This window comes from Mytilus trossulus, chromosome 8 (genome assembly GCF_036588685.1).
Source record: "Mytilus trossulus isolate FHL-02 chromosome 8, PNRI_Mtr1.1.1.hap1, whole genome shotgun sequence".
In the NCBI taxonomy this organism is placed as follows: Eukaryota; Metazoa; Mollusca; class Bivalvia; order Mytilida; family Mytilidae; genus Mytilus; species Mytilus trossulus.
Genome location: NC_086380.1, coordinates 29926317 through 30055465, shown reverse-complemented (window position 1 = coordinate 30055465; position 129149 = coordinate 29926317). Strand labels below are relative to the sequence as shown.

At 32.6% G+C, this 129149-nt stretch overlaps 5 protein-coding genes across 5 annotated transcripts; 2 read left to right on the top strand and 3 right to left on the bottom strand.

The window, feature by feature from the left end:
• Nucleotides 1-7644: 7644 nt before the first annotated feature.
• On the bottom strand, nucleotides 7645-26598 carry LOC134681815 (malate dehydrogenase, mitochondrial-like). The gene is made up of 8 exons (XM_063541452.1): nucleotides 26489-26598; nucleotides 17559-17880; nucleotides 14219-14328; nucleotides 13556-13681; nucleotides 13138-13242; nucleotides 11430-11501; nucleotides 10291-10443; nucleotides 7645-9096 (listed from the first exon to the last, which is right to left on the bottom strand). The coding sequence occupies exons 1-8, from the start codon at nucleotides 26561-26563 to the stop codon at nucleotides 8968-8970; spliced, it is 1092 nt and encodes a 363-aa protein (XP_063397522.1). The 5' UTR covers nucleotides 26564-26598; the 3' UTR covers nucleotides 7645-8967.
• A 7203-nt stretch (nucleotides 26599-33801) lies between these two features.
• LOC134680789 (malate dehydrogenase, mitochondrial-like) lies at nucleotides 33802-40377 on the bottom strand. The gene is made up of 8 exons (XM_063540021.1): nucleotides 40238-40377; nucleotides 38798-39056; nucleotides 38028-38137; nucleotides 37415-37540; nucleotides 36506-36610; nucleotides 35863-35934; nucleotides 35219-35371; nucleotides 33802-34781 (listed from the first exon to the last, which is right to left on the bottom strand). The coding sequence occupies exons 1-8, from the start codon at nucleotides 40373-40375 to the stop codon at nucleotides 34653-34655; spliced, it is 1092 nt and encodes a 363-aa protein (XP_063396091.1). The 5' UTR covers nucleotides 40376-40377; the 3' UTR covers nucleotides 33802-34652.
• Nucleotides 40378-40432: 55 nt separating this feature from the next.
• LOC134680790 (serine/threonine/tyrosine-interacting-like protein 1) lies at nucleotides 40433-61654 on the top strand. Its single transcript, XM_063540022.1, has 9 exons — nucleotides 40433-40804; nucleotides 51742-51803; nucleotides 52987-53092; nucleotides 54244-54312; nucleotides 55242-55309; nucleotides 56263-56408; nucleotides 56936-57033; nucleotides 57944-58056; nucleotides 59307-61654. Exons 1-9 carry the CDS (start codon nucleotides 40648-40650, stop codon nucleotides 59436-59438), a joined length of 951 nt encoding a protein of 316 aa, XP_063396092.1. The 5' UTR covers nucleotides 40433-40647; the 3' UTR covers nucleotides 59439-61654.
• Nucleotides 61655-65661: 4007 nt separating this feature from the next.
• LOC134681814 (solute carrier family 23 member 2-like) lies at nucleotides 65662-82882 on the top strand. Its single transcript, XM_063541451.1, has 12 exons — nucleotides 65662-65767; nucleotides 67184-67312; nucleotides 68485-68642; nucleotides 69828-69922; nucleotides 71425-71504; nucleotides 73080-73261; nucleotides 73655-73775; nucleotides 76167-76323; nucleotides 78548-78801; nucleotides 80275-80548; nucleotides 81568-81663; nucleotides 82648-82882. Exons 2-12 carry the CDS (start codon nucleotides 67184-67186, stop codon nucleotides 82869-82871), a joined length of 1770 nt encoding a protein of 589 aa, XP_063397521.1. The 5' UTR covers nucleotides 65662-65767; the 3' UTR covers nucleotides 82872-82882.
• An 876-nt stretch (nucleotides 82883-83758) lies between these two features.
• Nucleotides 83759-88407, bottom strand: LOC134680788 (thiamine biosynthesis multifunctional protein ThiED-like). Its single transcript, XM_063540020.1, has 5 exons — nucleotides 88264-88407; nucleotides 87439-87667; nucleotides 85906-86032; nucleotides 84365-84557; nucleotides 83759-84044 (listed from the first exon to the last, which is right to left on the bottom strand). The coding sequence occupies exons 2-5, from the start codon at nucleotides 87635-87637 to the stop codon at nucleotides 83856-83858; spliced, it is 708 nt and encodes a 235-aa protein (XP_063396090.1). The 5' UTR covers nucleotides 87638-87667; nucleotides 88264-88407; the 3' UTR covers nucleotides 83759-83855.
• Nucleotides 88408-129149: the final 40742 nt, after the last annotated feature.

Below are 129149 nucleotides of genomic sequence, written 5' to 3'. Positions count from 1 at the left end.
TTTATATCAGTGAAAATACACCTACTTCATGTAATTGCAGTAATTCCGAATATATTTATGGACCCATTTCCCATGTTATAACAGGAGATCTTAACATCGGTCAAGACCGAGAGTTAAAATCATTTCTCAGTAAAGGACCTAAATATCGTCCCCCGTCAACTATTAATTGGAATGAGTGTCGTAATATCATCCACGACTCACTCCATACTTACTGTATGAAATGGATAAAACGGGAAAAAGCTGACAAAAAATCTTTGGACTCTTTTTTTAATTCAGTAATGAAAATAGTTGATATACGTATTCAACATTTTAAAGAACATTTTACTATTAACAATAACCACAATAAACCTATTTCTCGTATCAAACATAAACTAAAAGAACTAGCCAAGGAATTTGTTTTTGTCCCGGCCGATAAAGCTGCTAATAATATTATTATTGTTTGACGTAAATTTTACATTGAGGTTCTGAAAAAGGAAATCACCAATTCACCAACATTCCAACTGACTCCATTTTCAGAAAACGAAATCTGTAACAAACATAAACTTTTAGCCACCGCTTTACAAGCAAAGCCAAATACAATGAAAGTCCCAACTATGTATTGGCTTCCAAAGCTACACAAAACCCCTTACAAATATAGATTTATTTCGTCTTCAAGCCATTGTTCAACTACTAAATTGTCTATTATTCTTACCAGCACACTTGGTACAATTAAAAACCTTATAATAAATTGTTCAAATAAGGCCTTCGCAAATAGTGGAATAAATTACTTTTGGAGTGTCAAGAACTCGTTGGAAGTACTTGATAAATTGCATGCTTATATTGGTGATTTTGAATCTGTTCAAAGTTTTTTAGTAGCAATAAACAAAAAAACTATGTTAATTGGACATGCTTTGATACTATATATGCCCTGGAATTTTTACTAGATAACATTTTTGTTCGCTTTGGGGATTCCGTATATCGTCAGATTATCGGAATTCCAATGGGGACTAACTGTGCACCACTTATTGCGGACCTCTTTTTGTATTGTTACGAGTTACAATTTATGACAAAAATAAGCAAAGACCCATCAAAACAACATCTGATAAACAAATTTAATAATACTTTTAGATATTTGGATGATATTTTGGCTATCAATAATGACGACTTCAGTATGTATATTAAAGAAATTTATCCTGGTGAACTTACTTTAAATAAAGCTAATACTAACAATGACCACTACCCTTTCCTCGATCTTGATATCTATATCACTAACGGAAAGCTGAATACTGAAATTTATGATAAAAGTGATGATTTTTCATTTCCTATCGTTAATTATCCGTTTTTAGATGGTGACGTTCCATTGTCACCATCTTACGGTGTTTATATATCTCAACTTGTACGATTCGCTCGTGTATGTAACAATGTTTTAGATTTTAACGAGAGAAATTTATGTATTACTGAAAATTATTACACCAGGGTTTTCGATATCACAAACTAGTCAAAACATTTACTAAATTTTATCATCGGTATAAAGACATCATTCGTAAATATAGCTCAACATGCAGACTTTTTATACGTTCAGGTATTTCACATCCATTTTTTTATGGAAATATTCTTTATAAAGCACAAAGGTGTCAGTATTCAACTCATAAACTTACAAAACCTTTGAATAGACTTATTAAGAAGGGATATAATTACGATACTGTTGTCAAGTCATTAAAGATTGCATATTTTGGCGTTGATATTGAGTCACTGATAAGGTCTTTGCGTCGGAACTAAACACATTTATTCTAAAAACAGTTGTTGGCATGACACGGGTTATGTTCTTCTCATATATGTTATGATGGTATGATACTAAACCCCTTACGGGAAGGATTGTGCCTGATGTTCATATGATGAAATCATAATCTTTCAGTCAGTTTAATTGAAGTCTGGAGCTGGCATGTCAGTTAACTGCTAGTAGTCTGTTGTTATTTATGTATTATTGTCATTTTGTTTATTTTCTTTGGTTACATCTTCTGACATCAGACTCGGACTTCTCTTGAACTGAATTTTAATGTGCGTATTGTTATGCTTTTACTTTTCTACACTGGTTAGAGGTATAGGGGGAGGGTTGAGATCTCACAAACATGTTTAACCCCGCCGCATTTTTGCGCCTGTCCCAAGTCAGGAGCCTTTGGCCTTTGTTAGTCTTGTATTATTTAAATTTTAGTTTCTTGTGTACAATTTGGAAATTAGTATGGCATTCATTATCACTGAACTAGTATATATTTGTTTAGGGGCCAGCTGAAGGACGCCTCCGGGTGCGGGAATTTCTCGCTACATTGAAGACCTGTTGGTGACCTTCTGCTATTGTGTTTTTTTTTTGTTTTTTTTTTATTTTGGTCGGGTTGTTGTCTCTTTGACACATTCCCCATTTCCATTCTCAATTTTACTAATATATGATTCTCACATTTTCACAGGTCAATTAAATATTAATATACATTGTAACTTCAGTATAAATTTTAGACTTCGATCATATATCAAAAAAGTATGTGATATCAATATTTAAAAAACAAGTATTATTTTACAATAAATATTATTAAACACAAGTCCTTATCTTTAACACCATAAAAGTATATGTAATTGAAATGTAATTCAAAAGTAATTGAGCATTACATGCTTTTTTCAATGTAATTAATTAAATTACCATTACATGTAATTAAACAAATGCTCAATTACACATTACATGGAAAATTGTAATGCATTACACTTAATAACCATTACATTTTCAATTACCCTATCCCTAATACAGATGACTAAAATTTTGCTGTTAAACAATTTTGGAAAAAAATATATTAACCTCACTAATAGTTGAGAGGCTGACTCATGCTATCACAATAAGGACCACGATTTTAACCAGAATTACCAAAGAGATCCACAACCACATTTTCTGTGTCTAATCGTGTTTAATAGGCAACATTGTAGAAATTTTGAGGCAACAGTAGTTTACCGGTGTTCAAATAAAATAAATGCATTTAGAGCATACTGTTTATTGTCAAATTAAAAAAAAGAAGGGAATTGCAAGAACTCGAAAGTACCGAGCAAGTGGTACAGAGACCAGTTGCATTTACAGAATAAGCTTCCATGCAAATTAACTCCTCATAGATTCCAGGATTGAAGTTTTGTATTTGTGCAAGACGCGCTTTTCATCTACAAAAGACTAATCAGTGATGCTTGAATAAAAAAAAAGTTAAAAAGGCCAAATTGTGTTATAAGTTGAAGGGCGTTGAGGACCAAATATTCCTAAAGGTTTTGCCAAATACAGCTAATGTATAATCTATTCCTGAGATAGAAAAGCCTTAGTTTTTCAAAAAATGCAAAACCGAACTTAGTCAGAATATCGGAATGTCAAAACTGGGCATAGGGCACAATCAACGAACTCACAAATAAAACGACTACATGGAGATCCAAAGCCACGCAAAACATATCACAAGTGAGTTGAAACATATACACCAACATCGTTTCGTTCAAACAATTCGTGATTGTGACACAATGTACACATGCAATTTCAAAAATAATATATTTTGTGTTATTGTCAACTAGGCATGTGTGAAGCTTCCAAGAAGCCACCTTAGAACTTTGGAATGGTGTGTGTGTACTGATTAATAACTAGAGAAATATGACAAACACTTTATCCTACATGTTGTGACTAGATGTATTGTTTTAAAAATATAAAGAAAATCTATTATACTGACTTAGTATGTTCTACATAAAATCGAAGGGTAAACGGACTTAGTTTACTTGATAAGTGTACCCGGACATACACTTGGTAGAAGCACTATTTTATTGCAACATCTAGGATATTTTTGTGATAATTTAATGTTTTCTGTAGCAAAGGGTTTTATGGTATCCACTGTTTTTGGAATATGTCATCAGATAAAAATAAACAAACAAGATTACATAAATATTTAATTGTAGTCCATTCCCGAAAAAATAATGTATCAACTACATACAATAATAAAATATATAAATAAGTCTTGCACCAAAAATTGCCTATATAATAGAAAATGGATATTTTTTTTTCGATAATCATTCCATTTCACAATAACCTGGGACGTAATATGTTGTATAATATATATATCTATAATTATTTGAGCAAATCAAACAGAAAGTTGTCTTCCTTCAGTAGCTTTAAATTTGCCCTGACAACTGCAGCACAATACCCAATGATTAAAACATCATTTTTGTGGGATTCAAAAACAGTTTCGAATTAACAAGAGAAAATTTAGTAATTACAGATTCATTTTTCATTTTTGTTAATCAGCTGAGTACAAATCCATCTAATTTTACTAGTTTGATACTACTGATGCAATTATCACATCATAACTGGTATATAGCATTGACAATTTAATATAATTAATAACCAATTTACATCAATATCTTATTGTATGTTTATATGCAAAAAAGGAAATTCATGACTACAAATTTTGTCTCATTTCAGAAATTATCTCTTAAGCCTAAAAACATCATCAGGAAACTTTAGATTTAATCAACCATTTTCTACATTTGAAAATGCATGTGCTTGAGCTTTTGATTTTGCTATTTGAGAAGGGACTTGCCATTTTAAATTTTCCTGAGAGTTCTGTATTTTTGTGATTTTACTTTTAACATGTATAATAGCATTATATAAAGTGTATTGATAGGATAAAGGCTGAAACAATCACTGTAAATTCCCAAAAATACTAATATCTCAATAATTTAAGTTAATAAAATAAACAAATACTTCTTGCACCAATTATTGCCTATACATGTATATTAGAAAATAAGTAATTATTCTGTTTTACAAGAACTAAAAACTATGAAGAAAATAATTTATCCATATACATAAATTTGTAATCATTTGAGCAAATCAGACATCCATTTTCCTTCCTCAGTAGCTTTAAATTTGCCTTGCCAAATGCAGCACACTTGATACCGATTGATTAAAACATTATTCTTTAAGTGATGAAATTCAAAAACTAGTTTCTGATAAACAAGAGAGAATGTTTCCAAATGTGAAAAGTTCCATCTTGTTATTACAGAATAATTTGCATAGAAAAAAAAGTATTTAAGTTAGTCAGATTATATAAATAGTTGCACCAATTATTGCCTCTATAATTAGAAATAAATTCATCCGCTAATCATTCAATTCTATAAGAACAAGATAATATGGAGAAAATAATTTATCCATATGCATAAAATTCATTTGAGCAAATCAGACACTTATTTTCCAAATGGAAAAAAATCCATTTTGAAATGGGAGAACCATTTCACAGGAAAATATTTCAGATGAATACAAATACATGTAATTTTATTGTACTAGTTTGATAATAATAATGCCATTATGACATCATAATTTGTAGCCTTGAAAATTTAATATAAATCATGACCAATGTTTTAAATGCAAACCATGGGAATCTATGACTTCAAATTGGGTCTCTTTTCCTAAATTGTCTCTTAAGCCTTATAAAATCATAGCTAGCAATAAAAGCAGGTTTAATCCTCAATTTTCTACATAAGAAAATGCCTACCAAGTCAGGAATATTACATTTGTTATCCATTTGTTTGAACTTTTGATTATGCCATTTGAATTTTCTTGAATTTACCTCAGTGTTCAGTTATTTTATGATTTCAGTTTTTGATGGGTTTGAGTCTTTGATATTGCCACTTGGTCTAGGACTTTCCATTTTGGGTTTTGCTCTTAGTTTGGGATTTTTTTTCTGGTTTTACTTTTTTTCATAAGGCAACAGTAATCAGTTGCTTAATATAATGGTCATACTATAAATTGTACTCATACGAGAAAGGCTAAACAAATCAATGTATGCATTAAAATATCTCATTAATAACATGATGCAGGTTCAAAAGAAGATGAAGGTTTTGCCTGGCTTGTAATATTTTGTTAGAACTAAAAACTGATAAATCAGGAAAGGTAAAGTGTGTGACATTCTCTAGATTGTATATCATAGGCTTGGTTTGAAAACCAAGGGTTCGATAAACATAATAAATTATGTTCAAAGTAAGCACCTGTTCTGTTAAAAATCAATTCAGTTGAAAAATATGTTAATAAAAAATTTTGTCAGAAAAAACAGCTGAATGCTTTTCAAAGGCATATACATAAAGACCACATAGAGCAAAAATGAGACAAAATATCTGGTTAATGTAAGTATAAGAGACAGGGTTTTTCGATGTATATATCAATGAATTTTAAGACTGCTTTTGTAGCACAATAACAAACACAATTACTTATACCTTAAAAAAGTTTTGCAATAAACATATGCATTAAATCAGTTAGCAAGTTGAATGAAAAATTTTAAAGACTCATGAGTGAAATTAAATGTTCCAATCTGAAAAAATATATACCAATTTTTGCCACTTTTTTTCAGATATATGTATGACACTAAAATCTTCAAAATAAATCCAAACCCAATCTTTATTTGAAGAATGAGATCACCTCAAAATTTTAATATAAATCAATCAAAACTATTCTTCTTTAATAAAATATAAAGTGCAAGAACCTTTTTGGCTCAAACTGTAACCCTTAAAATATGATAACATATACATGTATTATTCAAATATTTAAATCAAAGATATTTTACATCAGCTTTTGACAAAGCAGGGACTGGATATGCATTGTATATGCATGAATAATATTTTTTATAAAAAATAAATCATGTAAAAGAGATAAACAGTTGTCAGGATTCAACACATGGTATAAAAATCTTGGAACATATTAATTCACAACAAAACTATTAGAAAAACAACATGAAAGTTATCAAACATGTCAAAATATAAGTAAAAGTACAAAATACAACATTCCTGATGAAAAAATTGGTCCTTGGGTTACATTATCATATGTAAATTTCTTTATATATTTAGAAATACAGTTACCACCTTTTAGTTGCATAGTTCAAGTAGCAAAGCACAAACTATAGATTGGAAACTTTAATGCTTTCTTGAATACCTACATAAATATCTCACATAGTTAAAATGAAATAACATTATTAGTAAACTTTATAGAAGAACTTAAGGTTATCTTACTCCTGGTCAAGGGTCCAATTGTTTGAACTTGGAAAGGTCTTATGTGTAATAAAACACCTACAGAGAAGTACAGCAAAGCAAATTCAATTAAAACACAGATGCATAGTAGTTTGAAAAGAGAGAACATGTATGTCTACAATATTTTAGACAAACCAATGAAGAAGTTGTTTGTTCTAGAATACATTATACAACTAGTTTTCTTTTGCTGAAGTGTTAGTGCTGAAGCTAAGTCAAATTGTCTAAATGAGCCATTTTTGTCAAAAATTCTCCCTGAGAAACAATAATATATTTCGTTGTTTAGGTCTACCAAAAACAGAACTTTTCCAGTGTTTAAGACAGCTTCATATGACTCCTTGAAAGGAGTAGGTCCAGCAAGGGCCGATTTCGGCCTCAATTTTCAAGTTCATCTAACAAAAGATTTTAGACACTTTCTAAACACTTAAGTGTCTATTTTAATTGATTCAATTAGTTTATGTGACAGATTTTAACTTATTAAGTCTATTAAAAACACTCCGATTCAAGCTTAAATATGAAAAATCTATCAAATATGCCAAAAATCGTAACTTTTCAGATTTTTTTTGTTTTAAAAATGAAAGTGGCCGCATCCGTGTTCATGCTCAATCTTTATATATATTATGTATTATCATCAAATACAACTTACATTTCAATATTATGAATGAACACGAATGCGGCCACTTTCATTTAAGACGGAAACCGTATAAAATTTAACAAAAATGCTACAATTGTGAAGATTTCAGTAATTTAGCATGACTCAATGATGCTAGTACCTGATAAATGTGCATTGTATTGTCAAAAACAGCTCATATTTATGTAGCAGAAGCATTCTACTTTTCAATAAATATCGAAACAATAACATTTTCACAATTTTCTAAAACTGCTATATTTTGGGGCCAAAAAGGGGTCTTACTGAACCTACTCCTTTGTTTACCTGCTTTATAAAGTGAACCAAAAATCTCAGTTTAAAATTTTGCTCCAGAAAAGGAATAGATCCAGTAAGACCCCTTTTTGGCCCAAAAATATAGCAGTTTTACAAAATTGCTAAAATGAAAACTTTTAGTTATTTATTAGAAAGAAAAATGTTTCTGCATATGAGCTGTGTCGGATAGAAATCGACCTTATGCAAGTACATGTACACAGATACATGTTTTAAGCTGTATTGCTTCTGAATAAAGTATTATTATTATTAAGACTTTAATCAATTTTGGAATAAATAAAATGCCTGTTGGTTGGTTTTATTTATTTTTATACTTTTGGAATAATTACAGACTTTCCATAGAAATTATTTCAACCCAAAATAATTCAACAAAGGTACTGATTTTTGTTTGCATAAGGTTGATTTTTATTTGATGTAGCTCATGTATAAAGGTTGAGGATGAACAAGGATGGGGCCACTTCCATTTTTGACAAAAACCATATGAAAAGTGACATTTTTTGGCATATTTGATAGATTTTTCATAATTAATCTTGAATTGGAGTGTTTTAAATGAGTACCTCAGTTAAAATCTTTTAAATAAATTAATTGAATCAACTGAAATAGACACTTAAGTGTTTAAAAAGTGTCCAAAATCTTTCGTCAGACGAACCTGAAATTTGAGGCCAAAATCAGTCCTTACCAGACCTACTGCTTTGCTAGCCCAGTCAACATTCATCATGTTTATAATTATGGCCACCAGATGCTGGTGACTACTGATACTAATTTTTTTTATCCATTCTTATTATTATTGCTAATTCAGTTAATTTGTAAAATTGAATAACTGTCTCTTATATATAACTAAAATAATATAATATATACGTGAACCTAATCATTTTATGGGAAAAATCATCACAGATAATGGCACAATAAGGCACAACCACTGCATAGTCATGATAAATCAGATACACTAAACAGTATATGTCTAGCTGGTTCAATTATGACTTATTAGCATAATCTATTCCTTTTTGAATATGTCTGCTTAATTCAGGTAGGGCTGCTTTCACCAGTTCTGTCTCAGACTCATCCAAACTAGACATACCAAGATTCTTTACTATTCCTTCATCCTGAAAATAAATCATTTCTGCTTTAAATTTGCCCTATGCATGAAAGCTTTATTACAGGAATTTTTCCAAATAAAATCACACTTAAGTTTATATATGAAACAAAGTTTTTATTTGGTCTAACAACTGGTTTATTTATTTGATTATTTTACATGTTCTTGTTTCTGTTGCTTTCTCAGATTTAAAATCCCTGTATACCTACTCCTAGGTATTGTCATGATAGCTGTTTTTGTCTCCATATATACTGTATATTCCCCTATACTAACTTTCAGTAACACTAGCTTTGGCATGTAAGCGGTTTTTGACTACTGCAACTTTATAAAACCTTAATACTTTCTTCATTTTGTTGTCATGATAGCAGCTTTTTTCTGCTACTGAGGATTCATTATTATTCATTGAATACCAATGTTCCTGGATTTTATATGTACAGGTTAACCACATATTTAAATGTTTAAACTGCTTTTGTTTCATCTGACTTTACATTATCATATACTTACTCCTAGTAACAGAGGTGTTGCCAAGTAAGGTGAGGTGGTCTCCTCTGATTTTACATTCTCCTATACTAACTCCTAGTAACAGTGGCGTTGCCAGGTAAGGTGAGGTTGTCTCCTCTGACTTTACATTATCATATACTTACTCCTAGTAACAGAGGTGTTGCCAAGTAAGGTGAGGTGGTCTCCTCTGACTTTACATTCTCCTATACTAACTCCTAGTAACAGTGGCGTTGCCAGGTAAGGTGAGGTTGTCTCCTCTGACTTTACATTATCATATACTTACTCCTAGTAACAGAGGTGTTGCCAAGTAAGGTGAGGTGGTCTCCTCTGACTTTACATTCTCCTATACTAACTCCTAGTAACAGTGGCGTTGCCAGGTAAGGTGAGGTTGTCTCCTCTGACTTTACATTATCATATACTTACTCCTAGTAACAGAGGTGTTGCCAAGTAAGGTGAGGTGGTCTCCTCTGACTTTACATTCTCCTATACTAACTCCTAGTAACAGTGGCGTTGCCAGGTAAGGTGAGGTTGTCTCCTCTGACTTTACATTATCATATACTTACTCCTAGTAACAGAGGTGTTGCCAAGTAAGGTGAGGTGGTCTCCTCTGACTTTACATTCTCCTATACTAACTCCTAGTAACAGTGGCGTTGCCAGGTAAGGTGAGGTTGTCTCCTCTGACTTTACATTATCATATACTTACTCCTAGTAACAGAGGTGTTGCCAAGTAAGGTGAGGTGGTCTCCTCTGATTTTACATAGGCATTCTCTACTTGTCCTTCCTCTCCATCTATTGCTGCTAGCAAAGATAGTGTGAACTTGGAGGCTGCATGTGCCATAGACAAAGTTGCTGAACCCTGTTAAAAATATAATTTGTGTTTGAGCTAAAAATAAAACACATTTTTCAAATTTAAAAAAAAGATCACTTAAGCAGGTCTTATCTTTTAGAATATAATACTGTTCTTCTATTTTTACATTTTCAAAGGGTTGTGAAACCCCTTAATGCAACCAGTTAATTTCGAGATGTTAATGATGTTTTTTGTAAATCTACAAGTTTTTCATCTTGAAAATTGGCATGAAAAAAATTGTTTGACTGAATTATCATTCATTCTAATATGATGTGCTTCATTCACTTTGTGAATAAACCCATGCTCTAAATCCAATAATATTTGTTGGCACATGCTTATATTGACTGCTGCAGAGTAATGAATTTTTATCAAATTGATATGCATTTTACTTAAAACACTTCCAACCTTTAAAATGATGCACATGTTGTTTACCAAGTCATTTATTATGACTGTTATGTGTTGCAGTTGAAATTGACATATTTGACTTAAATAAGACAATCGTTCATTCTGGCTGTTCAAAACTCATCCCTCTGAAAAATCACATTGCCAGTCTTTTGCTTGTTTGCAAACAAAAAAAGGAGATTCATGGAAGAGCCTACACAAACATTCTACACTTACACACATCAGACATATAAATTACCTTAATTGTCCTTAATTGATGTAAGCTATACTTTATTGTAGTTTTAATATGGGTAGTCATTATATTTGTGTTATATTAGCCCTCATTATCACTCGGGCAAAAATAATCATGAATATAATGCCTACCTATGTTAAAACTACAATAAAGTATAGCTTGCACCAATTATTTCTTAATAACTACCCTGAATAAAACAAGTGCTGGACTGCATCAGACAGCATTCTTCTACAATCAAGATTTATGATGTGTAATTGTAAAAAAAAAAATTGTAACAACTCAAGCTCAGATCAACTTTTAACAGTATCCACAAGGTTTATTGTAAGGTGCTTCTTGTACAAGTTTACTAAAGATCACTTACAGTTGAAGCTTTTGTCTCAATAATCTCTGTATCCGCATTCTGTAGTTTCTGTATTATTTTCTTTCTTTCTTCCTAAATAAAAAATGGCCAAAGTTCTATAATTTATTATACACAGCAAATATGATGACTGGTAGCTTCCATGGTAGATTCTATGTATGGAGTTTCCTTAAATATTTACCTTTCCCCTGGCATAAAAAATGGTTAAAGAACACTGGGTAAAAGGGAAACAATGCTAAGTTATTAAATTGAGTGTTCATTGTTTAAACAAAGTATACATTTATACTAACAAGAAAAAACAATCTAGATACCAGGAAAGAAGAAGTTTTTTGAAAATCCAGAAATCTCCTAATGAACCGTTATGAGGGAATAAAATGTCTTAAGGTATATGGACAAATACTGTGGATTCCTTTATTTTCATGTGTTTTAACTAAAATACCACTTGGACAATGAGGTCCACTTGTGAACATGAGTAAGTGCAATCCATACCATATAGGTGAACGATCTTATCCTATTTAGAACATAAATAACATCCCTATATGTCATCAATGTTCTTTAAAGAATTAAAACACTATATTATAAAATAAACTACCAACTTGGATTTGCAGGGGCTTTTGAACAAAAAAATAATAAATTCAATCACACTCCATCCGTACAGTTTTTGTTGAGCCTTCGACTTTAGTCGAAAAAACGAGACTAAGCGATCCTACTTTCCGTCGGCGTAGTCGTCCACAAATATTCACTCTGTGGTTTAAGTTTTTGAAATTTTAATAACTTTCTTAAACTATACTGGATTCATACCAAACTCGGACAGAAGCTAGTGTATGATCATAAGATGGTATCCAGAAGTAAATTTTGTAAAAATAAAATTCTATTTTTTCCATATTTTACTTATAAATGGACTTAGTTTTTTCTGTGAGGAAAATTTTTATTCACTCTGTGGTTAAAGTTTTTAGAATTTTAATAACTTTCTTAAACTATCCTTGGTTTGTACCAAACTTGGACAGAAGCTTGTTTATGATCATAAGATAGTATCCAGAAGTAAATTTTGTAAAAAAATAAATCCATTTTTTCCGTATTTTACTTTTAAATGGACTTAGTTTTTCTGCAGGGAAACATTACATTCACTCTGTGGTTAAAGTTGTTAAATTTTAAAAACTTTCTTTAACTATCCTGGGTTTGTACCAAACTTGGACTATTATAAGATAGTATCCAGAAGTAAATTTTGTAAAAGTATAACTCCATTTTTTCTGTATTTTACTTTTAAATGGTCTATAATTTTCTTCCAGTTAATATTACATACAGTCTGCAGTTAAAATTTTCAAAACATTTATAAGATTAATTAACTATCCTAGATTTTTACCAAACTTAGACAGAAGCTTCTTACAATCAAAAGATAGTATCAAGAGGAATATTTTTATTGATTTTTTTCCCTCATTGTTGTTGAGCCTGTGATTTACAACAAAAGTAGGCGAGACACTGGGTTCCGCGGAACCCTTACAAATTTTTATTTCTTTAGATCCGTGTTTCAACCTTGCTAGTAGCCATAGATATTAATCAGGTATGTTGAGTGACAACAATGACTGGTGCTTACCTGTGTTTAACAGAAAGGAGGTAAACTTTGTGATACAAGAGGTACAACAGATATACATGTACCACTATTCCCTCCAACAACTGGTACCACTAACTTGGAGACATGACTGGTACTTACCTGTGATAAATCTACAGGAGGTATACTTTGTGATATTAGAGGTACAATAGTAATTCCACTGTTTCCTCCCACAACTGGTACCACTAGCTTAGCAACATTGCAACCCTAAAAATTAAGCTTATGTTTGAATATGAATTTATTTCTCCTCATAATAATCATTAATCTCAATATTGAAAATTCAAATAAAGAATTATAAACCTATACAAATATTTAAAATATATCAACTCTTTTGATTAATTACTTTTCAAAAGCTAATAGTGTGACCAAAACTGTTCAAGTAAAAATATGTCTTCCAAACTAGGTTCACTGCAAATTACTTAAAATATGAGGGTACCCAAATTGCACCTATTTTGACACTTTTTAAACATTTATATTAAAGAAAAAGACAGAAGTTTTAGATAAGCTAAAAAGTCATTACCACTGCATCTGCCACAAATGTTTTTGCTCTTGATAAGTTTAATGCTGTCATTCCAAACAAGCGTCTTTCATCAAATACACCCTTCTTCTTCAAAACTTCAGCAGCAAGTGGCAATGTTGAATTTACCTAAAGAGTTGAAAACATGCAAGATTATCTTTTAATATTAATTTATTTAATATATAGCATAAATCTTTTTGACATAATAGCATTTTAGTAAAATGCTGTCATTAAGAAATCATTGTGTGTTTTGCTTTATTTTTCAATTTTAGTTACATTACTCTAAGACCTCTAAGAATTTGGGATAAGACCTGTAGATATACCTATGTTATGTACAAATTGTCGAGAATAGAATCGCTGTGATATAGCCTTGTTGTGCTAATGCGGCGTAAAGCAACCAACAATCAATCAATCTAAAATGTAACCATTTTTAAAAACTTGACATCATTGAAGAACATATGTTGTCCTATACATGTCTTGTTTAGTTTTATTGTGTTTTAAGGTAGATATTTCATTATTGAATACTCCAACATCTCTTTTATCATGTTTATTCCTATCTAAAATTAACTTTGGTACATGCTGATATTAGCACATTGTACATGTACTACATTAAATGCCTGTTTTCAGCTTTTGACTTACATCATGTTTCACATTCATTGTACTTACAGGGTTGGTAATGATACAGATCATTGCTTTTGGACAGAACTCTGCACAGGCAGACACTAAATCTTTGACAATTCCTGCATTTGTGTTGAACTGTTCATCCTCAGTCATACCTATTTTAAAGAAAAAAACGTTTATTTTTTAGCTCACCTGGCCCATAGGGCCCATAGGGCCAAGTGAGCTTTTTTCATCACTTTGCGTCCACCGTCTGGGGTCCGGCGTCATTAACTTTTACAACAATCTTCTCCTCTGAAACTACTTGGCCAAATTAAACCAAACTTGGCCACAATCATCATTGGGGTATCTAGTTTAAAAAAAAATGTGTCCAGTGACCTTGCCAACTAACCAAGATGGCCGCCATGGCTAAAAATAGAACATAGGGGTAAAATGCAGTTTTTGGCTTATAACTCAAAAATCAAAGCATTTAGAGCAAATCTGACATAGGGGTATATTGTTTATCAGGTCAAGATTTAAATGCCCTGAAATTTTCAGATGAATCTGTCAACCCGTTGTTTGATTGCTGCCCTAAATTGGTAATTTTAAGGAAATTTTGCTGTTTTTGGTTATTATCTGGAATATTATTATAGATAGAGATAAACTGTTAACAGCAATAATGTTCAGCAAAGTAAGATTTACAAATAAGTCAACATGACCGAAATGGTCAGTTGACCCCTTTAGGAGTTATTGCCCTTAATAGTAAATTTTTAACAATTTTTCATAAATCTTAGTAATCTGTTGCAAAAATCTTCTCCTCTGAAACTACTGGGCCAAATTAATCCAAACTTGGCCACAATCATCTTTGGGGTATCTATTTGAAAAAATGTGTCCAGTGACCCAGCCATACAACTAAGATGGCCGTCACAGCTTAAAATAGAACATGGGGTAAAATGCAGTTTTGGCTTATTACTCTAAAACCAAAGCATTTAGATCTATCTGCCCTGAAATTTACAGATGAATCAGACAACCCTTTGTTTGGTTGCTGCCCCTGATTTTGGTCATTTTAAGGAAATTTTGCTGTTTTTGGTTATTATCTTGAATACTATTATAGATAGAGATAAACTGTAAACAGCAATAATGTTCAGCATAGTAAGATCTACAAATAAGTCAACATGACCGAAATGATTAGTTGACCACTTTAGGAGTTATTGCCCTTTATAGTCAATTTTAAAACATTTTTCGTAACCTTAGTAATCTTTTACAAAATCTTCTCATCTCAAACTACTGGGCCAAATTAATCCAAACTTAGCCACAATCATCTTTGGGATATTTAGTTTAAAAAATGTGTCTGTTGACCCGGACATCCAACCAGAGACATATATGTGTATATATGTCTCTGATCCGACCAAGATGGCAGCCACGGCTAAAAGTAGAACATAGGGGTAAAATGCAGTTTGTGGCTTATAACTCAAAGCAAGGGTCCGGAAACAGTCATATTTGCCAGTCATGTCCTAAACTGAAACTATAATGTCCTAAACTTTTAATTGGGATTTAGGTCAAATTTTATTTTTCAACAGTAATAATTTCGGTCATTTCGTTGAGATCGACTTTCAAAATCGCCATTTTGAACATATTTTTGATTTGTTATCAACTTCTTGTAATTAAACTGCCACTCCAATAAAGTGTTTTAATCCTGAGGGCCCTCCTAATAACTGTATTAATGCCTCGGGGAGCTATTGGCTAATGATTGCTAATCTCTTTACCTGTGTTTTTAATTCACACCTGGCATTTAATCACAAGCTCCAAACTATTATTATAAACAAATAAAAATTCCATACCAACTGGCTTCATAATTTAATTACTCAACAGGTCAGACAATTTGAATTGTCAATTTCGATTTAAAATTAAATTAAAACTTGGTTTAATTTATGTACAAAAAAGACCAAAGCATTTAGAGCAAATCTGACTGGGGTTTACTTGTTTATCATGTCAAGATCCATCTGCTCTGAAATTTACAGATTGATCGGACAACCTGTTGCTAGGTTGCTGCACCTGAATTGGTAATTTTATGGACATTTTCCGTTTTTTGTTATTATCTTGAATATTATTATAGATAGAGATACACTGTAAACAGCAATAATGTACAGCAAAGTAAGACCTAAAAATAAGTGAACATGAACAAAATGGTCAATCAACCCCTTAAGGAGTTATTGTCCTTTATAGTAACTTTTTAACAATTTTCATAAAATTTGTAAATTTTTACTAACATCTTCCACTGAAACTACTGGGCCAAGTTCATTATAGATAGAGATAATTGTAAGCAGCAAAAATGTTCAGTAAAGTAAGATGTACAAACACATCACCATCACCAAAATGCAATTTTGTCATGAATCCATCTGTGTCCTTTGTTTAATATTCACATAGACCAAGGTGTGCGACACAGGCTCTTTAGAGCCTCTAGTTTAAGTCTAAGTGTAGGTCTCCCTGTAAGGCAACAAACTTACAAAACTAAAAATCTTAATTTTGAATTAAATAATGGATCATCATTCCAAAGAAAAGGGGACAACAAGGAAGCATTTGAACTTACATTTAGCTACTAAAAGACCTAATTAATTAGACTAAAAGAGCATCATGACATATTCTTACCACTATGGAGCACCTGAAATCACCACCAAATTTTGGTAGGTTCCTGTGTCTCAGTCTTTAGTTTTCTATGTTTTCTTTCTTATACTGTTGTTTGTTCTTGTGATCCTTTTGCAATTTTTACCATGTGGTACTTTCAGGGTGTTTTCCACTTGAAATTGAGTATATCTCTTTGGTATCTTTTCCCTTTTTTTACATAATTGCCTGTAGACTTTGATGCATGTCTCATTAACAATTGTACCACATCTCCTGGTGTAACTGATGTGAAATCTGGATAACTAAAAGCTTGACATACATAGTATTAATTCATTGTTGAGGACTGCTGATTGTGTGAAATTTCATGGGTAGTCAAGGTCATTAAACACCCATGCATGTAGTAGTACATGTAGTTGAAGGCTGCAGTTTGTCTCCTGGTATTTTTTTTTCACTGTATACAATGGATGCTGTTTCAATGAATTATAAATCCAATATATCTTTATCTTCTATCTCAAGGTCATTATCATAACTTCATAGCATCCAAACCATAAGGCAAGCTATAAATCATAATCATGTCCTCTGATCCTTATTCATTACCACAGAATATGATTTTATATTGCCAGATATATACTTTTCCTGACAAGACTAGTACTGTGACTTGTAGAGCAGAATCTCGTCACACTAACTGATTTCCTCACTAGCCTTTTTACTAAGTTTCTACTCTTAGTTTTATGTGTAGTGTTTTGGCGATTTTGGCGATTGTCCCATTTGTTAATCATTTAATTACCTGGTTTTCTAGGAATTCCAGCTGTTATTAGTACAACATCAGATTTTGTCAGACAGGGCTCCAGCTGTTCAGTGCCTAGGTAACCAGTAACAACAGTTCTTGTATCTATGTGACTTAAGTCTGCAGCGACACCTGGTGAGTGAACTATATCGTACAAACATAGCCTGCCAACTTTGGAGGAACTTTTCAGCAGAAGAGACAATGGTTGAGCTACAGCTCCACCTGCTCCCAGTACTGTCACTTTATGTGGTGAATGGTGAACAGGATGTTGATGATGGTGTACTGGATGGTGACGATGGGGATGTTGGTGATTATTGTTCACCTGAAAGATTTAAATACATATGTGTAACACTAATGAGAAGTGATCATGGTGGCTATCAGCTATTAACATGAATACTGAGAGTCTTTAATTTTCATGGCTCTTATAAGTCTATATGATGTATTGGCTTAGATTCAAATACATTGATGAGAAGTGATGATCAAAGGATGATCCTAAGAGGGGGGCTACAGTGACAAAATATTGGGCAAAATTATATGAAATTGGAGTTAGTATCAGAAACATGAGAAATGTTCAATCAAGGAACAACAAATGCTTTCAAGGCATATTCTTGTATCATAAGAGCCCAATCTCACAACGAAACATTGGAAAGGTAAATTCCTTTAGTAAACTGTTAACAAAATAAAACACTTAATTATACAAAACTTGATATATAGATGATACAATTTATCACATTAAACAAAGTCCTACTAATTTTATGATTTTTCATTTATGCTTTAGATTTTCTTATTTTCATATTGTCTATCAAAAACTATTTTCAAATAAATATACAAGATTTGTAATTAGCAAGAAGTATACAGGATTTGTAATCAGCAAATAATATGTACTGATGTATACAGGATTTGTAATCAGCAAGTAATCACATAAAGGAGTAGGTCCGGTAAGAGCCCTTTTTGGCCTCAAAATATAGCAGTTTTACAAAATTGATAAAATGTAAACTTTTAATTATTTATTGAACAGTAGAGTGCTTCTGCTACATAAATATGGGCTATTTTTGACTATACAATGAACATATATCGGGTAATGGCACCTTAAAGTCATGCTAAATTACTGAATTCTTCAAAATTCTAGCATTTAAGTTAAATTTTAGACGGTTTTCGTGTAAAACGAAAGTGGCTGCATTCGTGTTCATCCTTAATATTGAAATGAAAGTTGTATTTTATGATAATACATAACATATTTAAAGGTTGAGGATGAACACGGATGCGGCCACTTTCGTTTTTGACAAAAACCATCCGAAAAGTTACATTTTTTGGCATATTTGGTTGATTTTTCATATTTGAGTTTGAATCGGATCGTTTTTAATGACTAAATCAGTTAAAATCTTTCACATAAACAATTTGATTCAAATGAAATAGACACTTAAGTGTTTAAAAAGTGGTTAAAATCTTTTGTCAAATGAACCTGAAATTTGAGGCCAAAATCGGTCCTTACCGGACCTACTCCTTTAATCTTAAAGTTATCTCAAAGTAATAATGATAACACCTGTTTTTTGCAATGTAATCGATTACATTACAATAACTTGTAATTAGAAATGGCATGATTACTGATTGCATAGGATTACACTGCAAAATGAAATCGATTACATCTGATTACGATAACTGATCATGATTACCCAATGTCTGCTACAGTCATGCTTCAGTGATTGCATAAACATTCAATCAAAGTTTTTCTTTATAAGAGAGGACACAGGCTCCCTCCCCCTAAATTTCCCTCTGATGATTTGGATGTGGGGTATGTGCTTTTACCAAACTATAATATTACAAATTTATAAACCATGATTATAAAGATGATCGCGATGTTTATCATTAATAGTTGATGTTGTTTTTTCCTTTAACTTTATCATTAAAGAAAATGAGATTAAACCGTTAGATAAAGTTTCAAAAATATATATAATAAAGAAGACGTGGTATGATTGTCAATGAGACAACTCTCCACAAGAGACCAAAATGACACAGAAATTAAAATTTATAGGTCACTGTAATGTATGATTGTTTTTAAAAATTTGCATTACAATGTATTAAGGGAGATAACTCAGAAAACTTTATTTATTTCGGAATGTCCAGAAGAGTTTCTGTTTTGTATTATATGCTCCTAAAGAGTGTATAAAAGTAAGACGTGTCCATTTGGGTTCATACCACTTTCCTCCAACAACATAAACTGTTTCTAGCAGCTGTCAATCATCTCGATCATGTGATCATGTGATCGGCATGTGAGAATGCCAGAATTTATTTTTATTTTTCAGAATTTCTGACAACATAAGTTAATCAGCATTTGATTTCACCCTCACCCTAATTTATGTCTGAGGACCATATCATACCTGCTTACTTTTCAAAATGCACATGGGGGTTTAGCTTGCAAGATGGCTTTAAAGTTCAAGGTGGCCTTCTTCATGCATTTTGTCTACAAATGTAAAATAAACTGTTTAGTTTAAAATTGTAGACAAAATTGCTCTTATAAAATTTCCATTTAGGAGCTTTCATGAGGGTTTGGATGGGGTTATATGATTAAAGAATAATGCCCTTAAAAAATGAAGATTAGAGAATAACGGGCAAAAAAATTAAGATTAGAGAAAAAATGGGCTAATTTTTTTAAGATTAGAGAAAAAAGGGGTTAAAATTAAATGTTTACAGAATAACAGACACCTCCCAAATCCAGACCCTCTTTTATGGGGGAAATCCCCTGCAATTAGTGACAAATTAAAATAGCCTTGCCATGTCACGGAATAGAAGTTCCTTCAAAATGTAAGATCCAAATGGAAAAATATTCAGGAATATTACTTCCATGTAGGAATAAATGTTACAATAGATGTACCTAACAGAATAAATAGTATAGAATATTTGTTCCATCAGGTACAGGTATTATGACATTGTTTATAATAAAGTTACCACTGGAACTTCTGTTAGGTGGAACAAATACACTGGCGTAGCACACGGTACGGTTGGTACCAAAAAAAAATCAACATATTTAAAAAAAAAAAGCTTAAATAGCATACAACTTCCATACAATAAATGTTTTACATTTATCTTGAAGGCTGTTTTCTTAAAGAATGAAAAAAAACGTCTTTCAACATTAAAAGTACTGAGCATGTCAATGTACGTAACCAAAATACCGTAATCAGTATTGATTAGCAATTAATGATTAATTAATCGGCATTGTTTAAGATGCTGTTGCAGATAATGTTGGGTGTTGTTATGGTTCATGCGCCAATCTGACACAGACTGAATAAACTGAAACTGATGGATAATCTGAAGAATGCTAAAGCCAGCAACAATCGACAGCTAATAAATTCGGAAAATCTTCACATGATGTTGCTAGTTCTTTAAGTTTAACGCATCAGTTTGGAAACATTTTCAAGGTTGAAACAGCCAGCAGTTTTTCTTTTGAATAATTGTTGCAATTTTTGATTCCAGATGATGTAGATAGGGATAAACCTCATAGCATTTAAAACATTGGAAATAGTAATATTATTGTTTGCACAATGCAATATCCTTAGGTTTGCAGGTAACAGATGTATGTAATGATTTCACTCGGTTTTTTTTAATAAAACCACCACAAGTCAAGTTCAAATTCAGTTGATTGATTGTTTATTTTCCTAACGTACAGTTGCAAATATTTCAAGCATAATGTCAATTGAAATCAGAGGTGAGGGCCTTTTTTAAAATGTAAGATACCGTATTGCAAAAGGGGATATAACCTGTATCGGGACTCTGTCGGGATTCGTGAGATCTCTAAGTCTTAATACCACTTCCTGCACTGTGCCTTTCTTTAAGTGCCCTTCTGTAACATAAACCAGAAGATAAATCACTATTATTTCACATATCTATACTTCACCGGGAGGCTGTTTTTGTGAGACCGCTGATTTACTCTTTCCATCATGATTGTTTATTACAATAATTAAAAAAAAACTGTTGGAATGGTGTACACTGATTTATGTAGAAAAACAACACCATTCAACAGTGAAAGCCAAAATCAAATTAGAAACACGGACTGACCCCTTAAAAAAAACTGGTGCGACTACAGGTGCTCCAGAAGTGTAAGCAGGTCCTTCTTGCAAGACAACCGTTGTCCAAAAAATCACGGTAATTGCGACAGGCTCTCTAGTAAATATGCATATATTTATATGACAAAATCGTACACAGTACATTTAAACAAGATACAAATTATCAAGAACACAGTTATTTATTTCAGTTCTTCATCTTGATAGTGGCTGCATGATCACATTAAATATTTATATTCTACCAGGCCAAGATGACTCCTAGTGTCGACTGAAGTGCTTGTATTTAACGTTCACTTTGAAACATTTAACATGTTTAAAACCCTATCGCAATTTTGCGACTCTCTCTAGTCAGGAACCTCTGGCTTTGTTTTTCTTGTATTGTTTTCAATTTAAGTTCTTTTGTGTGTTATGGGTAGATATAGGAAGATGTGGTGTGAATGCCAATGAGACAACTCTCCATCCAAATAACAATTTAAAAATTAAACCATTATAGGTTAAAGTACGGCCTTCAACACGGAGCCTTGGCTCACACCGAACAACAAGCTATAAAGGGCCCCAAAATTACTAGTGTAAAACCATTCAAACGGGAAAACCAACGGTCTAATCTATATAAACAAAACGAGAAACGAGAAACACGTATATATTACATAAACAAACGACAACTACTGTACATCAGATTCCTGACTTAGGACAGGTGCAAACATTTGCAGCGGGATGGGGGTCTAGAAAGGTGTACATTACCCAGAATATGTTGTTTCTGGGACGGCAGTCCTATAATAAAATACTTTTGAGGTTCATATCATCAGTCAGGGATATAAACTCTATAGAGTTATTACAGGAAAATAACATACATTTGTTATTGTGGACTAAAAAATCAAAGAACTGTGATAACATACGTATGTTATATATTTCAAAGGGACAATATACATCATAAGTTTAGTTAAAATGTATACAAGTTCTATTGATATTACTTTTGTCTTTATGTATACTTAACTATTGAAAGATATAACAGTTCATAGTATTCCAATTTTGAATAGCACACCTATATGTTATTACAGAACAAGTTGCTTTCTTTAAAAAAAAGAAATGCAATACATGAACCTAAGACCGCTGACTGCCGGGTCACCAAAAGATTGTTGCTGTATTTGTGTTTGCTTTTGAATTGAAATAATTGACTGTGAATAGAAGAAGCCAGTTGAGAGTATATATTTACAGTATTTATTTGAATAGTTATGTTATAGCTCAACTATTTTATCTATTACTTGGGAATGTACATAATGTTTCCGATTATAACTCTTTGACAAATCCTAATTTCTACTAACCGGATGATTTATGCAAATTGCACAAACCTATCGCAATAAAAATTTATGCACTCAGTTTGCTTTATAATCTAGAATTCTGGATGCATTTATTTTACCTATCATATCTTTATATTTTGTTCTCATGGTAGATATTGTATGCGGTGAAACCTGTGGCATGCAATTGATTGGAACCTCTTACGAAGAGACTTTTTTTGGTCTCATAAAACATCTCAAATTTTAAGGATTTCCTGATTTTACTAAATCAATTCAAACATTATACAGGGAAACTTAGTTTTGCCGAAGAATTTCTTAATTCTGAAGTTTATGAATACCTTTGCCAGACACGAGTTAAGTCTTCAAGAAAATCATCAGGGACGCTCGAATGAAAAAAGTTAAAAGACTAAATACATGTACATTACAAAGTTAAGGAATCTATTCCTTGGGTAGACAATCCTTAGCTTTTCGAACAAAGTTTATAATAGAACAGTGACTCAAAAAAAGAAATAAAATAGAAACAACTCGAGGTCAGAATGCCGTTAGTAATGATGACCGTGCTTGAAAGTCACATGTAAAGCTCTTTCTGCCGTGTCCTGTATTTAGATAACAAAAACGAACATAAGCTTTCACCAATGAATTTAATAGTATTGTATGCAAGTATTATTTCAGCGCACCGATACTCAGGAAAATCTAATAGTTGAATTCGAATGTCAAACGGTCTACATTAAATGTTTTGACTCCGAATTCATTGACATTTTATCCAGAATGTTTGAGAACGCAAACCGATAGTGTGCTTTTGAAATGTGATTTATAATTGTGAATGAATCAAGACATGTCGGATAGTTGGTCAACACAATGAATACAATTTTCAAAACCGTACCATAGTACAGTATGTAGATGCTATAAGGTTAAACTATTAAAACAAAAAAAACAAAATTTGAATTGAAATTTCATAATAAACTAACGTTTTTGTTAGTATTTTTTTTCAAATGCTTTGAATATATATAAAATCAATAACTGACACGAAAGTCAAGTATTTACTGATGGACATTTTACTTATCGAATGAATCTATTTTCAAATTCAAACATTCCACTATGTGAATATATTACTATGCAAAATATAAGCAAAGGCTTCTAAATCCATACTAAACCAGTATAAAATAATCAACATTATGGTCGTAATTAAATTTTTTTGTGATAATTGTAAATAATGATTATTTTTACGGTTGATGTGAGCTGCGAGGATTTAAAATCATACTTTATGAATTGAAAACACACAAGTATTTTTATTCACGACCGTTTAAAATTGGAATATTTTATAGATTTATCTTACTTTCCGTTTTTATGGATATATAATAATACAAAAAAACTTAATTACTCAAAAAAAACCAATAACACCATGGTATGAAATAAATAACGTAGAAATGTAAGGATTATGATTATAAACATTTTTTTTGTATGATGCAAAAATTTAATTTTTATGTTTCCGGTACAAATGAGTATTTAAAAATACCAAAGCAGAGTATCTTGTCATATAAAATGCTTATTTCTTAATTGCAACTCTGAAAACATTCTGATTTCAATCATTGTTAGTTTCTTCAGAAACATAAATACAGTATATATTTTATATACGTTTCTTTGATTCGGATTGAATAAAATAAATTTGATAAGAATATTATCTTTCTGTTTTCCGATCTAATATTTTAAATATTTTAACCTGAATGTTCTCTCTCGCAAGTCTATGATGAAATACACAGTATCCCGTGGTTGAATCTTCAAACATAATTAGTTTACATGTTATCGAGACAACAGACACTAGTGACCAAGTTATAATTGACCAACATATAATTACATCGTCAAGGGCCCTCAAGGGACCACATCAAAGACTTGATAACGACCTGTAGTCCTGTATAAACAACCGAAAACTTTCGATACGTTCCGAGAAATTAATTCTGACTTCCGACCGAGAGATATCGAGTGGCCCATAGACACATCCAAAACTCGCCAATAATAACTAAAGGGTGTTATCACAGCTTCTTTATATCACTTCAAAGTATTTGCTCAGACATAAATCATGCTTAATTACAATGTATTTAAATTTATTGTTAGAAATAATGACCAGAGCATGTAATGAGGTTCTGCGCAAGTTTCTCAGTAATTCCCAAGTGTCTTATATAATAAGTTACATTCCTTTAATAACTAAGCCTTGTTCATGTTGTTATCACAGCTAAGCTAATTCCTAAATAGCCTTGTTTCATTGATTAACCATGGTTAATCAAAAATGTATTAATTCAATTTAAAAATTAATTATCAAGGCTATGCATTTAGTTTCTGCGCAAAGTCTCAAGAGTTCCCTAGAGTCCACTATAGATTAAATAATTTTACAAATAACAAACATATGTTATTACAGATTTAGAAAATTTAAAGAAAAGTATCTGTAATAACACATGTAAGTTATTTTCTGTAATAACCCTATAGAGTTATATCTCTGACTGATCATTTGCACTCAACCTTTTTTTATTATGTATTTTATTTACTATCAATCACATGGTTTAACCCGAATTCGGGTTCAACACATAACCCTTGGCTAGCGAAGATGGGTTCAACATTGATTTTTTTTTTAAATATCCGATAAAAAAAGTTAAATGTAAATGATATGAATCTCAGAAGTCTTATATTATAGGACTACCGGACCAGCTGCAGCTTATCCCATGCATGCAGTGTGTGAGGATTGTTGTAGTTTTTTACACATTCCCGATCCTCATTCATTTTTCTATTCACTATAGCTCAATAGTTGCTAGCCGTACTTTGATTGTTTTATTTTAAAAATAATAATATTTTAAGATCTTATAATTAATAAACTGACAGAAATCACTTGTAAATCATGAATTTTGCCCAATGATTTGTTGCGAGATAATAGTATGGCAGTATTGTTCTCATTCGCCAATCTTGCTATGTTAAGGACACAAAAATAGAAAACAAACTGCAAAACCCGCAAGACACAGACATTCATTTTTTATCAAATGGTCTTGTAAAAAATGCTGCTGTTGGGAAACATTTTTTAGTGCCATGAAACACTTAGAATGCAGGATTATAACGCTATAAATCCCAGAGCTTCTGGAGGCCTTGAGCGGCCCCCATACCCCCTGCCGTAATGCAGCCTCGCTATATGAGGCTGGATCGGACACTTTCATGTCCCATATTTCGAATTTGCCGAAACCGTACCATTATTTTTCAGCATGCTACAACTATGAAATATATGTTGAAAACCAAACATCATAATTATTTGGACTAGTATGCCATACCATCATGACCATTTAAAATGATTTTCCATAAATTTGTGTCCTCCTTATCTGGAAAAAATAGTTGATTATTTTATAGGGATTCATTGGAGCATGACTATAGGGGCGACTCTTTTGCAGTGAGCCACAAGCCAAAATTATTTTCAATACTTTTCAATACATTTTCAATACACAATTTACACTGTCACAGTCTACGACTACGGTCGATACCTTTGACAATAGGCTTTGACTTTCACAAAGCCTGCGAACGGGTTGATCTGTGAAATAATTACCTGTGATGATATAGAAAATGATTTCTGTAAAATTGACCGTATGTCATGATTTGGCTTTGCAAGACGGGTAAACATTTTGAAAGGTCAGCTGTATTTGGGAGACCTTTAGGTAGGGGACAGACACATGCTGATCTGGTTTCATTCTATGAGGAGCTTAAACTATACTATTATGATATTAACTGTTATCAGAAATCGGTAACATAAGGCACTGTTTCAATCATTGTCCCTATGACCAGAGCATTCGCCAAGGTTTTTTTTATAGGCGATTCAATAAAATGCAGGTACTTGAGGCATTGTTCCCCCTTTTTTTTCTTTCCCGGCTTTTATAAGTTTTTTTGAAGTAGCCTGAGTGGGGCGCTCATATTCGCCGTGGACATAATTTCGCCGCTTTATGATTTTGAGGTGTAAAAACTTCAAAGGATGCTTGAAATTGAAGAAACTTATGCAGGTAAATTATATTTTTTATAACAAATATGATTATTTTTGAAAATGAGACCAAATTTCGGCACTTATCGAAAAGGACCGAAAAAGGGACAACGATTTTCAGCCAATTTCCTGAATGAAAAAAACGATTTCAAAGAAGTATTTCTTTAGTAATTCTTTGACTGATTGCCCTAAATTTCATTTTTTACACCTTTCAAATGTCTGCTATTCATCTAGATAATGAAATTTATTTGAGCAATATTGTTTAAAGCTGCAGTTATTTGGTTTTAAATAGATGTGTAAGTTAACAACGGCGAATATGTGTCCTCCGTTGACAAAACATCAGGAAATTCCAAACAGCCTTTAATCCAACATTTCAAATGATTTTTCTCAAAACAAACACGTTTAAACTTTTAAAGCTAAGAATATTTTGCATTTGAAGTTATCTTCAAATAGAAATATCAGTATACTTCAAAAACACTTCGAACATGTTGTCAATGTGCATTCAATGACCTGAAAGTTGACCTCAAGGGCAAAGGTTATTCATGACCTTCAGCTTGACTTTGACCGTAGGTCATTTTTTTATTAAATTTTCTTAGAAATTTAATCAAATAAACCCTAAAAGTATTTAGAAAAAGTGTTTAGACTAAATTTTGCTTACATTTTGTTTGAAAAGCAAAATGCCAGAGGTCAAGGTCATGTTCAATGATAAGTTCATAGTAACCTCTATCAAGTATTGTAAAGATTTTGTTCATTTATATTTTTTAAGAACTTGAAATTCTCCTGATCTTATTGATTCAATATCAGTAGTTTTATGAAAATAAAAAGGATATAGGGTAGCATATTTGTTAAATTATTTTAATTTTATTAAAATACACTGAGACTACTATAACACTGTGTTATCATGAGTAGTCTCAGTAATACACGGTGATGCCCGTCAGACTATAAATTTATTATATGTGCAAAAGCCAAATATACTGCAGAAACTAGATTTTCCTAGCAATTTTGGCTAGTAAGACAGCTGCTGTATCAATATCCCTGATATTTCTATAGGGAATCAACTATTAAGAAATACAAACACAGACTGTAAACTAAGATGAGACGGAGACAAATTTCATTATGGGCATCTGTATTTTTTTTTTCTTTTTTAAATCTCTTTTATTCAATTTTAGCAATTACTATTTTAATGAGTAGTTCTTTGATGAAAATGGACGGGTGCCGGGGTGTGTGCTAGTCATATGCTGCATTATCAAGGACTTAAAATAGAATAGGAAACCTTTGCATCAGCTCAGTTGACACAGGGTCTAAAAGACAACATCAGAAGTTCAATGAAGGATACAAAAAAAACTAAATTCATATAGTTTTTTCACTGACCCCCCTACCCCCTACCCCCCCCCCCCCCTCTTAACTTAATTTGGGCAAAATTGATTGACCAATAAGGATGTATGTAAAATCGATGTCAATTTATACAAAACTTGTAGCAATTTGGCCCCTCCCCACCACCACCATCCCAAACTATTTGAATTAATTTATTTTATCCTTCTTTGATTTTTTTTATGTCGTCCCCAACTCTTATCCATATAATTTCATTCTACTCACCGCGGGGGGTTACTGACTTTCCTTTCGGGTATACCTGTGCCGACTGCACTCGCGAAATCATACCATGTTATAACCAGCAAACATGGAAAAACACACCCTTTTCTTATTCTTAGTCCTATAGGCCTGATATAAGACTACAGGTTCATATCATTTACATTCATCGTTTTTTATCGGATATTTTTTTTAATGATCAATGTTGAATCTGATGTCTGATGTTCAACATTGACAGTAAAAAATAAATCCGATTAAAAACGTTGAATGTAAATAGTATGAACCTGCAGAGTCTTATATTATAGGACTAACCCTGTTCTAAACAGAAATATTGAATAACATACCCTGTTCTTGACACGCTCAGAAAATGTATATTCTGTATAATTACTGTTCTAAACCCGGGTTCTAGACTGAATATTAAACAGTTAAATAAGTAATCCTGTACTAGAAAAATACTTTGTTTAATAAAAGACCCTGTTCTCACTAGCAGGGCATGTGAAAGTGACCCTGTTGTATCCAGTACAACGTGAAAACGGGACCCTGTTCTAACCATCAGGGCACGAAAAAGGACCCTGTTTTGCGGCACACTCGTACCACTAAAAATATAGGAAATAACCCAGCCCCCCCCCCCCCCCGGGCTTACTCCTAAGCAGCGGATAATAACCCATTTTTGTCCAGCATGTCATGAAATGAAGCAATTGCAAAGTAAATTGGTCACACTTTTATTACAGAAATTGTATTAGCGCGATATGATCGGTGTGGAGTTATATTCAATCGTCCGATCTGTCGGCAGTTTTACAGATTTTGTGTTTGTGTATTGGTTGTTGACGATAAGCACAAGTTCAGCACTCTTGGCTATATCGTGACTGGCAGTTTTTATTGGTCAAGGAAGCTGGGTGCCAGGAGAGTACATTTGATTTGTTATAGTTAATTATAATTGACGGTGAACGCACCAGCCATGAGAGTTCTAGAAACGCACTTTAGCTATTAGAATTCGAACACACACCATCAATGATATTAACTGTAGTTTTACTACATGAGCAATCGGACATCAAAAAGAAGGGAAACAAACCTTACATACTAGTAATACAAATTCGTAGCTCCCTTTTTCTGTGTATTTCTAGATTTCATTGAAGGTTTTTACGGTGACACTTTTGGGAAAAACAAAATATATATATAAAACAATACCGGTTTAACGTCTTTCAGCTGCATATACTAGTACATTTGTTAATCATGGAATCTAGATTTGGGGGTCTTCAATTCAATTCAAGCTTTGTTTGTGTAAATGATAAGCAGATTGTAGCATTGTCTGCTGTGTCTACAATACTAGCAGAGTTTTTAGCTTTGCCTATCTACAAAAAAAAACCCTACTGTAGCTCTGTGAGTCTATATCAGGTTAGAGATCTGTAAATTTGCCTGTTTTTTTAAGATAAACAACTACAATATTGGATGTCTACCAGGTTAGATAGTTGTAGCTTTGCCTGGCTTGCTGCCAGGTCAATAACTGTTCGCTTTGTCTATCTACCGGGCAAGCAAGCTGTAGCTTTATAAAAAAAAGTAGATGTGGTATGAATGCCAACTATCCACCATGTTAGCGGGATCCCAACCTTCCCCTAACCTGGGACAGTACATATCGGTACAACATAAGAAAGAATGGTTACCAAATTAATAACCTGCCGCTTTGCATCTATCAGATTAGCGAGTTTTAGCCACGTTTTAGCTTTGTTCGTCTGCCAAATTAGCAACCTGCAGTTGTATCTGTCTGTGAGATTAGCAAGTTGTTGGTTTGCCTTTTTACCAAATTAAAAATATGCAGCTTTTTGTCAGTGTGTCTATCATATTATCGGGTTGTAGCTTTGCCTCATTGTCAAATAAACAACCTACCGTTTTTTTTGTTTTATTCTACCATATCGTATCGTTGCTTTTTGTTTGTGCTTACTAGTAATTTATCATTACCCACAGCTTTGTCGGTCTATCGTGTTAGCGAGATTTAGCTTTGCATTTTGTCCAATAATGCAGTTTTGTCTGTCTACCAGATTACCCGTGGTGGTTCTAGCTAGAGTGCTTCTTATCTTCAGAGGCGGATTTAGGGGGAAAAAATTTGGTTGCTTATATAGGGAATCACTGAAGCGTGACTGGAGCGGGCCCCCTCTTAGGTCAGTCAGTGGGCCCCCACTTATGAAAATTCCTGGATCCGCCACTGATATTAGATGGTTTGGGATCTTTCTGTTGAGCAGGTAGGCAGGAAATTATCTTGCCAGTACACAATAGACACATTAAGGAGTTACTTCATTCTTGATCTGCAGATTAAAGGCAGACTTAATCCTTGGTAGTATTTGAAGATTAGAGGGTTGTGGCTGTGTCTGTTTTGTTTACAGTATAATTGTGATAATGTAGCTTTGTCTGTTTTGTTTACTGTATAATTGTGATAATGAAGCTTTGTCTGTCTGAAAGAAAAGCATATTGTGGGTCTGTCTGTTTACAAGATTAACAAATTGAAGCTTTAAGTGTCTACACTAAATAGGGATATTATCAGATTATTACATGGCATTTTTCATATCGCATGTATTATCAGCCCTAGGTTCAATATCAGCCAAAGAGCCGCATTGCTCTAGGGCTGATAATACATGCAATATGAAAAGTGACATGTTATGATCTTTTTATCATATGCTTCAATGATGGAGAAAAATCACAGATTCGTATATTGATCCTTTTACGTGGTTCCCAAATAGAAGTTCAAAGAGTGAAAAGTTCACGGACGTCGGACCCCAAATTTAGTACATTCAATACGAAAGCTTTCTATCATATGCCTCAACAGAGAAGAAAAACATTCAAATTTTGACGAAACGACAAAAAAAAAAAAAAAAATATACGAAATGACACTGTTTGGAAAAGTCAACTTTTTTGTAAAGTTACTTTCTAAATTAATATGTTAGAAACTTTAAAAAAATGCATTTTTTTTTTTTGGATTTTTTTACAAATTATACTTTCCAGTCTCCAAATAATTGTTTTGTACACTACTTTGTAATGTTTTTCAGTGAAAACGTAGCATTGAGGTGTATTTTCCGGAATTTGCCGAGTTTCACCGGAGTGCCATGCGATAACGTTACGGAAAGGCATGTGATAAACTTTTCATATCAGCCCACTAAGCACCAATTCGAAAAATATGAAATTTACGTTAATTAAATGCTATTATCATATGTTATTTAGTCTAAGTATATGATAAAGTAAATTTATCTGCCTCAAAGATTAGCAGGGTGTAATCTTGTCAGTCTACAAGGTTGGCGGAATTTAGCCATTTAGGTCTACAAGATAATTAGGTTTGTAGTTTTATTTGCCTACAATATCAGCAAAGTGTAGCTTTGTCTGCCTCCCAGATTAACAGGGTGCAGACTTCTCAGTCTATAAGATAAGTACAGAGTGTAGCTTTGTACGTCTACAAGGTTAGAAGAGTGTTCTAGATTATAGCCCTATTAAAGCTTATCATTCTACAAGATAAGTAGGTACTTAGAACTAGATTTGCCTATTTACAAGATAAGTAGCGTGTAACTTTGTCAGTCTACAAGATCAGCCAAGTTCAGCTTTGTCTGGCTCCAAGATAAGCAAGGTGTAGCCTTGTCAGTCCACAAGCTCAGTAAAACATAGCTTTGTTTGTATACAAGATTGTTAGGTTGTAGTTTTGTCTGTCTACAACATAATCAGAGAGTAGCTTTGTCTGCATCCAATTCTAGCAGGATGGAGGAGCCTTAACCTCACCAGTCTACAAGATAAGCTGATTGCAGATTTGTCTTCCTACAAGACTAGCAGAGTTTAACCTTGACAGTCTACAAGATTAGAAACCAGACTGAACCTTATTATCGGACCACAGATGAATTATCACGTTGTGATTGGTTAAACGCCGTCACGTGGTGACCCCCTATGAGACCATATGGGGTTAGTAAGTTTCATATGGGGTTCGTGACGCGTTAATGGCGACGTCATCTATTAAGGTTGTTATGTTTCATTGTTTATTTTTCAACAAAACGCCGCAGAAAACGTCCAGCGTCCGATAAATTCGTTATACGGTTAACTACTGACCCCCTACGGATCCATAGAGGGTGAATAAAATTCATAGGGGACTCGGCCTCCGGCCTCACCCCCTATGGATTTTACTAACCCTCTATGGATCCGTATGGGGTCAGTAGCGAACCATATAACTTATAATGTTGACTCACAGACAGAATCTAGAATCTTGTGTTACAACAAAAATATACCATACACAATAATCAAAGAGAATAATCAAAAAGAAGCAGAAACAGAGTGAACCAAAAGAACCACACATAGTTAACTTGAAACATATAGATATTGTTCCAAAATCTCTTACAAGATTTACCGCAATTTCAACCATTTTCTACACATGCAACTACCATTCATCTGACATATTCCCGAGGTCATCGGCAGCAGTACCACCTTCAGGGTGAAGCCATTTGAATTTGTATGGAATGTCCAGCGAGGTGTTATCGATTTTGGAAGGGATATTGACAATTCGTTTTTAACTTTTATTCTACTTTCTTTTAACCTCATTATACCAATGAGTATGACCTTTCTCCCAGATAACCTTTTTGTAACCCTCATAAGAAGATCATATCATGTACTTTAGTACTTGTCCCCATCTTTATACTGTCCTGGAGATGCAGCTATAAGTGGCAAAACATGATGACCACAATAAAATGATTTTCTTGCAGTATATATTACCAGGATGTTGTCTTTTTATAGCTTCAATTTTATTTTTGTAAGATTAAGGATGTTTGCTCCTCTTGATTTTGATATCTTATATTTGGAATCTTCTGGTTTAATCAACCTAGTGTCAATTAAAAAAAAAATACCACTTAGCCCTACTTTTAATTTCAAAATTTTATTTGATAGTTTTGAAAGCCATATTTGAAAATCTTATAAAATCCTTGAAATTTTTTCTATTTTTTTGGGGTGAAAAAGTTGCATATGATGGTTGCATAAAAACCCTAGAGAGAATCATTTCCTGTCAAATTTTCAAAGGCTCATATCTCAAAAACAAGCACACCAACCTATTATTTTTTTCTTCTTTTGAAGTTCCATTATTTATATACCATAAGTTTATAATTAGTTATCAAAGGTACCAGGAATATAATTTAGTATGCCAGACACGCATTTTGTCTATATAAGACTGATCAGTCATCAGTGACGCTCATATCAAAATATTTATAAAGCCAAACAAGCTTGTTATTTGAAACAAAATAAAGCAAACATTCTTTTAAAATGATATACATCAAGAAATGATACAATAAAATTAATTCTTTTTATTGTGGTATAACAACTATGTTCTATGATATCTCACAACATAACAAAATAGAGCACACAAAAAGTCTTCATACAGTACTATACTATATAATATCTCATTAATGTAATGTTTTACATAATGCTAAATACTTAATACCGTCAAAAGTAAAAATATTTATTGAGAATACAGACATTTTGTATGCATACTTTCACAGCAAAGCTTTCAAAAGAGAACAAACATTGATCAAGTACTATGTAAAGCAGAAAAATGGATTGTTTAGATGAATCAACCTAATTTCAACCTCAACATGGCCTGAAAAATTGGTTTTTTATGTCATGGAGGTAAATTTTATAAATAAAATTAAATTCCCAGATGTTCTTACCTTGACATATAATGAATAATAAGACGAACCGGTATATGAAATATTTAAAATTGAATTATAGGATTCACAAACTTAGACATTGTTCAAAGGCATGTTCACCAATTTCACAAGTGAATGTTATATGACTGGCCATAAGTGATTTTACGAAGAGAAGATAAGTAAATTTTACATTTACAGATTTGGCTGGAAAATCAGTATTTATTGTTTCAGATACGATTTTCCTTTTTTTTTCTACTTAGAAAACAATTGATACTATGACTTAAGCACCATGCCTAACAGATTATACAAGGAATGAAATCTAAAGAAAGAAATTAAACACTTAAATAGGACCATATGTTGAAGAAAACTGTAAAATAAAATTATTTATAAATTCAAAAGAAAATATTCGGATTGCATTAAATTGGAATCTCACTTTACCCTCAGATAATAATGTAAATTTGTGTTTGTATATAATTTATCTGACAATAAGAACACTATGATTTGTTTACAAAGTCAACTCCAGCTTGAATGTTTTTCTTAAGTTCAGGCATAGCTGCATCTAAGAGCTGCATTTCGTAGTCAATGAGTTTTCCTCTTCCAAGATTCTTTTCAACACCATTTTTCTGAAGAAAAAAAGAATAAAATAGAATTTTTAAATAAAAAATTTTGTCATGTAGGACAAAGATAAACACATCAAAATTGACCTAAATGGAGAAAAAAGTATGGAATAATTAAAATTAGCTTTTAGTCTTTAATAGTAAAAGTACTATTCATAAAACACTGAATTTGGATGTTTATTATACTTGTGTTATTTGTCCTCAGTTTATTCAAAATCGGCAGAAAAAGAAATTAATTATTTTCAGATATTTAAAATCATTTCAAGGTTATAAATCAGGCCATTTTTCTCGTTTGAAGTGTTTAACATTTGTAATTTCCTTAGTTTTATGTGGTATGGTTTTGCACATTAATGAATCTGTACGGTGACCTATAATTGCTAACTTCTATGACATTTGGTCTCAGGTAGAGTTATCATATCACGTCTTCTTATTCTTATACTTACACCCAATAACAGGGGCGTTGAGAAGAAAGCAGCATCTGTTTCTTCTGACTGTACATATGCACATTCTACTTGACCTTCACCTCCAGCCATAGCTTCTAACAGTGAAAATGTAAATCTTGATGCAGCATAGGCCATAGATAAGGTTGCTGATCCCTGGAAAAAAAGTAATCATATGATATTGCAAAATAGTCAATGTTTGCATATATCCATATCGACCTAAAGTTCAGAAATCATGTTGGTGTAAGTACTCTTATAAACCGTGCATTGATATGAATTTTTAGTTGATTGTATAGTCATTAATGACAATTATTCTTTCAAGGCATCACATGGTGATATTACAATAAGCTTATATAGGCTGAAGTAAAATCATCAATAAACACTTCAAACAAAATTCAGGTACGCTGTATTTTTTTTTCCAATGCAGAATAGACAAATAGTGACTGGAAAGAGTAGACTAGTGTGGAGATTTTAAAACTTCATTGTAAGAACATTTTTTTTTCAAAAAAGAAACATCTTATGTATATGTAATGTAAAACATATTTCAAAGTTACAAAAAAAATGTTGCAAATAAATTTCTCAAGCAACCAAATGGTTTTGCAGAGTTAGCTTTACAATCAACATCAAAATGTTTGTGAGTAACTTACAGCACCAGCCTTGGCCTCTACTACTTCTGTTCCGGCATTCTGTATTCTCTCTGAAATCTTCTTTCTCTCCTCCTGAAAAAACAGTGTTATATTTGAAGAATCATGAAATACAATGATGCATGTAGTGCATGAGTAAATTATGAATGTTATCTAAAAGAAGTTATCTGCTAATTATATTGACTTCAGTTGAAATATAGGATTCAATAGGGTGTATTTACCATTGCACTACCAGACATGATATTTGTTTCTCATTATTTATTTAACTGATCAATCATATTCCTAACATCTATTTTTTTTGGACTAGAGATGATGTAATTTTAATCTGACAACAGGCAAAACTAACAATTATAATTGGGGTTAGCTTGTGAGTTGACAGACAGGTGTCAATGATACTTACTGGTGGAAATGAAACACTGGGGCTAGCTTGTGAGCTGACAGACAGGTGTCAATGATACTTGCTGGTGGAAATGAAACACTGGGGTTAGCTTGTGAGCTGACAGACAGGTGTCAATGATACTTAAAGCTGACAGACAGGTGTCAATGATACTTAAAGCTGACAGACAGGTGTCAATGATACTTACTGGTGGAAATGAAACACTGGGGTTAGCTTGTGAGCTGACAGACAGGTGTCAATGATACTTACTGGTGGAAACGAAACACTGGGGTTAGCTTGTGAGATGACAGGTATAATTGTTACTCCACTATGTCCACCCATAACGGGAACATTTAATTTAGATACATCCAATTCCTGCAATGAAAATAAATGGTAAATATATTTGATTGAAGAAAGGTGTGTCATATTAATTAACAGAGTATCTACAGTATCTACAAAGAAGATGAAAATTTAAATTAACTCATACATGTATGTGACTATTACCATAGTGAAAGTATAGCATTTTCATCATGAAGATCAGATCGTTGACTTGCTCTTGCTTTTGGCTGCTCCTAGATATTAAGTGCATGTAAAAAATGCCACTTATTTCCAAAAGGAATTTATTTACCAAATCATAGAATGGGACAGATATTGACTTTCCTTTTGTATAAGGCCTCCACTTAGGTGACAGTAAAGCCTTGCTCAATGGAGGCAAGAGCTTCTGATAAAAAAAAAAAAATTTGCTGCAACAAATGAGGATTGATCTTTGTTCACTGCCTACTGTGAATTTATTTATTTTTTTGGAGATAAATGGTTTTGTATTCATTTTCTTATATAAATAAGGCCGTTAGTTTTTTTGTTTGAATTGTTTTACATTGTCTTATCAGGGCCTTTTATAGCTGACTATGCGGTATGGACTTTGTTCATTGTTGAAGGCCGTACGGTAGCCTATAGTTGTTAATGTCTGTCATTTTGGTCTCTTGTTGACAGTTGTCTCATTCTCTTTTTTTTTTAAATTGTAGTTTTTCAAAAAAGTTTGCACAGGAACCTTTAGAAAATTTGTACTTTCTAGTTTATTTGTACCCAAACCAAAAAATTATTAATCTTGTCAAATTTATTCAATGAGTGCATTCCATTAAGGTGTAAAATATATACATGTGTTAAATACAAAACTCAAACCTTAGCTTCTGCTACAAATGCATTTGATCTAACTATATCTAATGTTGTAACACCAAATAGACGTCTTGGATCATATACTCCTTTCTTCTTTAGAACCTCTGCGGCTATTGGCACTGTGGAGTTAACCTTGGTAAGAAAGGATAAATTAAATATTACAAATAAATCAATGCATATATAACATGTATGAGGACTTAGACTTATATATAATAAATATAATTAATATCTGGAGTTCTTCTATCTTAAAATTTAAAACTGATAACATATCAAGTCTTCACACTAAATTTCCTGCAAGTGAGATTTATTAAGAGTCAGAAGAGTTGTTTCAATTGAGAATAATCTATACTCTCCCCTTATTAGTGATCCTGCTGTTTTTGTTGTTTTTCATTTTATATTTATTCTTTATTTTTGACAATTTCATTGTTTTATTACAGTTGAAATAAAAAGATCACAACTTTGTTTAAATACTTTTAACTTGAATTGCTGTATTTATGTATTCACAGTCATTGAATCCCTATAATAAAGTGCTTGCAATATCAAATAACAAACAAGTCCATTCAATTCATATAACTTATTGTCAATGTTGTAAAAAGAGAAGTAACATTTAAATACTAACCGGGTTTGTAATGATACAGATCATTGCTTTTGGACAGAAATCTCCAATGGCTGACACTAAATCTCTGACAATTCCAGCATTTGTGTTGAACAGATCATCTCTTGTCATTCCTGTAACATTTAAACAATGAATTATCAATAGTAATTTTAATGGAATATTATCATTAAATAATAATGTTTTGTACCAGTATGTTTATTCATTTTAATGCTTGATATTTTATAGGGTGTCATCCTCTATTGTATTGTTATATTAATGGTTCAGTTGGCACCTGTTAAAACGTTTAAACCTGCTGCATTTGTTAGCACCTGTCCCGACTCCTAAGTCAGGAACATGTTGTTCTGTGTCTGTGGTCATTACTTGTTGATGTGGTTTTCAAGTGTTTCTCGTTTTCTATATAAATTAGACCGTTGGTTTTTATGTTTGAATTGCTGTTTGGTGTGAGGCGAGGCACCTTGTTGAAGGCCTTATCTTATCTTACATTTATTTGGTGTAATTGGGGAGTTTTCAACCTTAAAACTGACACCAGAGTTCACTTTCTCAGATGTAAATGTTTAGAAGCACTTTTGTGTATCCTTTCAGACATGCAGACTTTTGTGGATAGTGGTTTCATGTTACTGCAATCATACCACATCTCTTCTGCTTTCTTTTCAAGAGATCATTTTGTTTTGATCTCGTCACCAGAGCACAATGAAATTGTGAACATACCTTAGAGAATTATGAACATACATTTGTACCAATACCATTTCAGTCTTAGTTTTATTTTCACTTACCTGGTTTTCTTGGAACACCAGCTGGTATCAGTACAACATTTGCGTCTGTCAGACATGCTTCCAATGATGCTGGACCAAGATGACCAGTGACATGGGCTCGTGTATCAATATGACTTAAATCAGCAGCGACACCTGGTGTATGAGCAATATCATATAATGACAGACTTGCTATTTTTGCTGAATTTTTTAGAAGCAAAGATAAAGGTTGACCAATACCACCACCGGCTCCAAGTACAGCAACTTTAGGAGACTGCCAAGCCTGAAAGATATCAATTAATGAATTTGATTTATATATTATTATTGATGTATATTCTGAAACTGAATTGATAATAAATCAAACTAGTTGATACATGTATCAGTCACAAACATGGTACAAAAAGTTCTTTTTTATATAAATGATATATTAGATATGAAAAAATTATAATTGAATATTGCAATAGGGCTCTTCACGGTTAGTTCGGCCATATTGGATAGGGGGCAGATTTTTTGGAAGGAGGTGGAAACAGTATGAAAATGTGGGAAATCCTGTGTGTTTCTAAGCAACAGCTCTGTTTAAATGATGTTTTCCCGTATTTTTCACACCATTTTTTACATCTATATTATGAAAATCTGCCCCCTATCCAATATGGCCGAACTAACCGTGAAGAGCCCTATTATAATTGGCTTTAATCAAAAACATTTTTTTGTGTGTGCAAATCAGGGCAATGAAACAGAAACAAAGGCTCATAATATTTAAAAGTGTTTGGGAAGAGGGGGACTACATCCCTCCATATTTGAAGAGTAAAAAGGACACTTTATGAGCAAATCTACTATGAATACTAATTATATATATAAGTAGAAATTAATTTATCACCCAAGTTCACAGAAGATAATTTGAGTGTGTCATTCAATTTAAGCAAAACCCAGAATCAAAACCTTAATTGGATGATTCAATGTACATGTAATTATGATGTTAGAGCATAAATAAAAATATTTAATACATCCTTTTTTGATTTTTTTAATAGACCCTGGCTATAAATTTTTGCAGTTTTCATTTCTTTTCTTGACTTTAATTTACAATTTTGGTATGATGTTATACAGGAGCATACAATTTTTATCAACTTCGAATCCATATATCTGATATCTTAAAAAAATGAAAAATTAAATATACATGCACCAATTATATGAATAACCTTCAGGATCAGCTGTTCTAGTGCTGATCAGGTAGGAACTGTCTCACTTTAAGTTTACAAAAGAAGAGACATCTAAATGCTGCATACTCTACTTAAAATTAAGAAAGACAAGTTGCGTGTGTTGCGATCAAGGATAGTTGGCTTGAATTGATGATGAGGCAATTTTGCATCATCAACCGACAACTGATCACAACTGTCAAGGATAAGCATTTTTAAACATGTTTTAATTCCCGCCTATTGTTTGGCGTCCGTTCAATTTGACTTATACCTGTGAAGTTTTGCAGAATGACCTGCTAACAATAAATGTGACAGTACTCGGTTTTGCTAGCCTTGAAAACATTTTTATAAAAATTTTAACCGGTGTCCTTGCTGAATGACAGGAAGTGGAAATGAAAAGATGTGACATGCGTACACAAATTTTAAGATTTATCCGCACTTGACGACCAAACTAATGTATAAAAAATAATTTTGATGAATTGATGACATTTTTGTTTATAAATAAGAAGTCAAAATAGAGATGGAAAATATAAATTGTTTTTTATTTGGTATTTCATTCAATTGGTGAACTTAACTGAGATTGTTATGTAGGATTATATTTTATGCACAAGAACATTTGTATATTTTTGACGTGCTACGTCTGTACATGTGAATAAAGTAAAAATACACTAAACGGTCAAAATGGGAGATGGAAGGGAAGAATACACTGATTGGCAGGAGTTCGCAAATCAATGTACCGAAAATCTAGAGTTGTTGGAGCCTACTGATTTATATAATTTATTGCAGCAATCAACTGTATATTCAAATTTAAGCGACCCAAATTTTCTCCTACTTATAGGTAAGGTTGTGTTAAAAAAATCAGGGCTACTCCAACAGTTACCTTCATCCTTATTTCTATTCACACTGTCTTAGAGCGCCTGTATTCACACTTGTTAATATGAGGTCTTTGTAACCTGTGATAGAGGAGACAAGGTCTATATAATGTTCATGTCTTAACTTTGCGATGTTTATAGTTAAATGTTTTGCTAGGAAAGGATTTATGATAGGGAAGCAAGTTAACTCGTACCAACGAAAACTCGTACCATGTTAACTCGTACCAAAAAAGTTAACTCGTACCACTGGGAAGTCGTACCACTGCAAACTCGTACCATCAAAAATATATTAAAAATTAGGAATATTTTATGGTATTTTTTTGTAAACTTAATAAAACTAATGTTGAATAACTTTAATTTTATACTGGCTTTAAATAGACAAAAATACGATTGTTTTTCTAAAAGCTTTATTTTTGGAGCTGATCTTTCAAAGTAGTTATAATCCAGAAGAAAGTAAAAACATTGTGTTTACTGTACCTTAGGTTGAATATCTATATCCAAATTATCCAAATTAAATTAATTAATGCTGTAATTCATGATCACAAATTGAATGATATATATATGATACATATATATGTTTACATTTGTTGAAAGCCATGTGCTTTTTGGCGGGAAAATTCGGGAACAGGAAACAGTTACATTTCATTGTAACTTATTATTCATAAAAAGTAAGAATTTCATTTTGGAAATCATTTTGATTAACTGCTAGGATTTATTCATGAAAAAATAATTTGGAATGATTGAAAATTAAATTGAATAATTATCAGTAAAAGTTTAAAAAAAAGTCTATCCAAAGGAGACAACAAAGCAAATCTGCCACGGTATTTTCTATCCAATAGACAGTGAACATTAGCTACAAATTTGTCATTGTATTTTCAAATTATATATATTTTACAGGCTTAAGAGATATTGAGTGAAAGTAAAGTATAAACATAATTAAACACAATTTGAATGCATTTAAATACGTTGGTACGAGTTAGCAGTGGTACGAGTTTGCATTGGTACGAGTTTTTGTAAAGTGGTACGAGTTGACGTTGGTACGAGTTTACAATGGTACAGGTTAACTATAATTCTATGATAGATGGGCAGATATCCTGTAACAGGCAGTTTAACGCTGTTTCTTGTATGAAAATGTCAACTTCATTACTAGTCAAAATCCATACTGAGGACTTGTTGAGTAGTGTGATGTCCACAAACTTATACTATTCAATAAAAAATGTAGCTACAGTGATTAACAGTATAGCAAGTGTGGTGGGATTGCTTCCCTTAGTAAATGTAGTAGACAATTTGTCAGCCTTAAACTGTTGAGCTAAGGAAGTAGTTCACTATCTCAGTTCCTGTACACGCTGCCTCTAAATGATGATAAAATTAAATAAAAGAGATTGATAATCTGTCAACATTGTGCTGCATTTATAGACGTATTTACACTTGTATGCAAATTTGTCCCCCATTACGTAAAATCACACAAATTCCGGTAAACTTTGACGTAACAATTAAAAAACTTTGACGTCACAATAAAAAAGTGATTGTTGCTTGAAATTACAAGGTTATTCGGAGCTGATCTAAGGTCATTTGGAGCCAAAATTCAGCTAAATACCAAAAGTGTAAATAGGTTTATTGTAAACACTGAAATGAACTTAAAAGCGTTAGATATGTTGAATAATCTAAGTAAATCATGCGTTGTGTTTTCCATACGTTTAATCGTTGTGATAGCTAATGCATATAATATAACGTCACACAGTATAGCGTTATGGTAACAACGTTACCATAACGTAATGTTAGTACTTCACGTATTTTCCGACATTCTGGGGGCCGACAAAAGTGAAATATGTAACGACAATTAAACAAATGTAAAATTCACAATAGAGATAAATGATTTAAAATTAATGTCCATCTCAAATAAAATAATCTAGTTCCTTAACCTTGACTGAACACAATTACAGTTTATCTTTTAGTCCATTCATGGATGTTCCTTCTAGCACACACGGTAATTTCAGGCTCAGCTGTAAATTTCTTTCATTATAAGTTTCTGTCCTGTATCTATGTGGCTTCTTGACTCCACCAGTTGAGGGTGTGTTCGTTCGGGCGGTCTTGGTAGATAGTCACTTCCTTGGTTGTTTTCCTCAAAGGGTCTTCTTTTTGTAACGATCATACCTGAAGGTACATCATCTTGATGGTTATGTTTCTGAGACAACCCTTCTGTGGAATTGCCTTTCTCGTTATCAATAGTTGTGTTCTTGTGTGCGATGACGTTTACAAGAACTGTTGATGGCTGGTTGATGTTTCTATTGATCGGTCCTGATAATAGATATCCGATCTTTGACTGAACAGCGGTGGGTCCGTTTCCTCTAATTACTTTGTCCTCGAGAATGTCCCAATAGTGGTCGGCGCCTATGAGAAAGTCAATTACGAAACGTTCTGTACTTTGCATAGAATGTGCAAGTTTAAGTTCTCTTAAGTGTGGCAAGCTCCTTGTAGTCAGGGAAATATTGTTCTTAATTGGGACGGCAATTTCTGGAACAATGAGTGTATTAATATGCACCTTTTCTCCTGTGTCGGTCTGTAGTTGTATTGTTGCAGTGTCTAAGTTACGAACTTTCTGAGATAAATCTCCGAACGCAGACAGTTGAATGCTTACTTTTTCTGTGGGTTTTATTTCTAATTGATCAGCTAGTTTCTGAGTTATAAAAGAACACTGTGCTCCCTCGTCATATAAGATGTTACATTCTACTTCTTGGTCGTTATATACAACTGGTGCAATTGCTGTTTTCAGGAGAATGTTGTGATTCTGTTGTGATGAATACATTACTCTAGTCTCGTTTGGTGTTTCAACTTTGTTTACTGATGACTGTTGTGTTGTATGCTCCGGTGTCGTACCTGGAATTACCTCTTTGCCTCTACATATGCTAGTATGGTGCATTCCGTTACACTTTTTACATCGTTTAGTAGACTTGCATGCGGCCACTCGGTGTGACCCTAAACAGTTAAAGCATAACTGTTTCTGTTTTACGATTTGATTTCTAGCGTTTGCGTCTGTTACTTCAGAGCACTCCGTCGGATAGTGCTCACCTGAACAGAAAATACATGTACATGTATTTGTCTTCTGATGTGTGTCTGTGAATTTGCTCTTGTATGAATGTGATTGCGTACCCATGAAAAATGCAGTGGTGTACAATCTGTCTGAATCTGTGACTCCTTCTCCAGCTTCGAGTATGTCGATCTCTTTAGTTATAGATTTGCGTAAATTATCTAATATCAAATTATCTCTTCCGTGTTCTCTTGCAATATTCTTTCTTATGTCAATCGGTAACTTGTCCAAAACTACAGGTACCAAAAGTGAACCATACATCTCTGGTGTTTGACCAAGTGACTTTAATCCTCGTACGTATGATTCTAATCTGTCTCCGTAAGACCTCAAACTAAAAGCATCATTTGTCGGTGCGGGTAAATTCATGAGTGCTTTCATGTAAGCATGTATCAGTTTGCTAGGCTGTCCGAACCGATCTCTGAGAAGGTTGACTGCGGTTTCGTAGTTACCATTTGTCAAAGCGAATCCCTCTACTGTTTGCGCGGCGCTTCCCTCCAGCTGGGCTTTCAGATAATTAAACTTTTGGATTGGCGTTCATGTGTCGTTGTCGTGTATCGATGACTCGAAACAATCCCAAAATGTCTGCCACTTGATAATATCTCCATTAAAATAGGGTAAGTCTAACTTTGGAAGCCTATGGTAATTAGATTTTGAAGATCTCGGTTCTGACGGGACCTGAAACATGACATTCTCTGACGGACGGGTATGCACTGCAGGGGCGTGAATTGAATACTGCTGGTTCATAGAATCTATAGCACATGTGTTCATATTAACTCTAGCTTCGGGTGTGAAATTTTTTTTTTTTTTTTTTTTTTTTTTTTTGATTTTGATTTTTTTATTTCCAACAATTACAACATATACATGATATACATACAATATAATACATATAAGATAAATACAATGTCATTTTTATAAATAAATCTTAATTGGAAATATTTTACATTTTCTATAGAAAAGATAAAGAAATAAAAAAATAAAAAAATAAAATTAAATAAAATAAAGAAATAAAGAAATAAAGAAGGAAAAATAAAAAACAAAAAACAAAAAAACAAAAACAAAACTCAAAAGGATTATCCAGTTACATCCCTATCTTTATTTTTAATATCACATAATTATCATGATTATGTTGAAATTTTTTATTTTTATATTCACAAGACATATTTCTTTCGTAACAGCCATCAACACTGATCAAGTACATAACATGGCAATAATATTTTCTTTAATAAAGATTATAATTAAGTAGTCCTAAGTAATTGTAACAACAACAAAAAAGACATTAGTCAGTATACAATAATAGTTTTTCAAAAACATTCCATACATTGTCAAATTCAGTTATCTTTTTATTTTTTACAGCTATCATACTCTCTAATTTATACATATCTTTCAGTTTTATTTTAACTGCTTGCAATGAGAGATTCTTTTTAAAGCATCTAGAATTATACATATATTGTTTAATATAAAGAAAAATCATGTTATATGGGTTGTTGGGAAATATCTTGGATAAGTCTCCAAAAAGAAAGTTTAATTTATTCATTGGGAGACTTATTCCACCGGAAAGGAACCAGTTATCAACATCCTGTAGAAAATCTTGTACAGTATTGCAATTCCAAAATAGGTGTTCTATAGACTCATTATCTGATTTACAAAATGTACACAAAGGATCATCAGTCAATTTTATTTTTACTAAATACTGATTTGTGGCAATAATGCAATGGTTAATCCTATATTGCAGCCACTGTAATTTACTATTTTTAGTAACAGCAAAAGGCAGTCTGAAAATCATTTTCCAGTTCAGGTTCTGTTCACCTAAAATTTTAACCCACTTAAGCTGTCCAGTAGGAATAACATTATTTCTTGTCAGTACAGAATACATTTCTTTTGATCCTTTACAATGTTTTAAAAATATTTGTAGACATGATGGTATAAAAGGACAAACTAATTTGTAAGATCCTTTAGGGAAAGATTTTGATGCCTCTTTCACTGCCGAAATAACACTGTTAAATTTAAGAAAATCTGTGTTAATGTTATATTTTTGATTAAATTGGTCAAATGAAATATACAATCCATTTTGGTCAACTATATCATTTACAAATCTAATACCACTTTTGAACCAATCTTGATAAATTACTGATTTATGACCAATCTTAATATTATTGTTTAGCCATAGTGGATTTGATAAAAATGAATCATAAGTAAAATTTCATTCTTTTTGAATAATCATTTCCCAGGATCTTAGTACATCTTTCCAAAAATGGTTGTTAACTGTCATATACAGTTGTCTAATATAATCAACACCACAACTAAACAACTTTATTTTATCTATGTTTGACATGAAAATATTTTGCCATCTACTATCTCTCTGCAAAATCCTCCTAATCCATGTGGTTTTTAGTGCTGTAATGAACATATTCAAATCAAGCATTTTCAAACCACCCTCCAAGTAATCTTTGATTAGAATATCCTTCTTAACTCTATGTATAGGTGAGTTCCATATGTATGAATAAATAAGTTCATTTATTCTCTTAATAATATCATCTGAAGGATTTGGCAGAGAGATAATGAGATGGTTTACAATAGGCAAGACTAGAGTTTTGATCACAGTTATTCTCCCTATAACAGTTAGATTCCTTTTAGACCACTGATTTAAAGTATTTTTAATCTGTACAATTCTTTCAGAATAATTTATCTTAACAATTTTTTCAAGATCTACATCAAAATTAATTCCTAGTAATTTAAAAGAAGTTTCACCCCAGGACAGATTTCTGTTAGGACATAAAGTATCTGTACTATATTTTTTGCTCCCAAACCAAATAACTTGTGTTTTTGTGAAGTTAATATTCAGTCCAGATATTTTTGCAAACCAATCTAATTCTAATAATGATTCTTGTAAAGATTTTTCACTCCCATCCAAAATCAAAGAGGTGTCATCAGCAAATTGTGACAATTTATGCTCAACCCGTGTGACCTCTATGCCACTAATGTCGCTATTTCCCCTTATTTTCAATGCCAGAATCTCAACACATAAAATAAAAAGATATGGAGACAAGGGGTCCCCTTGTCTACAACCTCTTCCAATAGTAAAAAAATCTGAAAGGTTCCCCCCCTGGATGACAGCAGAGTTGATATTATTGTAAAAAACTTTAACCCAATTGATGATAGATTCGCCAAAATTGAAAATTTTTTTTTGTGTAACAGATAGTTCCCCTGTTTTTTCACCATAATTTAAAGAATTTACAATAAAAATTTGAAGATCCTTCCAAAAAAATTTATAGAACTCTGCTGAAAAACCATCCGTTCCAGGAGTTTTGTTGTTTTTCATTTTTTTTAATGCTTCTCCAGCTTCTTTAACAGTAATTGTACCTTCCAAGTTTTCTTTTTCCAGAGACGAAAGTATAGGAACATTTAAATTTTTCAAGTCTTTTTTAAGATCACTTAAAGTACTTTTAGTATCCCTTTTTTTATAAAGATTGTCATAAAAATATTTAACTTCATTCAAAATATCTTTTTGTTTTGTTATAATTTCCCCATTTTCTTTCTCTACTTTGGGAATAATTTTACTCATAAAATTTCGTGATTCTAATCCACAGAAATAATTAGTAGGTTTTTCCCCTTCCTGTATCCATTGGACACGGGATCTTACTAATTTCCCTTTCAATTTTTGTGTTCGTAAACTTTCAAGCTCATGTTTTTTTGCTTCTAATGCATTAATGGAATGTTCATCAACTCTTTCCTCTAATTGAGTTATTTCATTTCGAAGATTTATTTCCCTTTTTTCATCTTGCTTTTTTTATAGCTTGAATATGAAATTGTCTTCCCCCTAATTTCCATAAGAAGAGTCTCAAGCAAAAGCTGACAGTTAATTCTAAAATGAATGTCTGTATTATCTATTTTGTCAATATTTTCCATATTATAAACTAAAGCACAATATTGTTTTTTCACTTCCTGAATTTTTTGCTTAATAGTATTTATATAGTCTATATCATATAATAAAGAGTTGTTAAACTTCCACAAACCTTTTCCCCTAATGAAAGGGTTAAATTCTAAATCTAGCAAAATCATAGAGTGATCTGACCGATAGCTTGGAAGTACATTACAATTTTTTAGACTGTTTAAAAAGTTTTCAGTGAGAAGAAAAAAGTCTAATCTAGCCTGTTTAAAAGGATTTCTTTTCCTCCAAGTGTATCGCTGTACATCTGGAAAAAGTTCTCTATACGGGTCTATCAAATTTCTTTCTTCAATAAATTCCAATACTTTTTCCCTAGCTTTGGGATTGTTAATATTCACATAGTTTCAATAATCTATACATGGGTTTTGGACAAGATTGAAATCACCACAAATAACAAAGTATTCATTTTCAAAATCATCAATAACAGACATAATATTAGAAAAAAAATCAGGATTGTCTGTATTTGGTCCGTATAGACATACAAGAGTTATCTTTCTATTTTCTACAAGAATATCTAAAATTAAAAAGTTTCCATTTATATCTTTTTTTTCTTTCAACACTTTGCATTCAAAATTATTATTGAACAAAATAGCTACACCTCTAGAGTTTGAGCTAACAGATGAAAAATAACACTCATAACCCCACATAGATCTCACTATGTTTTCTATATCATTTGTAAAATGAGTATCCTGAATACAATATATATTACAGTTCTTTGACTTCAGCATATCAAATACGTCTCTTCTTTTTAATGTGTTACGGAGGCCTTGACAATTAACAGACAAAATCTTTAATGAACTCATTGATAGAAAAAAGTTTGCATCCAAATTACATCAAGTAGTTGAATGAAAGAAATAAATATAATTTTCCAATAATGATGTAAACATAGAAAAGTAATCAGAATGGGGATGTCAAACAGGATAATTTTCAAAGGAGTGTTTAAAAATAAACGAAAAAAAATAGAACAATAAATGAGAAAAAGTTTAAAAAAATATTCAATGGATTGAATATGACAATCGCAATAAAGCATTTTCATAATTATGAACAATGTTTCACAATTTTTTAGTTTTTACAGAATAATATCTTTACATTAACATTTGCCATAAGTGTCACTTATAATTGTAATTGTGAGAAGTATATATTTACATGTTCAATTATAAGAATAATAGAAATAAGTGACTCAAGGGAGATAACAAAAAATACAAGTTAAGTCACATGAAACATTATAAATGTCATGATTGTATATGCTTAGGTTTTAAGTATACTAATTTTACCATAAAGTTTCTATATAACATAAATTATCATCAATATTTCTTATTATTATAAAATAGTAATGTATAAACATAATCTGCAGCAGAAATACTTGGACATATTGATTCAAGGGAGATAATACAAAATTAAAAAAAAACCAAACAAAATACAACAACATTGAGTCACATTCAAAATAGGTAGTTAAACTATTTCTTATTTCTAGATATAAATTTTTATAATTTTACAGTTACTATTTAAGGTGTCAAAATGAGTACTTGAAAAAACATTTTCTATTAATTTCAGTTAAAACCAAGAATTTCAATACATTTTGTCTATTTTCTGTTTTGTAACCTTGTCCTTATATTATCAAATAAGTTAAACTTCAGTTGTAAACCATCTTCCATTCTACCATATACTCCAGAGTTGTAAAACCATACAGATTCAAAACAGTTCATGTCTCTCAGTTTACTAATCAGCTGCATGTTTCTCCAGGTAACGTCGTCACTAATGCGTACTTTGTTGTTCAAGTTTTTTCTCTCTACCATCACTTTTCTTTTCACATCGCTATTGAAAAGTCTAACTATCATTGGTTTTGGTCCAGGTTTGTCTGATGGTAAGCGGTGGATAGCAACAACATCCCTCTCTTCAAGGTGAACATTCAGATCCCTTCTCACAGTTTCTATAAAGTCTGATCTCAAATTCTGATCCTCACGTCTAGGAAAGTTCATGACTTTGATGTTGTTTTTCCTAGAATATTGTTCATTATAGTTTGCACTAGTTAATGCCTCTTGGTTCATTCTGATTGAATCCTCTAAGCCTTTTTTGTTTTTTATAACTACATCTCTGGTTTGATCAATTTGTTTTTTTAGTTCTTCATTTTCTATTGATAAGGCTTCAAACTTGTTTTGCATCTCTTGCATTTCTTTCTGTACTGTTGTTAATTTAGTGTTAAGTTTCTTATCCATCGTTGATTCAAATCTTTGAAATAGTTTGGTCACAATAGAGGTAACAATTATTTCTAAATCATGTGTTCTTACAAGATCTTTTGTTAGTATGTCAAGATCATCTTTTTTGGTTATCCCCTGAAGGTTTGTTTTGATTTCATCAAGGTCCTTTTGTAGACTATTTAATCCACTAGTGTCCATGCTATTGTCTGACTCACTAGACAACTCTGAATGAGTTCTTTTAGGTAATTTAGGTTGTGTTCTAGCTTTTGTTTTATCTAAATCCTTTCTGGCTGACAATAGTGTTTGAACAGTATTAGTGTTAGTAGATTTCTTTTCCTTAGGATTTTGTCCAGTTTTATTACTTGGTAAAGAATTGCCTCCAGGCATAATGTTGTTTGTCAATTTAACTGCTCACAATAGAAAATCAATAATTCAACTCTAAAGATCCAAAAGAAAATTCTTTAGAAGCTCATAGGTAGGTAATTCCACATCAAATTTCTTCAAAACAAATATATTAAGAATCCAAATTCACTTCTTCATCCTTTGGTATTGTTTTTAATTACTGGCACTTTGAAAAAATAACTATATTCTGCAAAAACTGAGGAGCTGATTTTTATGGTGTTAACAGCTCGGCGGCCATATTTAATTCAAAAGTGTGTGAAATTATATGCGTCAGGGTTAAGTCTGCTCGTTGAAGGACCAACAGTATCATGCGAAATTATATTTGTTTCAAAGGACTTAATGAATTTCCGAATTTGTCTAATTTTGCAATCAAGTTCGTACATATACTCATCTGAGTCGGTGATTTCCTGCTCCAGATTTTCCTCCGATGTCTGTTCCAAAAGTCTGTTATTCAGGTCAATCAATGTTTTCTGTTTCTGCGTGACAGCATCATCAAGGGCTTTCACTTCGTCAACTTCTGTGTCTGTTTTTGACTTTAACTCGTCGAATTTCACCAGTAGCTTCGTGACGGCTCCTTTGTGTCCAGCACGAACTGACTTCAGCTTTGAATCCATATATATTCAAAGGTTACGGCACCATTAAATGTTGAATAATCTAAGTAAATCATGCGTTGTGTTTTCCATACGTTTAATCGTTGTGATAGCTAATGCATATAATATAACGTCACACAGTAAAGGGTTATGGTAACAACGTTACCATAACGTAATGTTAGTACTTCGCGTATTTTCCGACAAGATATGGCAATTTTTGCTATGAAACATGTTTTTCTTATCAAATAATAGTGAAACCAATATTCAAATGTACTGCATGTATCAGATTATCTGATAATTTCATTGTCAAATTAATAACATTTAATACACATGTAATACAAGTACATCATTATATTGATATGCAGAATTCTAATTGTACCTATTAAATTTGTATATGTACAAATCTTTGATGTTATACAATTGATAGTTGTTGTGAAAATGAATACATGTATATCTATTAAAAGAAAGTTTGTTTCCTATTTGGTTTCCACTTGAGAGTTGAGCTTTTAATCATTCAAGAATAGATGTTTTCTCCTACATGCACATGACATAATTGAAAGTCTCATACAATGTACATGTATATAAATGTCAACTGGTATCATTGTTGTATTGGAATTTACACCAATAAAATCATTTAATTTGTTGCACATATTTATATAAGAGTTTAATTATTTAACAGATGCTAGAGACAAGAATGAATATAATGAGAGTCATGTTGTTACAGCTAAAAAAGCACAAAAGGTAAGTTATTAACAATAAATCATTGAATTGTAGATCCATCTTCATTAACAGCATTAAAAGGGTTCTTACACACAATGATTTCATGGCTAAGAAAGAACAAAAGTCAAATCATTAATATTGATAAATACTGAGACTGGTAAAAAACCAATATATAATAACAAAAGCAATGTAAGTCTTTAACAATATATGAATATAATGATATTCACATGTATCATAAGGACTGTATAGATCATATACATGTAAGGTGAACTCTCAACAGTATTTTTAAGAGTGCATGTATTCTAGTAAAGTTCTATTAAAGTTACTAAGGGAGATAATAGCAGGGTTCTCACTAAGGCGAGTCCATGAGTCCTGGACTCATTAAAATCTGTCTGGACTCATCATTTTCAAAACTGGTGAGTCCACAGATGCATCAAAATTGAAATATTTTGAATAAACTGAACATAGTTTAACACAAATATCATCATTTAATGGTACAAATTTAAAAGTGATCTGAATTTAATGTCATTTCATTGCTCTGTTATGAAATGGAGACTAAAATATTACATTATATTGCAATAAAACATTTTCTTCTTGCTGTTGTACTCATCATGGCCAAAAATGATGAGTCCCTGGACTCGCCTTCAAAAATCCTTAGCGAGAACCCTGTAATAGTTAGATACATATAGAGCAGGTTCAAATGCTTGAGAAACAACAATGCCATTAATTCAATGCAATGAATTTCTTAAGCAAAAAGATTAAAAGAAAAAAGATGATCAGTTATATTTTGTCATGATTTACTAACTACTAATATACAAAATGACGAGATGTGGTACAGTTGCCATTGAGGTTACTATTCATCAGATATCAAATGTTGTTGATCAATGTTTGTTTCTGATTGTATAATAACATGATACATGTATATACAAATATGTAAGAAGATTGAAAATTAAAAAAAATATCAATAAAGGCACACAAGCATAATACATGTAGCTTGGCAAAATATGCATTAATGTGTTTTTTTTATGCCTAATGTTAGAAAAGTTCCTAAACGTCGGATATTTTTTTTATATTTAATGTTTTCAAATCTTAAAGGAATTTGCTTTTGCCAAATTCTTTATAAGTTCACCACGGAATGTCATATAAAATTATTTATTTTTTTATTGAATTTCATGAATTCAATTTTCAAAAATTATCTTTGCAGGATAAAACAGGTCATTTTATGGTGCCATATGATGGGGAATTAGAATGTAAACAGAATGTGGTTGTATATGATAGTAAATCATCAACACTTAGAGAAGAAGATTTTCGTAAGTATTCATTGCGAGGTGAAAGGAAGTCTCAAACGTTTTGCTATTTCAAAGTCATGACATTTTTTAGAACTTGCAGGATATTGAATGAAGCTCAACCGTTTGAGATATGAAATCAAATTGATTTATTTAGTGGCAATTGTCTGTTTTATGTCATTAGTGCATTGTGTGCAAGTGATTTGGACACTGAATAAAAAATTATTTTCTGCATTACATTTTTCGATTGAATAAAAAGAGATGGCCATGGAGATATATATGTTAATGAAACAGCAACCAAATATATTTATACACAACAGAACAGATATGTTCATTGAAGTTCTCAACATACATCTGTCAACAGTAAACAGCAAAAAAAAGTCACAAGTCCCAAAAACCTGAGAATGAAATAATCAACATCTATAAAAAAATGAATGATCTTCCATCAAAATAATACAAGATATTAAGATAAATGTATTACTATTAGATCTAAATCAAGGCTTTAGGGACCAGCTGAAGGACGCCTCCGGGTGCGGGAATTTCTCGCTACATTGAAGACCTGTTGGTGACCTTCTGCTGTTGTTTTTTATTTGGTCGGGTTGTTGTCTCTTTGACACATTCCCCATTTCCATTCTCAATTTTATTTAAAATTGACTTCAGACATTAGAATAATATACATGTATGGAAGGGTTAAACCACTTTTTGGAATTTCTATCCTCCCCAGGTTTTTTTAAAAATCTGGATTAGCTTACTAATACAAGGTACATAGGACTACATACAATATCTTACAAATAAATCTCAAATGGCAGAATTATAGAAAATGAAAACACCATTACAACAAAACATTGATGTTTGTGTCATTTTGGTCTATTGTGGATAGTTGTCTCATTGGCAATCATACCACATCTTCTTTTTTATATATATTATTAAAGAGATACTAATACAGAACACTTAAAGTGACTGAAAGTAAGCTTAAAGTACCTTGCTAACTGATAAAATTAATGATGTTCTATGCTCTGATATTGGTGACCATCTCCAAAACTAAAAATTATATGATCATTTTACAAATATATGTTCTAATTTTATTAAGATTGTTTTCATTTAAGGAAAACCTAATATTCTTTTCTTACAAACCTACATGCATATTTATATTTATTTTTAATCCTATTTTTTAGCTCCTGCTTTACTTTGTGGAATGAGAATGTGGGATAATGGCAGCAGAAATAAAGTGAAAATCTTAAAAGGTAATTACATTTATTGAAGTGAAATATTAAAATTATCTCCCTTCACTAGGAGTTCATGTTATTTATTGTGGACTGGTACTTTTCCAATTTTCTTCATTGTACCTTGTACATATCTTTGTTAAGTGCCAGTCTCCCTAAGAATCAGGCAGTGGTGAAAACATGACAAAAAAACCCCACACAATTTGACATTGATTTCAGTTCATAATATGTAGTAATGCTCAAAAATAACATTCATTTCCATTTTCGGATCTGGTAATAGAAGATACAATTTGGTTGAAATGCACTAGAAATTAACGAATAAGGGGAGATAACTCTGTAAATTGCTATCATTCTAACCAATTTTCTAACTAAGTTATTTAATATTACCAGACACACACAAACGAAAGACTAATACTTTTTAACTCAGGATGATTGTTAGTATTAAATAGCATGATTAGCTCGGTGGGTTTTTTCTAATCATGTTTTATTTTTTACCTAAATTGCCTGATTCTTACAAAGACTGGCACTTAATCGGGAATTATGCATTTACTACCTTTTAAAATTTATACAGGTAGTAAGGTGAAGGTACAAAAAAAATAACAAAATTGCGCACTTACTAAAATGTAATATATATTGTACTTGATATACTAATTGAAGTGGCATACTTTATTTATAAATTTATTGTTTATATCTTTTTTATGATTGCAAGTTACCAACTTACCAACCACATACATAGTTTGTACTGTTTCAAATGTTCTTACAGTAATTTCTTTAAAATTTTAACTTGTTTTCATGTGAAATGAAAGCCATTATTTAGGAAGAGATGAACGGACTTGATTGTTCATTTTAAACTATTAACCCAGTCAAAGTTAATTTTTCACATGTATGAAAACCTTTTCAGTTTAAGTTACAGCTGCAAGCTCTTTGACTAGATATTCTTCTTTTTTTAGGTGGATACGAAGAATTTTCAAAACTATATCCATTTTTACGAACACAAAAGATAATGTTTATGCCTAAGGTAAGGAAGTTTCTTTAATGAAAAAGCATGAGAACAAACAGCAAAGTTAGAGCTGCTGAGTTCATTAGTTTTGATTTTATTTTTATCCAGGAATTTTTTATTTGCATACATGTATCTGTATTATTTTATTTTACTGATCAGTGCTTGTAGACCATTTAACTATACTATAAAGGGTTATGACAACATTTGATTTCATTGATGAAAATTTGAACCTAGCTGAACATTAAGTACAGCTCTTTGTAAGAACCAGGCAGAGTGCGATACATGAAGGTTTCAGATTTTTTCTATAATTGTCCTAGTAGAAGCAATAAATTTCATGGTTTACCTTTACCCGCCAAATCCAGGGAATTGGTATCCCAAAATATTCCCCTACTTTTTTAAGGCATCTTTTCAATTGATGTGCTTTTTGATCTTAATTCTTTAAACAGTTCAGCAAACAATTCTGAAGAATTAAAAAAATAAATACATGATAGAAATAAATACATGTGTTTTCTTCAATTTATGTTTTAAAAACATAGCTAGAAATGACATTTGTTTAAGTGCTAGTCTACCTAAGAATCAGGCATTGGTGAAAACATGACAAACAAAAACCCACTCAGGTTGACATTAATTTATGTTCAAAATGTATAATGATGCAAAAATATACCATTCGTTTCATTGTCCTGTTCTGGTAATTTGAGATAAATTTGGTTACAATGCACTAGAAATTAACAATTAAGGGGAGCTTACTCTGTAATTTGCTATCATTCTAACCAAAGTTTGTCTAAAGATTTCTCAAGTTACCAGACACGCAGACACTAAAGACCAACCATTTCTAACTCAGGATGAGTGTTACTTCAAAATAGGATGGCTAGGTAGGTGGGGTTTTTACAGCCATGTTTTGATTTTTTTCCAAATTGCCCGATTCTTACAAAGACTGGCACTTAACTATGAAAACACTGTCTTTTATACAGGAAATGGATGAAATTAAACCATACCCAATAGAAGTTATACCAGGTCTGTTGTACTTTGGAAACTGGAAACAAGGCAATGCTGAATACATCCAGAAAGATCTGAAAATAAAAGGCCATGTCAACTGTTGTGTAGAGGCGGAAACATTGTAAGAACATTTAAATAATGAAAAGGCTTGATTGCTGGTTTGAATAGTCATCAGTATTTATTTAATAGATTATTTTTATTTAAAAAATAAGTTCATCCAACTTAATAATAGCAATTCATGACTTGAACTCTTTGAGACAAAAAAAAAACACAGATCTATGCATTATAATGGACATGATGAATTTTCGTCAATTAAATTGAAAATATACTTAAACCATTTGGTCATATTTAAAAAAAAAAAATCAGTATTTAATGAACAATTATTGAAAATTTGAACGAAGGATCTGTCTGAAAAGTTGAAAAAGAAGGAACCATATATTTAAGACTTCAACAGTAAAAATATAAGTTAGAGTGTTGAATGTCTACATCAAATATTAATTAAAGAGTACTTCCTATGAAGTTAATTAGTTCTTCAGTATTTTGTGTGTTAAAAAAGACACAACATTGAAGCTTAAATAACATTAATTGAATTTTACAACCTTCATGTATTTGTCACATTCAGAATATATTTTTGTTTTCTTTTTCCAGTTTTTCAGAGCCAGGTCCACATTTATTACACTGTCAAGTATCAGATGACAATGATGCTGATTTATATAGTAAATTCCAAACAGCTTGTCAGTTTATAGGTAAGGAGAAGTTATTTGGAATTCCATATTTTTATACCATATTTTGAGGATTGCTGTTATCTATCCAACTATTATTTTTGTATGATGACATACTTATTCTCAATTAATTCAGAAATTGTAACTGAGTGATTTTCTATACAATCATTTTGAGGTCATTAAGAATATTTAAAAAATCGTTGGCTTTCATGTCTTTTAAAAAGTATTATCAGAAATTATCAAATTTAGTCGATAACTTTGTGTAAATTATCTCCTATTTTATGATGAAAAGCATATGCTGGATATATCAATAAGACAACAACCCAATGAAATAATCAATTACAAGCTGTAGAGGTCATAAGATCAAAAATGGAAAATGATTGTGTTCAGCACTGAACTATAATCATCAGATAGTATGAAAATATTAAGAGGAGGGGCAATAGGGGGTTTGTTAACATGTTAACAACAGCTTGATTTTGGCAAAAACAGTTAACAAAAATGAAAAAATGCTGATAACACTTAACAAAGTGGGTTAAAAACAGCTTTAAGTTATCTCAGATAACAGTTAACAACACCTTGAAAAGGTCAAAACAGGTTAACATAAAAAGGTATTGCCCCCCCTCTATTACGACCCTTTGTTGCTGCATTGATTCAATAGTTTACAAATTGTGTTGGTCTGTACCAGTTTTCTCAACCTTTGCATAGCAAATTCTTGTATCTTACAACAACATATGTGGATAAGAAAAATCTTGTGGATCTGAATGAATTGATAAAAAGATAATAAAAATACAATCTTTGGTCGTGTTAAGAATGCAAGGTTTGGAAGAAACTGTAAATTTGTAAATAATTTTTATGGTGGTTAAGTGTAGAAACCTTAATTTTTTTACAGCAAATATTTGCATTCTGAAACTTAGAATTTTATCATTTATTTTAGATACTCACATAGAAAAGAATGAAGCTGTCCTTGTATTTGACAACTTAGGAATTAGTCGATGTGTTACAGTTGTGGTAGCCTTTTTGATGCGTCATTTCAAGAAATCATTAGAGGTATATTTAATGTTATATTGGATTATTTGAGTCCCTACTTCTGAAAAGGTCATCCTCTTTTAAGAGTAGACTAGTCTGACAAATAATGAGCCAAGGCTCTGTGTTGAAGGCCGTACTTTAACCTATAATGGTTTACTTTTTTAAATTGTTATTTGGATGGAGAGTTGTCTCATTGGCACTCACACCACATCTTCCTATATCTATATGTTTGTAGGACAAGATTACTTTGAACAGAGGATAGTATACCTAACCTGATAATGATTTCACAATTCAGCTAGCAAGCAAGCTAGCCAGAGATTTTACCTTTACCTACAAACTGAAGTCATTTTGTTGTAATAATTAAATGTAGTTTAACTAAATGTGCATGTGACACAATATCTCTTGAGTATTCATATGATAGATATTTAGAAAATGTTACACAATGATTAAAACATCTTCACTTAGTACCTTTAAACCATGAAAATTATCATATTCTTTTATCCTGTAGTATAAGATTCACTCTTATCAATTAAATACAACACTCAAAGGATATCACAAATTTAAGTTGGCTATAATGGATATCTTTACAAACCCTTTTACACAATGCCAAGTAATGTAAATTCAGAAATCATTATGAGATTTTTATGCCCCACCTACGATAGTAGAGGGGCATAATGTTTTCTTGTCTGTGCATCCGTTCGTCCGTCTGTCCCGCTTCAGGTTAAAGTTTTTAATCAAGGTAGTTTTTGATGAAGTTGAAGTCCAATTGACTTCAAACTTAGTACACATGTTCCTTATGATATCATCTTTCTAATTTTTATGCCAAATTAGAGTTTTTACCCCAATTTCACGGTCCACAGAACATGGAAAATGATAGTGTGAGTGGGGCATTCATGTACTGAGGACACATCCTTGTTATAATTGCAATTAAATGGACTGAATGAGTATGACAATACTAAGAACTCACATTCTTACAGCTGATACATGTATTTTTCAATTCAAGAAATCCTGGAAAATTTTCAGTAATAGATGCACACAATAACTTTATTTACAGTAGTTTTAAATACAAGAAGTTTTTCAAATATTCTTCTCTTGAGTGGTTGGAAAATTTAACGCATGCCTAACTCAGATAACTCATGATTTGTTAAATTAACTCTTGTGAAGGCATACCTCTTGGTACAGCTGTTCATCATTCTTTTGTCTATACATTGGAGGAAAAGAAATGTTCTCCTTTGACACACCTATTGATCTTGATTGTTTTTAATTTTCAGGATGCATATAATATGGTATTAAGCTGTAGCAATACAGTAAGACCCTACAGAGGATTCATAGAACAACTATCTAAATGGGAGCAAGATGTACTTGGCAAAAAGACAACAAATATTGATGATCCAAATTACTAAATGCATGACATCACCAAAATGTGTACTTGTAAAATTTATCTAAAAGAGATCATGTCAAAACACATTATGTTTACATTGAACTAAGTAATGGTGTTTGCTGTGCCCTGAGAGATACAAAGTAGTGGCCTACATTTATTTTACTGATAAAAGGCTACTGCCATAACAGCTGTGTTGTACTGAAGCAAAATGTTTCATTTGTCAAACTAAATGGCATTGTGCCAAAAATTAGGTCTTTATCTATTTTGTTAAAGTAAACCTAGAATAAGACAAAGCTCACCATAAGAGAACAGTGAATGAGTAGCTTTAATATTATTTATTTTGTCTCGGTTAATTTACACATCAGATTTTTACTCTCTGTATATTTAAAAATAAAAAAATGTAGAATTGTCTCTTTATTATATATTCATGTACACTTATGAAGATCTTAAGGGGGCTCCTGGGTATAAATGAATTTTTTATCCTAATATAGGATTTCGCTATATTTTTTCATAAATGAACTTTATCATTTACTTCAAAGAAAATTGAAATAAAAAAATGGAGTCACCGTTTATTTAAGCTAAAATCTGCCTCTGGAAGAAGCATACATTTTTGTTAATGTCCTTTTTTTCTGTTGAACTAATAGGAGAAAAAGAGGAAATATAGTAATAAAAAAATAACCTAATATAAGAAATCGCTTAAATTTTACAATTATTTAGTTTATGTACAGCTTATTTGAAAACAATAATAAAAAATATAGGTCACCGATGAGTTGAAAAAGATATTTCAAATTTAAGGCCAAAAAAATGGCATTTTTGCACCAAAGGGAGATAATTTGGAGCTTTTTCAATTTTTAAAGTCATCTGGGGCCAAACCAAATCATTTTTTTTTTTGTACCATATCATAAAGTAACAACTAGTAGTGTAATAAATAGAATTTGTAATGAAAAAATTAAGGTTTAATTTTGCTAAAATTTTTGTACCCACGAGCCACCTTAATATGTGCTCGATAAAGGTAAATGTTGTAGTTATTCCTTATTCAAAAAAAACATTTAAAAACTAGCTAAATGATACCATAATTTTACTTTTACCATAGTAGAATACCTGTATTCATATTAATAAATAAGGGTAAATACAAGTGCTCTTTTCACAAAAAATGTTGACATAAATTACTAGGAACTTTCACTGAAATGTCAATGACTTATGAATCTTTTTACTCATAAGATTTATTGAGAAATGAATGGCATAACTTTTCTCTAATTGAGTCAGTTAAGATCCAGAATGCCAATATTATGTCATGTTGACGAATTACATAAAGCATAAGCTGCCAAATTGCTTTTTTTTTGTTTTGTTTTGTTTTGTATTGCCTATAATATGTTATATATGATACATAATGTAGATCTGTAAACATCCTGAAATTTTCTCTATAGATGATATTCCCCTAAAAATTCTCCTTGTCCCTGGCATGATGAACTTCATTGCATCTAGCATGGATTAAAAGAAAAGGAATTGGACTGTTCAGACAGTGTTTATAGAATTCATGAGTGAGTCTAGAGCTGTTGCTATGAATTTTTATAAAATTTAAAGTTTGGCCCAGTTTTAGCACTAGGTCCTTATTCCATTTTATAAGCACTAACTCTGTTGCTTTATACACTAGGAAGACCATTATAACAAAGTGAACATTCAGAAATATGTAAAATGTCTTTTAATAATTATCTGACAAAACTGTGTTAAATTGTTTCCGTAATAATTCAACTGTATGTGTTCTTTTTTGATGTTCAGGTTGTTATATTTGTTTTGATATTGCCTATCTTTGCTATTTTGTTTATTTTTTTCAAATAGGCAATATAGATATGGTCACCAATATTTGTTAATTTCTGTGTCATTTGGTCTCTTGTGAAGAGTTGTCTCATTGGCATTTACACCACATCTTCTTTTTTTTTAATATATATTCTCTTTTACTTTTAATAAATTACAGGTTTTAAATTTGTATGTATTGAGAATAGACTGTTGCTTTTAAAGTGAGGTCTCAAATAATTTCAGTTAATATTGTAAATGGGAAAAAATTACTGAACTATATTTAAGAAGTGGAAATCATGTAATAATTTATTATTTTTAACAAGATTATTGAATCATTAGTTATTTTTTACATGCTTTATTATGACAACTGTTTATCTGTGATATTTATATATGTACATGTAGTTAATGTTATAATCATTATCAATAAAATCATTCTTTTTACTTTGTTTTATTGTCATTTTCACTTTAAGACAAAATTCTTAAGAGATGTCCAGTTTTTGTCCTGTTTGCAATGCATGTAAATGGTTGTCTTGGCTATTTGTTTGACCTCATTCCCTAAAGACATGTGTATGTATACTTAATTGTCATTCTTTGCTTAGCTCATATATTCCCTGGGATTTTCACTCTTGATTGATACATCCATGTTGAAAAAACGACTGTTTCCTAGTATTTACTGCATTTTATCACTCATCACAGATACCAGGATTGAAATTTTGTATTGAGGAGAGACACATGATTGTCTTCCAAAGACTCATCAGTGGACGCTCGAATAAAAAAAGGTGAAATGCCTTACTAAAGTACGAAGTTGAAGAGCATTGATAACCAAAATTTCCTTAAAATTTGGCTTATACAGTTAAAATAGTCTATTCCTGAGGTAGAAAAGCCTTAGTAATTCAAAGGTTTGTAAACAGTTAATTTATGATTATGAGTTATTCACAATTTTGAAATAATTCAAGAAAAAAAAATCCACAAGAATTATGCTTTATGTTTTACTTATTATTACCAGCTGTTTGTCAACCTCGGAATAAATCTAAAACACTTGTGATGGTTTTTGTCTGAATAGAGGATGCATTCCTTTTCTGTTTAGAATCAAACAGGTCTGTACTGAACATGTTTTAAACACACCACTAACAAAGTAACTTTTGAAAACAAAAAATAAATAAATTGCATAGTGGCATCATTCTCTGATCTGAAACAAATACAGAATACCTGGACCTAAAATTTAGAAGAGTAAAAAGGAGGTGTTGAGGAAGCATTGCATGCTAGTTTTCCCTCTGTTAGCAAGTCAATAGTGTACATCACTTTTGCAATGAAAAACAAGTTGTTAAATCTACCTACCCTTTAAAACTCATTAAAACTTGTCGGTATCAGTAGTAAAAAAAGTATCTTAGAAAAATTCGTAATGCGTTAGTAAACCAAAATCTAACCTGTAACTTGGAATAGTGTTCATGATATTGATTAGACCAACTTGATGTCTGCTTTATGAAATATAAATGCAAACAATGAAGACATTATGCTACAATGATATTACCAGAACCAATTCTTTGGATTACTAATTACTTAATATACCAAAGGCAAGAACAAACACATTCAGAAGATCTTTTTCATATTCTGGTCCAACTTTATGGAATAAACTACCAGAAACACTAAGACACATGTCAAACATAAATACTTTTAAAACAAACTGCTTTAAGTTTTTTACTTGGAAATCCAGGAAATATTTAAATGACTATGTATCAACTTTGATTTATGTTTTCGTATGTTTTTCTTTATTATAAAGAAATTGTGTGAATTGCATTGTGAGTGGAGTGTGAGGGCCTCAAGGGAGAATAGTGTTTGTACTAATTGAGCATACCCTCTTGAAATAACGATTATTATTATTATTATTATTATTATTATTATTTGGCACCAGATGCACATTTCGATAATTGATATCTTCATTGAATTAGTGATGTTCAAAGCCAATCTATTTGAAATTCAAAATTAATAGAAAGAAAAAGAGCATAAACCGAAAAGGGCAAACAAGTATCTATAAAGCCTGACCGGGAATCGGAGTTTTGCTTGAGCAAGGTGTATTTCTGAATTTAAGATAATTTCCAAAATTGTGTAAAAGCAAACTTTTATCACACAATATCAGTATTTTCATGACCGCACCAAAGTATAGGCTACTGGGCTGGTGAATAAAAATAAAATGGCAAAAACAAAACCAAGGATAATCAAATTGTAAAATCAAAAGCTCAGCTATGTCACTCAAATTCATAAAAGAACATAGAGCGTTTCCAAAAGAAACAAGGATGATACCTTTTTGATTTGCAAAAATTGTCAAAATCGTCAATATCGAACTTGACCTCCATTTAGTCATGAGAAACAAACATCTCAAAATTAGAATGGATTAAAAAACATAAAGTTCCATTCTCCGATTAATCAAGAATCAAAACTCCTGACGCCTTGAATTTATTTTGACAACATTAAAAACTTGATGCTTTTGGTTGTATATTATTGAAAGCGAGCAAGTTTTTGTGCGTACTTTTTTTCATCTACTTTTTACTTTATTGACTTTTTAACCGATTCGATATCTACATTGTAGCTACGAAACATTTATGATATCTAATCTTATATTTGCTTTTGTTACACGTGTAAAAAGTTAAAATTTCTATACGTCTTTGCAAAATGCATTCTATTCGGTTTCTCTTCACCATCCATCATCTGTTTGAACCTGTTTGTCGGTCCTATATATTCCATTAATTGTAAGTTCTGCCTTAAAATAACATACATTTGATTCAATTAAATCTGATTTAATAAAGGACTTTAGGCTTTGAAATTTCCTTAAAATTGGGTATTTTTCTTTTAGTTATGTTCTGCATTGACTAAGTAACCAAAATATTATAAAGGTTAGTCAGTGAATGTTCACTTGTATCTATATATGTCTTTTGATGAAGTTAAGCCATTTCAATTGACATTTTATTGTGTGTATTTCTATATTGTATTGTTACACTTTTGTTTCGATGAAGGTTGATATACACATCAAAACTATTATTTTATAGCTTATGGCGTCGGTGTGAATCAAGGCTCCGTGTTTAAGGCCGTATTTTTACCTATATGATATTTTTTCGTTTACAAATTGTGACTTGAATTGAGATTGAGTTGTTTCATTGACACACATACCACAACTTCTTATATCCAGTATAGCATACCCCGACAAAATGTTAGTTTTGGTAAAAATCTTCAAATTCTATTTTAAAAATAGTCCAGTCAAACTAAGATTTAACCTCAAACTGATAGCAACAGAAATTGTTTAGTTCTAATCTATAGCATTATGCCCTTTATATACAGAGAAAAAAGTCCCATAAAATCTAACTTGAGGATAACTCAAAACCAGCATTTTAAATTTCCTATGAAAATTAACATTGGAAGGGGAGATAACTCTTGCAAAAATGAGTCTTTGTTGTAACCATTTTGAAAAAATAATGTGAAAATTTGGTATTGATTATATCTGTATATTATATTTTTTCATCAACTTACTTATTTAAAGAAACTTCAAACCACAAAAAGAAGAATACATGCTCAATTATTTTTTTTATCAAATTTGAGATTCTTTCCATTGACATGTTGAAAAATTGAATAAATGGTCAACTAAATGAATGACGAAATCTAGATTATAGCTTGATAAAATATATGAAAACACCTTTAGAGTTGTTTGTTATACTCTAAAGACCGCTAAAATATAAAGAATCAATACATTCTGATGAATAGAAGCGATACAGTTATAATTTTGTATCAATTCTTATTGATATTTCTGCCTTTTTTGTAAGAGTTACTTCCCTCTTCAATGCAAATCTCCATAGGAATTTTATATGGTGATTTTTTAAATCTTCCTCAAGTAAGATTTGATTGGACTTTTTTCTGTGTATATTTTGGGTATAATGCTAAAGATTAAAACTTAAATATCTTCTGTTGCAATTACTTTCGGGTTAGGGTAAACTTTATGCTAGATTGACTGGACTAAGAGTGATCTGTGAGCTATCATCAAGAAATAATCCGTTATATTATTAAGATTAGAACATCAAAGGATATATACAGATATATTTTTTTTAATTTGAGTGTGGCCCTGGCTTAAAATTCATTCAGGAAAATTGAAAATTTATCTTTATTGAGTAAAACAATTAAAAGAATATTTTGTTTCTACTAAATAATGAACCTCCGGCTTACTGACTAGAATGGAGATAAACCTATCAATATACCTTATATTTCGTTTTATACATCTTATATATTTCTTATAAACTTTATGCGTTTAACCTTTGTATTAATGTATAATCACGTTCAAATCAAATGTGTTAGATATATTATCATGCAAATTTATCCATTTATTCCAGGTAGCAAAATTGTAAATATGTACGACTTCTGATAAACCTATTTAACAACAGAGGTCCATAATCATCTGAATAAGTTTTAAATTCATTAACAACTATATAAAGTTGAATGTTCATTAATTTAGACTTGTTCGAATAAAGCTGGATGTGAAAAGAGAGTAGTTCTATCAGATTCATAACGAAGGTCTGTATGTTACAATTTATTCAGGAATAAAATATAACTATAGCATCGCTGTAAGGCGCCGTTATTCAGAGGATAGAAAGGTGTTCTGTCAGTTCAATCAGAATAAGCACGATTGCCGTGCTTTATAACACTTTAAAAAGTGTTTGCGTCCGAATAATGTTTTTTTCTGGCTTAACCTTCATCAGGAAAGCATATATCATTAAAAATTGAGTGCAATTATAATATTTAGCATATTTTATTTTTGTTACAGACACGAACGTTTCGAACAGGTTGAGATACATACACATCATAAGATGGTGCCACGGGAACGTCATCATCCAAAATCGGATATTTGACAAGTGGAAAAAAAACCTCATCCATTTCATCGTAAATTTAAGTTTAAAGCTTTCCGTTAAAAATAAATAGATAGAAAAATTCAGGGAATGGCAGTAGAAATGGTTAATTTTGCCTTAATTTTAAGAACATTCAACAAATATTAACATCTTTTGAATGTACAAACTGAATTCGTCATTACTGAGAGCCTTTATATCATTTGGATATCTAAAAATTATATTAGATATTTGCATCAGATATTGCTTCGATGTGTCTTTTCTGATTGAAGTCATAAATGTAAATCGTAACAATATAGAATCAGTTCAGTATCAAGTTGTGCACAAAAAGTCCACATCGGAATTCCGATAATTTGGCGACATACGAAATCTCCATAGCGAATAGAAATGTTATCCAGCAAAAATTGAATTCCATTTTTCATATCAAAGCAGGTCCAATCGACATAGTTAATTTATAATAGTGTGAATTTGAACGCCGTTAATGTATGATTAACACGAGACGTTTACCCTTTTAACTCACCCGACCTCTTTACTATTTGTAGTTCATGTGATTCAATCAGTTTTCGCTATTACCTTAACATGCTTAAGTTATCTTACTAAAAAAGTCACAAAAGCACTGAACTCAGAGGAAATTTAAAAAGTCCGTAATCAAACAGCAAAACAAAAAGTTCAAACACATCAAACGAATGCATAACAACTGCCATGTTTCTGACTTTGAACAGGCATTTTCCAATGAAGAAAATGGCGGTTTAAATCTGGTTTTATAGCTGACTTGTATGACAGAAGCATTAAATTTCATTATATTGACAACAATGTGTGAACAAAACAAACAGACATAATTTGTAAAAATGTCAAAACTAAGGGTACAAATAAAGACACCAGTCAACATTGTGCTGTAATCTTAATCAATATAGAAACAAGCATATATGTATCAGGGAAACACAAAAAGGGTTAAAGACAAAGCACATTATCAAAAAGAAAGACACATGAAATATTAGAACATTTAAAAACTATTCCCATGTTATTTTAATTGCTTTAATCTTAAACGAATTTCGGGTGATTTATTATATGAGGATATTTTCAATAGATGAATGGTACATTGAACAAAGAAAGTCTGCTTAGTCAGAAGATTGAAGTCGAGGAGTTTGATGCCAGTTTGGCGTATGATGTGGATGAACGCCCACCATGGTTTGTTACCATAACAACAGCATTCCAAGTGAGTTAATTAGTGAAGTATGCTAGGAATGTCAGCACTTCTGTGTTGACAAGAAATATCATTGATATGGCCATAGTTATAAATTTATCTGTTTATAAAACTTTAGAATTAATGAAATATTAAGGCTTTTCTACCTCAGGAACAGATTACCTTAGCTTTCTATGTCAAAACTGTAAGGAATATTTGGTCCTCAATGCTCTGCAACTCTTTACTTAATTTTTCCTTTTAACTCATTTTTTATTTGCGCGTCACTGATGAGTCTTTTTTTGACGAATAGCGCGTCTGTCGCATATACAAAATTTCAACCCTGTTCCCTATGATGAGTTTATAAAGGTAGTGAGGTAAGCTTTATAAGTAAAGTTGTGAAATATAACAGGTCGTCATATGTTTCACAAAGTATAATTTGCACGTGTACATGCCTGTTGATACAACTTGAGTAATACGTTTATAAACAAGAATAATCCCTTTATAATTAGAGTGGTTGATTGATTGTCGACTGATAAACGTCGAGTGGCATATATTGTATGTATTATCAAGAAGGAAAAATAATTGCCCTTAATAAAATAGCCAAGTTATGCAAGGGAACGACAACGACGAAGGGTTCTTAATTGAACTGGCAATGGAAAACATGTATGTTGTAACGGCATTATATTAGTTGCAAATGATATCTAACGCACAGAAAGAAGCTTTCCGTTATTTCGACACCGTTCAATGGATTGAACGTTCCAAGTCTGATCGGACTTCTCTGTTAGTTTTTACAGCATACATTTGTGAGAGTTTTACTGCTAGTAAGAAAAAGACCATGGTTATCATATTTCAATACATCTTTCATCTTTACCTTGAAAAATGACGTAAACGTTACAATGTACATGTCCGTGTTTTTTTTTTATATTCCTTTTGCAGAACAATTATAATCATATTTTGTTCAAGTATAACTAATATGGTATTTGTTATCTACAATTTATTTCTATGTATGATGGCGTTTCCTATTGTCGAAGACCAGTGTTTCTATTGTTCCGTTGTTTTTCTTTGATATTTTATGGGATTCCCTCGGTTTTATTTGTTGCCTGTATTTCTTTTGCTTAATCAAATTATGAGTATTGACCTACTGTAGCCTTAACTTTGTACCATGCACAATAGAGAAGCATTTGTAATGATAATTTATATTGCAGCATACATTTTTATGTGTTGGAGCTGTGTTAGCAATTGTCACAGTACTTTCAGATGTAGTATGTGCAGATTTGAACGACCCTGTAAGGTCCATTCTGTTTAGTTCTTCCATTCTGGTAATTGGACTTTCTACAGCAATCCAGTCTTACTTTGGGCTCAGGTAAGATATATAGATTAATTGGTAAAACAAATTATAATGTTTCATCTAAAAAACAGAAAACATATCTGGGTCAACATGAGTTTATTTTTTATCTTTTTTTTTATGAAATTTCAAAACACGAGTTTTATGCTAGATTTTGCAAAATAACAAGGTTATAGTCATTTTTGTTACTTTTGATTTTATTAATATTTTTTATTTATCACATGTTGACTTTGATTGAAAAATATATAACACAAAAGTAAATCAAACATACTAATACCATATTCCAACGTGAATAAAAAAAGGGGAGTCCATAAAAGCTGACAATACTATAAAGTTAGACTTTATCATAGACCTTTATCGAAACGAATTGTAAACAACACACAAACAACTGATATACTCATTACTTGGTACAGGCATTTACAAAAATAAGGAAATGATAGGTTCAAACTTGTTATATATAAGTAACTAGCTAAACCTTCCATTGTGACAGTTGTTGATAAGTCTGTTGTCTTGCCAAGTTTGGGTGAGCACCTAGACAGACATAGTAGGCTGATTAGACATACTTCATCAATGTGACTAATTTTAGAAGTGAATAAATTGACATAGGGGCTTAGTAATTGTACCGGGAATATTCATGTAAGTGGACATAATATATAAGTAGGTTACTGGATTACATTCTATGAATTTATTGTCAGGTGCAACATGTTTTAATTTAAACGTTAATGCAATTATCGGCATAAGCTGACGCAATCTTAACAATTGAAACAACTATATTTTGCTTTCAAATTTTAAGTATACATACGAGTTTTTCTTTTGTGGTATATTTTGTCATTTCTCATTGACGCATATCTCGCAAATCCTTTTATTTGATTCTATATTTTCTTGCTCAAGAGGGAAATGCGCATTTAAAGTAAACTAGCTTACATCTATAGATGCTTATTATCCCTACTTCCTTTTTAATTTCAAACATTATTAAATACTTAAAATTTCAATTCTTGTTTTCCCTTGAATTATACTAAAGCATGTATGTATTTGTTTTCATTGATCGCTTTTCATTGGAAAGGACTTAAAGAGTTCAGATCAAACATTTAGCGTGTCCTTTTTTAAACATTTCGAGAATATAAATCTTCATTCAGTAATTATCAAGAAAATGTGTTATCGAAAATATTATTCATCACTGTTTTCATATATTTTATTTTTTAGGTTACCAGTTTTCCAAGGTGCCTCATCATCATTTATGGTACCACTTATTGCGTTGCAAAGCTCAGATACATGGAAATGTCCATCAAATTTGAAAGGTTCGATAAACGTATCAGAAAAAAAATATACATGATAGATCACCAGTTTCATGTTAAAAGAAAAAGTCGAAAGATACCAAAAGGGATGTTGAAATTCATAACTCGAAAATAAACTTACAACCAAATGAAACTGTACGGTTTATACTTTTCCATACATTAACTTATAAATAGTCCATATTCATATATATCTACGTATCTATATGCAATATGTAACGGACGTCGGTATTTTAAACTGGCCACCACGAAATAACCAACAACACTTAAAATTGAGTTATCACCAATCAATCATATAAACCAATATTTTCAAAATGGCTAATGCATATGAACGGTCAATAACAAGATTAGATAAGATAATCAAACGAAAAAAACAATCAAATATTCAACAAAAAGATATGACAGGCCTTCAACGTTTTGAAATTATCGTTTACTAACACAATTGATAAACAAATCTGGACCTGTACTTATTCAGTACTACACAAACTTGTTACTTGCAGTTGAATCAGTACTTTTCAGTATCTGTTGGGAAATCTGAGCATGTTCTTAATGACCATAGGTACATTACAGGAATATGACAATTGGTATTCATTCGTTTGATGTTTTTGATGTGTTTCCCTCAGTTTTAGTTTGTAACCTGGATAAGGTTTTTTCTGAATCGATTTATGTATTTAGAACAGCGCTATATACTACATTTCATTGACCATTTGATTTTGCCATTTGATAACGGACTTTCCGTTTTAAATTTACCTAGGAGTTCGGTATTTTTTGTTATTTTACTCCAACAGATATTTTCCGGGAAATGCCTGTACCGACACTTTATTAGGACAATAGTCTTCTATTCATTATGTAGGTTGATAAGGGCTAACATTTGATTTTGTGGACTTTTAAAGACCCATTGGTTGCCTTCGGCTGTTGTCTGCTCTATGGTCGAGTTGATGTCTCTTTGACACATTCCTTACTTCCTTGGAGTTCGGTATTTCTGATAATTTTTTCTACTGAATATAAACTATACAGAGTTTAAATGACTTCAAGTGAATTGTCTCATCAGTACTGGACCTTCCACAGTGTATTAGTCTGAAAATTTAGCGAATGACCGAAAATAGTCGAACAATTTATCATTCAGTCTTTTATGTGCTGATTAAAATCAAAATGACTGTTTCAGATTAAAATAAGTCAAAGTATACGAACGTCAAACCACATTAACCCTAAATGCTAGAACCACAGGAAGCTGTTAGAAAAATGAACTAAACAATATAATAGCATTCTTAATTATTTACATTGAATAATAGTATATTATGAAAAGCTTAACTTCCATTCTAGTAAAGGACAATAGTGAACGCAATGTATTACTGATTTTTTCCAACAAATGAGCTCGCTGTGCTATAATTCATTTATGCTGGGGCGTCCTTAACTAATATCAATCGTCAATCAATTATTCAGAAACTAAGTTAACCTTTTAAATGTTGTCATGCAATACCGGGTAATTATTAATACCTTGTTTTCAGAAAGTAATATGACTAATTTTACAACAAGCAACATTTCAAATTCACCGACGACAAACATTGTATACGATAGATTAGCAGAAGTAAGTATGCATTACACTTGTTAAACATTTTGAATTGATTTGAAAAATTGCAAGTTCTTCATAATCTTTATTAAATTTTATCTCTATGTCTGCCTCAGTAAATATGTTCAACTCCGTAAATGTTATCAAACTTAAAATCAATTTTCATAATTTGTTCAATAACTATAAGTTTCTAAATATGACTTAATGACTATATATTAATTATCCCATATCTGAACTAGTTTACAAAATACTAGGATCAATATGAAGCTGTGCTATGCTCTGTACTGAATTTCCACAAGGGTTTTGGAAGTGTTCAGAATAAATACGTTCTCATCTCCAGTAAAATGTTGAGTTTTACTGCTATTGTTAATGAGACACATCAATTAACCAGCCAATTTCATGCATAATAAAATTGAGAATGGAAATGGGGAATGTGTCAAAGAGACAATAACCCGACCAAATAAAAACAACAGCAGAAGGTTACCAACAGGTCTTCAATATAGCGAGAATTCCCGAACCCGGAGGCGTCCTTCAGCTGGCTCCTAAACAAATATATACTAGTTCAGTGATAATGAACGCCATACTAATTTCCAAATTGTACTCTAGAAACTAAAATAAGAAAAATATAAGACTAACAAAGGCCAGAGGCTCCTGACTTGGGACATGCTCAAAAATGCGGCGGGGTTAAACATGTTTATGAGATCTCGATCAACCCTCACCCTATACCTCTACCCAATGTAGAAAAGTAAATGCATAAAAATACGCACATTTAAAAATTCAATTCAAGAGAAGTCCGAGTCTGATGTCAGAAGATGTAACCAAAGAAAATAAACAAAATGACAATAATACATAAATAGCAACATACTACTAGCAGTAAACTGACATGCCAACTCCAGACTTCAGTTAAACTGAAGGCTTGTACCCCGTCCGCCAAACAAATAGTCAGCATTTTTAATTTTGTTCGTAAATGAAGTCATTATATATACCCGGAATGAAATTTAAACCATTTGTTTAAAAGATTTCTTACAATGTTAACGATGTTGACTAATATTGTGTTACCATTGTTGATATCGCAATGTCGACAATATTGGTTTAACATTGTGATCTTGAATAGATATGGGGGACGTCAGTGTCGAATGTCGAAGGTTGGAAAAGTTGTAGAGTGTAATTGTTTTAAAACTTTAAGTTTTCAAATTATTAACTTTAATAGTTGGTAACTTTGAATGATGCGCATAAAGCATGATTCAAATGGCAATGGAGTTTTAGACGGCATACCAAACTCACATCCAATATGACGAATAACAAAATAAAAACAAGACAAATACGAACATAACTAGTAAGATTCTTTAAAAAATAGGGAATCATATGTCTGATTTTGCATTCAGCTGTCTAACAAAATAAAGTGCAATGAAGTCATTTTTTTTATATCTGTACCTAAGTATTGTGTTAAAACAGAAACCGTCCCAAAATTACAGAACCAGATGCACATTTTGACAAAGATTGTCCCTATTGTCATGTTTACTGCCAACATTTTCATATATTACAAAAGAAAGGATTGTCAATCTTTTTTATATGATTATTTTGACATTTCAGCTCCAAGGAAGTCTAATAGCAGCCTCTATGTTTGAAGTTGTAATTGGATTAACTGGATTAATTGGACTTCTGATGAAATTCATTTCACCAATCACTATTGGAGTAACACTCTTCTGTTTAGGATACTCACTTTATCCTGTAGTTATTTTCTTGTGTAAAGCACATTGGGGGATATCGTTTGTGTATGTGATAATCATTATTATCATTATACTATTGCATCGTGATCTTCAGACAAAAGAAAAGTTATACAATAAAAATAAGAAAGAATCTCAGGTCTGCACCATTACACAAATTAACTCATCATAGATACCAACCAGTTCATGCACAGCAAACCACACAAACAGCAAGGAAACAGCTGTTCTTCTCAAATTAATAGTTCAATATACTTCATTTTCGGACAAATAACACGTATGCAATGAAATTATCACAAGACGCTGACAAAAATAAAAGGTTAAAATCAAATATATTACACTGGTTTGTTTTTGAATTTATACAACGAAATGGTTTTTGTAGCTGTCTTTTTAGAACTATAACATCATTTTATTAACAGTTTTGTAATTCTTTATTTCCTTTAGAGGTTGTGGAATCACTGTGCTGTTTTCTGTGTACATGTCGCATATCAAAATTACTATACCGAACTGCAAACGGAAGTCAGAGAAGAAATCAAAGCCATATCCAATCTTTCAAGTATTTCCAGTAAGTATATATAACTTAATTACAAATTCAGTTCTAAGTAAATAAAATGAGAAAAAAAAAACAGTACAAATATGGAGCTTACGGGGAAACATGCTTGGATTAATTGGTTTTTTTTATATATAAATCTTATACACATGTATCAACTTTTATATTATGTTTCGGATAAAATTGATTATTAATTTCAGAGTTGCAGATAGTTTAAGAAAAGGATCATGCCAGGTTAAAAGGTTTTAAATGGTAAATATTCCAAATAAGTGTTCGGACAGTTTCAGCTTTAATTGTATGTGCATACATTGGTTTGATCGAGGATGTGTACATATGCTCTGGATACATTTTTCGATCAATAATTCGCCAAAACGTAAACATTCGACTTGAATCATCCGTTTTAAGGCAATACACCGTGAAGATATCTGATGAAAACTAAAGTAGAAATGTCATCATTGCAAATTTCAGATTTTTTTCATCTATTAAATCTTGCAAGATATACACACTCTTACAATTTAGATGTAAATGGACCTGATCACTGGTGGTAAGCGGATAGTCCTAACTAAAAGAAATAAATGTACTACGGCAACTATCACATACATACCCAGCTATGCAGGTTGAAAATTATGTGTATGTTATTTGTTGATATTGCATGAATGGTTACAAGCTACTCATGGACTTCGTCATTTGACAAAACTGTGCACCTTGATTTCACCAAACAACAATAAGACTTCTAAAAATCCAGGCAAAAAATAAAGCGTATGTTCTTTAAATCAGGTATGGACCTGCGAATTCGCGGGTATGAACTAGTCTCGATAACGACCGTCATAAACTATCAATATTTTTAGCTTATTGTGACTCCTTATTAATAAATTTACCACTCAATGTATCAATCTTAAATTGTAGATTTAAAACAAATCCACCTTATAGGTACATTGTCAATTTTTTTTAAAACGTTTATATTTTCAATAGATGCAAAATCTTAAGAAGGAGAAAAACAGGATACTGTTATTGCATGTGATGTCCAATTTATAAAAAAAAATGCCTTTTCTTAAAATCATTTATTTTGTAATTAAAAAATGAATTGATACATTTTGTGCTTTTTATTTCTACCTAAGAATTATCACAACCAGAGCTGTGTTTCCTGTTTTAAAATGAACTCTCAACTTTTGAGAAATTTACATTGTTAATGAATTTAATCGCTTACATTAATTCAACTATTTGTCTCTTGGTTAATTTTATACATTATATTTTCAGTTTATATGACTGTTCATTTCATTTCATTTTGTATTGTTTCATTCCAATCGTTCCAATTTTTTTCCGTTTCGCAGTTTACAGGTACCCCTCTCTTCACCCCTTTTAGTTTTTAATATTTGGTGAAAACAACTTCTATAATATATAATATGATATATTCATATAACAAAAGACATGTTTAAAACTCTTGACTTGCCTTGTTCGGTCCAAAACATTTCAAACATTTATAACTTTAAATCAAAATTTCCCCAAAACTAATATTTGGAAACTTAATAAAATTTTGAATTGAACACGGATTGAAATTACTGTATAAAACGTTGCATGTAAAAATTAAAAAAAATCTTCAGAAATGCATCGTATAAAATTTGCATATAAGAAAAGACACGTTTAAAACTTCGACATGCCTCATTCGGTCTTATTTAAAACAAAGTTACGACCATTTTTGATTTTTAGGTAACGACCATCAAGCTCGAATATTTGAATGACTATTTTACGAAAATTGGAATGTTTTAATGAATCAAATTTGGTTTCATTGTCACCAAACTGCCGATTAGTATATATGGGACAAGCGGTTTGGTTCAGATAAGCCTTATACTGCGCGAAAATCGGGAAAGAAAAACTTATCCCTAGAGTTGTTTCACATCTCCGGATGGCCGTAACTTTTAGTTACGACCATTCGCGTACCACAAGTGCTAATGAATAGTCTGTCAAACTGGTGAAACTTCTTTCCGTCAGAACGATTAGCTGCGATACAATCCATGCGATCAACGCTGAACAGAATTGAATAAATGTGCATGTGCGAGTTCTATTAACCAAGGACATACCAATGGGATAAGTAATTAACTGGTGTTTCAAGATATTAATCACTTATCTTAATAATATATTGGCTTTATTTTTTTATGGAATTTTTCATTTTTTAATCAAAGACTTGTTGTTGTTTCCCATCTAGCTCCATTGGCTCCATTCTGTCTGTCAGACTGTTTGTATTTATAATGATTTAAGTTTCCGTATACCAGCGCATGCATTTATATATACTTTTATGGATTTGAAAAGATCAACCATGCTTATCTTTTACCGTCTTAACGTTTTCTGTTTAAAATGTGTGATACATGCATTGATCCATTATTTGCAAACTTAACATTTTTTTCACAGGTTCTTTTCACACTGATAATAATGTGGGTTGTATGTGCTGTATGTACAAAACTTAACGTCTTTTCCAATGACCCTGAAGACGTGTCATTCAAAGCAAGAACAGATGTTAGAAGCAAAGTGATACAAGACACGCCTTGGATACTTATTCCTTATCCAGGTAGGATATATACACATGGAAAAAAGTATTGCAACACCTTGAGTTTTCAAAACTCTTTTTTTGGATGATATATAATAAGATATTTGTATGATAATATTGAAACATAGTTTATGATAACATTGGCATTGAAACGAACAAAAAATGTTTGAAAAAAATTATTTATATAACCACAATTTTAATAAAAAAATGAAGTGTTTTTTGAACCAAAAAATGCATTTTACAACTTTGACTGTAGCCGAACTTTACAATGTCAGACATTTCAAAATTAATCTTCAGATGACTGTTCACATCATGGTTGATCGTTATACGCAAAATATTCAGTACTTTGTGCGCAGCCTCCATTCAAACGGATAACCGCATTTAAACGTCTTCTTATTCCTGCCAAAAATCGACTAATTTGCTGCTAAGGTAGCAGCAACCATATCTGATGAAGGGTATTGTTTATTTCATGATGTGTTTGAACTGGTGTGTCCTTTCGCGAACTTTCCACCCAATAGTGTCCCATATATGCTCGATATGGTTCAAATCTGGGCTAGGATCCGTCCAAGGAAGATGACTCGAATTCCATTGGAACAATGAATCTTCCTCCACGATGCAAATTTTCAACTTTAGCACTACATTGGATACGGAAAACTGTGTGTCTGTTCGTAAGCAAAGGTCTCGAAATACTCTTATCGCATGAGTCGATCTCGAATAGTTCTTGTTAAAAGGCTCTTGTATGCCCACCACTCTCTTTTTGGGATTGGTTTGTATGTAATGGGTTTCCTTCTGACCAACCTTTATTATGCTTGATTTTCTCTAGCAAATGGTATAGGGGATCTTCTTTATCTCGGAAGGACTTTAAAATCGTTTATTGCCAATTTTTATTGTCAAAACGACTTATAGTGAAATGGTGATGATCAACCATACGTGCAGTTGTTACAGCGACATCCCTGCTTCTCTCATGCTGATAATCTGTCATCTTGCTGCAGTTTAGAGTTGTCGAGGACCCATTACAAGGTGTTAATCACATAACTTTAAAAACTTGGTTATTTAAAGTGTTGAAAACAATGAGGATGAAAACATCTGTTTTGCGGTTTACGGATACAGAAGCTGGATGTGCAGATACAAACTTACCGAGGCGATATATATAAAAAGTGTTTTTTTAATTTCAATTTTAATTTGGTGTTATAATACTTTTTTCCATGTGTATATAATATACGCCTTATCGCTATTGATGCCAATCCGAAAACTAAAACTATCTAGGGCCTTGTTCAAACAATATATTGTCCAAAAACATTTTATCAGGGCATGCTGAAACCATCGTAAGCACACTAAACAAAGCATTTTTTAATACCTTTTTTTGTTTTAATTATTTCATAAAATCGCACCTTCAAAATTTGTTTCCTTTCCTTGTTTTGCACATTTGACCCAAACAGTAAGTTGTCTAAATCTCTAATTTTTTAGAATGAACTAAATAGCAATATAGTGTATGGTGTGTTGAGCTTAAGGGGGTTCGCGGGTATGTATCGATTTTTTTTAAAATATAGGAATTCGCTTTTTTTCTTCTTCTATAAATGAATGGCCGTACTCTAACCTATAATGGTTTACTTTTTAAATTGTTATTTGGATGGAGAGTTGTCTCATTGGCACTCACACCACATCTTCCTATATCTATTTATCATATACACAGAGAAAAATAAAATAGAAAATGGGGTCACCGTTCATTTGAGCTCACAATCTGCCTTCCATAGAAGCATATAGTTTTGTTAAGGTACTTTTTTAGTTGAACTAATAGGAGATATAAAGGTTATATCGAAATAAAACAAGAACTTAATTAGAGAAATCGCCTAAATTTTACAATTGTTTAGTTTAAGAACAGCTAATTTATAGAAAATATAATAAAAAATATAGGTCACCGATAAGTTAAAACAAACATTTCAATTTTAATGCCAAAAAAATAAAAATGGCATTTTTGCATCAAGGGGAGATAATTTGGAGCTTTTTCAATGATATAAACACTTTAAAAGTTATCTGATGCTAAAACGAATCGATTTTTATGTTTGATTTTGTACCATTTCATAGAGTAACAATTATAAATAATGAACCAATAAAATTTATAATGAAAAAAGAATGTTTAAAATTTTCAAGTTTTGTACCCTCGAGCCTCGAGTTTAAAACTGGAAAGCTGGTAAATGTACTGGACAGAAAAAATAACTAATATTGCTCTTTCATTTATATGAAGGTCAATTTGGAACACCCAAATTCAACACAGCAATTTTCCTTGGATTTTTAATTGCTGTAATTACATCAGTGATCGAATCAGTTGGGGACTATATAGCAACAGCACGTGTCTGTCATGCATATCCGGTACCCAGGCATGCGCTGAACAGAGGAATAGCTATAGAAGGAATATTTAGTGTAATATCAGGAACTCTCGGTACCGGGCACGCAACGACATCATACAGCACGACAGTATCACTCCTTGGATTGACCAAAGTAAGTGTGATCTGTAAAGGCGGTAAATTGATTTACTTTTTCCAGTTTTAAAATTGTGAATGGAAATGGGGAATGTGTCAAAGAGACAAAAACCCGACCATAGAAAAAACGACAGCAGAAGGTCACCAACAGGTCTTCAATGTAGCGAGTAATGCTGGTTTTTATACCAATCATTTAATATAATGTTAAGGTCATATAACAAAAATGCTTTTGTATTCACTTTATCAGCTGTCGATTGGCATGCACGATCGTTTCCAAAACCACTTTTACCAATTCTATGTGACGGTCCTACAGTTGAGAGGTTAAGCTATGTTACATAAATCTTCTTTGTCTGTTTTTAGAAAAATGTGCATTTGAATTATTTGAAGCATCGATTTGCTCCGATTTAAAATCGTGTTGTCTTTTTCTATTCCTCAGTTATAACTTGATTCGTTGAAATGTTGTTTCAAGCTTAGATATACATTTGGAACTCTAGAAGTTCATCTATTGCATTCGACAGACAAGCCAACAGTCCAATTTAATTAATCTGTAAATTAGAAACAACATTTGAGTACCACTCCTATCCATGGGCGTTGTCAGTGTATTTTCAATCTATGAGTTTGACTGTCCTTCTGTTATTTTTTGCCCCTCTTTTAAGTCTTTCCGTAGGTGATACGCTTATTCATCTTTTTTTGGTTTCATGTTGGTACGAAAAATTGTTCCGAACATAATGTTGATTTTCTCTTTTTTGTTAATTCAAAAACTTTGTTATTGTCGACTCACTTCGAACTTGGTGTAACGAATTAGAAAAAAAACCAACACCTCTATTGACTTTCATTACATGTATAACATCTTCTTTCAACCAGTTTTCGACGATTCATTGTCAATTTTTACATCTTTAATTAAATTATCACGTTTTGACCTAAAACATTGATATACTATCTACATGTATTATATCATCATTTATTATCGATCCCTTTTGAATGGCTTGAAAGATCTGCGCTAAAAAAAAACTCATTTAATATACAAAAATACATGTATATAGGGGTTTGTCAAGTAAAAACCAATTCATGTAACCGAAGTTTATTCTTTGTTTGTTTGACTTCATATAATGTTTAATTTAGCCCGGTTCAACCCGCTCAATTATTATAATCAACATAACTTATAAATAAAAAAAAAATCCTAGAAAACTGTTAACTTAGTGACAAGATCTGAAATTTTAGACGCAAGCATATTAGTATGAGCAAATTTTGTTGTCGGTGTAAAGGGGCAATATTTTTATCCGAGTCATCTTTGAGGTCTTCGTACGAAAGACATTTTGTTTTATTAAACAGATACACTCTATAGATAATATGATCTGTTGAACAACAGGAAAGGACAAATATAACAAAAACAGAGCGTTTGTATTAAGGTTCAAGACTATCGATACATTTAGGTTGCTACATCAGTGACTATTATTGCATTTTCCTTTTGTTTATCTGTTTTCATTTTTAGATCGGTAGCAGAATAGTGTTAATCATCTCTGGAATCATAGCAGTCATTTTAGCAATTATCGGAAAATTTGGTGCAGTAATGACGTCAGTACCTGACCCAGTTTTAGGAGGCATTACCTTTGCTATGTTGGGAGTACTATGTTCTCTTGGTCTTTCTGCGTTACAAAACGTTGAACTAAGATCCAGCAGAAACTTGTCTGTTATTGGAATTTCTTTATATTTTGCTGTGGTGTTGTCGGAATGGCAACGACAATTTCCGGATTCATTGAAAACAGGTATTTTCATAGGAGTTTGATTTTATGCTTGCCTATATACTGAAAGAGCATACTCATGGTATACTTTATCAAAAATTGTCTTTTAACTGTTAAAGTATTAAAAATGATATAGAAACATTAGAACAGAGGAAAGAAGACTACTTCCTGTTTTAAACATGTATCTAATTATTGTTTTTTTTTGTATCTGTATTGCTATGATCAATTTTTGTTTGTTTGTTTTACAATAAAGAATCATATATTTTGTAAATTCAGAAATTATTTTATTGCGTTTTGCAATTTGATACGAAAACGAAACTGTCGGATATTAGATAAAGGCAACAGTAGTATACCGCTTTTCGAAACTAAAAAATCGATAGTAAACTAAAACTGAGGGAAACGCATTTTAAAAATATAAGAGGAGAACAACGACAAAACAGAAACACAACATTAAAATGTAACACACACAGAAACTAAATGAAAATTATACAAAATATTAACTGTATATAAAAGTAAACATGGAACTCCCCGAGAATAGTTACCAAAAGTACCAGGATTATAATTTAGTTCGCCAGACGCGCGTTTCGTCTACATAAGTTAAGACTCATCAGCAGAAGTCTGATTTCAGTTTCTCTAATACAGTTTCAAAGATATAATATCTTGACGCTCATTCAGTTTGATAAGTGTGCTAAGTAACAGTATCCCCAGGCGATCACCAATTCGAGTACTGACCAAGCAGCTCATCATTGTTAAGCCTCAGTAATTGTACGAAATCCGGTGCTTTTAACGTGGGCCAATTTTTGTATTCTGTATATATTTTGCCTGTTATTTTATTTAATATATAATAAAGCAAATCGTTATTGTCCCTTATTCAACCAATTGTCTCTATTCTGCCCTTATTTGTACGTTTTGCTCATTATTATCTACTCTGTGAAAAAACTATCTAAACTCTCATAGATTCAATATAACCATGTGTTTCAGTCCTTTACACTATCTGTTAACCTTAATAAAGAACAATCATTATACGGAATAATTTTTTTCAGATTCGGACCAACTTAATCAAATTGTTAAAGTGACCCTTGGTAACGCTATGTTCGTAGGATTTATTGTTTCGTTGATAATGGACAACACTGTGAAAGGTAAGATAATCCTCCAGATAAGATGTGTATGAATTTTTTCAATGAATGACATGCTAACGTCTTATTAAATGCAATAAAACTATTAATTTTAACGAGGATAGCAAGAATTGCATGCTGTCAAAACTTGAACAACAATAGCTGAATAATAAAAACTCGCATTGTAAATGTATTAGAAATTAAGGCAGAAAGTCGAACATAGATTACTTAGTGGCGAGCGAAGCATATATAGCAGTAGAAGCCTACATTGTCGGTGCACCCTCTATGTTTGGCTTTAATGCGATTCCCTAAATCATTTGTTTCTCTAACTATGATTGGTCCTCTTTGTCGATGTATGAGATTTGAACATTGGTGAACTACTGTTGCTTTTATTTATCATCCAACATCCCCATTCATTTGAGTGCTCTTTTGGTTTCGGGGGTTACTAAATTCGACACTCTAATTACAGGAAATATCAAGATTAAACAATTTAAATCAAAACTCCTTATTCAACAATTTTTGCGGACAATTTTTGTATCGTCATTTCTATCCAGGTAAATTTTCTTAATTTACTACTTTTCATGTCTTTCATTCTAATTTGACAATTTTATGGACTCTCCAACGACAATGATTCCGTATGTGTGCGATACATTTTTGAGATTCTACGATCGACTATTTCCTTCCTGGTGGGATTGTTTTTCGACAAATCGTTATGTATTGCTGACCACTCTTCTACGTCATTTGGTCTCTTTTGGGAAGTTGTATCATTGCCAATCATATCACCTCTTCCAAATTACTTTTATTATAATTAATTGTTTTCCTCTTTTATTGGTATTGTTCATTGTTGAAAACATTAATGTAACCGATAGATGCTAACTGTTACGTCATTTTGTTTCCTGTTGAGAGTTGTCTCATCGGCAATCAGACATTTTCGTATTTTGTTAGTATACTCTGTTTACAGAGAATGCTGAATTTATACAAAATTAATTCTTGGACTTTGTGTTGTAGGTACCGATAGGGAAAGAGGAATATTGAAAGAAGATGCATTATCGGCGGAAAATAAGCAGACGTTATTACAAGATGATCACGTGATACCCCGATCTCGATTATTTGACCTTCCATTTGTTAGTCGACTACAAAAAAGGTGTAAACCTCTTCGTCACGTGCCATTTTTACAACCATATATAGAGTCTTATGACGTGACTTATAATGGATCTAACCAGTATGCATAATGTGTATAATGAAGTCGACATTAAGAATCAATATTCATATCACAAAATTTCATTATTATAATAAAAATGTCGGTTTTGTGACAATATCGCTTTTTTCAATGCCATCAAAACCAGGAGGAAAATTTGAATTTTTAAACACATGCTGGGAAAATCCTTATGAAATTATTATCTGGTTTGTTCTTGCTTAAGCAACACGACGGGTGCACATTTGGAGCAGGATATGTCTACCATTCTGGAGCACCTAAAATATCCGTTGTTTAGTGGAATTCGTGTTGCTCAGTCTTTTTTATGTTGTGTGTGTGTGTGTACAGTGTTTTTTTGTTTGTCATTTCTTTTGAATGCATTGAGTTGGTAGTTTATTTTCGACTTTCAGTTTGAATGCTGCTTTTGTATCTTTCACCTCTATTTTATGTTTCTTCTATATTCTTGTGTTATAATGAATCATATTCCGTTTCAATGTTGACATCTGTACTCCGATTTTTAATGTAGTTACCTATTACGTCTGATTTGTTTTGCTTACACATTGTTGTCTTTAAAATTGAATTCTATGCGACTGTTATACAATAAAACAATATTAAATTCCCCGTTTTTTTTCTTTATCAAGTCAATTGTTTTCCATTCGTTTGATGCGTTTGAGCTTTTGATTTCAACAAGTGACGTTCCGTTTTGAGTTTTCCTTACTTTTGTTATTTAACGTTGTTCTTCTTTTATATTTCTTGTGTTTCCCTCAGTTTTAGTTTGTAACCCTGATTTCTTTTTTCTCAATCGATTTATGAATTTCGAATAGCGGTATACTACTGTTGTCTATATTTATACATGTACATGTAAACACACTTTTTTACCATTGAACATCAAATATTATTGATCAGAATACAGACAAACACAAATTATATTTCACCTTTATTTAAATTTGATTTAATTTACAATTTCTTTTTTTATTTCTTATCATCTAATCTGAATGAAAAACAACAAAGCTGAATGTCTTTATATCGGTACTGATCCAAAAAAGCTAGCTTCTCCATTCATGCATTTGGAATATATACCCAGAGCTTTCTTTTCATCTATTTCCTGCTTCGAGAAAGCAGCATTCACACGGACTTCCAACTTCTTATATCCGTCAGAAGAGGGATTAAAATTCGCATTGACCCAGTCAGTATATGCTCCAAAATCATGCTACAAATAAATAGCAAATAAGAATTGTATTGCAAATTTTGATAATCATAATTTTTTGATAATATACCAAACATTCTCATGTGATACGAAAATTACAAATTAAATTTATTTTGAAAAAAAATAAAATTGATGGTATATTATATTGAAAATAATTACAATCATATTATGTTAATATAAAAGGATGTTCTCTTTTCATAAGACAGTGTAGTTCATTGTAAATTATAATGTAGAGAATAAGTCAATCAGTTTATTTCATTTGCAAATTAGATATGAAAAAACAAACCGGGATTTTTATATATTAAAGAAGTAACTTAACATACCTTAGCTTCAGTCAACTGTTGTCCAAGCCATGGCCATAAACGTCCGCATGGAATTAATGCCACTAACATGTAATACGCATCATCGTTAGATGCCACATCCGCCACAGTATCAACATATTCTTGACATTCTTTTCCCAAATCGATGGCTGTTCCATCTCTTATGTGCCATTTGTCAAATAATTCTTCGTAATAGCTGCAATAAAAGCGATTTTAAAGGTAGCTTGCCATACCACTAATATAGTGATTTTACTACCATTGAAAACAATAATGAAAAGTGGGAAGTGTATAATTTAAGTATAAGTTTGAACTGTTAGAAGTTCAAGGAATATAAATGTTAAAAAAACATACCGCACAGTTCTTTATTTTGATCTTTGAATAAAATAGTAATGCATATCAACTTTCCGTTCTGGGATGTAATTTTTCACGACACTTCATAGTGAAAGTGTCACAGTTTAAGCCGCAAAAGGAGTTTCTATAGGAAATTGCATTGCCTATATTAACAGAATTGCAACCTATTATGAGTCTTTATTAATTTGTAACTATTGGCTATATAACCCCAAAAAAATCCCCGCATTAGGTGGCATAAATGGAGAAAGGACAGATGCCCCTTCTGGGAAATATTAGTTTTTGTTGTATGCTCCGTACAGAAAACCTGATTTATCAGATTTATGAATAAGAATGACTTTAACATGTTTAAGAAAAAATCGATACTTCATATCGGGACCAAGTCCCCTATTACAGTAGAAAAATCAATAAAAAAAATCAAAAATCCAAAAAAATCGTGAAACTTTCACTGTACTATAAATGAACTCAAAATCGTTCAAATTTTTTTGGTGGCTTTTTTTAAATCGGAAACGTTACGGTATTTCCGTTTCTTTTTTAAACTGAATTCAAAATATATTTGAATTTAAAAATATAATTTATACAGACCGTCCCCTTTCACAGGTTATGCCTGCCTCATATTAAGCTTTACAGTTACCATCGAAATTGGCAATACGATGTGTCAGTGATCCGACTATCTAGCGACTTGTTTTTGTTGTCTTATAAAACTGTGATCGTATCAATGTGAGTGTGTACTATTCCCGATTGTGAAATTTTGACTGAGTTTGAATTTGCATTGCCGGTTATGCATGAACAAAAGCAGACGAGTATAATACATATACAAAGACATTTAATAGCAAATTCATTCCGTTTGTTGTTAATTAGATTGTGATAGGTTTTATTGACTTCCCACTTTCTAAATTAACCTTAGAATTCGGTATGTTTGTCAATAGTTTGTTATAATGTCCATGTCGGTACATCCGGTATCACTGATTAAGGAGTACATGCCATTCTTTCAGTTTTTGTTTGTTACCTTGGTTTCCCTCTGTAAACACCGGAAAATAATGTCGGGTTGATTCAAAAGTATATCGATAAAGAGAAAAGACCAATAAAATGTTTTGTTGTTGTGTTTTTTTTAAACATTTCAGACTACTCACTAGCAAAGTAATATTGTTTTATGAATAGTTAGAGCAAACATTTACACTTATCTAAAATAATACCTTTTGTAATCAGTCGATTCATGTTCTAGAAATATTTTTAATGGACCCATTTCTTCTCGTTTTGCAGCCACTGAAAGAGATTCCTGTGCTTTTTGGCAATACACTGCATCTTGCACTGTGTAAGCCCCTGAACACAAAAGAAAAAGTAAAATAAGAAAACTACCGAACTCCAAGAAAAATTCACAACCGAAAGTCCTTTACAAAAAATTGTGAATCTCATTAAAGTCATCAGATTAATAATGTTTGATACGCCAGATGCATATTTCTTTGACATAAGACTCATTAAAGGCGCAAAATTAAAATAAAATGGAAAGCCAAATGAAAAGATGAAATGCTTCAAAACCGGCAATTCCACAAAATACGTCCATCATATATATAGGAATTTATGTCTAGGGGTAGAAACCATAAATATTTCTAATAATTCTACATTTTATGAAAAGTAAACCGACAGAATATGACCATATTGATGATAATGTATTGCTAAACAAATGGGCTGAAATATCAAGTGACGAAACGTCTACCAACAGTTGCATTTACACATTAAATAATGAATAACTTGGTGAAATAGACTTTTTTAAAAGGGTTTGGAATAGTTATACACACAGGCATTTATTTTCATATTGTATGAACAAATACGAAAATTGAACGATCTTCTATTCGTTTTAGATTATGAAAAAGCTTTCCGCATATCTAGACTTTGTCAACATGCACTTTAATCCTTACAAATTGAAAAATACAGAAGTCATTGTGCACTACGTAACCTTTATAAACTATTTAAAGGATCTTTTTCTTGTACGTCAAAAAAGATATATTTAGCTTGCTATACATTTCGTTTCAAAATTGACGAAATTTGTGCTAACTTTATACTGCTATAACATCACATAAAAGGTTCCTCTGAAAATACACCGTGCCTTATCAAAATACATTGAACATTACACTTTGTAAAGGAGTAGGTCCAGTTAGACCCCTTTTTGGCCATAACAGTTTTACAAAATTGTTAAAATGTAAACTTTTAGTTATTTATTTGACAGTAGAATGCTTCTGCTACATAAATATGGGCTGTTTTTGACAACACAATTCACATATATCGGGTACTGACACCATAAAATCATGCTAAATTACTAAAAAATTCACAATTCTATCATTTTTGTTAAGTTGTAGACGGTTTCCGTGTAAAACGAAAGTGGCCGCATTCGTGTTTATCCTTAATATTGAGATGTAACTTGTATTTGATGATAATACATAACATATATAAAGGTTGAGGATGAACACGGATGCGGCAACTTTCATTTTTGACCAAAAACCATCTGAAAAGTGACATTTTTCGGATCGTGTTTTAATAATGACTAAATTAGTTAATTTTTTTCACATAAACTAATTGAATTAATTGAAATAGCCACTTGAGTGTTTAAAAAGAGTTTAAAAACTTTCGTCAGATGAACCTGAAATTTGAGGCCAAAATCGACCCTTACTGGACCTACTCCTTTCCTACGCCCAAAGCGCATTTTAAAATGATATGTTAATTCACCTTACCAAAAGACGTTGGATGGAGCATTCCATTTTTAACGCCTTGAACAAAGTTGGTGTTTAATGCTTTCATCCTGGTGTCTTTTGTTTCTGTCCACAGCCATTCACAGAAATCGTAATCATTACTTGGTTTGTCGGAAATTGTACACTGTAGAAGTTTACTGACGGCAGCGCCACTGACACACCTTGGACTGGCTTTCCACATGACTTTTCACAATAACGCTGCTTTGCAAAACTGAATGGATTATGTAACATAAACATTGAGATAATATTTAGCTAAAGTGTTTTGATATTCGATTTTGCTATTTATTATGCCATTTATTTGATAAATAGTTACAAATGTGAACTAATTTATGGAAAATAATATGTAACCAATTTCGTTTCATTGTTGACCATAACAAGCCCATAATCTTAAAATTCATTCAATCAATTTCAAAATGATAGAACTTTCCTATGAATAGCAAAAACGCTTAAAAAACCCCGCAAGAAATGTGTTCTTCATGATTTTTGTTTATTAAACTATAATTATAAAATGTTATTAACAATCAAATAACAATCAAATACTAATTTTGTCACAATAAAACAATAAAAAACCTTTTAAATTTGTACACACCAATTCCTGCAAAATTCATTTGAAGAGAAATTTTAGATTTAGAAGAATATGTTTTGAACAAAAAAAATGTTCTGGTTTAACAAAACCTCCCTTAGCCTAACTCACATATGCACAATAACTATATATGCCTTATGTCTAGATGAATAAAAACTAGAATATAATTTTAATATTTAGTAGAATACTAGATACAAGTTAACAAACTGAATGTATCAACTTACCTACTACAAAATAAGTTTATAAACTATTGACTCTTCCCTTTCCTTTTACATGCATTAAGGTTTAATTGTAGGATATAAGACTAATTTTTATTGTAAAGTTTATACAGGTTGATAAAGTTACTTTCATTTTGTAAAAAATGGGATGAGTTGTTTTGTTGAAATAACAATTTTCCAGAACCACATATAAACGAGATCCGTTTACAAGATCCATACAAGTGCATTTCAACAGGATGTTGTGACGAGCTAAACAGTAACAGATGTCAAGGATCAAATCATCGTCATATTTTCATTTATTGTACATAAAATTGAGAATGGAAATAGGGAATGTGTCAAAGAGACAACAACCCGACCAAATAAAAAAAAACAACAGCAGAAAGTCACCAACAGGTCTTCAATGAAACGGGAAATTCCCGCACCCGGAGGCGTCCTTCAGCTGGCCCCTAAACAAATATATACTAGTTCAGTGATAATGAACGCCATACTAATTTCCAAATTGTACACAAGAAACTAAAATTAAAATAATACAAGACTAACAAAGGCCATAGGCTCCTGACTTGGAACAGGCGCAAAAATGCGGTGGGGTTAAACATGTTTGTGAGATCTCAATCCTCCCCCTATACCTCTAACCAATGCAGAAAAGTAAACGCATAACAATACGCACATTAAAATTCAGTTCCAGAGAAGTCCGAGTCTGATGTTAGAAGATGTAACCAAAGAAAATAAACAAAATGACAATAATACATAAATAACAACAGACTACTAGCAGTTAACTGACATGCCAGCTCCAGACTTCAATTAAACTGACTGAAAGATTATGATTTCATCATATGAACATCAGGCACAATCCTTCTCGTTAGAAGTTTAGTATCATACCATCATAACATATATGTGAAGAACATAACCCGTGTCATGCCAACAACTGTTTTTAGAATAAATGTGTTTAGTTCCGGCGCAAAGACCTTATCAGTGACTCAATATTAACGCCAAAATATGCTATCTTTAATGACTTGACAACAGTATCGTAATTATATCCCTTCTTAATAAGTCTATTCAAAGGTTTTGTAAGTTTCTGAGGTGAATACTGACACCTTTGTGCTTTATAAAGAATATTTCCATAAAAAAATGGATGTGAAATACCTGAACGTATAAAAAGTCTGCATGTTCAGCTATATTTACGAATGATGTCTTTATACCGATGATAAAATTTAGTAAATGTTTTGACTAGTTTGTGAATGTATATATGCCTTATGTCTACATGTATATATAAAACTTGGTTTGAAATCTGTTATACTTCTTAGTCAAAAGACATGCAATTAATTTTTTGACTGAGGAATGAATAGCATCAGAGAAAATGGGATACATTTTTTTCAAAGAAAATATTAAGTCGTAAAAAAATTTGAATGTCCAGTTTCGTCCGAATATGCTTCCAACTGTACAATTAAAACGTTTCATGTTATTTCTGACAGATTGAAAAAGAAAATTACATTTGCCTGATATGAAAATTAGTCTTCAAGTTGAAATGAAATTCAAGATCTTGAGTTTCCATGAAGCAACCGAACTTCCAATTGGTAAATCGAAAGTTATCAATTAGAAATTAAATACGTTTGCCGTCACGCGTAGATTGGTGATTAATGGATATCTGTATCAAAATGACAATGTATATGTTCCAATCGTCGTTATTTTCTCGTTATCGCGAGAAAGAACACAGAACAGATGCAAGAAAATGTGCGGATGGTCATGGTTCATATGCGGATCCGGGGGGGGGGGGGGGGGGGGGGGGGGCTGGGCCTAGGTTCGTTGGGGAAAAAAAGTTATTTAAATAGGAAATCACTGAATCATGAGTGGAGCGGCCTCCCTCATGTCAGTCATCATCAACATTTATGAAAAGTTTTGGATCCACCACATTGGTTTGCATAATTTTTGTTAATTAGCCAAGATCTGCTGAATGTTGACACATCTTTTCGCACAAAATACTTCTGAAATAGTAAAATGAATAAGGGTTAAACAATTAATATGAATAAAATTGAGAATTAGAATGGGGAATAAAAAATACGTTTTGAAAGTGAAATCAAGATTAAGGATAATATTAAACTTTGGACATCAAACACATGCTCTTGTTGAAAAATACTTCCCTCAACCCAACAAACACACACAACTAAATTTACTTTATGTATAGATGAATGAAATTAGTTTTCAAAGGTACCAGGATTATAATTTAGTACGCCAGACGCGCGTTTCGTCTACATAAGACTCATCAGTGACGCTGAGATCAATTTATTTATCAAGCCAAACAAGTACGAAGTTGAAGAACATTGAGGATCCAAAATTCCAAAAAGTTTACCAAATACGTCTAAGGTAATCTATTCCTGGGATAACCAATTTTATTTGCTAATTAAGAAGCGGAATAAAATCATTTAAGACAGCAGGGAAGATTAACTTTTTTTGAATAAATGACCTTTTTTCGTCAATCTTGTTTTTATAGATATAGCAAAACAAGCTCAAACTCTGGCTGACATGTTTATATGTCAATAAGTTTATGGTATCTGTCTGTCTGTCTTAAAACAAAATCCTTAGTTTTTCGATAAATTCAATTTTTTGTAAACAGGAAATTTATAAACATGACCACATACATTTTGTAATTGATATTCATGTCAACACCGAAGTGCTGACTACTGGGCTGGTGAAAACTCGAATTTTATTTAAATATGGTTAACCATATCCGAATACTAAATGCACGTTGACCTTAACTTAATGAATGACCCTACCTATTGCAATATAAGTTTACAAAATTTTCCCTTTCCTTCTACATGCACAAAGTGTCACTTGTAAGATATAAGACTCGTTTCTACTTTATGATTAATTCAGTTTGTAGAGGTTAATTTAGTATTTTAAGAAAAAGTATGACTCCTTTCGAAAAAGTAGCAACTTTCTAGAAATACATGTAAGCGAGATCCGTATACAGGATTTATACAATTGCCTTTTAACGGGATGTTGTGACGAAATAAACAGTATAAGCTATTGTAAATGTCAAGGGTCAAATTTTCACATCATTTGATTTATTGTACATGTACATACATCTCGGATTTTAGTTATCTGTTAAACTTCTTTGTCTAAAGTCTTACAAATTATTGATAAAAATATATAGAAAAGAATGTTCGTTTCATGAATGTGACCTACCAAATTAGACTATTTACCGGATTTGTTATAACATGAGCAACACGACGGGTTATTACAGACTAGGGGAAAAGCTCTGGTAGCATGGATGGAGGCGATTATATTCGGACACATAAAAACACGTCAGCTTCCATTTCTTCATTTTAATCAGACAAAGATGACGTCACAAACATAAATACACAATACTGACAAAAAGGGGAACAACTCTCTCTCACACACAGAAACATAATTTGACCGTACATACTAATATATAACACCCCGCCCCAAAACAAAAATTTACTAATTTTTTACAATGGTCTATGCGTTTATGTGATATAAAAAAAATACAATATATAATAATTTCCAAAATTGAAAGTTTACATGAATAAAGTTAATCTTTCGACACTCTAGTAACCATTTTAAAACAAACGTATCAACGCTGCAAAACAAAAAGTCTGGAATCTCGGACTCCTCCTTCGGATGACCTTATGCACGCATTACTCTCACACAAACACTTACAGTGATACACACATATTAATGGCATGTCCTACTAGACAAACTGATATCATTATATAAATAGCTGTATACAAATTTGATAATATCATCAGAGACCTTAAACTCTCTTAAATTAATAAGGTTTTATTTATGATAAACATCACACCGCTAAATGATAAACACGTTCACATTAGCTTAAATTCGAAGTAAACAAATAAAGTAGATCAAAATTAACATGAAAAGTATGTTGATTCATAAAATCAACATACATGTAGTTAAAAATAAAATGTTCTCGTACAGAATAAATTCATCAGGGTTGCTATAAAATAGGTCTTCTTGGAACTTTTCAAAACCATGGCGATACAGTTATCATCAAAATACGGCAAATATATAAGTTAATATAGGTAACTGCGGAATGGACACAACAGCAATACAGTCAACATATTACGCAATACACATCACAAGTGTAGTTCAACGGATAAACTGGGTCAACATCAATAAACAGTAAAAATGGCTCTTTTGGTGAAATCGGAAAGTTCTTGAGTATGCATGGCGATACAGTTCTCACCGATACAAATTGAATAATGTCAAATGAAAATAGCATATAATAAATGTATAAACAGGATCCAAATGTTTCAGAAATAAAATGCATGATCATGATGCAATGAAATAAATCTCACGTGCTTCAGGTTTAAAACAGGATACAGGTATAGTTGACATTCATCACAAATCACAAAAACAGTACGTATACAAGACGAGACATGGTCTGTTCTTCTTTCCAAAAAAAACCAATTTAAATGTTGGTCTTATAATAAAAGTTCAGGTATATTTTTTTAAAAACAATGAAAGGTGTTCAGCATCATGGCGGCATGGCAGATCCATGAGGAACAGTCGTTCAACTTCAAAAATGAAAATATCCAAAATCCATTGAATAAAAAAATCCAAAATATGTATAAATCAATATTTACGACCGTTTAGGGTCCCCACCATATTACAGACTAGGGGGATAGCTCTGGTAGCATGGATGGAGGCGATTATATTCGGACACATAAAAACACGTCAGCTTCCATTTCTACATTTTAATCAGACAAAGATGACGTCACAAACATAAATACACAATACTGACAAAAAGGGAACAACTCTCTATTACATACAGAAACATAATTTAACCGTTCATACTGATATATAACAGGGTGCCGCACGTGGAGCAGGATCTGCTTATCCTTCCGGAGCAACTGAGATCACCCTCAGTTTTTGGTTGGGTTCGTGTCGCTTATTCTTTAGTTTTACTAGTATATGTTGTGTCATATGTACTATTGTTCGTCTGTTTGTCTTTTTCATTTTTAACCATAGCGTTGTCAGTTTATTTTCGATTTATGAGGTTGACTGTCCATCTGGTATCTTTCGTCCCACTCTTACACCCCTCAATTTGAGAATCGACTAAGCTCTCATATTCAATGATTTAAAACTCTTTATTAAAAACATGCTTTAAATAATGAAATAAAGGTTTCAAATATCAAATCGCAATATGTTTGATCATGTTTATCTCCAGTTCAATAAACATATCATTCAATTTATCAAAATTATGAAATACTTCTTCACCATCAATTAGACCAGTCTTTATATAATGAAACAATCGTTCCAAATCCACGAGATAGTGGGGTGGAGGAGGGTTCAAACATATGACCCATCTAAATGCATTAATCGTCCAAAAAAGTGGGTTTCCAACCCCGACACTAAATTCCCTCAAAGAAATCACTAGGTGGACACGATTCTAGAATCGAAGATTGGAAATGAGTGGGAATTTAGAGTGGGCGGGAACCAGGTGGCTAGGGAATTAAAAAAGAATAACTTATGCTCCAACAAAAAAAGACAGGGGGAGGCAAGTGGGAATCATTCCATGTTCACCCGCTCAATAACAGGGGTCAGTGCTATTAATTAAAGAATTCTTTTCTTAGGTTTTTTGCAATTACTTTACCCCGGCCAGATTTACAGTTTCATAGGAAGTAATACTTTTTAACTCTCAACCAAACATCAGCCAAACTTGAAAAAAACAAAGATTCAAGATTTCAGCTTTATCTGTTTTGAACGCCTGTGTTTTAAACAGGACGAATAATGGTATACCGGTGTCTGACCGTCTGTCTGTCGTCAACATGTAGTACAATAACGACTACATGTGTTTTAGACGGGACAAATTAAGGTATGCCATTGTCTGACCGTTTGTCTGTCGTCAACATGTCCTACATTAACTACAACCTGATTTCACGATTGTCAACAAAACTTTGGTGACTTGTTTATACCTATAGATGTAAGCGCCCTCTCGATTTTAAGAAATTTAAGATTTGACGTTTTGGATCATAAAGAGGGTGGGGGAGGTTTATAGTTTTTAGAAAATCAATAACATGTTCACTCTAATTTACATTGAATTATAAACAATGAATTTAACTGAACAAAATTAATTATTTACATCTTTATATTTGCTCTAAAACTGTATGAAATATTTGTATGATATATTTGCGACTGTACATCATGCAATCAACCAAGAAATATGAACAACTGTCTTTCAACAAACCAATGCTAATAAATGATCACTTAATAAATTATTGGAGCACTGAGAAAACTTGCACTAGTCTTGTAAAAAATGACAAGATAAAACAAATGAAAAATAATGATTCAAGTATTCAATTTTTTTTATAAACATATTTGCAAACCACAAGCACTCGTTTCAGAAAAAAACCCTATATAAAGATATTTGGACTATTTTTTTTTGACACAGATCTGGGTAATATGCATATATTATGTTCCAGCAAATAATAATAGAACGAAGAAAATAGCTTATTTGATTGTGGATTAACATCAAGTTGGTATATATTTTTATATAGGAAAACATTTTCGAAAAATACACATTAAATTGAACCATTTGTAATTAAACGAAGCTTTTGTTTTTCGTTATTCAAACACACCTTCACTCTTGGTATGACTCGTTACAAAAGTATTTCACTGAGGATAATCACCCCGTATAACCCCGATACAAATGAATCCGGACATTGACGCGTTCGAAGCGATAATCAGGACAACATTTCGGATGACAACAATTTCTATTGCCTCTCTATAACTTATTTGTGCCTATATACATATGGTAATAGGTATATTAGTTTACTTTTTTCAATTAAAGAGTTGATGTAAGTTGTAGATATTGCATAGAACGTTTAATAAAACTGCTAAATGCAAAACGCATAGACATGTTGCAATTTCCTACGTTTCATGTGATAAATAGTGCTGAATATCTTTTCGTGCATAAACGTTTGCGTGTTAATACATTGAGCAATAATAAATAACTATACGTAAAACTACTACGTTCCTTAAAATGTTCACTAACTTAAAATAAACGCAATATCATACAAATCATTTTTCTTTTACTGTATCGTTCGTTCCACCAAATCTGTCAAGTTCGTTGTTCGTTTTTAAATAATCACTGTAAAATTCGCTGAAAGAAAGTCCTAAGGTATTCGAGATGGCATTCACGACCCTTTTTCTGTATTTTATTCTAAATATCTATTTGTAAACTTAATCAAAGTAGTTGAACATAAATTAATCAGTCATCACAAGCCAGAATTGAAATGTTTTAACCAGTGTACATCTGACAGGAATTTTTTTTATTGAAAATTGGGACTGTCAACGTTATTCAAGATGAAATATACTGCTAAATAAATACACATATTGTAGATGAAATAAAGTTTCAAGAAACATAGCATAGCCAACAAAACTTCAATGACTCTTACTTTTCACAGTTTGAGGCTCTTCCAAATGCCGATGTTGGTCCAAGTTCGCCTAAACGAAAGCGGATTTAGGTTAAGACGTTATAGAAACGTATGCACTTGTGACATGCCAAGTAAAAAGTGTCGAGAGGAAATATGATCTCAAAAGTGTGCATATATTGTACCGGTATTTTTCATTTTTCTTCAAAACAACAGCACCGTTGCACGTGAAGCATTTAATCCATTTATCATGTGTATCCTAATTTTTAAGTATAAATAAAATATGCAGGAACCTCGGTTTCATATTTTAACGTTAAAAATGGCAAATGTTTAGAAAACTGCAAACTTTCTGTGTTTCTAAATGCTAGTATGCACTGACTTTACATATTGTATTTTGTATTTCACCAGAAAAACCACGACCTTGTCACAGATTTTGCTAAAATTTTGCATACAACTTTATAACTAATATCAGTAATATATAAATAATAAAAGAGATATATGTAAAAAAGAATGAATGGTATGATTTCCAATGAGACAACTCTTTACAATATCAAACGACACAGAAATCAACAACTATATGTCACCGCACGGCCTTCAGCAATGAACAAAGTCTTTACCGCAACTATAAAAGGCCCTAAATGACAAATGTTAAACAATTCAAACGAGAAAACTAACGGCCTAATTTATGCACAAAATAAGAAACTTTAAACAGGCATTTACAGAATGTGACGGAGTTAGATATGTTAGCGGGCACCGAACCTGCCCCTAACCTGAAACAGTGGTGTAACCGTATATTGAATGTCGTATGGAAACACTTTAAAAAATGCTACCAAATTGGAAATCGAACGCGTGTATCCGTATGCTCAGTCAGTGATATTTACATTTGTTGGGTAATTGTATTTTCCTACCAATTTACACTTTCGTATAGATAGTGATTTTTTTAAATAATATACGATATACCTCCAAGAGTGTTCCGACAATACAACGGATATTGTAGGTTGCATTTTATGGTGGTATTTTGTTTTTAAAACATGTTCATTGGTTAAAATCGGATTTCAAAGTATTATTTTATACATGCAAAACTCATTGACAAATACAATATTGTCGCAACGAAGCCGTACACGACATGAAAATAAAGACACTTTTTTTGTTTCTAGATACCACGTAAACCTACGATCTTTATACGTTTGTTAATTTATACTGTAATTTTAATAAATGTATGTTTTACTTTTCTACATTGGTTAGAGGTATAGGGGGAGGGTTGAGATCTCACAAACATGTTTAACCCCGCCGCATTTTTGCGCCTGTCCCAAGTCAGGAGCCTCTGGCCTTTGTTAATCTTGTATTATTTTAATTTTAGTTTCTGGTGTACAATTTGGAAATAAGTATGGCGTTCATTATCACTGAACTAGTATATATTTGTTGAGGGGCCAGCTGAAGGACGCCTCCGGGTGCGGGAATTTCTCGCTACATTGAATACCTGTTGGTGATCTTCTGCTGTAGATTTTTATTTGGTCGGATTTGTCTCTTTGACACATTCCCCATTTCCATTCTCAATCTTATTTAAGACTACGAGGAACGAGAAACATTAAGCTTTGAATATTTAAAAATACCAAGCATGATTTTATATTGGTATTGTCGTGCGTTTTTTTTTCTTTCTTTAAAAATGCCACATATTAAAAAAAAACTTGTAGTACTAGTAAGATATGGGTATTATGGCAAAGAATATATTATGGCAAAATATCCGAAGAATATATATTGTATTTTCTTTAAAAGGATTGATTCTTCACTGTATGAACTCAGTTGAACACGGTGTCAACGTCCGAATTCATAGAAGAGTTGGGGTTATACGGGGTGATTATGTACCCTTGTGTTGATTCAATGATCTTCATAAAAAAAAGATCAACGGCCTTTCCCTTTGATCTCTCATATTTGGCTATTCGGTGCTTGGTAGACATGGTAGATGTAGGATTATTGCATGCAGTGCTACAAATAATTTTCTTAAAACAAGTTGATAGATTTAGATATCAGTCAGCGGGGCGGCCCTCCCTTATAAAAGTTCTGGATACGCCACTGATTGACATTCTCAAACATTAACGCGGAGTTTCTGTCTGGTTGTGAAAAAAAGTAAATCACTAAATCTTAATTGTGTTAGAAACAATTATTTCAAAAACTAATAAAAAATCATATAAATAAAGTAATCATTATGATTTTTTATTAGTGATTGAAATCTTTTGTTGAAATTAGCCAATGTGCGAATTACACTAAGCGGAAATCAATTAATTCCTTATAATATAAATTAAAATTTACGATATTAGTGTTCTGTTGATATTTCTACAGTTCAGTGATTACTATGATTACTAGTGAACTGATTTTAACATACATTGTGCAATTTGTTAAATACCCGTATATTTGTTACGTTAAATATTAACAACGACTTTAGGATTGTCACAGTTAGCACCCTTTATTTCATCTCATTTAATATTTTTTGCGCATACAAAATGTAAGAAATTTCATAGCTAACTGAACATAAAAAAGGTTCAGAATATTAAAAAAGTGATATGCAAATGAAAACATAAATAGTTGATTCTTTATACAGGTATATTTTGCAAATTGTAAAATGTTAAAAGACCGGTGAAATATGACATTTTCATTACAATAAAAGGATGTGATTTTCTTACATAATGTTGTACTCTTACCTAATGAAGGTTAACTGAAGGGACGAGTACCAACCTTTCCCAGACAATGGTAGACAGTGGTGTTGTCCCCGATGGACTGTGGAGTAGAACTCCTGTACTGTCATAGCCGTTTTGAAAGACTGTTATATTGATATTTCTCATGTGGATGGGAAAAAGTCGTATACAGAGCTTTCACTGGGAGAGGAGTTGGGGTCATGTATAGGAATAAGGGTTATAGGGATATGGGTGATAGGTTGCGTAAGGTAAGGGTAAGTATTGGTATGGGTACGGTAGGGGTAGGGGTAGGGGGTAGGGCTAGGGGTAGGGGTAGGGGTAGGGGTAGGGGTAGGGGTAGGGGTAGGGGTAGGGTAGGGGTAGGGTAGGGTACAGTACGATATAGTGGGGTAAGGTTAGGCCATGGTACAAGTAGTGTATAGGTAGGTGCAGGTACAGATATGGGTAGGTACAGGAGTGTGAGAGGAGAGGAGAGGAGTGAGGAGAGGAGAGAAGAGGAGAGGAAAGAAGAGGAGAGGAAAGAGGAGAGGAAAGGAAAGGAGTGAGGAGAGGAGAGTAGTGAGGAGAGGAGAGTAGTGTGAGAGGGGTGTTTGAGGAGTGTGAGAGGAGAGGAGAGCAGAGGAGAGCAGAGAGGTTGAGAGGAGAGGAGAGCAGAGGAGAGCAGAGAGGTTGAGAGGAGAGGAGAGCAGAGAGTGTGAGAGGAGAGGTGAGAATGTGTGAGGAGAGAGAGAGTGTGTGAGAGGAGATAGATAGTAGGAGAGCATGTGAGACAGAGAGAGAATGTGCATGAGAGGAGAGAGAGTAGGAGAGGAGGAGAGACAGAGTGTGTATTGGAGGAGAGGAGAGAGAAAGTAAGATAGGAGAGTATGAAATAGGAAAGGGAGTGTGAGATAAAAGAGAATGTCAGATAGGAGAGAGTGTCAGATAGGAGAGAGTGTCAGATAGAAGAGTGTGAGAGAAGAGAGATAGAGTGTGATATAGGAGAGACAATATGAGAGAAGAGAGAGAGACAGTGTGAGATAGGAGACAGTGTAAGATAGTATGAGATAGGAGAAAGACAGTATGAGAGAGGAGAGAGAGTATGAGGAGTGTGAGAGAAAAGAGAATGTCAGAGGAGAGAGAGGAATAATTAAATTACCGCCAATGAAGCTATTAAACCACTGGTTTCAAGTGGTAAATATGAAGGTATGCATTTGAGAGTTTACGGTTGCGATCACCCTTAGGTTGATGTTATGGGATGTCTGTGTCACAGATGACCATGAATATCACACTCATTTCCTCTATATCTCGATTGATACTTCACCGCATGGGTCTTGTTACCAAATCTTACTTACATTAAGGAAGATATCGGAATCTTCGAGTTGAACAGGATCTGTTACACTTCTGGAGTTTTAGTTTAACCATACTATTTTGATCCAAGATGTATAGTTGATTGCATAATAATTCATTGGTAAATGTGAGTCTGCAGAAGGAAAGTATTACATCGTTACCATGAACAGTCATACTTTGGATTGTTAGTGGAATTAATTAACACAATTATCTGTACATTATTTTGTGAAATATCATAAAACATTGGATTTGTTCAATCCCTAGTTCCTGATAAATTATCCTTGAGCTTGCAAAACTAGCTAACCATATTTCAAAATATTACCCAACAACATAGTATCCCAAATTTCACTGGCATATTCAAATAAAGGTTTTATAAAAACTGTTTTTTTTTTGTTTTTTTTTATAAATTAGATCTAATGAATAAAAAATTCAGTTTCTACACATAATCACAGGTAAAATTATATAATTATAAATATGGGCATAAAATATTTAAAATAGACTCTCTATTTATTTTCATATGAATTGCATTAGACTGGGTGTTCATTTATTTTTTCACATGTCATGACACTATTTCAATCATATATATTAATATAATGGACTTTACTGACGATAGAACCATAGTTTATCCATGTTTTGACATGATCAGGTATGTATTAGATAAAAGTAAATCAAATATGTATTTGGCATCTTAAAATTAGAAGTAATGTCCTCAAATAAGTCATATCATTTCTGTTGAAATTGTAGAAAACCTAACTTGGTATTGTTCTACATACTCATATACAAATTTTCAAATTTTATTATAGAATTACAGACACAACTTTTTAAATGCACTATGATGTTTCGGGAAATCGGTATTCTATATATAGAACACTACAGTAACAAAATACTGTTGTATCAACGGGTTGCAGTAGTATATGTCTTTCATTGTCTAGAAACAACGGGACCCTTAAATGCTGGTCCTTTAATTAATATGATGTAAGTGTTTATATTACAATTGGTTCAGCATTTTCCACGCTAATTTTACTATTTAGTATGCAATAGCTTTCTCTTGAATATGATTGCCTGTGCAAAACTAACTATAAGTTCAGCTTTTTTTCGTCATATTCTCGTAGGTACTCATGTATTTCCGGACTGTTTAAAATAGCGTCTTTAAATTGTTCATTAGCAAACACTTTTAGTACAAAAAAAGAATTAAGTTGATCGTTGCCTATTTCCATCATATTAAAACCAGTTATATTGAAATGTCTGATTAATATTTCTTGACCCATATATTTGGTTACGAAATAGATGAATGTGTCGTGTTGCGATAGAATTGTAAGCACGCCAGGTGAAGAAAAAACCTGAAATACATCACTTGTTGACCGTTCAAATTGGGTCAAATCTTTCTGTGGTTTAGAAATAAAGAGCACGTCAACTGGCGTTTTTCCAAATGCATCTCTCCGCTGAAGAAGAGTAGAAGCAACATGTCGTAAATGTTTTGTTAAAGATATGAATATGTAGAAATTCCCGTTCGACGCCGCATAATGCAAAAAATTCCTGCCTAAGTTATCGGTATTGTATAGATTATGTTTCGAATCTACGGCTATTTCAATAAAAAAGGAACTTACTATACTTGACAGGGTTGAATATCCAGTTTTAACGGTACTACGTCCATTGAAGTATTTTATATCAGAAATGGTAAGTTTTTTCTTAAATTCTGTGAGTTTGAACAAAGACAGAGCTAACGAATTACACACTGCAGCAGAATGATATGGAGTCGAGCCATTCGATGAGCGTACATTAAAATCTAATTTATGTACAATAGCAATCTGAATGAAATCATAATTGCTGTGACAAAATGCATAATGTAATGGAGTTAATTGGTCATTGTCTCTATCTTCCCATTTCAACAGACCTTTTAAATGCATCAAATGAAACATATCATAATTCCAGTGCACTACCAATAAATGGATAATGGACTTGCCATTCGAACAAAGTTCGTTCGTTAAAATAGTTTGCTCTGATTTACTCAAACGTTGCGTAAAATTATTACCAATTAGTTTATTTGTGCATCTGGCTTTCAAATCGACTCCAAATTCGAGTAAATGATTGAATATAACAGTTCGATTATATTGCACAGCAGTCATTATTGGATTTTTTCCATCATAAGACAAACATTGCAATGAGTTTGTTGTTTTACTTAATAATAACTCTACAACTTTCAAATGACCATTTCGGACTGCTGCACTTAATGCTGTTTCACATGTTATCAAATACCAGTCGTCATAAAAACTGAAATTTTCATCAATGTTTTTTTCGAGTGTTGCGTAATCTTGCTGCAGTCTAACGTTTATATCTGGAATCCAGTACATTGTACCATTACAAGGTAAACATGAATCCTTTATGTCATACTGTAGCAACAATTCTACTATATCATAATGTCCGTTTTCAGCTGCATGGTGCATTGAAAGAAAATTACCAAACAATCTATGTTGGTCTAAAAAGTATTTTGCGATTTCAAAGTGGACATTTTCAGCTGCTAATTCAAAAGCAGAAAGATTCATATCATTTTTTGTGAACATTAAATTGGTATGATATTTAACTATCATTTTCACAGTTTGCATGTGCCCATTTTGACTTGCAATGTGTAGTATATTATACCCACAAAAATAGATATGCTTGCATGTATGAACTAAATTTGGTACACTTTGTGTTTTTTTATTATATGAAATATCAACTTTAAAATTTGGATCAGCTCCCAAATCAAATAAACACTTTAAAGCTTGTTCATTCCCAAAAAATGCTGCTATGAAGGCGGCTGTCATATTTCGTTCGTCTGTATCATTTATGTACATTTTACTTGTAAGCTCTATTAGGAATTTTGTAGTTTTGTATGAATTGAAATCTCTCACAACTTGATGCAAATACGATAAAAGTGGTAATTTTGTGTTATATATAATTCGGTTGGCATAGTTCTGTATAAACATACTCTGCAACTGATGATTTCCAGACATTGCTACGTGATGCACAACGTCAACTAGATTAGTTTCGGTAATATTAAGTGATTTCAAATGATGCACACCAAATAATGTATGTCCATTTTCCTTATGAACAAAAAAACGTAAATGCTGTCGCCACAAACAGGTTAGAAAATCGGCAATGGATTTGTGAAAAAACGACAAATATCCATTAGTATAAATTAGAAAATGTCCAAGTTCATTTCCTATCAAAAGTTTAATCTTTCTTCTATTTTCTGATGGAATATTTGCAACTTCTAAAATCTGTTCCTCGGTCATAGACTTTGTCATAGTACATAAAACTTCAAATATTGGTCTTAGTTCTTCAAATATACTAGATTGATTGTCAAACACTCTTTCAAAATTCATCTGATACATTTTCTCTAGTGAAGTTGGTATATTTCTAAAGTCACAATTTGTAGAGAGTTTACAAGACTGCAAGAAAAGTTTAACATGAAGGAAATTTCCTCTAGCAACATTTGTCAGGTGAGTTATTTGTGATTTTGTAAGATGACTTGTTTGTTCAATGTACTGCGTAATGTCAATTTTATTTTCTGTGTGAAACATGTTTAACTGAATGGTATTTAAATCATTAAATTTATTCAAAACATGTTCAATATTTCTTGAGGTAAATATGAACTTTATGTTTGGCGGAAAATTATCTATCTGTTTAAAAAGCAACTGTAAAATATTTTTTTTGTCGTCGCTGTTACATTCATCGAGAGCATCAATTACAATTATCAACTGGTAATTTTGCCATTTATTTCTCAAAGGATTGAAGATAGCTACTTCCAAACACATTATAGGATCATCTGAGCATCTCGATCCATACAAAATTCCAATTGCATTATCGTCGGACAAAATTGCATTGCCTAACTCTGTATATTGGTTAACGATGGCACTTACAATATTACGAATGAAATATGCAGCCTCTGTGGATCGGATTGAGTCATATCTGCAGAAGTGATATGTCAAAATATTCTTTCTTATATCATACCAATCTGTAGATTGTTCAGCACAAACTAAATTTGAAATAATTGATGATTTTCCATAACCCATTTCTGCCGTAAGAATAACACCCTTTTCAGACGTCATTAGTTCTTCGTGAATTTTTGAAACTAGCCAAGTCCTACTTACAATACTCTGGTTGTGTAGATTTTGAACATAGAAAGTAAAATCAACAAAGCTATCATAGGTCCAATCATCTGTAAATCGCATACTTATGCATCCTGCAAGTGGAAATTAAAAGAACATGTACATGATAAATACCGAACTTTAATGAGAATCCTATATAAACTGACAAAATTAAGAGCTGATACACACCCCATGAATGGGAAACAACTGTCCTATTCCTGAAGAAGTACAGGCATCTCAATGTAATAAAGATATCCATTCGAATGCAAAAATGAACCTTTTTTAAGTGTCTAAACTATTTATGTGGCCTCAGAAATGTTCATATAATAGTGATTATATTCTTGTATCAACGTCTTTTGCATTTTCTTCTTCTCAATTTGAGTTACAACAGCTCATGCAATCTTCCCTTTGTATTTAGTTTCATGAATATATATGATATTTCGTAGAATTAGCAATGAGACGACTATCCAACAGAAGTCAAATAATTTTGAATTTAGAAACAACAAGCTGATATACTGTCTGTAATAAACCTCCTTATGACAGATTTTATAAAATGAACTGTATCGAAAGTACAACAATTCAAACGAGTAATCGGCCTGATTCATTATCAAACAATACTAGAAAAAACAATATGAAAATATCAGAAAAAAACATACAAGCAAAGAAACCGATTGCAAAAACCGCATTGTCCAAATAGTCTAACAGGTTCAGATGATGTGCGTATTAGTAATGCGAGTTACAATAGTCTTATGTTCTCCACATAACTATATTTATTACATTGTTTTCTAGGCACGGTGTATACATTGCTTGCATACCCTTAAATTCGCTTACGTAAACAACAAAAATAGAGAAAAAACTTAACGAAATAGATAATCAATAAGTTTCTTTCTTGCGTCCTCTTATTTGACGTGTGCCGTCATTAAATCGAGCATGTGATTGTTTTCAGTTGTAAAGTTTAAAAAAAAAAAGGTAAAATAACAAATTTAAAGTACCGAACTCCGAAGAAAATTCAAAACTGAAATTCTCTACTCAAATGGCAAAATTCAAAGCTCAAACACATCAAACAAATGGAAAACAACTGTCACACTCCTGGCTAGTTATATACATGTTTTTATGTAGAATTGATTGATCAGACCTGGTGGTATAGCTAGTTACATCTCTCACTTGTAAGGTATTTGCAAAAGACCCATGTTGCTATCTGGTACCTTTCTTTGATAACTATTTACTACACAATATGTACATAAATTTACGAAAAAAATTGCCTTTTTATAATAAATTGTTTAATACGCTAAGTTCGAACATATTTTATGTGAAGAAGATATACAAAATATGTTTTTGCAAGTCCCATGTTTTTGCTTGTGTTTATCTTCAGATGAATAATAAAGGTTTGAGTAAAAGTCTAAAATGTCGACTACTTGTATCACAAAAGTAGCACATTATGATTATTCTCATATATTTTATAATGGTCTGAAACTAAAGATTATCAATAGGGATTGTACTTGATTTTCATAGTCCTATGTCTTCTATGTTGTGTTTTGTATACTGTATATTTGTGTGTAGTTTTCGTTATTTACCACGGCATTGTAAGTTTGTGTTAGAGCTGTCGGTTTATGTCTTCTTTTGATATGTTTCGCCTCTCTTTTACTTGACAAATCTTTAAAAAAAAACACCCTTACAGAACACCTACATATTTATCCTTCATATCAATCCATAACACAGTATCGGAACACCTGAACATATGACGTGTATTTCGTATTTACATACTTTTGAACAGTTTAAATACCCTAACTTATACCATACATAATTGTTATATGTAAGATAACTCTAAGTTCAACATTATGTACATTTAAAGCATTGTCTTTATGTAACTCCATCAAGCTTAAATATATTTCGTATTGTCCTCATTCAGATTGACATTTAGAAAATACGTTACAATTTATAAACCATATCCGTTTTGTGTTTTTGATATTTTAGAAAAATAAGCTTTTTATTTCATCTACAATATATTAATTTATCCAACTAGATAAGTATAAAGTTCCATTTTTCTTAAATGGTAAATATTTTAGATCTATTCTACAACATACCTTTGGGCTTCTCATTCGCTGATGAATTGGAAAAACTCCAATAAATAAAGCATAGCACAATTATCAAATCTATTATAAAAAGTCTAATTGATTTTGGTGACGGTCCAAAATAAAGGTAGTTTCTTTTCTTCTTATTATGAAGACACGTTACTTCTTGTAACCTTTTCTGTATTTTGGTTCTTGCATATACCATTGGTTGATCATTAACATCATTATGAAGTTCATACGCGACTTCAATTAGGGCAAGACGTCCTTCTCGGTCTAGGAGAATATTTTCGGGTATTCCGTGGGATAATTGCAGAGTCCCTAACAAATACAAGGCATTATTTCCGGTATCAGTGCATTTTATTTCTGGTATATTCAGAAATCGTACAAAAACGTAGAAGCATATGTTCTTTTCGGATTCGTTCAGTTCAGCTGAACTGTTATGCGCACAATACGAGTTACGAATTCGTAAATTATCGTCTATCATTTGGATACTAACGTCAAACAAGGTCGCATTTCGAATGAGAGACATTATAGCACTAAAGTCCTTCAACACTTCTTGTGTAACTGTATGAAAATCTTTAACAAATACTTTAGCTATTTCGTCAAACGAGTTTGGAAAATATTTGCTGTCTATTTCACTCCATTTAATTCGATTCCAATGAGTCGATGATCTATGAAGAAATCTTAATTCAAATTTCCAGTGTTTACATGTATCGCACCATTTACTGAAAGATTTACCAAAAGTTCTGCTACAGTTTAGGTTACAACGTCCAAGTGTGTGATTTTGTTGGATTTCCGTCTGCTTTAATTTCAGTCTTTCGACTACGAAATCTTGTAATCCACCCACCATGAATCTCAATGCTAGAAGAACCGATATATAATTGTCTAGCTTTTCCTTATTTACCCTTTCTCCTAAATCTGCCATTCTCTTTTTATGTCACTCCAAGTTAAATCAAAATACTAACCAATTAGGATTTATTAAACACTAACAACGGAAAGATTGCCAATTTTACGTGTTTGGTATCGCCATAAATCTATATTAAAATGAACTGACCGTGGCGTCATGCACATATTGTTTACTATAAGTTGGTTATTATTGTAACCTATGTATATGAATAAGTTACAAACAAGAGTTGGTGGTGATTATAATATCCGTCTATATACTAATCATATATGTATGCTAAAATGCCCAAAATTCAACGTCTATGTATATCGCATGGTGTCCTATGAACCAATCTTATGTTTTCATCTTGATTCCTTTGTCAGAAGAGTTCAAGACATAACTTATCAATCGTGATAGCAGTTTAATTACAAAAACTCAACACATGCAATAAAGCTATTATTGTTTGTAATAATGAACAACAAGGTTCTTTGCATAATTATAGATCATAAGTAATCTATCATTGTTTGACAATACAGAGGGGAGGTAAATATGGCAAGCCCTTTTTATTATTTATTTCATTCTATAAGAAATCTCATAAACTTAGTTAATTAGTTTATGATATATCTAATTTAATATTATTTATAATATATCTCATTTAGATTTCTTTTTCAGTATAATTCATAAATTATAATTGATATGTTATTAATTATATAAGATATCTTATATACTTAGATATCTAATGCGAAACAGATTATGTGCAAACAAAACAAACATACATAATAGGTAAAATATGTCAACATTAGGCAAACATCAGTACACGGATGGTAATCTTCACACGCAGAACAATTGGTTCAATCATGGAAGTATTATTTCGAATATAATACTTCCATGGTTCAATGATGCAAACCTTGAGAAGATTTTCCGGTTGTACTTGAGTGGAGTGATTGTCACCGCTTCAAAAAGATGCACATTTCTAAATCGCAATTGTCTAATTCAACTGATCAAAATAAGGAAAATTGGAGAATGCTATGCTGTGGGGAATACTTGAAAAAAGAGATACATGTATCATTTACTGTTGTACATAGAGTTAAACTCCTACAAAATGAGTTGTCCCACGAGAAATTGCCGAAAAAAGTTTTTTTTCGGTCAATGGGTATGAATGTCGTTGTTTGCGGCGTATGCGCCGAAGTTGATAGACGTCTTAATAGACACATTTTCAGTCTCATCTGACTTAAAATGTCATGATATTCTTGACATTTATGAGAAATCACATTGACATAAAGCAGTTAATGCTGCATGACTAATTCTGATCGCTCTGATCACTGGTATTTGAAAATACAAAAAGAATGTTTAATTATATAAGAAGATATGGTGTGAGTGCCAATGAGACAACTCTTTATTCATTATGTCATTTTTTCAGAAAACAAAAGTATTTTTGCATTTTTTAATTGGTCGAAAATATTTTTAAATTGATAATTTAGAAACATCACTTTATATGTGTTGCTTTTATAAATTATTATTGACATTTTAAGTCAGATGAGACTGAAAATGTGTCTGACTTTGCAATGTCTGGATAATAAAGTTATGATTAAATGAATTAAAGAATTCTTTTTCTTTTAGGTTTTCTGCAATAACTTTACCCCGGCCAGATTTACAGTTCAAAACAAATAATGGTATACCGGTGTCTGACCGTCTGTCTGTCGTCAACATGTAGTACAATAACGACAACATGTGTTTTAGACGGGACGAATTAAGGTATGCCATTGTCTGACCGTTTGTCAACATGTCCTACATTAACTACAGCCTGCTTTCACGATTTTCAACAAAACTTTGATGACTTGTCTATATAGATCTATAGATGTAAGCGCCCTCTCGGTTTTTAGTAATTTCAAATTTAACGTTTTAAGATCATAAAGAGGATGGGGGAGGTTTATAGTTTTTAGAAAATCAATAACATGTTCATTCTTATTTACATTGAATTATAAACAATGATTTAACTGAACAAAATGAACTGTTTACATCTTTATATTTGCTCTAAAAATGCATGAAATACTAGCGACTGTACATCAAGCAATCAACTAAGAAATATGAACAACTATCCTTGAACAAACCCATGCAAATAACTGATAACTTAGTCAATTATTAAAGCACTGAGAAAACTTGCACTAGTCTTGTAAAAAAAATTACGAGATAAAACAAATGAAAATTAATGATTCAAGAATTCAGTTTTTTTATAAACATATTTGCAAACCGCAAGCAATCGTCTCAGAAAAAAAAATTCCTATATTAAGGTATCTGGGATTTTTTTTTGGAGACAAGTGCCTGTGTTGGAAACACAGATCTGGGTAATATACATATATGATGTTCCAGCAAATATGAATAGAACATAGAAAAATAGCTTAATATGTTATTGTGGATTAAGACCAAGTTGGTCTATATGTTAATATATGGAAAACATTTTCGAAAAAAACACATACAATTGAAACATTTGTAATTAAACGAAGCTTTTGTTTTTCGCTATTCAAACACACCTTCTCTCTTTGTATGACTCGTTACAAAAGTATTTCACTGAGGATAATCACCCCGTATACATTGGTATAACCCCGATACAAATGAATCCGGACATTGATTAACGCGTGTGAAGCGATAATCAGGACAACATCCCGGATGACAACAATTTCTAATGCTTCACCAGAACTTATTTGTGTATATAAAAATGGCAATAGGTATATTAGTTTACTTATTCACAATTAAAGAGTTGTTGTAAGTTTTAGATATTGAATAGAACGTTTAATAAAACTGCTAGATGCAAAACGCACAGAAATGTTGCAATTTCCTACGTTTTATGTGATAAACAGTGCTGAGTTCCTTAAAATGTTCACTAACTTAAAATAAACGCAATATCGATCATACAAATTATTTTTCTTTTACTGTATCGTTCGTTCCACCAAATGTGTCAAGTTCGTTGTTCGTTTTTAAATAATCACTGTACAGTTCGTAGAAAAAAAGTCACAAATCACTTTCTTATCAAGGTATTCTAGATGGCATTCACGACCCTTTTTCTGTATATTTGATTTTTTTGTATTTTGTTATTGAGACATGACCCCCCTACATTTATTTACCCAACCCCCAAGGGTGAGGTCAAGGACAACTGGAACCGGATGTTGTATACACAAAGCTTGTTTACATAAGCAACCAGAGTTTATACAATAGTAGTGTTTCGGGTTAAAGAGGTGAATATCCAAAATTGTCAACACGAAAAGGTTAGGCAACAACCATTTTCTTATCGGGGGGGGGGGGGGGGGGGGGATGTATTTGTGTTCTAGAATGTTCAACTAAAGTAGAATCTTTTTGTAAAATATTGATGGCCCTGAAAAGGACCGTTACTCTATAAGAGCTATCATCAGCTGCCCCTTATGAAAAGTTATGGATACGCCACTGATTAATGTTTTAATTGTTGTAAAATGTAAAGTGCATGGCTCTGTCTTTACCCTGTTTTTAGCTTTTGTCTCTGTTATTTTTTTAGCCCACTTTCTATATTATGATATTCTCTGAGTCCGTCATACAGGTACCACAGTACTTGAATTTTAATACAATTGAAATGGCCACCATTGCCATATGAAATGGCAGAGTCAGAGTTTGACACTAACATTAGAGGTGATGTAGTCCACAGGACTACCAAGAATTTTTTTTGGATAGTCCTGGTAGTCAACCTCTATTACCGGTGAGGGACGCATTCCGAACTAGCTAGGGGGTTTTGGGGCATGCCCCCCCCAAGATTTTTTTCAAAATAAGATGCAGTTTCCTGCCATCTGGGCACCGCAAAAGCACACACATGTTCGTTTGAGTTTTGAAAGAAAAAAATTCAGATAATTAAAGCTGACTCAGTAGCTTCAAATTATAAACATCCACTTTTTCCAACTATGATAATTGACATTCCATTGAAAAAAAGAGGTATAACGAATGATACAGAATGATACAAAGGAAAATACTACCGGTATACAAGTTTGTGTCATACACAATCAGGGCTACTTAAAAGACTACTTATGATACCATATATCTATCCCTGTTATAAAAGGACTATTTCATGTTTATAATAGTTGCAGTTTTAAGTAGCGAAGCCCGAAGTGAAATAACTTTCAAGGGTTGACAATTTTGGATATTCATCGATTTTAAGATTTATTATACCGAACTAACAGTGGAAAGGTCTTTGTGTTCTAGAATGTTCAACTAAAGTAGAATCTTTTTGTAAAATATTGATGGCCCTGAAAAGGACCGTTACTTTATAAGAGCTATCATCAGCTGCCCCTTAAATGAAAAGTTCTGGATACGCCACTGATTGACATTCTCAAACATTAACGCGGAGTTTCTGTCTGGTTGTGAAAAAAAGTAAATCACTAAATCTTAATTGTGTTAGAAACAATTATTTCAAATACTAATAAAAAATCATATAAATAAAGTAATCAGTATGCTTTTTATTAGTGATTGAAATCTTTTGTTGAAATTAGCCAATGTGCGAATTACACTAAGCGGAAATCAATTAATTCCTAATAATATAAATTAAAATTTACGATATTAGCTAGTGTTCTGTTGATATTTCTACAGTTCAGTGATTACTATAATTACTAGTGAACTGATTTTAACATACATTGTGCAATTTGTTAAATACCCGTATATTTGTTACGTTAAATATTAACAACGACTTTAGGATTGCCACAGTTAGCACCCTTTATTTCATCTCATTTAATATTTTTTGCGCATACAAAATGTAAGAAATTTCATAGCTAACTGAACATAAAAAAGGTTCAGAATATTAAAAAAGTGATATGTAAATGAAAACATAAATAGTTGATTCTTTATACAGGTATATTTTGCAAATTGTAAAATGTTAAAAGACCGGTGAAATATGACATTTTCATTACAATAAAAGGCATTGATTTTCTTACATAATGTTGTACTCTTACCTAATGAAGGTTAACTGAAGGGACGAGTACCAACCTTTCCCAGACAATGGTAGACAGTGGTGTTGTCCCCGATGGACTGTGGTGTCCACAGCCCTGACGGAGTAGAACTCCTGTACTGTCATAGCCGTTTTGAAAGACTGTTATATTGATATTTCTCATGTGGATGGGAAATAGTCGTATACAGAGCTTTCACTGGGAGAGGAGTTGGGGTCATGTATAGGAATAAAGGTCGCGGAGGGTAGGGAAATAACTGGATATATCTTTGGTGGAAGGGGTAATTTGGTTTATGGTTTATGGGTTATGGGTGATAGGTTGGGTAGGGTAAGGGTAGGTACAGTAAGGGTAAGTACGGCAAGGGTAGGTACGGCAAGGGTAGGTACGGCAAGGGTAGGTACGACAACTAACTGGGTATATCTTTGGTTGAAGGGGTAATTTGGTTTATGGGTTATGGGTGATAGGTTGGGTAGGGTAAGGGTAGGTACAGTAAGGGTAAGTACGGCAAAGGTAGGTATGGCAAAGGTAGGTATGGCAAAGATAGGTACGGCGGTACTGGTAGGGTAAAGACAGGTAGAGATACAGGTACAGGTAGGATACGGTATAGGTACGGTACGGGTAGGGGTCCGGTATGGGTAGGAGTATTGTACGTGTAGGTGAAGGGATAGGGTACAGTACGGTACGGTACGGTTAGGTTTCGGTTAGGGTACGGTATAGGTAGGTGCAGGTACATATACAGGTAGGTTTGTAATGGGTAGGTACAGGAGAGTGAGAGGAGAGGAAAGGAGTGGGAGAGGAGACAGGAGAGAAGAGGAGTGGTAAAGGAGAGGAGAGTGTGAGAGCGTGAGAGAAGGGGAGAGGAGAGAGAGAAAGTTTGACAGGAGAGGAGAGAAATGTGAGAGGAGAGGAGAGAAGAGAGAAAGAGTGTGAGAGGAGAGGAGAGAAGAGAGAAAGAGTGTGAGAGGAGAGAAGAGAGAGAGTGTGAGAGGAGAGGAAGAACGAGAGAGAGAGAGAGGAGAGAGAGAGAGTATGAGAGGAGGACAGACAGTATGAAATAGGAGAGGGAGTGTGAGATAAAAGAGGATGTCAGATTGGAGAGAGTGTCAGATAGAAGAGTGTGAGAGAAGAGAGATAGAGTGTGATATAGGAGAGAGAGAGAGAGAGATAGGAGACAGTGTAAGATAGTATGAGATAGGAGAAAGACAGTATGAGAGAGGAGAGAGAGTATGAGGAGTGTGAGAGAAAAGAGAATGTCAGAGGAGAGAGAGGAATAATTAAATTACCGCCAATGAAGCAATTAAACCACTGGTTTCAAGTGGTAAATATGAAGGTATGCATTTGAGAGTTTACGGTTGCGATCACGCTTAGTTTGATGTTATGGGATGTCTGTGTCACAGATGACCATGAATATCACACTCATTTCCTCTATATCTCGATTGAAACTTCACCGCATGGGTCTTGTTACCAAATTTTTACTTACATTAAGGAAGATATCGGAATCTTCGAGTTGAACAGGATCTGTTACACTTCTGGAGTTTTAGTTTAACCATACTATTTTGATCCCAGATGTATAGTTGATTGTATAAATGATTCATTGGTAAATGTGAGTCTGCAGAAGGAAAGTATTACATCATTACCATGAACAGTCATACTTTGGATTGTAAGTGGAATTAATTAACACAATTATCTGTACACTATTTTGTAAAAATATCATAAAACATTGGATTTTTTCAATTCCTAGTTCCTGATAAATTATCCTTGAGCTTGCAACACTAGCTAACCATATTTCAAAATATTACCCAACAACATAGTATCCCAAATTTCACTGGCATATTCAAACAAAGGTTTTATAAAAACTGTTTTTTTTTTTTTTTTTTATAAATTAGATCTAATGAATAAAAATGTCAGTTTCTACACATAATCACACGTAAATTTATATATTATAAATATGGACATTATTTTTAGCTTCATTGCTAAGTTTAACTCCTAAGTGTTTATGAATATTAGCCTCTGGTATGTTTTTCCATTTAATTTTAAAGTCACTCCGTAGTCAACACTAAAAAATTACCAAATTTCAGTTTTAACAGGATAGAAATACATATATCACTTGTTCATCCGAAGCATCTGGGATCGTCCCAAACTTTCAAGTGGTTAGTAATGACCAGTCAATAGTTTTCTATTTAGCACACGTGTATAATGTGGTCGTTTCGCCTTTTACCATAATGCCAGTTTCTCTTCCATTAGTCCTTTCGTGACTTCTCCCACTTTTTAGACTGAAACACATTTCTATAATGAAACCACAGTTTTTCGGCAAATAGTTTTATAATGATTTGGGAAATGAAGACTTTTTAATTAAAACTGTTTGATCAACATCGAAAACGTCCAGGAGGGAGCGGTATTATTTAAGGGGTCAACATGTTACACGTTGGCAGTAACAATATAAAAATATCAAAATGTTTCTGTTACATATTTCATATCAAAATATTAAATGAAAAAATGTCCCTGCATTAAAGGTCATTAGCTGTCAAATGTTACTGATAGGTCTTTTGTAGACGAAACGCGCGTCTGGCGTATATATAAAATATAGTCGTGGTATTTATGATGAGTTTATTTACCGATTTGACTCCAATTCTCATATTTGATGTAAAAATTATGTTATCAATATGAACTTCCCATTTAGCATCATTGCTAATATTAACATTTTAAGTATTTATGGTTATTTGCTACTGGTATGTATCTCCATTAAAACGTATATCCAAATTACTATAAATCTGAAATAAAAAATTAACAATAATGCATGGACTCTATAATATTAATCAGTATTTTATTCTTGACGCAATCTAGTTTACCTCCGTGATGATCTCCTAAGACTGCCAACGGTATCGTATTACCCGATAAAAACAGATCAATGATTGATCAAAAAGAAATATTATATTTTAATTTGTGTATATCTCGTAGTTTATGTCCCTTTAAATTTCGCGTATTTTACATGCTGTTGGCTCTAGCATATAACTGTCTGAACCCAGTTGAACACGGTGTGTTCGTTTCGAACGCGTCAACGTCCGAATTTATAGAAGAGTTGGGGTTATACGGGGTGATTATGTACCCTTGTGTTGATTCAATGATTTTCAATAAAAAAAATATCAACATCCTTTCCCTTTGATCTCTCATATTTGGGTATTCGGTGCTTGGTAGATGTAGGATTATTGAATGCAGTGCTACAAATAATTTTCTTAAAATAAGTTCATAAATTTAGATATCAGTCAGCGGAGCGGCCCCCTTATGAAAAGTTCTGGATACGCCACTGATTGACATTCTCAAATATTAACACGGAGTTTCTGTCTGGTTGTGAAAAAATAATAATCACTAAATCTTAATTGTGTTAGAAACAATTATTTCAAATACTAATAAAAAATCATAATAAAGTAATCATTATGATTTTTATTAATGATTGAAATCTTTTGTTGAAATTAACCAATGTGCGAATTACATTAAGAGGAAATCAATTAATTCCTTATAATATAAATTAAAATTTACGATATTAGTGTTCTGTTGATATATCTACAGTTCAGTGATTACTATGATTACTAGTGAACTGATTTTGACATACATTGTGCAATTTGTTAAATACCCGTATATTTGTTACGTTAAATATTAACAACGACTTTAGGATTGTCACAGTTAGCACCCTTTATTTCATCTCATTTAATATTTTTTGCGCATACAAAATGTAAGAAATTTCATAGCTAACTGAACATAAAAAAGGTTCAGAATATTAAAAAAGTGATATGCAAAAGAAAACATAAATAGTTGATTCTTTATACAGGTATATTTTGCAAATTGTAAAATGTTAAAAGACCGGTGAAATATGACATTTTCATTTTAATAAAAGGCATTGATTTTCTTACATAATGTTGTACTCTTACCTAATGAAGGTTAACTGAAGGGACGAGTACCAACCTTTCCCAGACAATGGTAGACAGTGGTGTTGTCCCCGATGGACTGTGGTGTCCACAGCCCTGACGGAGTAGAACTCCTGTACTGTCATAGCCGTTTTGAAAGACTGTTATATTGATATTTCTCATGTGGATGGGAAAAAGTCGTATACAGAGCTTTCACTGGGAGAGGAGTTGGGGTCATGCATAGGAATAAGGGTCTATAGGGATATGGATTATAGGTTGCGTAAGGTAAGGGTAGGTCCAGTAAGGGTAGGTATTGGTAAGTTACTGGTAGGGTAAAGACAGGTAGAGATACAGGTACAGTAAGGATACGGTATGGGTACGGTACTGGTACGGTACAGGTAGGGGTCCGGGTAGGGGTTTGATATGGGTAGGAGTACGGTACGGGTAGGGCTACGGTACGGTAGGGCTACGGTACGTGTAGGGGTGGGTACGGTAGGGGTAGGGGTAGGGGTAGGGTACAGTACGATATAGTGGGGTAAGGTTAGGCCATGGTACAAGTAGTGTATAGGTAGGTGCAGGTACAGATACGGGTAGGTACAGGAGAGTGAGAGGAGAGGAAAGGAGTGGGAGAGGAGAGGAGAGGAGTGAGGAGAGGAGAGGAGAGGAAAGGAGTGAGGAGAGGAGAGTAGTGTGAGAGGGGTGTTTGAGGAGTGTGAGAGGAGAGGAGAGCAGAGAGTGTGAGAGGAGAGGTGAGAATGTGTGAGGAGAGAGAGAGTGTGTGAGAGGAGATAGATAGTAGGAGAGCATGTGAGACAGAGATAGAATGTGCATGAGAGGAGAGAGAGAGTAGGAGAGGAGGAGAGACAGAGTGTGTATTGGAGGAGAGGAGAGAGAGAGTAAGATAGGAGAGTATGAAATAGGAAAGGGAGTGTGAGATAAAAGAGAATGTCAGATAGGAGAGAGTGTCAGATAGGAGAGAGTGTCAGATAGGAGAGAGTGTCAGATAGAAGAGTGTGAGAGAAGAGAGATAGAGTGTGATATAGGAGAGACAGTATGAGAGAAGAGAGAGAGACAGTGTGAGATAGGAGACAGTGTAAGATAGTATGAGATAGGAGAAAGACAGTATGAGAGAGGAGAGAGAGTATGAGGAGTGTGAGAGAAAAGAGAATGTCAGAGGAGGGAGAGGAATAATTAAATTACCGCCAATGAAGCTATTAAACCACTGGTTTCAAGTGGTAAATATGAAGGTATGCATTTGAGAGTTTACGGTTGCGATCACCCTTAGGTTGATGTTATGGGATGTCTGTGTCACAGATGACCATGAATATCACACTCATTTCCTCTATATCTCGATTAAAACTTCACCGCATGGGTCTTGTTACCAAATCTTTACTTACATTAAGGAAGATATCGGAATCTTCGAGTTGAACATGATCTGTTACACTTCTGGAGTTTTAGTTTAACCATACTATTTTGTTCCAAGATGTATAGTTGATTGTATAAATGATTCATTGGTAAATGTGAGTCTGCAGAAGGAAAGTATTACATCGTTACCATGAACAGTCATACTTTGGATTGTTAGTGGAATTAATTAACACAATTATCTGTACATTATTTTGTGAAATATCATAAAACATTGGATTTGTTCAATCCCTAGTTCCTGATAAATTATCCTTGAGCTTGCAAAACTAGCTAACCATATTTCAAAATATTACCCAACAATATAGTATCCCAAATTTCACTGGCATATTCAAATAAAGGTTTTATAAAAACTGTTTTTTTGTTGTTTTTTATAAATTAGATCTAATGAATAAAAATTTCAGTTTCTACACATAATCACACGTAAAATTATATAATTATAAATATGGACATTATATTTAGCTTCATTGCTAAGTTTATTTAATTTTAAAGTTACTCCGTAGTCAACATTAAAAAATTACCAAATTTCAGTTTTAACAGGATAGAAATACATATATCACTTGCACATCCGAAGCATCTGGGATCGTCCCAAACTTTCAAGTGGTTAGTAATGACCAGTCAATAGTTTTCTATTTAGCACACGTGTATAATGTGGTCGTTTCGCATTTTACCATAATGCCAGTTTCTCTTCCATTAGTCCTTTGATGACTTCTCCCACTTTTTAGACTGAAAAACACATTTCTATAATGAAACCACAGTTTTTCGGCAAATAGTTTTAATATGATTTGGGAAATGAAGACTTTTTAATTAAAACTGTTTGATCAACATCGAAAACGTCCAGGGGTGAGCGGTATTATTTAAGGGGTCAAAATGTTACACTTTGGCAGTAACAATATCAAAATATCAAAATGTTTCTATTACTTATTTCATATCAAAATATTAAATGAAAAAATGTCCCTGCATTAAAGGTCATTAGCTGTCAAATGTTACTGATAGGTCTTTTGTAGACGAAACGCGCGTCTGGCGTATATATAAAATATAGTCGTGGTATTTATGATGAGTTTATTTACCGATTTGACTCCAATGCTCATATTTGATGTAAAAATTATGTTATCAATATGAACTTCCCATTTAGCATCATTGCTAATATTAACATTTTAAGTATTTATGGTTATTTGCTACTGGTATGTATCTCCATTAAAACGTATATCCAAATTACTATAAATCTGAAATAAAAAATTAACCATAATGCATGGACTCTATAATATTAATCAGTATTTTATTCTTGACGCAATCTAGTTTACCTCCGTGATGATCTCCTAAGACTGCCAACGGTATCGTATTACCCGATAAAAACAGATCAATGATTGATCAAAAAGAAATATTATATTTTAATTTGTGTATATCTCGTAGTTTATGTCCCTTTAAATTTCGCGTATTTTACATGCTGTTGGCTCTAGCATATAACTGTCTGAACCCAGTTGAACACGGTGTGTTCGATTCGAACGCGTCAACGTCCGAATTTATAGAAGAGTTGGGGTTATACGGGGTGATTATGTACCCTTGTGTTGATTCAATGATTTTCAATAAAAAAATATCAACATCCTTTCCCTTTGATCTCTCATATTTGGGTATTCGGTGCTTGGTAGATGTAGGATTATTGAATGCAGTGCTACAAATAATTTTCTTAAAATAAGTTCATAAATTTAGATATCAGTCAGCGGAGCGGCCCCCTTATGAAAAGTTCTGGATACGCCACTGATTGACATTCTCAAATATTAACACGGAGTTTCTGTCTGGTTGTGAAAAAATAATAATCACTAAATCTTAATTGTGTTAGAAACAATTATTTCAAATACTAATAAAAAATCATAATAAAGTAATCATTATGATTTTTATTAATGATTGAAATCTTTTGTTGAAATTAACCAATGTGCGAATTACATTAAGAGGAAATCAATTAATTCCTTATAATATAAATTAAAATTTACGATATTAGTGTTCTGTTGATATATCTACAGTTCAGTGATTACTATGATTACTAGTGAACTGATTTTGACATACATTGTGCAATTTGTTAAATACCCGTATATTTGTTACGTTAAATATTAACAACGACCTTAGGATTGTCACAGTTAGCACCCTTTATTTCATCTCATTTAATATTTTTTGCGCATACAAAATGTAAGAAATTTCATAGCTAACTGAACATAAAAAAGGTTCAGAATATTAAAAAAGTGATATGCAAATGAAAACATAAATAGTTGATTCTTTATATAGGTATATTTTGCAAATTGTAAAATGTTAAAAGACCGGTGAAATATGACATTTTCATTACAATAAAAGGCATTGATTTTCTTACATAATGTTGTACTCTTACCTAATGAAGGTTAACTGAAGGGACGAGTACCAACCTTTCCCAGACAATGGTAGACAGTGGTGTTGTCCCCGATGGACTGTGGTGTCCACAGCCCTGACGGAGTAGAACTCCTGTACTGTCATAGCCGTTTTGAAAGACTGTTATATTGATATTTCTCATGTGGATGGGAAAAAGTCGTATACAGAGCTTTCACTGGGAGAGGAGTTGGGGTCATGTATAGGAATAAGGGTCTATAGGGATATGGGTGATAGGTTGCGTAAGGTAAGGGTAGGTATTGGTAAGTTACTGGTAGGGTAAAGACAGGTAGAGATACAGGTACAGTAAGGATACTGTATGGGTACGGTACTGGTACGGTACAGGTAGGGGTCCGGGTAGGGGTTTGATATGGGTAGGAGTACGGTACGGGTAGGGCTACGGTACGGTAGGGCTACGGTACGGGTAGGGGTAGGGTACAGTACGATATAGTGGGGTAAGGTTAGGTCATGGTACAAATAGTGTATAGGTAGGTGCAGGTACAGATACGGGTAGGTACAGGAGAGTGAGAGGAGGGGAAAGGAGTGTGAGAGGAGAGGAGAGGAGTGAGGAGAGGAGAGGAGTGTGAGAGGGGTGTTTGAGGAGTGTGAGAGGAGAGGAGAGCAGAGAGTGTGAGAGGAGAGGTGAGAATGTGTGAGGAGACAGAGAGTGTGTGAGAGGAGATAGATAGTAGGAGAGCATGTGAGACAGAGAGAGAATGTGCATGAGAGGAGAGAGAGAGTAGGAGAGGAGGAGAGACAGAGTGTGTATTGGAGGAGAGTAGAGAGAGAGTAAGATAGGAGAGTATGAAATAGGAAAGGGAGTGTGAGATAAAAGAGAATGTCAGATAGGAGAGAGTGTCAGATAGGAGAGAGTGTCAGATAGAAGAGTGTGAGAGAAGAGAGATAGAGTGTGATATAGGAGAGACAGTATGAGAGAAGAGAGAGAGACAGTGTGAGATAGGAGACAGTGTAAGATAGTATGAGATAGGAGAAAGACAGTATGAGAGAGGAGAGAGAGTATGAGGAGTGTGAGAGAAAAGAGAATGTCAGAGGAGAGAGAGGAATAATTAAATTACCGCCAATGAAGCTATTAAACCACTGGTTTCAAGTGGTAAATATGAAGGTATGCATTTGAGAGTTTACGGTTGCGCTCACGCTTAGGTTGATGTTATGGGATGTCTGTGTCACAGATGACCATGAATGTCACACTCATTTCCTCTATATCTCGATTGAAACTTCACCGCATGGGTCTTGTTATCAAATCTTTACTTACATTAAGGAAGATATCGGAATCTTCGAGTTGAACAGGATCTGTTACACTTCTGGAGTTTTAGTTTAACCATACTATTTTGATCCAAGATGTATAGTTGATTGTATAAATGATTCATTGGTAAATGTGAGTCTGCAGAAGGAAAGTATTACATCGTTACTATGAACAGTCATACTTTGGATTGTTAGTGGAATTGATTAACACAATTATCTGTACATTATTTTGTGAAATATCATAAAACATTGGATTTGTTCAATCCCTAGTTCCTGATAAATTATCCTTGAGCTTGCAAAACTAGCTAACCATATTTCAAAATATTACCCAACAACATAGTATCCCAAATTTCACTGGCATATTCAAATAAAGGTTTTATAAAAACTGTTTTTTTTTGGTTTTTTTTATAAATTAGATCTAATGAATAAAAATTTCAGTTTCTACCACATAATCACAAGTAAAATTATATAATTATAAATATGGGCATTATATTTAGCTTCATTGCTAAGTTTAACTCCTAAGTGTTTATGAATTTTAGCCTCTGGTATGTTTTTCCATTTAATTTTAAAGTCACTCCGTAGTCAACATTAAAAAATTACCAAATTTCAGTTTTAACAGGATAGAAATACATATATCACTTGCACATCCGAAGCATCTGGGATCGTCCCAAACTTTCAAGTGGTTAGTAATGACCAGTCAATAGTTTTCTATTTAGCACACGTGTATAATGTGGTCGTTTCGCATTTTACCATAATGACAGTTTCTCTTCCATTAGTCCTTTGATGACTTCTCCCACTTTTTAGACTGAAAAACACATTTCTATAATGAAACCACAGTTTTTCGGCAAATAGTTTTAATATGATTTGGGAAATGAAGACTTTTTAATTAAAACTGTTTGATCAACATAGAAAACGTCCAGAGGGGTGCGGTATTATTTAAGGGGTCAAAAAGTTACACTTTGGCAGTAACAATATCAAAATATCAAAATGTTTCTATTACTTATTTCATATCAAAATATTAAATGAAAAAATGTCCCTGCATTAAAGGTAATTAGCTGTCAAATGTTACTGATGGGTCTTTTGTAGACGAAACGCGCGTCTGGCGTATATATAAAATATAGTCGTGGTGTTTATGATGAGTTTATTTACCGATTTGACTCCAATTCTCATATTTGATGTAAAAATTATGTTATCAATATGAACTTCCCATTTAGCATCATTGCTAATATTAACATTTTAAGTATTTATGGTTATTTGCTACTGGTATGTATCTCCATTAAAACGTTTATCCAAATTACTATAAATCTGAAATAAAAAATTAACAATAATGCATGGACTCTATAATATTAATCAGCATTTCGTGCGTATTTTATTCTTGACGCAATCTAATTTACCTTCGTGATGATATCCTAAGACTGCCATCGGTATCGTATTACCTGATTAAAACAGATCAATGATTGACCAAAAATAAATATTATATTTTAATTTGTGTATATCTCGTAGTTTATGTCCCTTTAAATTTCGCGTATTTTACATGCTGTTGGCTCTAGCATATAACTGTCTGAACCCAGTTGAACACGGTGTGTTCGATTCGAACGCGTCAACGTCCGAATTCATAGAAGAGTTGGGGTTATACGGGGTGATTATGTACCCTTGTGTTGATTCAATGATTTTCAATAAAAAAAAAGATCAACGGCCTTTCCCTTTGATCTCTCATATTTGGCTATTCGGTGCTTGGTAGATGTAGGATTATTGAATGCAGTGCTACAAATAATTTTCTTAAAACAAGTTTATAAATTTAGATACCACTCAGCGGGGCGGCCCCCCTTATGAAAATTTCTGGATACGCCACTGATTGACAATCTCAAACATAAACGCGGAGTTTCTGTCTGGTTGTGAAAAAAGGTAAATCACTAAATCTTAATTGTGTTAGAAACAATTATTTCAAATACTAATAAAAAATCATATAAATAAAGTAATCATTATGATTTTTATTAGTGATTGAAATCTTTCGTTGAAATTAGCCAATGTGCGAATTACACTAGACGGAAATCAATTAATTCCTTATAATATATATTCAAATTTACGATATTAGTGTTCTGTTGATATTTCTACAGTTCAGTGATTACTATGATTACTAGTGAACTGATTTTGACATACATTGTGCAATTTGTTAAATACCCGTATATTTGTTACGTTAAATATTAACAACGACTTAAGGATTGTCACAGTTAGCACCCTTTATTTCATCTCATTTAATATTTTTTGCGCATACAAAATGTAAGAAATTTCATAGCTAACTGAACATAAAAAAGGTTCAGAATATTAAAAAAGTGATATGCAAATGAAAACATAAATAGTTGATTCTTTATACAGGTATATTTTGCAAATTGTAAAATGTTAAAAGACCGGTGAAATATGACATTGTCATTACAATAAAAGGCATTGATTTTCTTACATAATGTTGTACTCTTACCTAATGAAGGTTAACTGAAGGGACGAGTACCAACTTTTCCCAGACAATGGTAGACAGTGGTGTTGTCCCCGATGGACTGTGGTGTCCACAGCCCTGACGGAGTAGAACTCCTGTACTGTCATAGCCGTTTTGAAAGACTGTTATATTGATATTTCTCATGTGGATGGGAAATAGTCGTATACAGAGCTTTCACTGGGAGAGGAGTTGGGGTCATGTATAGGAATAAGGGTCTATATATAGGAATATGGGTGATAGGTTGCGTAAGGTAAGGGTAGGTACAGTAAGGGTAGGTATTGGTAGGGTACTGGTAGGTAGAGATACAGGTACAGTAAGGATACGGTACGGGTACGGTACTGGTAGCGGTCCAGGTAGGAGTCTGGGTAGGGCTCCGGGTAGGGCTCCGATATGGGTAGGGGTACGATATGGTAGGGGTACGATATGGGTACGAGTACGATATGGGTACGAGTACGGTACGGGTAGGGCTACGGTACGGTAGGGCTACGGTACGGGTAGGGGTAGGGTACAGTACGATATAGTGGGGTAAGGTTAGGTCATGGTACAAATAGTGTATAGGTAGGTGCAGGTACAGATACGGGTAGGTACAGGAGAGTGAGAGGAGGGGAAAGGAGTGTGAGAGGAGAGGAGAGGAGTGAGGAGAGGAGAGGAGTGTGAGAGGGGTGTTTGAGGAGTGTGAGAGGAGAGGAGAGCAGAGAGTGTGAGAGGAGAGGTGAGAATGTGTGAGGAGACAGAGAGTGTGTGAGAGGAGATAGATAGTAGGAGAGCATGTGAGACAGAGAGAGAATGTGCATGAGAGGAGAAAGAGAGTAGGAGAGGAGGAGAGACAGAGTGTGTATTGGAGGAGAGTAGAGAGAGAGTAAGATAGGAGAGTATGAAATAGGAAAGGGAGTGTGAGATAAAAGAGAATGTCAGATAGGAGAGAGTGTCAGATAGGAGAGAGTGTCAGATAGAAGAGTGTGAGAGAAGAGAGATAGAGTGTGATATAAGAGAGACAGTATGAGATAGGAGACAGTGTAAGATAGTATGAGATAGGAGAAAGACAGTATGAGAGAGGAGAGAGAGTATGAGGAGTGTGAGAGAAAAGAGAATGTCAGAGGAGAGAGAGGAATAATTAAATTACCGCCAATGAAGCTATTAAACCACTGGTTTCAAGTGGTAAATATGAAGGTATGCATTTGAGAGTTTACGGTTGCGCTCACGCTTAGGTTGATGTTATGGGATGTCTGTGTCACAGATGACCATGAATGTCACACTCATTTCCTCTATATCTCGATTGAAACTTCACCGCATGGGTCTTGTTATCAAATCTTTACTTACATTAAGGAAGATATCGGAATCTTCGAGTTGAACAGGATCTGTTACACTTCTGGAGTTTTAGTTTAACCATACTATTTTGATCCAAGATGTATAGTTGATTGTATAAATGATTCATTGGTAAATGTGAGTCTGCAGAAGGAAAGTATTACATCGTTACTATGAACAGTCATACTTTGGATTGTTAGTGGAATTGATTAACACAATTATCTGTACATTATTTTGTGAAATATCATAAAACATTGGATTTGTTCAATCCCTAGTTCCTGATAAATTATCCTTGAGCTTGCAAAACTAGCTAACCATATTTCAAAATATTACCCAACAACATAGTATCCCAAATTTCACTGGCATATTCAAATAAAGGTTTTATAAAAACTGTTTTTTTTGGGGTTTTTTTATAAATTAGATCTAATGAATAAAAATTTCAGTTTCTACCACATAATCACAAGTAAAATTATATAATTATAAATATGGGCATTATATTTAGCTTCATTGCTAAGTTTAACTCCTAAGTGTTTATGAATTTTAGCCTCTGGTATGTTTTTCCATTTAATTTTAAAGTCACTCCGTAGTCAACATTAAAAAATTACCAAATTTCAGTTTTAACAGGATAGAAATACATATATCACTTGCACATCCGAAGCATCTGGGATCGTCCCAAACTTTCAAGTGGTTAGTAATGACCAGTCAATAGTTTTCTATTTAGCACACGTGTATAATGTGGTCGTTTCGCATTTTACCATAATGACAGTTTCTCTTCCATTAGTCCTTTGATGACTTCTCCCACTTTTTAGACTGAAAAACACATTTCTATAATGAAACCACAGTTTTTCGGCAAATAGTTTTAATATGATTTGGGAAATGAAGACTTTTTAATTAAAACTGTTTGATCAACATAGAAAACGTCCAGAGGGGTGCGGTATTATTTAAGGGGTCAAAAAGTTACACTTTGGCAGTAACAATATCAAAATATCAAAATGTTTCTATTACTTATTTCATATCAAAATATTAAATGAAAAAATGTCCCTGCATTAAAGGTAATTAGCTGTCAAATGTTACTGATGGGTCTTTTGTAGACGAAACGCGCGTCTGGCGTATATATAAAATATAGTCGTGGTGTTTATGATGAGTTTATTTACCGATTTGACTCCAATTCTCATATTTGATGTAAAAATTATGTTATCAATATGAACTTCCCATTTAGCATCATTGCTAATATTAACATTTTAAGTATTTATGGTTATTTGCTACTGGTATGTATCTCCATTAAAACGTTTATCCAAATTACTATAAATCTGAAATAAAAAATTAACAATAATGCATGGACTCTATAATATTAATCAGCATTTCGTGCGTATTTTATTCTTGACGCAATCTAATTTACCTTCGTGATGATATCCTAAGACTGCCATCGGTATCGTATTACCTGATTAAAACAGATCAATGATTGACCAAAAATAAATATTATATTTTAATTTGTGTATATCTCGTAGTTTATGTCCCTTTAAATTTCGCGTATTTTACATGCTGTTGGCTCTAGCATATAACTGTCTGAACCCAGTTGAACACGGTGTGTTCGATTCGAACGCGTCAACGTCCGAATTCATAGAAGAGTTGGGGTTATACGGGGTGATTATGTACCCTTGTGTTGATTCAATGATTTTCAATAAAAAAAAAGATCAACGGCCTTTCCCTTTGATCTCTCATATTTGGCTATTCGGTGCTTGGTAGATGTAGGATTATTGAATGCAGTGCTACAAATAATTTTCTTAAAACAAGTTTATAAATTTAGATACCACTCAGCGGGGCGGCCCCCCTTATGAAAATTTCTGGATACGCCACTGATTGACAATCTCAAACATAAACGCGGAGTTTCTGTCTGGTTGTGAAAAAAGGTAAATCACTAAATCTTAATTGTGTTAGAAACAATTATTTCAAATACTAATAAAAAATCATATAAATAAAGTAATCATTATGATTTTTATTAGTGATTGAAATCTTTCGTTGAAATTAGCCAATGTGCGAATTACACTAGACGGAAATCAATTAATTCCTTATAATATATATTCAAATTTACGATATTAGTGTTCTGTTGATATTTCTACAGTTCAGTGATTACTATGATTACTAGTGAACTGATTTTGACATACATTGTGCAATTTGTTAAATACCCGTATATTTGTTACGTTAAATATTAACAACGACTTAAGGATTGTCACAGTTAGCACCCTTTATTTCATCTCATTTAATATTTTTTGCGCATACAAAATGTAAGAAATGTCATAGCTAACTGAACATAAAAAAGGTTCAGAATATTAAAAAAGTGATATGCAAATGAAAACATAAATAGTTGATTCTTTATACAGGTATATTTTGCAAATTGTAAAATGTTAAAAGACCGGTGAAATATGACATTGTCATTACAATAAAAGGCATTGATTTTCTTACATAATGTTGTACTCTTACCTAATGAAGGTTAACTGAAGGGACGAGTACCAACTTTTCCCAGACAATGGTAGACAGTGGTGTTGTCCCCGATGGACTGTGGTGTCCACAGCCCTGACGGAGTAGAACTCCTGTACTGTCATAGCCGTTTTGAAAGACTGTTATATTGATATTTCTCATGTGGATGGGAAATAGTCGTATACAGAGCTTTCACTGGGAGAGGAGTTGGGGTCATGTATAGGAATAAGGGTCTATATATAGGAATATGGGTGATAGGTTGCGTAAGGTAAGGGTAGGTACAGTAAGGGTAGGTATTGGTAGGGTACTGGTAGGTAGAGATACAGGTACAGTAAGGATACGGTACGGGTACGGTACTGGTAGCGGTCCAGGTAGGAGTCTGGGTAGGGCTCCGGGTAGGGCTCCGATATGGGTAGGGGTACGATATGGTAGGGGTACGATATGGGTACGAGTACGATATGGGTACGAGTACGGTACGGGTAGGGCTACGGTACGGGTAGGGGTATGGATAGGGGTATGGATAGGGTACAGTACGATGCGGTTGGGTACGGTTAGGGTACGGTTAGGCTACGGTACAAGTAGTATATAGGCAGGTACAGGTACAGATACGGGTAGGTTAGTTACGGGTAGGTACAGGAGAGTGAGAGGAGAGGGAAGGAGTGTGAGTGTGAGGTGAGTGTGAGAGGAGAGGAGTGAAGAGAGGAGAGTAGTGTGAGAGGAGTGTGAGTGAAGATGAGAGGAGAGAGTGTGAGAGGAGAGGATAGGATAGGAGAGGAGAGGAGAGAGTGTGAGAGTGTGAGAGTGTGAGAGGAGAGGAGAGAAGAGGAGAGAGTGTGAGAGGAAAAGGTGAGAGTGTGAGAGGAGAGGAGAGGAGAGAGAGAGAGAGAGAGTGTGAGAGGAGATAGATAGTTGGGGAGCAGGTGAGACAGAGAGAGAGTGTGCATGAGAGATGAGAGAGAGTGTGTATGAGAGGAGAGAGTATGAGAGTAGAGAGTATGAGAGTATGAGAGGCGGAGAGATAGAGTGTGTATTGGAGGAGAGGAGAGAGAGAGAGTAAGATAGGAGAGAGTGTCAGATAGAAGAGTGTGAGAGAGGAGAGATAGAGTGTGATATAGGAAAGACAGTGTGAGATAGGAGACAGTGTAAGATAGTATGAGATAGGAGAAAGAGAGGAGAGAGAGTATGAGGAGTGTGAGAGAAAAGAGAATGTCAGAGGAGAGAGAGGAATAATTAAATTACCGCCAATGAAGCTATTAAACCACTGGTTTCAAGTGGTAAATATGAAGGTATGCATTTGAGAGTTTACGGTTGCGATCACCCTTAGGTTGATGTTATGGGATGTCTGTGTCACAGATGACCATGAATATCACACTCATTTCCTCTATATCTCGATTGAAACTTCACCGCATGGGTCTTGTTACCATTTTTACTTACATTAAGGAAGATTTCGGAATCTTCGAGTTGAACAGGATCTGTTACACTTCTACACTTCTGAAGTTTTAGTTTAACCATACTATTTTGATCCAAAAAGTATTGTTGATTGTATAAATGATTCATTGGTAAATGTGAGTCTGCAGAATGAAAGTATTATATCGTTACCATGAACAGTCATACTTTGGATTGTTAGTGGAATTAATTAACACAATTATTCTGTACATTATTTTGTTAAATATCATAAAACGGCATTATTTAAGGGGTTAAAATATTACACTTTGGCAGTAACAATATAAAAATATCAAAATGTTTCTATTACTTATTTCATAAAATTTTTGCGGTTGAAATACATGTAGGTATTCTGTTGTCGTCTTCCCTAAACGGGTGGTTACCAGAAAATAACTTCAGTATAAGTAAAAAGGAAGCCATAAAATTATAACATAATATTTATAACCATAAAAGGAAGCTTGGAATTGTTTTGGGGGTTATATATATAGTCTCTAAGGTTTAGGAATAAGGGTTCTAAAGGTGCCTAAAACAAGCATTCATCTAGTGTCAGTACAAAAAATCGTGTATAAGTATTTCAACTGTTCTGAAATTGTACCATAATATTTAATACCATAAGTAGAAGGTTGGGGTCTATTTTGTGGGTTATGGGGCAAACAGTCTAGGAATTAAGGGCCAAAACAAACATTTTTGTAGATTAAAGACAATAAATTGGAGTTATCT

Excerpts from the sequence above, each read along its gene's own strand:
- LOC134681815 (XM_063541452.1), bottom strand. The coding sequence starts at position 26,563 with ATGTTTACCCGTCTTGCAAAGCCAAATCATGACATACGGTCAATTTTA. Across the intron at positions 14,329-17,558 it reads TGGAATTCCTAGAAAACCAG|GTATGACTGAGGATGAACAG; the intron begins GTAATTAAATGA and ends TCTTTAAAATAG. Across the intron at positions 13,243-13,555 it reads CATTTGTGGCAGATGCAGTG|GGTTGCAATGTTGCTAAGCT; the intron begins GTAATGACTTTT and ends CTTAATTTTTAG.
- LOC134681814 (XM_063541451.1), top strand. The coding sequence starts at position 67,184 with ATGAATGGTACATTGAACAAAGAAAGTCTGCTTAGTCAGAAGATTGAA. Across the intron at positions 73,262-73,654 it reads CATTGGGGGATATCGTTTGT|AGGTTGTGGAATCACTGTGC; the intron begins GTATGTGATAAT and ends TATTTCCTTTAG. Across the intron at positions 76,324-78,547 it reads GATACTTATTCCTTATCCAG|GTCAATTTGGAACACCCAAA; the intron begins GTAGGATATATA and ends ATTTATATGAAG.
- LOC134680789 (XM_063540021.1), bottom strand. The coding sequence starts at position 40,375 with ATGTCACATCTTTTCATTTCCACTTCCTGTCATTCAGCAAGGACACCG. Across the intron at positions 39,057-40,237 it reads CATTCTGCAAAACTTCACAG|GCTTGGCAGTCTCCTAAAGT; the intron begins GTATAAGTCAAA and ends GATATCTTTCAG. Across the intron at positions 35,372-35,862 it reads TAGAGGCCAAGGCTGGTGCT|GGATCAGCAACCTTATCTAT; the intron begins GTAAGTTACTCA and ends CTTTTTTTCCAG.
- LOC134680790 (XM_063540022.1), top strand. The coding sequence starts at position 40,648 with ATGGGAGATGGAAGGGAAGAATACACTGATTGGCAGGAGTTCGCAAAT. Across the intron at positions 53,093-54,243 it reads ACTTAGAGAAGAAGATTTTC|CTCCTGCTTTACTTTGTGGA; the intron begins GTAAGTATTCAT and ends CCTATTTTTTAG. Across the intron at positions 57,034-57,943 it reads AACAGCTTGTCAGTTTATAG|ATACTCACATAGAAAAGAAT; the intron begins GTAAGGAGAAGT and ends CATTTATTTTAG.
- LOC134680788 (XM_063540020.1), bottom strand. The coding sequence starts at position 87,637 with ATGTGGAAAGCCAGTCCAAGGTGTGTCAGTGGCGCTGCCGTCAGTAAA. Across the intron at positions 84,558-85,905 it reads GAATCGACTGATTACAAAAG|CTATTACGAAGAATTATTTG; the intron begins GTATTATTTTAG and ends CTTTTATTGCAG. Across the intron at positions 84,045-84,364 it reads AACAGTTGACTGAAGCTAAG|CATGATTTTGGAGCATATAC; the intron begins GTATGTTAAGTT and ends ATTTATTTGTAG.